Source organism: Schistocerca gregaria, chromosome 4 (assembly GCF_023897955.1).
Source record: "Schistocerca gregaria isolate iqSchGreg1 chromosome 4, iqSchGreg1.2, whole genome shotgun sequence".
In the NCBI taxonomy this organism is placed as follows: domain Eukaryota; kingdom Metazoa; phylum Arthropoda; class Insecta; order Orthoptera; family Acrididae; genus Schistocerca; species Schistocerca gregaria.
Window position 1 is genome coordinate 578,260,855 of NC_064923.1, and position 144,179 is coordinate 578,405,033.

Sequence of the window (144,179 nt, forward strand, 5' to 3'; positions counted from 1 at the left end):
GCAAGGTATTTTAATCTCCAGGAGAACAAACTTCGGATGACACACCTAGTTACGGAAATCCTGACGTGTATTCACCGTACCATAGTCCCCCATATAGTCCACAAAAAGCAGCTACGGGCCAGTACATGTAGTCGACACCTAATATCGAAGAGAAAATCGGCAAGTGTCCATACTCTTAATCTCCTGTTGACCAATAGTTAGAGTGTTTTTATCGTTCCTAGCTCACGAACGCACATTCAAAACCCGGTCTAGAGAATTCTGAAAAAATAGGGTTCCAATCTTTCAGTCAGTATGTAGTTCAAAGAATGGTTCTTTTATATCGATGTATTTGTGGATTTATATCATTAAGTCATAGTATTGTGCAATCGTCTAGGAACTGTTACGTTGCTGTATGAATGTAGCTTCCCAAAACAATTCCTAACTAAACATAAATAAAAGAAAGATTTCTCACACTGTGTCATGTACCTCACTCGTAAAGAACAGCTTCCTCTTAATTTATTTACAATTTTTTAAATTCTTGGTTATCACCTGAGAAGAGTTTCAAATATTTTCATCTTATTAATACGTTTCTAATTAATTGTTCAGGTCTCTGTTTCAGACAAAGATAGTTTCGACTTGGTAATTTTTCTTTTAGTTATGCTCACATCATTCCTGCTTCATAGATTTGAGCTGAGAAGGTCAGTGATCTCTTTCTAAATTTATAAATCCAATTTTCTCTCTTCGTAATCCTTAGTAGGTCCCATATAACGAAAGTTATTACTATTTGCGATTTTGTTCACATTTGTGCATATTTGATACATACCATTGCTAAGATACTATGTTTTTTATCGTTTATGTTTAGATTACACATTTTTATTCCATTGCCGACTGACTTCATATTTATTTCTCATTCTTCCCGTCTCTTGCTCTGACGACTTGGTCGTCAGCAAAATTAGTTAGTTAGGTACCATTTCTGTATGTTACATCCACTATAAATGTTGCAGTCAGTGTGCCAACAGAATAAATGTAGAACCCACACACACGCATACATACCACACAACCCCTCACCCCCCCCCCCCACACACACACACAAAACTCAAAGATATATACATACACGGTTTTGCTCATAAGAGGCGCCAGGCACATTTTCATTGGTGCTTCGGTAAATATTTGCAAATTCGTTTTTACAGTGTGTAGCTTGAGTCAGCCTGAACAAATACAGCTCATTACGTCTTTCATGCAGCACCCAGCACAGACGGAAGAGTCGATATTTTTCTCCATTACAAACAAAATTCTTTTTAAAGTGTAGTTTTATTTGCTCACTCTATAGTTTATTCCCAGATGAATAATGCACAATTTTTGGTTTAAGGACATGTGTTAACAGGGACATTAAAACACTAACCCCGGCTGCTGTGGCCGAGAGATTCTAGGCCCTTCAGTCCGAAACCGTGCTGCGGCTACGGACGCAGGTTCGAATCCTGCCTCGGGCATGAATCTCTGTGTGTCCTTCGGTTAGTTAGGTTTAAGTAGTACTAAGTCTATGGGACTGATGACCTCAGATGTTAAGTCTCATAGTGTTCAGAGTCATTTGAATTTTGAAAATACAAACCATAGCCAGTATCCCAGGAGCGAAAAAGCAGCGCTCTCGCATGGCGGTAGCAGTCCGTCTGGGTAAGGGCGGTGCTAGTTACTCTCTGCGTTTTTATGCCCAGATTAATACAGAGCTGTTAAACAAATATAGCCCGAGACCATTTTGAGACTGTTCTAAGGAACGGGGACAGAAAATTTAGCTTTAGAAATCATGTTGTTTAAAACGCGAAACAGGGCATAGCTTCCCGTCAACACTGAGAATCACATGAAAGACATGACGAGCAGTATTTGTTTCGACTGACTCTAACTACACACTATAACAACTAAACAGCAAGCGTCTGCCGAAATTACCAGAGAAATGTACCTGACGACTCTCAGGGAAGTCTGAATAACCATATTTAGCAGCACGTACCGAGCCGTGCAGAAAGTAAGTCAGTGATGTTCTGGAAGCTACCAACATGGGTGTGAAGCTATGCGGGTTCCAGTACCCTGGCCAGCTGTTTTCTTGGTTGAGGATCCAGGGTGCGAACGAACCGATTAGATTTAAATCTGCAAAGTTTTGTGGCCTTGTCAGTATGGTAAACTCTTACTGGTGCTCTTCGAAACACGCCTGTACACTGCGAGCTCTGTGACACTATGCATGTTCTGCTGGAAGATGGCATCCTGCCGAACAAAAACGAACTGCATACAGGCGTACATGTTTTCCTCAAGGATAGATGCATTTTAGTAGTGGGTTTAGTGGGCGCGCGACAGCAAGGTCTTTAGTGCCCGCTCAGCAACAGATTGAGACGGGTGTCAGGAAAATACACAGAACAGTAAGATAAAACAGAACGTAAGACACAGCTAATAATGTTTTAAAGATATGTGCCTACTCACACCGACGTGTGGGACGAAGCATGGCGTCAAGGACAATACAGGAAGAAAGAGGTTCAGGAAGCTAAGACAATTTAGCAGATGGAAGTGGCTGGCTGACAGCAAGGAAAAAGGAGAGGAGCCAGCCACTCTGTAATGCACTAAAACCTCCAACCTAAAAGTTTAGGCGAGAGTCCAGACACATCACAAAACTTTAAAATCCTAGACACACACGTCTCATCGTTAGTTGAAACATAAGGCAGATCCCCATCAACTTGTGGTTCTGCTCTTGCATCATGGTATAAAATGCAGTCTGTTAAAATGTGCCGGACAGAGACGTGCACACCACAAGCATCACGAAACGGGGGATCCTCTCGCCATAATAGAAAGCTATGTGTGAGAGGACAGTGCCCGATCCGAAGACGTTTGAGGGTCATTACTTCCGGCCTGAGAAACCGGCAGGAGGAACGCCACGACCGAGTTGTTGACTTCACCAGCCGCAGTTTATTGGCCATCACCGCCAGCCATTCTTTCTCCCACAACTCCATGCACTTCTTGTGCACAGACAGACTGCGAGGGAAGGGGACAATCGACCACATCATGCCCTCTGCAGGCCTCCTTGGCAGCCCGATCTGCCTGTTCATTGCCCCATATTCCTACATGACTAGGCACCCAGCAGAACGACACCTCCTTTCCCCGCCGTTAGAGCAGGTAGAGTTGGTCATATATCAGCTGGACCATCGCCTCATTTGCGTACAGATTCTGTAGTAATTGTAAGGCAGTAAGAGAATCGTAGCAGAGGAAAAATATATTGCCCCGAACACGATTCATCAGCTCCAGTGCCTTCAGCATCGCGTGGATTTTTCCGACGACTGTCGCTGGCTGTTTGCTTTTTAACGATTCATACCGTACATATAAATGGCCATCTGTCCTATGGAGCATGAAACGCGATTCATCTGATATGGCTACCACGGAGTGGACGTCCAGTTGTGGTATTGGAATTCAAGTTCCTGCCTTAGTTGCCAATGAACAGCAGTCAACATGGGTTCACGAACCAGGTATCCGCTGCCAAAGCCCATGTTCTCTGCTTAAATAGACATCAGCAAGAACTAAGACTGTGTCTGAACCCCACTCATAGTTTTAATTACTAACTTTGGTTCACAAAACTCATTGAATGTATATATGGAAAATATGCTAACTTGCCGAGTACTGTACCGTCGAAGATGGACAAACCTAACAGTCTTATTTGGTGTACTATGTGGCTTTCCTCTTTTATGTTTTCATCAGTTAACACTGCTAAGAACTAAGAAGATTCTACTATGTATATTACTTCTTGCTGATATAGTTAGTTCAGAAGAGATGGGATGTTTTTATGTTTTTTTTCTGAATAAACTGCTTTTAGACTTTCGGAGTTAAAAGCTAGTTCATGTGTGCAAAACCACTTAGTAACTCCCACAAAAACACCGTTAATTATTTCTCTACTTGCGTTCATTTGCTCGGCTCCCCACCAATGTGTGTATCATCTGCAAAAGGAATTATATCTGCCTCTTGATTCAAGAAAAATGGCCAATTATTAAAATAAAACATAGATAATAATTGGAAAAAGATCGAGCCCTGTTGGACTTCAATGGAAAATTTTGCCGATTCAGACGACGTGGCGTTCCACTCGAACAGCGTGGAGTAACGTCCTTCATTGTATTTCCTTATTAAAAATAAAATCAGCCGGTTGGTGAGCTATCTATTCCATAAAAGCTTAACTTCTGTAATAAAATATTATGACTAACATAATCAAGTACCTACGACATGTTATAGGAGAAGCAAGATGGTAGTTCTTTACCTAAAGATTTCATTATGTTCTCTGTAACTGCTTAAACAGCTGACTCAGGTGAGTGACTCTTTTTCGAAACCAAACGATGTTATGCGAGGTATCCCATTAATACACAGGTCACAAAAAACTTCTGAACATTATTTAAGGTGTTGTCGATTAACATCTGGCGAATAGCTTTCGTACAGAGTAACTGATGTATTTACGTTTAAAATGAAACAAAGTGTGTTGGAGTTACAAATGGAGAGATTTCCACAGCGTGGTGGTAAGGATCTACGCAATTTTCAACGAAGAATTCGCACTGTGCTTTTATCATATTCTTTTTTGAAGGAAAGAAGAGTATCTTGAAAGACCTATGAGAAAAGCGAGTGACGTTCAGGAAGTGAGTGTGTTGTAGCACCTGACAATTTTATCATTCACGCAGTGGTCGCAAGCGAGGGCCAAAGGATGTAGGGAGAGGGCTTAGGCGCTCCTGAAAGGCTAAGAACGTGTCCGAGACGTGGTGAATAGCTGTGCCGGCTATCTATACAGCGGCGGTTGCTCCGTGAGGTGCGTTGCGGGCAAGCCGTGTGCGCCGCTCCACAATAGCTGCTGCGGCCATTGTCCGCACCGGAGCTGACCTCCCCTGCCGATCGAGATACAGGCCACAGCAGCGGAGAAAGCTGCGCTAGATATTCCTTCCCGCCTGCCTGCGTCATTCCACACAAGGCATCCCTCCGATAACAACTCTGATATTTGACAATAGTAAATGTCTACGTGTCACCCAATGCCCTGCGTTAGGTATTCATTCTTGCAGCTTGTAAGAATACAGGATCTGTGTGTCAGCCTTGCGTCTTCAAAGTTTTCTTTCGACTTTATTTACTGTAACATTGCATTATCAGTGGATGACGCACCAGTCTTTATTGATTTTTTTTCTTCAAATTAGTGCTGCGTTGATGCTGCCTTTCACTATTTTCTACCATGTGCCAGCTTTTTCATTTCGGAGCAGAAGTTACACAAACCGTTATCAGTTATTCTTATATAGTCTTCAGTCCTATAATTTTTGACCTCTGCGGCCCCCTTTAATACAATGGAAGATATTTATTAATATCATAATACATGTCCGATCATTTTGCCCCTTCCTCTAAATAGTGTTTTCCACGTACTCATTTTCTTGTCGATTATCGTGTTGAGTCGGAGCAAACTATTCAACATACTAATGGTACCAAAATTTCTACTTGTGAATGTTGGCGTAAGAGTTAGGTCAGCACAAGTTGCGGTGACTCGCCCTGTAATTATTTCATGGCTTCTGGATGCACTGATCTTCAGGAACTACTTTGTGCATTGAAATGGAGTTGAAACGGTAGTGGGAACCTTGGACGGTGGGAAACAGAGCTAGGAAAGGAGTGTCATCGACGAAATGGAAGAGATGTATATGGGGAGTGCAATTTAGGTACATCAACAGTGCAGAGGAAACGCAGGATTGGAGAAACGGAACAGACAACAGATAAACCTGCACTGTAGTGGAAGATGGGAGAATTGGTGCTGTTTATGGTTGCATATAAAGAATGGCTGGAAACATAACGTGACGTACACAGTTTATCGGAATCACGTAGGTTTTGAGATTGAAATGATCCATAGAGGCTCTCTTCGATGAAGAATGCAAAGTGATGATTACTTCGAACAACTAGAAAATGCTCAAAGTGTAGGCTTTCACGAGAGAGTTTATGGTCAATCAGTACACGTTCAAGGGACCAAGTTTGCCTGGATAAGAATTTCTACTGCGCACTTGTACATAATATCTACACACAATGACCAAAGTCTATATATACATCTATATGAAAAGGAAGCATCCACAACAAACTGTACATGGCATTTAGAAGGTCATTAATATTATCAGCTTCATCATTTCATTTGCTTACTGAGCGAATGGATAATAACTGTATATACACCTTCTCAGGTGCCCTAAAAACTTTTACATTTTTCTCAGTATCAGTATGTGGAATATACGTTGGTGGAAATATGAAGGTCGTACGTTAATCCATGGAGTAATTAATGCAAAATCATGCAGGAATTTCGAAAGGATTGGAGGATATTGTTAGTACTTTGTTCTTCTAGTAGTGTATACATGAATATTCTTTTGCGACGTGACACGGCCCATCGAACACATGCTGATGTGAGGTGGAGTGTACACCATTAAGTTATTCTTTTGACTTTGTTCACATGTACTTTTATGTGTCATCTTTTTTTTTTATAAATATATAGCTATGCTGAGCTTTTAATTATTGACAAAGGTCTTTATAGACACTTTTGAGTTTATTGTTCTGAAGAAGGTGTAGTTATCTACACCGAAACCTAGGTAAACACTAGGTGTTTTTTCGCAATCGAGGCGGATCTCAGTCCATTAAAATATTCTTTTGGTTTGTAAGTGTGTTCGACTCATGACAATAAATTTAATAAAATAGTCACTGTACTGTGAGGCTGTTGTCAGTAAATCCGACTGTTTAAAGGGCCATCTACGAGAGGGTGTAGGGTCGACACCGCATACGGACCTCATCATACGTTTCTGAGAAAGCAAGACATTTTGTATCAATTAAGAATTCAATTATGAACTTCCGAAAACTCTCAAAAGCATTACTCACTGGGAAAAGAAAAAGTAAGTCAGTCCTCTGTCATTTTCATCGGAAAAGTCTGCCATTAGCCATAATGCAAATGTATGAGAGTAGAGACTTTGAAGAAATTTATGACATATTTTCATTAATATGTACACCCAAGAATTTAGAAAACTCTGTTTCACTTCCTGTTTTTCCGTCGGGCATTATTTCTAGCCACGTAATTCGGTCCAATGCTGTACAGGAGCTTATCAATCATTGATTGGTCGCTCACAAACAATACATTAATAATAATAGAGAAAATTTTATTTTCTTCTTCAATTGTTAATGTTTGTACACTATACTTGATTATAGTACTAGTATTGTGAGCAAATAGAACTGTTGCAGCTCCTTCGACATACGATTGCAGAGTACTTATATTAAAGAAGAACAAGATTGGACCTAATGTCACCCTGTGGTGCACTTGTGGCGTTCATCCGCCATTTTGGAGATTCTGTTCCGTTATACACACTTGCTAGGATTCGTGACGTCACATTAGGCATTCCTCTAGTGAGACAACCCCTGTCTAGGCCTATTGCTAAGAAACAAAAGAATAAACGATTTGCACAGTGGTGAGCCACGACCCCAGTGAGGTTTGCGTCCCGCGCGTACCCGGACATCAGAGTGAAGTTAGGGCCTCCCCACGGTTTGCTGCGGAGATTTGTGGTTCTGACGCTGCAGCTGGCAGCGGCTCCCAGTGGAAATGAAAGAGAGAGCCAAACGGCGGGCGCAGGGCTTCTAGGAAACTTCACTCGATTCACCAGACCACGCAGACGGCGCGTCCCAAGTGGACGCTGGATGTCCGAACCGCAGGCCCGCCTCGTAATGTAACCTCGCCCCTGGCCGTGAGCGCCTGGCAGGTAGACCGACTGGGGTTACAGCGTGTGAAGCAGTAGCACCGCACTAAAACGCGGGTCACTGCGTAAGGCTCGTCATCAGCAAATGGTCGCTCTGAACTGCAATGATCACAGTCATCAGTTTACGCCTATGTGACTGTCACTGACAAGTAAGTGACTTCAGATGATGAAAGACACCATTTTATAACAAAAGGGTGTTTCAAAAAGATTCCTACAATTTGGGATGTGTTTTACCTTACTCATGGCATTGCGGTGTTTCTCATTTTAGAAAGATCTATCCAGATTTACATCGGCATGTCCTCTACATCAATGCATCTCAATCCATTAGCATCAATACGTATCCTCTATATCAATGTAGACAGAAAAGTAGGGTAATTTCTCACTTATACATTGCATTAGAGTAGTTTGGTATTTGCAAAAGAACGATTGTGTGGTGACTGGAGTTTTTGTGTTTTCTTATTAACTTTCACAGTGACACCTCTTTATTACCTTAGTTTCTCCATTTCATTTGCACACTGCCTCACAGATTACAACATTATAATCTAACTAATGGCCTTTTGCTAGTCCAGTGGTAACTTTGGAATCCAGCAAGAACGAAAACAAACTGAATGCTCTATCATCTGGTTGTTAGCACGACATACTACCTGCAAAAGAAATAAACAAGCATTGTTGATCTTCATGTCTGCATTAAAGTACCAACTATCTTCTTCTTCTTATGCTGCCGAGGGTTTGACTGTAGGACGGTCTCATTCCGAGAACGTACTGCTCTACCTTTTTGCCCATCTCTAGTGTGCTATACAGGGCAGCCGTTTTCCTTGTGGTCGTCCTAGTTTCTAAGTTTTAATTAGTGTGGTCCACCCTTTCCGTATGACCCTTCCCATTTGTTACTCTTGTCTTATTGACTTATTTGTTTCTTGTATTACACACTGGTCCCTTATCAATACAGTTATTCCCTTGTTGAGAAGTTCCCTCATGGGATCCATCTTAGTACCACGTCCACTGCTGTAAACTTTTGATGTATCTTTTTCTTTTCGGCTCTAGTTTCTGCTGCATATGTCACAACAGGACGCATCATTGTTTCCTATATTTCTATTTTATCCTCAGTTCTCATAAATTTATTTATCCATTCAGTATTCTCTAAGCATCCTTCTACCCTTACTATATTTGTCACTTGTGTTTTTGTTTTTTGTTGTAGTTGGTGACAAAAGAATGATAATTGAAGCTCATTACCAGTTCAGTTGAAAACGTGCACTTCTAATTTACAACTTACAAGTGTTTTTGAAATTACCATATTCATATACATCAACGTCTACACCTCTACGCTAATTCTGTAATCTACATTTAAGTGTAATTGACATTTAAGTGCATGGAAGACGGTTCATCGAGATACCTCGGTGATATTTTTCCTCTGTTGAACAGCACACGGGGGAACCGAACACTTAAATTTTCCCTTGAGGGCTCCGATTTCTCTTATTACTCTGAGGACAAAGTTTGTGACTGAAATTTGATGATTTGATTCTGTCGTAGTGAAAATCGCCTTTCCTTTAATGAGCCCGACCTCAACTCTCGTAGTATGTCCGTGGCACTCTCTCCCCTATTCAAAGAGATGTCTCTCTTTGACCTTTTTCGATGTCCTCCTTCAATCCTATCTGATGTGGATACCACACTGCACAGCAGTACTCCTAAAGATGGTGGGCAAAGTGTCTTAATAGATTGTCTTAGCATATTCTTTGATTTTTAGATGAGGTTTTCAGTTTATACAGCCAGCCGATTTATTGAATTGCTGAAGTAATGCTTTATAAATTACCTCATTATTTCCTAAGTACCGCATCGTCAGCAAAACGTATTACATTTACCACCTTATTTCCCCTTTTCATGTTCTGGTTTCTTTCTAACGGTCTTAACTATATGGTCCATTATTAACGTGTACATCAGTGTGCTTCATGAGTCCTTTGCATCATTATGAACTCTATCTCTAATTACTGAACCTAACAGTCGTGAAGTGGGTTCAAGTAGATTATTTCTCAGCAATTTTCTAAGTAGTGTTTATCTCCTTTTTTACACACTGGAACTGCATTAGTTTCTTTCCATACTCTTAGTATGTTTCCTTCCTTCATAATATTGGAGAGTAAAGTACTAAAGTGGAGATATAATTCTGACCCTCATACTTTATTAATTAATTATACATGCCATTTGCCTGTGGATATTTTCTGTTCTCAATTTTATTTATTACAGTGCATATATCCTCCAGTGTGAAGCCTATTTGGCTGATACTTGCTTTGCTCTGTTGTATAGTTCCAATTGCAGTATTTGTTACGTTCTCATACTATAATTTAAAATAACATTTCCACTGAATTTTACTTACACTCTGTCTGAATGTGTTCAATAATATCTTTCTTTTGTTGTGAGTATCCTCTACACATTCTACTGTGTTCCATAAAGTCACACTCAACACATTTTGTGTATAGCTCCCAATAACCCGGTTTTAATGTTTAAATATCTGAGATTGCACTGCTATGAATGACCTTAAACTATACATCCTGACTTTGCCGGCTTTGTGTTTTACGAATGCTTCCTTCCCCTGACTACTCTTTCACATCTTGGATAGACCATGGTGATTTTTTGTATCTAGTACTGCCTCCTGTCAAATCTATTCTTTTCATAATTAAAGCTTCTTGTGCTCTTCTATGTTCGACCTAAGTGAGAGCTTGTTTCTCAGGATGGGGCAGGATAAGGTTACGATTGTGGATGGGGCCATAATCAGTTATCTCGGTTGCACAACCAATACGTAAACTTAATTTAAGGAAATTGAAATTTGAAAGCAATCTCTTAAAAAGACACAATTGACTGTATGGCGGCTGAAGGCCTTATCGCAAAAAAAGTTCCACAGTTTTTGGGTCGAATGTCACCAACAATAACCTCAAACAACAGCTGAAGGCCTGAATTAGAAGTCAGAAGAACAATTCCAAATAGCACTTTTAAAATAAATACCTTGCTTTTAAAACCCAGTTTTCTTAAAAAAACTTACTGTAACACGGCTGATGCCTTATCACGAAGGAAGTGAAATTATTGCTCGTCTGAAGACCCATACAACTTCAAATAACAAACTGCTGAAGGCCTGAATTAGAAGGACATTTGCAAATAGCACAAATTTCAACAAGCACTTTGCTTTTAAAACAAGTTAGATTTTTTTATAAGAACATATTGTAACACAGTGGAAGGCCTTATTGTGAAATTATTGCTCGGCTGAAGGCCACACCAACAATAATCAGAAAATTACAAATTATCCTCCAAACAAACATTGTAATCTAAGGAATTAGGACTAGCGGTTTTAAGAAAGTGTTCCAAGGGTCGGCCTTAAAAGGTAACTCAAACATAAGGTAAGGTGAGACAGGCAGCCAAGAGTTGTACTCACGTAACTGCATGGCAACTCAAACTAGGGCAGCTTAAGCACCGACAGACAGACTAACCAATTCACTTAACGTCCGATCACGGGTACTACTATGGAATATTTTTGGCAAGGGCGAAGAGACAGACGACACTACGTCTTCAGAAAGCAGGCAAGGCCAAAGAATACATTGGAACCAAGGTAGACCTCCCAGAATATATACACAGTACAATACAAGAGGCTGTCGAACTACTCGCCGTGTCGGACAGTATCAACACTACGAGAAAAGGTACACTACCAGGAAAGCATGCTAATCTCCAGGGCAGATAACTGGGGCGTTAGGGGAAACAGGGCAGAAAATCCCGCTGGTGGCATATCACTAATAAGAATAATACTAAATTCAATGATGAATAACAAATAGAGAAAGACTGCTGTAATATTTCACCGCCTCGAAACACTACACTCGTAGCTGCCAGGCCCAGAGGCCCTGGGAGCAAGAAACCGCAGACCACAGGCGAGATCTCACAATAGTCGAGGTTGCATTAACTGTCAACTGCCCCTCCTCTATCCTGCAATGGCAGCACGCTCCCAGCCATCCCCGGCTTGCCCTCGCACTGCACGGATCTGCTCGCTGCTGCGCCCCCAACCGACCTGATGTTCGTTCGGAACTCAACTCTACACCACGTGACCCAGAAATACTAGCTGTCACCCCAAAGATAGTACCACAGTACTCGTATCGATAAGCGTTGCTGCTGCCACTCACGGGCAGGCAAGCCAGCAAGTTAGTGACACTAGTAAATGGAATGAAAAACGAGCTGCCATAACCGCAATGAAAAGATACCAAACAAGAAACGGCATGAACACGAGCCGCGCACGGCCCACTAAAAGCTTCTGCATCTTCCTCGTTTAGATGTGGGTTATTAAGGACTTTCTCCTTTAATGTATTTTGCTGCAGAATCTTAGTACTCTTATCGAAAAAGAAGTGGAGCCCATCCACGCCCACACTGACATGATGGCTGACTCAAAAGGTCTATTGATATTTCTGCATAACGGCTAGTTTTCGCTGAAGTGAGGTGTAACAGGATGTGGGTACTGCGATGTTTGTGTACGTCTGGTTGAGGTTAACCATTAATACGCCCTCATCTGTAGATAGATTAGGTCGAAAAGTCGAACGAAGGGTAGCGGTTTTAAGAACACAGGAAAAAAAAGGTGTCAAGGCAAGAGCCAAGGGAAAAAACCTCTGGGATAGTTAGGTCGGGTAGTAAGAGCAGTAGCGGATGTCTTGCTGCCTGTGACAGGTCATGCGAGGGTAGGCTTTGTAAGTAGTGGGAATCATGCATGACGATACCTTTGGCGTTGTGCGGCGCTGTTACTCGACGGCTGCCACTGGGTGCCGGTGTTGACCTCTCTCTGACAGCGTCAGCATGCTTGTAACTGTTAGGCTCGTCATTGTTTTGTGCCCGATAAGTCATATATCAGATGCACAGTGTAGGGTGATGTTGGCGATTTGTTTGTGCGTCAGTGGGTGAGCTCGTCGGTTTCCCTGCTGTAGCTTATTGGTCGGCTTTAATAGCAGCTGGTGTATCCAGTCAACATAGCTGATAGGCAGGAGCTCGCCGACGTTTGTCGCTTGTTGGTATATATTAGCTTGCCATAGGTGGTTATGCCCTATCTAGTAGTGTCTTTAACTGCTTATTCTTCCCTACCCTCTATGGCTTCAATTTTAATACTTTCTTCAGCCATCCTCTTAAATTTCCTTTCGGTCTTTAAGATTCAATGTAAATATCGCCGACACAACTGAGGGCTGAGCTCTTACATTATTCCAGATGTATTTATTCTGCGACTTATTGTAGATTAATGTGTTACTGACACAAACTTCATTCAATGCACAAAAGCGGATTACATCTTTTTCGCTTATATTTATTTCTACTTCATTCAAAATTCTAATCCACAGTACGTCCAAAGGGATCTCTCACTACCAAAATTTTTCCGGATTTGGAAACAGTGTCAGTTGCTTAGGTGTGTATTCGAAAGAACAGACGCTGTTGACGATGTATATCTGTACGAAATAATTGTAAAATAATTCGCTGAAGGCGACTTCCTTGACATAAGTTGCATTAAGTGTAGATGTACTACCCAACATCAACATACGGCAATTTGAGCCTGCTTCTCTGTTAAGCACGAGTGGTCGCCTTAATCATTGCGGCTATCTGTTCACGCTTCTCCACCGACCCAAACTTCCATATGTCACTATGTCGACATCCATATATCGTAGTCGGCTGTGGGTGGGCAACTGTGTCTGTACTTACAGACATGCATGTAAGTATTATGAGCATAGGCGGCCAACGCTGATAACAAATTTAGTCTCAATTCTTCGTTGTCTCATTCCAAGTAATGTTGCAAGAATTATAGGATAAATTCATTTGACTACGGTATGAGGCTGCTGAGAGTGCGACACATCAAAGTTTGGATTTGTCCATTGAGTCCTTTTTTTTATTTCTTGCATCGTCGGTTTTATGACTGATTTGTTGCGGTCCGCCACGAATCACTCTCCTGTGCCAGCCTTTTTATCTCAGAGTAGCACTTGCAACCTACTGTGTCCAGACTAAGCACCTGCAACTCTCCCTTCCCGCGGAGCAGACCGGTACAGCGGGCCCCGGACCGAGTAGGGGTCAGCCTGGCCGGTCGTCCCGGAAACAGAGGCGCTTCCCAGAGACCACCAGGAGGCGTCCACGGCGCCGCAAGACGTCGCTACAGCCGCGGACCTCTTTCCTTCCGCTCGACATGTGACTGCAAATAAAGCCAGCCATATCCATGCGCCAAGCAGTATTTAGGCTGGCGCAGGAGCGTGGAGAGGCAGTTCACGCCGAGCGAGCCCACTGGTATGATGGAAGACTGCCTGATGTCATAACAGATGTCTGTGTTTTTCATATATTCCTCTCCTATCCAATTCTGTTCAGTACCTCCTCAATCCTTACCCTGTCAGTCTGTAGCACGCCATTCAGATGCTTTGATTCTCTCATGCTCCGGATTTCCATGTTTCACTGCCATGCAATGCTGTACTCCAAATGTAAATTCTCAGAAAGGCCCATGTTTGATACTAGTAGACTTACTGTGGCTAGGAATGCCCTTTATACCAATGCCAGTCAGATTTTGACGTTCTCTTTGCTCCGTCCATCATTGGCTATTTTGTTGCCTAGGTAGCAGTGCTCCATCTTCATCTACTTCCTGACCATTAATCCTGATCGCTTTCAGTGAGGACAGAAATGTCATCATCACATAGCGTCATTGATATTATTTCCCCTTGAATAATAATTCCACTCTTGAACCTTTCTTTTATTTCCATATTTAATTGTTCGGTGTACAGACTGAACAGTAGTGGCGAAAGACTGCATTCATGTCTTATACAATTTTTCATCCAAGCAGTTCGTTCTTCGTAGTCTACTCCTTTTATTCTATCTTGACTGTTGAACATATGGTGTTTACCCGTTTCTCTCTATAGTTTACCCTATTTTTCTTAGAATTTTGAATATCTTCCATCATTATACGTTGTTGAACGCTTTTTACAGGTCGACTAATCTTACAATATTGCCGTGGTTTTTATTTACTCTTCCTTGTGCTATTAACCACAAAGTCAGAATTGCCGCTCTGGTGCCTTTACCTTTCCTAAAGCCAAACTGATTGTTTTCTAATACATCTTCATTTTTTCCTTTCTTCTGTATATAATTTTTCTCAGCAAGTTGGATGCATGCGCCTGTCACCTTTTACATTTTCAGAATAGTGTGAATGATATTTTCATAAAGTCGGGTGGTATGTCGCCAGAGTCCTACCTCCCACATACCAACCTCAGTAGTCGTTTGTTGCCACTTACCCAAATGATTTTACAAATTCTTATGAAATTTTACTTATCCCGTCGGCGTTATTTGTTCTTAAGTGCTTCAAACCTAATTCAAATCCTGATCCTTGTACTAGATCCCTTATCTCCTGTAAATGGACTCATGTTTCTTCTTCAAACACATCAGACAAATATTTCCCATCGTAGAGGCATTCAATGTACTCTTCCTATCTATTTGCTCTCTCCTCCGCACTAAACAGTGGATTTTCAGTTGCTCTCTTAGTGTTACCACCATTGCTTTCACATTCACCGAAGATTTATTTGTCTTTCCTATCTGATGAGCCAGGCCTCCTGACAATCATTTCTCTTTCGATTTCTCTATATTTTTCATGCAGCCATTCCGTATCAGCATCCCTGCACTTCCTGTTTATTTCCTTCCATAGAGACGTGTATTCCTTAATGTTCCTGAACACTTTTCTACTTCCTTCTTTCATCGATCAACTGAAGTATTTCTTCTGTTATGGTTTCTTCACAGTTACGTTCTTTGACCTATGTTTTTCTTTCCAACTTCTGTGATTGCCCTTTCTCGAGCTGTCCATTTCTCTTCAGTTGTACTGCCTACAGAGCTACTTCTTATTGCTGAATTTACAGCCTAAGGGAATTTCAAGCATATCTTATCATTGCGTAGTACTTCTGCATCCCAAATCTATCCCTATTGGTTCTTCCTGACTAATCTATCAAAAGTTCAGTCTAGTTTTCATCGCTGTTACATTGTGGTCTGAGTCTACATCTGCTCCTGGGTAGCCTTACAATCCAGTATCTAATTTCGGAATATCTGTCAGACGATGATGTAATCTAAATGATATCTTCCCAGTAACACCCGGCCTTTTCCAAATATACCTCCTTCTCCTGTGATTATGTGACTTTTGAACAGTGTTCAGCTATTACCAGCTGAAATTTATTACGGAACTAAGTCTAACTTCTCTCTCATTATTTGTCCCAAGGCCATATTCTCCTCTCACATTTTCGTCGACTCTTTCCCCTACAACTGCATTGCAGTCTCCCATAACAATTAGATTTTCATTTCCCCTTAGGTTCTTTATTACTCTTTCACTATCCTCATATACTTTCTCAACCTCTTCATCTTCAGCCTACAACTTCGGCCTGTATACCTGAAATATCGTTGTCGATGTTGGTTTGTTGGCGATACTAATAAGGAAACCCCTATAAGTGAACTGTTCACAGTGACGCACTCTTTGCCCTACCTCCCTGGTCATAATGAACCACAATCCATCTATACCATTTTCTGCTGCTGTTGATATTACCCTATACTCCTCTGACTCCTCTTTCCATTTCACCTCACTGTTCCCGACTGTATGAAGAGTCTTAAAATTTCACTTTTAAGATTATCTAGCTTTCCTAACACGTTCAAGCTTCTGCCATTCCTAGCCCCGTCTCGTAGGACGTTATCCTTCCGTTGGTTATTCAATCTGTTTCTCATGGTCATCCCCACCTTGGCAGTCCCTTCCCAGGGACCCGAATGGTCAATCGAGAGATCATCATAATACTTTTTCAATTACAGGCCACATGTCATGTGAATACACGTTATGTGTTTTTAATGCAGTGGTTTCGGTTGCCTTCTGCTTCCTCACTCCGTTGAGTGCTTATTATTCCGGCCTTAGGAGCAGTTTACCACCCGCAACCACCCTCGTTCACCAAAGAGAACGAAGTAAATATTTCAGAATTAGAATCTAGAACAACTGCCAGTATGATTAACTTGGAAGTAGATATCCTGGGTGTAGTGAAGCAGCTTGAATCACTTAATTAAGCCAAGACTTCCAGCCAAAATTTGCCATGAGTCAGTTTACTTTAAGGAAACAATAGCTCCATATCTAACAATGATACACAACCGGTCACTCAGTCAAAGATCTGTATCTAAAGAATGGAAAGTAGCACGTGTCTCAATAATTCCTAGAAAGTAAACAGGACTAATCCACTGAATTACAGACCCATATCACTAACGTAGATTTGCAGTAGGGCTTTGGAACGTACTCCGTGTTCGAACATAATAAATTATCTCGAAGAAAATTAGAACGATCACGTAGATAATAGTGTGGGTATAGAAAAGACTGCGATTTCGTAGTAGAACACTTAAAAATGCTACAGATCTACTAAAGAGACTGGGTACATCAGGCTTGTCCACCCTCTTCTGGACTACTGCTGTGTAACGTGGAATCCGAATTATATGCGACTGGCTGAGGACACTGAAAAAGTTCACAGAAGGCCAAATCGTAATGTATTATCTCAAAACAGAGGAGAGAGGGTAACTGACATGATGCATAAATCAGGGTGGCAGTTATTCTTCGTTGCATCAGAATCCTCTCATGAAATTCCAAGCACAAACTTTCTACTTTGAACAGGAAAATATTCTGATGGCTGACACCTACATAGCGAGAAATGACCGTAATAATAATATAAGAGAAATCATAGCTCGCACAGAAGGATTTAAGATCTCGTTTTACCCGCGCGCTGTTAGAGTGGAACCGTAGAGAAATAGCTTGAAGGTGGTTCGGTGACCCCTCTGCCACGTACTTCATTGTCAATGGAAGAGTAGTCAAGTATATGAAGATGCAGATCTTATGGCTGTCTCGAAACTCATGGAGTCTAGAAACCTACCTAAAATACGCGTTAGTGACTACATCTCTCCCATTGTATTTGGAAATTTCGAAATAATGTAATGTATCCACTTATCACAAGTCTTCCAAATGTATGTTAAACTCCGCAATGGATCTCCTAAATTCGCCTTATCGACTGCAATTTCTTCTTCTATCGTGGCATCAGACAGCTGGCGTCCTCGAAAACTTCTACACAGGGCGATCAATAGGCAATGCAACACAATTTTTTTCTGAACGCAGGTTGCTTTTATTCAGGATTACAACACAACATATGGTTTCCCACACTTTTGGCTAAAAAATCCTACTTTTCAAAGTATTCTACGTTAAGAGTGGTGGCCCTACTCCTTGGTAGGATGGATCAGGGAGAACATTGAAGTTTTGTGAGATCCTGTGGGAACCCAAACTTGTGGGTCAGTGTGTCAGCACCACAAGCACAGACCTCTAGATGTGTATCGAGGTGTTTCGATTGCGATCCATCAATCACCTTGGATGAGAGTGTCCGCATGTTCCACCACTGCAGGATTCACAGCTGTGTGCAGTCGACCGGCACTTGGGATATCAGATCGTTTTGCGTGATCTTGGTACGACGATGGCAGACGCGTCGCCCTATGATTTGTAGTGGTTTTGTTCATTGCTATGTCTCCGTAAATATTCTGCAAGTGCTTAGGAATATCTGCAATACTCAGGTTTTCAGGCAAAGAAACTTGACGACAGCTGTCTGTTTGTAACGCGCCTCTGTTACAGACGGCATTTTGAAGGCTAGCGCAACCATGTACGGAATTTCCCGGAACAAGAGGGGCCTAATCGGGAACATTCTACAAGTCCCACAACAAATTCTGCATTTCTTCAACCGAAATCAGCCGAGAAAAAAAAGTGTTATATTATTTAGTGAACGACCCTAGTATGTAAGTACCCTTTAAACCATCCATTCACTTTCTCCTCTGCGTTCAACATTAGAATTCCTCCAGCATTCCAAATGTGTCGATTTGCTTTTATTTTCACGGAAAGCTGTTTTTACTTCTGTTTTTACTTCTCTTACTCTGAATCAGTCATTCCATCGGCTATTTAGTTATCGGTTTCTTCGCCTTTTTCATGCAGCCGTTTCACTTTGTTTCCTGTGCACTTCCTGTTATTTTAGCCCTAAGTGATTTATATTTCATCCACCATATAAGGTCGTGAAACGATCATAACGGAAACCCAGAACAATTAGGACGCATAGTGAGGCTTAGCGACAGTCTTTGGTTCCGTGTATGTTTAGGGAATAGATGTATGGTAGCAGCCACGGCGATGAATACAGAATAATTTTTTTCCACCAGACGTCACAATCTGGATTCGGAGTCAACCTTTAAGCCTGAAATAATGGTATCGCCAGCGTAGTTAGCCTGCGAAGCTGTGACTGTAGAGGCAGCGAGTATTGACACAGTGCTGAGCACTGCAGAGGGTCTACATCTGGTGGAACTGTAGGGGTCGGTGAAGCGATTAGCCAACATGGCGGGCGGTCGCGATAGTGCTTTGTCCTGCAGCGACAGCGCTCCGGGCGGCGCTCAAAGGCGGCCCCGGTCTGCGGAGTAGCAAGGCCACGAGCTGGGTACGTTTGTCCGTCTGTCCGAACGTACCCTCTGGATGACCCAGCAAGGGGTCTGGCAGTGTGGTGCGAGTGCCAAGATGGCGCAGAATACTGCGAGAAATTAACCGGCTCCTTACTTCAAATCGTCACCCCATGAATCTATCTAGAATGCGACTGCGAACCTCATCAGGGGGAGGATAAATGTATGTCTCTGTCTAGAAATAACCTCTACACTTGTCGCGTTGAAATGCTGCGCGAATAAAAAGTCTTGTAGGTATTGAGCATTAAGCTTTTACTTAGCTTGCATTTATCGTGTATCTCTCACTCATCGCCTAGACGCTGTCAACTGGAAAAAAGAGCGTGTGTGACTCCTGCGTACAAGAAGGACAAAAGAACGGATCCACAAGATTGCGGACCGATATCCTTAGATATCGATATCTTATAGGATACTTGAGCATATTCAGACTTCGAATACAGTAAAACTACTTAAGAGAAAGAACTTGTGTCCACAGATCAGTTCGGATTTAGAAAGCATTGCACATTTGAAACTCGCACGATATCCTGCGAACAATGGATGAAGGGCAATAGGTAGTTCCGATTTCCTTAGATATCTGCAATGCATTTGGCACAGTGTGGCACTGCTGATTGCTAACGAACGTCCGAGCGTGCAGCGTAGGTTCTCAGATATGTGGGGGTCTTGAAGTGTTTTGAAGTAATGAAATCGAGTACGTTGTCCTGGACGGCAAGAGTTCGGTGTTCACCTGAGACGAATGTAATGTCAGAGACCCTTAATGTCAGGGCCCTCTGGGAAGTGTGATGCGCTCGCTCTCCTTCCCTATCAGCATAGGCAACCAGATTGTGGGTGAACAGCAATCTGCAGCTGGTTACTGATGGCGCTTACGAGTAAAAGAAACTGCCGTCGTTCAGTGCCTGTAGGGAAACGGTAGGGATGGACAGAATTTCTTTTTGGTATGATGAATAACAACGTTCCCCAAACATGATGAAGAGAGGAAAAAGTAATTCCGTAAGGATCTAATACGACATTAGTCATGTTCTGCTTGAAACGGTAACGAAGACTATATATTTAGGCATCACGTCGCTAAGTGATTAGCACGTAGGGCCGATTGTGGGAGAGGTGGATCCGCGCGTTTTCTTTGTTGGTGTGAACAGTATGAATGAGTAGCCTGCAGAAAGTTTCTGCTGCCACCGAAGTACATATCGCGTAAGAAAAATCGCTTCTGCGGAAGCTTATAGCTAGTCGTTTTTCTCTTGCGCCGTTTTGTACTGAATACCTGTGGAACAAGGTATCTTCCGCCAAGCAGTGTATAATGGCCGGTGAAGTATGTGCGAAGGAATATAAGATTACTGTAAGGCTTTACGTGTTCTAATCATTGTTTCTTTCTCTCAAGATCCCTAAAAATGGAAGCAATGTAGCCGTCGCACAGTGTTTCCGAGTACCGCCTATATAATTTCCGCAACAGGTTACCACAAGAAAAGAAACATCGTTTTCTTTCAAATGTGCCCATTTGAGTTTCCATAATATCTCTGCTAGATATTCGTAAACGGCTCTGAAGTTGTTCCTGTGTGATGTATCACTATTCTCTAGCAGCAATATGAATAGAATGAAATGAAATGATCGTATAGCTTTATTGGCTGCGGAATCCCATCTGCGGTTGTTTTGTCGCCTAGTGCTAGTCTTTATTTTTGATGCCACTAGGAGACTTGCGTGTTTATCATGATGATAAGGACAATAAAACCACCAGTCCCCTAGGGGCTAAGTCTCCGAACCCAACGCAAGTCAGACCCGGCCATACCGTGGGGAAGTCAGCCATGCTGAACACCGAGCTGCAGAGGCGGACTAGGCTGTGTTAAAGAATAGGTCGCATAGCTTCCAGTGTGCGATTTCTCTTCCATATCTACTGTGCTTTCCCTGAACCCTTCCTACTAATCCATGTCTTTCGTTTTCCTTCCCAAATACTGATTGAGCATATTGCTCCTATTTCATACCTCTTCTTAGAATTTGTATGTTTACCAGACGTTCTTCAGTAACCTTATAATCAGATACAGGTACCTAATTTCTCTATGTTAGTAAAATTATTCTTAATTTATCTAACCTAATTTATCTATATTATGAAAAATATTCTTAATTTATCTACATTTGTAGAGTTCTTTCACTCGTAATACCCAGATAAAGGTTTTTGTATAAGCCTTCTTTATTTCGTTGCCAAAGGACGATACTGTTCAGAACAAACCATCATCAGCTAACAATCTGATATGGCATATCAACATAGCTCATTAATCATTTACATATGTTTTGAACCTTACAGGCTTTAATAGGTTTCCTCGGAGTACCTTGTACATTAACTTCGTTTGTGTGGGAAGATAACCATCTAGAACTATATACCAAATACCGTTATTAAAAATTTATCAAGCTCATCTGTGAAAATATTCCTTGTGATAATATCTTCATCATTTTTCGACTTTGTATTAGGCTTTCAGAAAGTTGACAATACCGAAACAACTGGTTCACTCTATCTCTTGTTCACAAGATATAATGGGTGAATAAAGCAAGCTATATTTCACACCAGTGTTTCTACTTGAAAAATACAAACGCTCTTTCACTTCATCACAATACCGAGTGAGGTGGTTGTGGATTCCTTGATGGACTGAAGAAACGTAATCGGTCGGCTAAGGAAGTACTGTGATGTGTTTTAAGTGAGTTCAGAGTATATCACTGTAAAGGAGGTAAACTTTGGAAATACTAGTACGCTCGACTCCACTTTCGAGGAACAGGTTTTCAGTGTCAAAGCGACCATCCAATATCTTGTTACCTTTAAATTCTTCAAATCATTTGAGGAATATGTTGCAATTCTTTATCCGAAAAAACACCCCTGATTTTCTTTATCTTCTGCCAATCTAATATTCCCCTCTGTCTCTACTGACCATCTACGGCTACCGCCCCCCCCACCCCCTCCACACAAACACATACATTTCGACGCGATATGAAACCGTAGACTTCACTTCTCTTTCAGCAGTAATAATCCCCATGACACTGTCAGCAATGCGACCGAAATATTCAGAGAGTAAAGATTTTTAGGATCACCAAAGAAGAGCGATTTGCTTTCTACTGAGACTATTTACTGGACATCTGTTTGCAAATCCTCTTATGTTTCCATATCAGTAATATTTTTGAGATGTATGTTCAGCGGTTAAATTTTTTCAACTGTTTGGGATGTAGGCTCGGGGAACTACCAAAGATTATTAACCTGAAACTTCCTGGCAAATTATAACTGTGTGCCGGACCGAGACTCGAACTCGGGATCTTTGCCTTTCGCGGGCAAGTGCTCTACCGACTGAGCTGCCCAAGCACTGAGCTTTAATTCCGTCAGTATCTCGTCTCCTACCTTCCAAACTTCACGGAAGCTATCCTGCGGACCTTGAAGAACTAGCACTCCTGGAAGAATGGATATTGCGGAGACATGGCTTAGCCACAGCCTGGGGGATGTTATATCATCAACCTTCTTCCTGGTGAGTCTTCCACTATAATTTCTTCAATACGTCTGTGCCACATTCAGGGTGGCCAAAAATTCGATGTCCAATCGTGCGTCTTTTCTTGGAAATTTTTCCATCTCTTGATGTTTGTACTCATTGGCAGAAAAGAACTCCAAGAAGTGGTAGAGGGTGCTGAGCACAATAGAATGACAACGAACGTTCATAAAATTAAATTAATTATAACAGAAGAAGATGAAAAGGTAAAATTAGTGCTGAGTGGAGAGAAGTGGGAAATTGTTCTAACTGAAGGTGCACCATAGCTACTAAACTGAAATTAGTGACAGAGAATTTTCTGTGGCGATACAGATCTGGAATTACAGCTGTGATCGGCGTACTGTGTTTGTAGTCCCATACCGTATACTTTAACCATGAGGATACATGACGGGAAACATTTAGAGGCTTCTGAGATGTGGACTTGGTGAGGAACGAAGAAACTACACCGTGTACAACAGGTCACAATGGAAGTGGCACTGAAACTACTGGAAATAGATTTGCATTTGTTGCACGTCATTGTAAAAAAAATTAATTGGTTGGAGTGACTGTGTGTTTAAAAAGACGAAAGAATTTTAAAGAGTCGCCAATACTAATACCTGCACTGATACCCGTTACACGCTATATATTTTATTTATTTTTTACCTTTCATGAGGCGTTTTATTATGAGAATCAGAAAATCGTACTTCGATACATAGCATCTTGTAATATTACAAAAGGTACTTCATAACATTAGGAATTATGAAGAAATATTAGCAATATGAGAATATAGTCTTTATTGAAGTAAAATATAATGGTGACGATACCCAAACACGCCAAATGGAAAACTTAAACAATTCTGAATAAATCTATGACGTTCCCAAAACAATTACACTAACGTTGAACCCTGGAGACGTCAGCTGCTAACATTGACAAGGAACATACGACGTCATTAATGCCTTGAAACATGCATGTATGTCATATCAGCTGGTGCTGATAGGAAATATTTTACAGACAATCACAGGACAGTATTTTTTTTCTGTTTTTTCCATAGGCCGCAATGTTCTAAAGATTTAACCATACTACAATAATTTCCCGCAGCACTATTAATCGAAATGTACACACAGACACACAAGTACCACAACACACACTCTCTGTCTCACACACACATACACACACACACACACACACACACACACACACATCAGCATTTTCAACTTAAAGAAATAATTATACAATTAAAATTCTCTTTCATGAGCAAATTTCATCTCTCCATTTGTACTATATTACTGAAGGGGAATTGGGGATAAATGAAGTAAATAATATACCGTATATAGAAATTTTATTACAAAATTATGGTGGACTCGGAATAGTTCATCCCTAACAGCTCTGTGCTTGCCTCGTATCAACTATGAAGCTCAGCCGGTCGCTAGGGAGAACACTGGCACGGGGGGGGGGGGGGGGGGGGGGGGGGGTTGGGGACACTGACACATTACCACAGAGACTTTTACAAAATCGTGCAGCGTAACTAGTTGCCATAGACGCAAAACTCTGCTGCTCCTAGCCCAGTGCAAAATTCAGGCACCTTCTTGCAGCGACTCGGTTATAAATGTCACCTATTCAGCACTCGCTTATCAGTAGTTTGTTTTGATAAGTAATTGCGAGCAAGTAAGTAGAGCTATGATGTTCACCCGTTACACCCCCCCATACCTCTGTCACGATGCACAACGAGGCAGCATTCCCAGAGACGCTAATTGAGTTGTACGAGCTAAGGAGTGTGGGCAGCAGCACATATCCATGCATCATGTTACTCAAGTAATTATATACAACGTGGTCGATGTGCAACATATTTAATACTTGTTTTACAGAGTTCATGTTTACTGATGTAATAAATATTTTTGATACTCTACTTCACTCCTGCACAGGTCGAGCTTTTCTTTCTTCCTTTTTACTTTCTCTCCCCATATCAAATTTTATCGAAAACAGTTGAGCAATTTAGTTGCGGAAACTTTCGCATTTTATAATATTAGTATGGGAGTATTTATTAAAAACTTTGAAACATTCTTCAACATTGTATTTATTACTTTGAATCATATTCTGTATAAAATATGAATGAATAACAGCATTTTCGCAAATATGATACAGATCAGTGTCAAAGAGTAATCCGCTTTTTTAAAGAGTACAATTGTTTCTCTAAATTTTGTTAAGCTCCTAATAAAGATATCTTTTCTCGTGATCTGAATTAGATGAAAGATACCCGAAATACACCAAAAGCTACAGTCAACTTACCTGTGGAAACACCGGTGGTTTTGTAGACTAGCTTCTTCAAAAAATGAACAGACAGACATGGCGGTTTTAAAGTTTTATTATTATTGTGGAGGATTACAATATTTGGTACCAAACTCCTCCTCGCCTCTCTCTTTGTCCATCTCCTCTAACCACTCTGTGACCATGTCTTCCTCCTTCTTGCACCATATCATCCTGCTTTCTCTCTCATTCCATCTCATGACACTCTACCTATCTATCTCGTCCCGCCTCTCAGCTTGGCCATGCTCCATCATCATGCATATCCCCAGCGAGGCATGGTGAAATTATCTGTATAACTCAGCCACTCTCTTCTCTCTTTGTCCATTTCCTCATTCCTGCCCCTCTGTCCTTTTCTTCTCCTACCTTTGTCTGCCATCTCACTTCAGCTACTGTTTGATTATTATGATCGCTCGCCCTGTCCTTTTCTGTCATCTCATCCAAACCCTTCTCTATGTCCATTTCCTCCTTCTTATATCCATCTCCAGTTACTCCCAACGTCTACCTTCATTCTTTTTCTCCATTTACCTGTCCATCTCTTAACTTTCATGTCTCTCATCATCCATCTCTTCCCCATCTCTTTCCGTTCATCTCCTCCTGGCCGTATCTCATTGTCTATCTCCTCTACCCCACCTCTCCATATCCATCTGCTCCTACTTCCACTTCCTATGCATCTCCTATGTATCTCTTCTTCCTAATCATTCTACCCTAAAAATCCCTGGCTGCCCAGTATTTATGTCCCTCTCCTCCTTTCCTCCTTTCTAACTATTGTTGCCCTCCTCTCCCTCTCGATCATCTCCTGCCCCACCTCCCCTATTCATACCTTGCTGCCACTTCTGTCTATCCACTCCTCTGTTCAGCTTAGCCTACCTTCCGCCCTGCACGTACACACATGTGATCACTGCAAGACAAGTTGATTAAGCAGGCCTATACTTCCCCCAAATCACTCCTCTCATCAATGCAGCTTTCACACGAGGGACTTCAAATCGTTTTTTTTTTTTTCCTTGATGTGGAGGCTGCTCTGCAAAGTACATTGATATACAAAGGCAATATCGCACCAATACAACATCTCTCTCATGCACGTCAGAGGCCGAAAAACTATTATTTGACCTGTCTCTGCTTCTATGGCATCAGGGATTTGGAAACTCCAAAGTTCTCGTATTCAAGTGGAACCAGTATTCCTACCAAAGTTGATCGAAAAGAAGGGGTGATTTGGGAGGAGATTATGTACACACACACATAGATCCTATTTCATGTATATATAGATAATTCTCCAAAATATAATATAAAGGATGTAGCTTGCAGTATCTCAAAGTGCTTTACACGTTGCTCAAAAGTATTTCAGCACTCTGTTTCTTGCCCCACATTCAAATGCATTTAGTTGGAACAGTAATGCAAAAATGCTGCAGAGTTCACTCTACAAAATGTCTTCAGCAGGAAAATAAATCTTTAAAATTTTGAATTTTTGGAGAATCTATGATCAGATATCTGTGAAACAGAGGATACATATTCATAAGTAAAAACAACATCTCTACTGCGGTGCAACACAAATTTATCCCCAGGTTCCAAGTAAATGACACATACCAAATGCACAGAGTTTTACAGATGAATTGAAGAAGTCTTAGGTACACACATAGCTGTCAGTCGCGACTGGCGGTTGCACAGTGATAACAGCATCACAAAAAAATTTTGCCAATAAGCCACCGTAATGTTTCTTTAGTGGCACTACACAGCTTCAAGTGACAAAATAACTAATTTATGTGCTGCAGTTTTATGAAGCATTACATAAAGTCACACAGACAGAGAGATACAGCCAACAATATAAAATAACTTGTAACTGAACTGGTGGCTTATAGCGCCAAATTGACTGTTCCGACGGCTACAATGTCCTCGTTCCACGATGACAAATTCGTGATTGATGATCCCGATAACATCTGGAGTAATTAAGTACGGAGTTACTGCTTGCTTAAGAGCGCTATTTGAATAAACGTACAAACTGGAAGAATTTTATTTCAAATGAACACACCGCCTTTTGACTGTAGTGTTGTTTATTTACATGTGACCCAGGTTTCGGCCTTTTATGTTATTTTCAAGTGGTGGAATAATGGTAATAAATGTTAATGACATAAACTCAGTCATTTAAAAATAGCGGCGTGTTCATTTAAAAATTTGCTTAGCACCATCAAAGAACCTGTATCACATAAGCAAAATAATGAATTTCACTTTTTTTAAATATAAAACTATAGATACATAATCAGGATAATCATTTACCTGTGACATTATAAATGAATGGGCCATGAAAAAATAAAAGCACTATTGAATATAAACACTTCTGTTTTTGATGCCACTGAATCTGCAATGATTCATGTCTTATGTGTCTTCCTGTCGCCGGCGAGATGACGCAGACATAGTCTTTACAAAATCTTTTGCGTCCCTCAGCATATTTCTCCTCTCATTATGTCTTACAGAGCTGGTTAATAAGACCCTTTCCTATATTTTTATCACTTTTTTGCTAAAGTAATCTCAATCTCTATTACCTGTTGTGTTACACTACCGTTTCAGTTTCAGTCGCTCATCTAGAAGTGCATACTCACCTCCAATGACGCTTCACTGCAGCGGATGTTGTCCAGGGTATGAGGCACGGAATTAATGTAGACTTGCGTTGCTAAATACAGTGATGTAGGACATTATTGCTTCTAGTGAAATTGCTTTCTAGATGTGACTAGCTTCAATTAACGAATGATCTGTGTTCATGTTTGTCAACTGAAAAATTTCATTATTTTATGGTAAAGTGCTATCGATTTCATACTGAAGACACAGCTGTTATGCAGTTTTTATATAAGCATTTACACAGTTTATTCCTATCATACAGCACAGAAATCTGACGACTGGTTTTCTGTCTCAGCTCTTCATATTCAAACAGCTCCTTTTCTTTTCTCCAAAGGTCTCTTTAATTTTTCTGTAGATGATATATTCAGCGTGGAGCGAATGAAAGTGTCTCGGACGAGTAGAAACGATTGAACGTGAATTATGCGGTAGGTCTGGATGTCTTGTGGCTATTGTTGGCTGTGGAGGTACTGAGTGCATTATGCGGCCATGAAAGTTTTAATAACCGTGATTTCATAACTTACCGTACTTTTAATGTTTCTGAAGACTTTAGCAGTGATGTTGGTACGTCATATTTCTAATCATCAATTCCTTTTATTCTGAGTATTCGTGGGCGTCGTAAGGTGGATCAGGACGAAATTATTTATGTGTGGTGTAAAGGATCTGATGTTTATGAAGCTGTAAATCTAGTTGTTTATTTGACTGTCTATTATTAAAAATAAGAAACCGCGGTACCCTTAAAAACTCCATACTGATCTCGCCAAAAGCTAAGAAACTATTCTTGCTGTTGTAGCGCTCTGTCAGAGGCACTCCGTGACGCTCCCTGTGTGAAGCAACCCTGTCCACCTCTGTGAGTCGCAGCTCGACTGCGTAGCGGAACACAAAGCTGTATGTCGAGGCGCCGTTGTGTGGGTCACCTATTCTGTACTCCAGGCCACTTTTCTTTGCCCCGCCCTGTACTTCTCGAACCTATAATCAATCTATACTAATAATGAATCTGTAAAACCGTTGTCTCTGCCTCTTTGTCTTTGAACATGCTGATCTTTAAAATTACTACGCGAATTTCCGTAGCGCTTCCGCAGGTAACTTAAGAAAAATTTGGCGCACAATTTAGGCTTTATTTCATCAAAATCGGACCACAAAAAACAACAAAATTATTGATTTAAACGTTTACAAAGATTTTCATGTGTAACTGTCTCTCTGAACCCAATAATCTCCAGAACTGCTACATATACTTTTATATGATTTTTATAGGTAAGTTAAGTGTACATAGGGGCACTGTATAGGTTATACGGAATCAAAGTCGCCGGGAGAAGAAGACCTTCATATATGTTCTAAGAATTTGTGTATGCACCTTCCACATCTCCTCCGAAATCACTGTCCTAATTTCAATCAGACTTGGTACACGTATCATTTATCGCCCGGAAAGAATGCTTTCCACTAAGAATCCTATCTCTCAAAGGGATGAGGCCGAAATAGAATTATAGGACACGACGCGAGAATACACAGATTTCTTTCAACCAGTATCTGGTAATGAGAGTACTCGCAAGAAACTGTACATTTATTTTCTAGCTTTTACGAAACTTTTTCTTGCTGACAACCGATCCCTTCCATCATAATCAAAGGAAAAATGTTTATCATTTACTACATTTTCAGTTTTAATTTTCGCACCAGGTGCGATGTTTTAATCTACTACTTCTTTTGTGCAAACTGTATTCGGGATACGTTTTCGGACGCTGTTCCCATAAACCAATGAATGTACCTGCTAAAATATAATTACACATATATCATGATATATGACGTCATAAACCACGAAACGCGTGAGAAACTGCTGCATGACCATTATTTGTACTAACCCAGTGATCCCATTTCGATGGAATTTGGTAATGGGGAAAGACCTTACTGATTTGAAGAATGTTACAGAAATTAGGGAGGAATATTTAACCTTTGAAAACACTAGTTACCCTTTGATGACTTTTCAAGCTTGTCATATTTGTGAAAATAGATTTCCCAGTTGATATATGCTACCTGATACAATTCAGTGTAATGAGTACAGTTCTTATACAGTCTTCAGTATATTTATTCCATACTTCCACATCATTTATTGGATAATATGCACGTTGTATAATGTGTAGCTGCAGTGCACAATATCAGTTATTTGGGAACGAGAGAACATAATTACTTGCAACGAACATTACATATAATGCCAAATAATTACGAAACGTTTCCTCGCTGATAAAGCACGCAGAAAGGTGAAGGGAAGATATCTTAAGCTCAATATATTTTAGCTGTTCATGTAGTAAAAGTGTCGCATCAGGATGGCCTCATGACATAGTCATTTATTGCTTATTTGCTGCGTACTGTATCTGCATCGCATTTCGCAGATAATATCCACTTATGCAGCTTAATGTGTCTACAGATTAATATCATTGTACGTCATATAGCTCAGGAGATATGAAGGAAGGAGGAGATGGATAGAGAGAGGGGGGAAGAAATAGACAGATAGAAGGGAAGAAAGAGATTGATAGAGAGAGGTGGGGGGGGGGGGAAGAGATAGACAGACAGAAGGGAAGAAAGAGATGGACAGAGGAAGGGGGAGATGGATAGGGAGAGTGAGGAAGAGGGCACGGAGAAAACAAATAGGATATTGAGTGGAGGAAGAGATGGCCAAAGAGAAGTGGGTTTAGCCGACGGACGGATGGAGGGGCTGAAGGAGGTGAACAGAGATTCTTGGTGTGGGAGGTGCACTGAGAGAAGGGGGAGAAGGAGGTGGACACAGAGCAACAGAGCAGGACAGATGATAGAGAGGAGGGGAAGGAGGAAATGAATTAATAGAACTGAAATAGATACATACCAGGGCAGAGCTAGTTACTCAGCTACTCACGAATACATGGTATCCACTGTAATTAGACAGTGTAGGTATCTGATGAGACATCATAGCGCCACTTTGATACCACACATCTCTTCAATCTAAATCTTATTGTCACCAACCACATCGGAATCGCTACAGTAATGCTTGCCTTTAAGCAATTTCAATGGTTATATTTGAAACATAATACAGTTCTCTACCCCTCACGCAACATTGGGGACATTTCATTACATCCATATTAACAGTTACCGAATGTTGTTGTGGTCTTCAGTCCTGAGACTGGTTTGATGCAGCTCTCCATGCTACTCTGTCCTGTGCAAGCTTCTTCATCATCCAGTACCTACTGCAGCCTACATCTTTCTGAATCTGCTTCGTCAATTCATCTCTTGGTCTCCCTCAACGATTTTTACCCTCCCCGCTGCCCTAAAATCCTAAACTGGTGACCCTTGATGCCTCAGAACATGTCCTACCAACCAATCCCTTCCTCTAGTCAAGTTGTGCCACAAGCTCCTCTTCTCCCCAAATCTATTCAATACCTCCTCATTAGTTATGTCATCTATCCATGTAATCTTCAGCATTCTTCTGCAGCATAACTTTTCGAAAGCTTCTATTCTCTTCATGTCTAAACTACACTCCTGGAAATGGAAAAAAGAACACGTTGACACCGGTGTGTCAGACCCACCATACTTGCTCCGTACACTGCGAGAGGGCTGTACAAGCAACGATCACACGCACGGCACAGCGGACACACCAGGAACCGCGGTGTTCGCCGTCGAATGGCGCTAGCTGCGCAGCCTTTGTGCACCGCCGCCGTCAGTGTCAGCCAGTTTGCCGTGGCATACGGAGCTCCATCGCAGTCTTTAACACTGGTAGCATGCCGCGAAAGCGTGGACGTGAACCGTATGTGCAGTTGACGGACTTTGAGCGAGGGCGTATAGTGGGCATGCGGGAGGCCGGGTGGACGTACTGCCGAATTGCTCAACACGTGGGGCGTGAGGTCTCCACAGTACATCGATGTTGTCGCCAGTGGTCGGCGGAAGGTGCACGTGCCTGTCGACCTGGGACCGGACCGCAGCGACGCACGGATGCACGCCAAAACCGTAGGATCCTACGCAGTGCCGTAGGTGACCGCACCGCCACTTCCCAGCAAATTAGGGACACTGTTGCTCCTGGGGAATCGGCGAGGACCATTCACAACCGTCTCCACCAAGCTGGGCTACGGTCCCGCACACCGTTAGGCCGTCTTCCGCTCACGCCCCAACATCGTGCGGCCCGCCTCCAGTGGTGTCGCGACAGGCGTGAATGGAGGGACGAATGGAGACGTGTCGTCTTCAGCACTGAGAGTCGCTTCTGCCTTGGTGCCAATGATGGTTGTATGCGTGTTTGGCGCCGTGCAGGTGAGCGCCACAATCAGGACTGCATACGACCGAGGCACACAGGGCCAACACCCGGCATCATGGTGTGGGGAGCGATCTCCTAGACTGGCCGTACACCTCTGGTGATCGTCGAGGGAACACTGAATAGCGCACGGTACAACCAAACCGTCATCGAACCCATCGTTCTACCATTCCTAGACCGGCAAGGGAACTTGCTGTTCCAACAGGACAATGCTCGTCCGCATGTATCCCATGCCACCCAATGTGCTCTAGAAGGTGTAAGTCAACTACCTTGGCCAGCAAGATTTCCGGATCTGTCCCCCATTGAACATGTTTGGGACTGGATGAAGCGTCGTCTCACGCGGTCTGCACGTCCAGCACGAACGCTGGTCCAACTGAGGCGCCAGGTGTTAATGTCATGGCAAGCCGTTCCACAGGACTACATCCACTATCTCTACGATCGTCTCCATGGGAGAATAGCAGCCTGCATTGCTGCGAAAGGTGGATATACACTGTACTAGTGCCGACATTGTGCATGCTCTGTTGCCTGTGTCTATGTGCCTGTGGTTCAGTCAGTGTGATCATGTGATGTATCTGACCCCAGGAATGTGTCAATAAAGTTTCCCCTTCCTGGGACAATGAATTCACGGTGTTCTTATTTCAATTTCCAGGAGTGTATTAATTGTCCACGTTTCACTTCCATACATGGCTACACTCCATACAAATAATTTCAGAAACGACTTCCAGACATTTAAATCTATACTCGATGTTAACAAATTTATCTTCTTCAGAAACGCTTTCCTTGCCATTGCCAGTCTACATTTTATATCCTCTCTACTTCGACCATCATCAGTTATTTTGCTCCCCAAATAGCAAAACTTCTTTACTACTGTAAGTGTCTCATTTCCTGATCTAATTCCCTCAGCATCACCCGACTTAATTCGACTACGTTCTTTTATCCTCGTTTTGCTTTTGTTGATGTTTATCTTATACCATCTATTCAAGACACTATCCATTTTGTTCAACTGCTCTTCCATTTCCTTTGCTGTCTCTGACAGACTTACAATGTCATCGGCGAACCTAAAAGTTTTTATTTCTTCTCCGTGGATTTTAATACCTACTCCGAATATTTCTTTTGTTTCCTTTATTGCTTGCTCAATATTCAGATTGAATAACATCGGGGATAGGCTACAACCCTGTCTCACTCCCTTCCTAACCACTTCTTCCCTTTCATACCCCTCGACTCTTATAACTGCCATCTGGTTTCTGTACAAATTGTAAATTGCCTTTCGCTCCCTTTATTTTACCACTGCCACCTTCAGAATTTGAAAGAGAGTATTGCAATCAACATTGTCAAAACTTTCTTTAAGTCTACAAAAGATAGAAATGTCGGTTAGTCTTTCCTTAATATTTCATCTAAGATAAATCGTACGGTCAGTATTAGCTCACGTGTTCCAACATTTCTACGGAATCCAAATTGATCTTCCCCGAGGTAGGCTTCTATCAGTTTTTCCATTCGTCTGTAAAGAATTCGTGTTAGTATTTTGCAGCTGTGACTTATTAAACTGATAGTTCGGTAATTTTCACATCTGTCAACACCTCCTTTCTTTGGGATTGGAATAATTATATTCTTCTAGAAGTCTGAGGGAGTATCGCCTGTCTCATACATCTTGCTCACCAATTGGTAGAGTTTTGTCAGGACTGGGTCTCATAAGGCTGTGAGTAGTTCTAATGGAATGTTGTCTTCTCCGGGGGCCTTGTTTCGACTCAGGTTTTTCAGTGCTCTGTCAAACTCATCATGCAGTATCGTATCTCCGATTTCATCTTCATCTACATCCTCTTCCATTTCCATAATATTGTCCTCAAGCACATCGCCCTTGTAAAGACCCTCTATATACTCCCTCGACCTTTCTGTTTTCCCTTCTTTGCTTTGAACTGGATTTCCATTGAAGCTCTTGATATTCATGCAATTGGTTCTCCTTTCTCTAAGGGTCTCTTTAATTTTCCTGTAGGAAGTATCTATCTTACCCCTAGTGAGATAAGCCTCTGCATCCTTACATTTGTCCTCTAGCCATGCCTGCTTAGCCATTTTGCACTTCCTATCAATCTCATTTTTGAGACGTTTGTATTCCTTTTTGCCCGCATCATTTAGTGCATTTTTATATTTTCTCCTTTCGTCAATCAAATTTAATATTTCTTCTGTTACCCGAGAGTTTCTACCACCTCTCGTCTTTTTACCTATTTAATCCTCCTCTGCCTTAACTATTTCATCCCTCAAAGCTACCCATTCCTCTTCTACTGTATTTCTTTCCCCCATTCCTGTCAATTGTCCCCTTATGCTCTCCCTCATACTCTGTACAACCTCTGGTTCTTTCAGTTTATCCTGGTCCCATCTCCTTAAATTCCCACCATTTTGCAGTTTCTTCAGTTTTAATCTACAGTTCATAACCAATTGATTGTGGCCAGATTTCACCTCTGCCCCTGGAAATGTCTCACAATTTAAAACCTGGTCCCTAAATCTCTGTCTTACCATTATATAATCTATCTGATACCTTCCAGTATCTCCAGGTTCTTCCATGTAAACAACCTTCTTCCATGGTTCTTGAACCAAGTGTTAACTATGATTAAGTTATGCTCTGCGCAAAAGTTTACCAGGCAGCTACCTCTTTCATTTCTCTCCCCCAATCCATATTCACCTACTATGCTTCCTTCTCTACCTTTTCCTACACTCGAATTACAGTCACCCATGACTATTAAATTTTCGTCTCCTTTCACTACCTGAATAATTTCTTTTATCTCATCATACATTTCATCAATTTCTTCATCATCTGAAGAGCTAGTTGGCATATAAACTGTATTACTGTAGTGACGTGGGCTTCGTGTCTATCTTGGCCACAATAATGCGCTTTTGTAGTAGCTTACCAGTACTCATATTTGTTTATTCATTATTAAACCTACTCCTACCATTACCCCTATTTGATTTTGTATTTATAAGCCTGTATTCACCTGGCCAAAAGTCGTATCCTCCTGGCAGCGAACGTCACTAATTCCCACTATATTAATCTTTAACCTATCAAATTCCCTTTTTAGATTTTCTAACCTACCTGCCCGATTAAGGGATATGACATTCCACGCTCCGATCCGTAGAACACCAGTTTTCTTTCTCCTGATAACGACGTCCTCCTGAGTAGTCCCCGCCCGGGGATCCGAATGGGGGACTATTTTACCACCGGAATATTTTACCCAAGAGGACACCATCATCATTTAATCATACAGTAAAGCTGCATGCCCTCGGGAAAAATTACGGCTGTAGTTTCCCCTTGCTTTCAGCCGTTCGCAGTACCAGAACAGCAAGACCGTTTTGGTTAGAGTTACAACGTCAGATTAGTCATCCACACTGTTGCCCCCGCAACTACTGAAATGGCTGTGACCCCTCTTCAGGAACCACACGTTTGTCTGACCTCTCAACAGATCCTCTCCGCTGTGGTGCCAGCTACGGTACGGCTATCTGTATCGTTGAGGCACGCAAGCCTCCCCACCAACGACAAGGTCCATGGTTCACGGGGGAGGAGTTCCAGGATACAAAAAAAAAAAAAAAAAATAAGTATGTAAATTAGAAATACTTTTGTGTAATGACACGAACTAAAAAATTTTCCTCTTAGTGAGCAGCGAAACCTCGATGGTATTTCTTTTATTTCTACGAAGTCTAAACAGATTTAACTGCTGATACAGATCAACAAAAGCTACTTTATGTGAGATATGGCAGAAAACAACGACCATTCATAACTGTAGAAATAAAAGGCTTTACCATGAAAAGTGGCTGAACAAGTTATTGCGTTTCAATAAGTGTTGAACAGCTATCTGAGACTGCAACAAAATAATCTTCCGAAGAGGACCAGGTCATTGGGATGGATAGACTGGGTGAAGGTCGCAGGCATGCTTTGAGGCTCCGACTGACCACAGCCACTGAAGGGTGCATCCCAAGAGTGTGATTGGGGACTGCTCCGTAGCTCAACAGCGACAAGATAGAGGCTTCATAGGGTGAACTAAGAATCTGTATAATGGTATTTCTACGAAAAATACGGCCTCATGGTGTGACCTGGGAGAGTCCCCGTGAATAACTTAATACTTTGGCAAGAGAAAATGGGGGTGATATGCGATTACAGAATTTCAGCAAGAGAGTTCCCGTAGCTGTCAGTTCTCCAAATTCGCACCTACATGTGATGCCCCTGTTAGGCGAGCAACTCATCAGAAGGGTTGGTAACCAACCCTGGCAGGAAACTGAGTCAGTGAGAAGACAGAACCCCGTGGCTTTGTTAAGTCCCCAAGTTGGCATAGGTGGGAGTGGGGGGAGGAGGGGGGGAGGGAATTGAAAGAAGTCATTAGATGAACACGACAATGCATATTTTCCCTTTGCATTGTAAGAAATATTGCTACAATGAATGCGCGTACGTACTTCACACGAGATACTTACTACAGTGGGAAGAGAAATGAATGCGAATAACACGGAAATTCTTGGGCTTATTGAGCCTCTCTGGAGAGGGTAGCCATTTCGTGTCCGAAGAAAGGAACACTGTGTACTTTTCATGGAGTAGTGACCTCAGCAGGAATAGTGCTGCAATACTTTCTTCCAGAAATACGAACATCTCTAACATATAACAGTACATTATGGGTAGCCACAGCCTTGGAAATTCGTTGTAAATTGAACTGAAATAAAGCTGCAAACAGATGTTAATTGATATTTATTCATGAAGGTTTTGTACCTATTTATGCATGCATGTATGTTTTGTAACAGTTCTGGCACTAAATGTAACTGGGTTTTCTCTTTTGATGCTAGTCAATTGCTAGGATGAGCATTACTGCAATGGGCATTTAATTCTAAAGCATTATGTCGGGGTGAAAATCCTAAATAAATTAATTTGGCTCTCTTAAGAACATGTGGGCAGGGTGGGTTCTTCCTTGGCTCGGGTATGAGGTAGAACAAAACAGCATTTGTAAATAAGATAACTTTTATTGCACGTTTCGTACAACTGTTTTCTTGCTCGATGTTCTGGCTCGGAGAACGGCAGCTGTGTCGTTTGCGTAGCCTTCTGCTGCGGCAGCGGCGGCGTCTGATTACGCGTGGCAGTGTGTATCTCGTGTCGCCGTCTCGCCCAGCTGACTGTAGACGCCCAGTGCGAGGTGGCGCGTTTAATTATTGCGAGCGAAGTCGTGCATCGGATGGTGATACCTTGGATGTGGCGTCCCAGTGTTTCTCTTCTCTAAGCGGCCGCGTGTGTTGTGCGTCGGCCAGCGGAGCGGCGCGGCGGGGGAAGGCCAGTGTCCCGGACTCGAACCACGGACTCCCGCTTGCCAGTCTTCGGCTGTCAGGTCTTCATTCCAGCTCACAGGTGACTGCTGATGTCTTCTTCCCGTCCTCACGAGTCACCCGGGTACTTAAAAATCAGTCTTCAAATACCTTTTAACTTCTGTCTTCTGGCACCGAGGCTGCTGCTTGCTATTCCATTACAGCGGCGGACTTGGTACGTCTGTGTATGATGTAGTCTCTTCTTGCATGACGGTCTTCAGCACCGAAACTAACTGAAAACTACTGCTACTCTTCTTCACTTCTTGTCATCTTCTTCATGTCGGGCCCACTGCGTCTCGCGTATTTATTCACTTACGTTTACTGGAGATGAACGAATTCACGGTCATTGCCTCTTCTGTCACGTTGAAAAGCTTCTCGAAGAATTCTCTTAACGTCGGTCATTGGCTCTTGGAATGTATGCGAGGGCCTTCGACCGCATGTGACGACTGAGAAACACATGAGCAGGTCATTGCCTCTTCTGTCACGTTGAAAAGCTTCTCGAAGAATCTTCTTAACGTCGGACTTTGGCTCTTGGAATCTAGGCGAGGGCCTTTGCTCACATGTGACAACTGAGAAACACGTGAGCCGGTCGGGCGATGCCCTGACGGCTGAATCGACAGCGTCCGCTTATGTGAAACTTGCTGACTTCACGGTCGTTGTCTCTTCTGCTCTGCTGTTCTGCTTGCTGTTTGCCAGTATGTAACTCTCTAAACTAAACGAAGTTTTTCATTTATATTCTAATTTCTACGTCACTTTAATTTCACTAATTTATTTACTTAAGTACCACTCAACAGTTTCATATCTGCTCCGAAACCACTGGATCGATTTCTATTGCACCAAAGCACAGGTCCCGGTTCCGAGTAGTTTGTTATTGAGGCTTTAACGCAGCGAAACTGCGCGGTTTTTGTCAAGTCTGATTTGTCTGAGCAACTGTGCTCTCTGTTATGAATCCATTGCTGACAGGATTATTTCAATCAAACTGAATGCTTCTCTGTGTAAACTGAACGTCGTTCATATCTGTGCCCTACGGCTGCAGCATCGAGTGAGAAGATGGAAGACTTATGTACAACTGCAACAAGTCCTTAGCAAGGCCGTTAAAATGAGCATGCAATAGTTAAAGGAGATTTCAATGTTAAAAATGGAGATTTTAACCAATACACACACTTACAACATGTGGAGATTTTAACCAATACACACACTTACAACATGTGGTTAGACGTTTTGGTCCAGGTGAGGGAAATGACAGAGGTTTGCGTGACTGACGACTTGACTGTCTGTGACCCTATATTCAGCTTCATCCAAGATGTCTCTACACTTGGGCACCACCTGGTGATAGATGTAGAAACCAGACCGGCCTCATCCTAGTTCGAAGACGCTGGGACACTCCAATCTTCGACTGTAAGATCGTTTCTGGGGCCTATTGTGGAAGCGATCATAATGACAATTTAGTTCAAATGAACCAAGAATAGCGGAGGAAGAGAGCTAGGACTCACAAACGAGAAAGCCCTTTAGGTATCTGATGATCATGTATAACTTAAATTCCACCACATCAATCATGATAGTGATGCATCAGCATCACAAACATGGGATCATGTGAAGTAGGTTGTTTCCTCACCACTTCCCATATCAAAACGACTCCAAAGTGTAAAACTTCCTTGAATATCAGAGTCCGCTCAAGCGCTAATTGAGGAGAGGAGCAGTCTAAAGTAAACAGATATCCACACCACTGAGGATTATGACAGATAGAAGAACCATTGCAGACACATTGATAGAACTGCAAATAACAGATCGCACTTCATTAAAGGTAGGCCCTGCCTGTGATGAGTCAGAAACGTATCATAATCACAGTCAAGTGCGTGATCTTTTTAATAAACTCAAAGCATCACTGGTAAATTTATTCTTCGTACATGGATGGTAGATGGTGTGAATGGCAACCCTCTCTGAGACAAGGAAGAAGCTGTTGCGGTTTGCAACCAGTGCTCTGAAATGCTGTATTCTGAGATCAAAAATCCTACGGAAAGTGAAGTAAATGAGTAACGTTCACTTGAATTTACAATCTTACGTGGTGAAGTAGAGACTGCAAGGTACATCTGAAGAACTATTAATTTCCTGGTGTAGACAGTACATGTGGTCAGATCATGAAGGGAATGGGACAGGAATATGTTGACGAGCTGTATTCAGTGTGCGCAAGAATTCTGTAAACTAGGGAGCGGGCAGAAAACTGGTCAAAGTATCTCTTCATCCGCCTACACAAGAAAGCGTCTATCAGGGACTTCCACTACCAAACTATTACTCTCATATCACACCAAGCAAACAAAATTCTATAACCGAACCAATGTTTGAAATCCCACATTCAGCCTCACATATCCACAGAACAAGCATGATTTGTTGCAGGAAAGGGAACTCTAAATATCTCCAGAATACACGACAAATAGTCGAGATAATGTCAGAGTTCTGTGATCCTGTCCTCATCTGCATACTTGACTGTAGGAAAGCCTTTGACGAGTTTTTTGGCCTTATTGTGAGAGGAAATGGAGAAAACTGATGACAACTGATCGGGGAGCACATGTTCCACTCGAAAATCTGTTAGAGAAACTGTAAGTCTTCCATCTTGGCTCAATCATCTATGACATGTGAAGTTATGTTGAAGTAGGCAGACGGATCACGCTATACTGACGCCTTGAAGATCACCAAGAACTGACAGAAAGAGCAATAACGAACACCACAAATGTCCAGCTTGCTGAGTAAATCATGTTTTCCGTCTGCTTTTACGGTTGCGAAACATGGAACCTTACGCATGGCGCACTGATACATTTAAGGGTTATTGCCGGGGCAGGATGCTCTGCATAAAATGGACTGAAAGAATAACAAATGTCTCTATTCTGAGGTACTGGTGTCAGTCAAAATATTCTCAAGCTCTTTGGCCATATTCTGTAAAGAGATGGAGAAAACCATGGAAAATAATCATAGAAGGCAAGCTCGAAGGTGAAACATTAATAACACTATTAACAAACGAACAAATCAAGGGACTCGCACTTACGAGACGTCATATACGTTACGAGAACTGACGACATCAGGAAGACATATAACATATTTCTCTTAGTCAGTCATACCACGAACGCAAGAAATATTCCTATAAAGCTGACTGCCCATTGTCGACTCTTTTCTAACATGTTGTTAAGATGGCAGCGGCAATTATCACCTCAAAAATCAACTGTACGTCAAATTTAAAAAAAAATTATGTAATATGTGGATTAACATAAGAAACGTACTCGATACCAGGTGTTCTTTTATTCGTAACCAAATCGAGTTAGTATACTGAATAAAAATCCACAAACAGTAGCACGCGAAACATTCCAAACAGACGACAGACACCTCAATAGATCTTAGTTGCATCTAACAGTCTTCCCACAAACACATCACATAATTTAGTACTCAATGTTTTAATGTTTTCTGCTCGGTACTAACTCCACTGTGGACTATACCTGTCAGTATCCATTTGCTGTGTGTGCGTCAAACTTCAGCAACTCAGCTACTGCCCTAGGTAAATTGAACATTAATGGCTTGATTGTGCTACACAGACTTGGACATACTGACCAACCCAGGAGCGTAGTACTCGTAATGGATAGTATTCATCGGCAAGTGAAGTAAGTACCGATGTAGTATTATTCGGTAGACTGTCCTGTCATCAATAAAAATATCTGCACTAATACCCCTCAAACTCTGTTTCTATAGAGGGCATAATGGGTACAAGTGGAGATGTCTCTGTTGGTGACTGTGGGCTGTTTACTGAACAATATTACATCACGTTATATCAGTATTTAGGTTTTTTGCACAGCTATTAGGCGAAGAATGTTTTAGGTTGTTTAACACCCTCTAAGTACATGTGGCAAGAGTACATCTAAATCTACATCTATGTGATTACTTTGCTATTCACAATAAAGTTCCTGGCAGAGGGTTCAATGAACCAGCTTCATGCTGTCTTTCTACTGTTCCACTCTCGAACGGCACGCGGGAAAAACGAGCACTTAAATTTTTCCGCGCGAGCCCTGATTTCTCTTATTTTATCGTGATGATCTTTGCTATCTATGTAGGTGGGTGCCAACAGAATGTTTTCGCAATCGGAGGAGAAAACTGGTGATTGAGATTTCATGAGAAGATCCCGTCGCAACGAAAAACGCCTTTGTTTTAATGATTGCCACTCCAATTCATGTATCATGTCTGTGACGCTATCTCCCCTATTTCGCATAATTACGAAACTAGCTGCCCTTCTTTGTACTTTTTCGATGTCATCCGTCAGTCCCACCTGATGCGGATCCCTCACCCCTCAGCAGTACTGCAGAATAGGGCGGAAAAGCGTAGTGTAAGCAGTCTCTTTGGTAGACCTGTTGCACCTTCTAATTGTTCTGCCAATGAGTCGCAGGCTTTGGTTTGCTCTAACCACAATATTATCTATATGATAGTTCCAATTTAGGTTATTTGTAATTGTAATCTCTAAGTATTTAGTTGAATTTACAGCCCTCAGATTTGTGTGACTTATCGCGTAATCGAAATTTAGCAGATTTCTTTTGGTACTCATGTGAATAACTTCGCCCTTTTCTTTATTCAGAGTCAATTGCCACTTTTCGCACCATACGGATATCTTATCTAAATCATTTTGCAATTCGTTTTGATCCTCTGATGTTTTTCAAGACGGTAAATGACAGCATCATCTGCAAACAATCTAAGACGGCTACTCAGATTGTCTCTTATGTCGTTAGTATAGATCAGGAACAATAGAGGGCCTATAACGCTTCCTTCGGGAACGCCGGATATTACTTCTGTTTTACTCGATGAGTAAGACATTAATGCTTAACTTCCCCTGGGGAGAAGGTAAGGTGTTGAAGTGCAACTCACTGACAAAAAATGGTAAGTCGTAGTGGTGCAGTTATGGTCGTTCAGAAAACATCAAGTAGTAAGGTTTGCGACTGTGTTTGTGTGAATCCTGTTGAACCACAGAAACAGAAACCAACCTACTAATGAGTCTACGTACTCTGACAAAAATAAATCGAAACAACAGAAAATAACCAAAGTAGAATAACGGACTTTCTGGAATATATTTTTCTAGGTAACGTACGTGACTCGGCCGGTCAATACAGGGCTGGTTAACGCTCGTTGTGAATTATGCTGAAATTGCCATCTGATGTGGAGACAGATATGGCGATCGAGGAGACCAAAGCCAACAAGTCACTACTCCGTAGAGAATCTCGGATTATAACAGCGGCATGTGGGCTAGCGTTATCCTATTGGAACTTGCAGGCTGTTCATGAATATCAGCCGAACAAGTCGAATCACCAGACTAACGTACACATCTGCAGTCAGGGTGCATGGGTAACCACTAGAGTTCTCCTACTGCTGTACGAAATCACACCCAAGACCATAACTCCAGATATATGTCCAATGTGTTTAGTAAGCAGACTCTAAACCGGCCTCCTTCTATTCAACACTCGACCATCACTGGCACCCAGAAAGAACCAGTTTTCGTCAGGAAATACAACAGACCTTACCATGCCCTCAAATGGGCTCTCACCTGACACCAGTGAAATTGCAAATTGCGGTGGTTTGGAGTCAGTTGATTTCACAGTAGAGGGAGCCGGCCTCGGAGATAGCCTTCAAGTAATTGATTTGTAACCATTCTTTGCGGTAGTGTGCTACAGACTGCTGCTGAAATTGCTGCTACAGATGTATTATGATGCGCCAGAGCCATTCGTCGAATACTACAGTCTTCCGTCACGAGAGTGCCACCTGGCCATCCGGAGCCCGGTCTTCTTGCTACCGCACATTCACACGACCAACGCTGCGAAAAATGGAAAACAAGAGGTACATTCGTGTCAAGTCTTTGTGAATTATTCCAGACGAAATATCCGGCCGCTCTTTTATAGCTCATACAGGTTTTGCACTACAAAACACGTACTGTTTACTCAATATATAGCTTCCCATTCGTTGCAGATGATGCTGTCATCCACGAATACAAAGTTTGCCTGTAATTGCAACTAAGGTAAGACGCATTTGATTCAATATTTCATTTATGATGTCGATGGAAAACTTTTGTCTTCTAACGGTTGATATTTGTGTTCCAAATTTACGTGAGTGTTGAAACTTTGTCTGTACCATACCATACACTGAGGTGGAAAGAAGCGAGATACCTCCAAAATCGTGTCAGACCACCTCTTACACGGTTCAATGCAGCAAATCGACGTGGCATGGACTCAGCACATTGCTGGAAGTCATCTTCCGAAACATGCTGTCTCTATTGTTGTTGTCGTTGTTGTTGTTGTTGTTATTATTGTTGTGGTCTTCAGTCCTGAGTCTGGTTTGACGCAGCTCTCCATGCTACTCTATCCTGTGCAAGCTTCTTCATCTCACAGTACCTACTGCAGCCTACGTCCTTCTGAATCTGCTTAGTGTATTCATCTCTTGGGCTCCCCCCACGGTTTTTACCCTCCACGATGCCCTCCAGTACTAAATTGGTGATCCCCTGATGCCTCAGAATTTGTCCTACCAACTGATCCCTTCTTCTAGTCAAGTCGTGCCACAAACTCCTCCCCAATTCCATTCAATACCTCCTCATTAGTTATGTGATCTACCCATCTCCAGTACTAAATTGGTGATCCCCTGATGCCTCAGAATATGTCCTACCAACTGATCCCTTCTAGTCAAGTCGTGCCACAAACTCCTCCCCAATTCCATTCAATACCTCCTCATTAGTTATGTGATCTACCCATCTAATCTTCAGCATTCCTCTGTAGCACCACATTTCGAAAGCTTCTATTCTCTTCCTGTCTAAACTATTTATCGTCCATGTTTCACTTCCATAAATGGAAACACTCCATACAAATACTTTCAGAAACGACTTCCTGACACTTAAATCTATACTCGATGTTAACAAATTGTTCTTCTTTGGAAACGCTTTCCTTGCCATTGACAGTCTCTATAGGCGTCCACAATTGCGAAAGTGTTCCCAGTGCAGGTTTTTGTACATGAACTAACCTCTCTATTATGTCGCATAATTGTTCGATGGAATTCATGTCAGACGATCTGGGAAGCCATATCACTTGTTAGAACTGTTCAGAATGTTCTTCAACACAATCGGGAGCAGTAGCGGTCCAATTACATTATTATCCACAATAATTCCAACAGTGATTGGAAACATGGAGTCGATGAATGGCTGCATATTGTCTCCTGGTAGCCAAAGGTACCATTTACAGTCAAGATCGTTTCAGTTGCACAAGAGAACTGAGTCCATTTGCGACGTAACGCGCTCTTTCACACATAAATTGTCCACCTACCTTGTTACTGCTACAGATCTGTACACGTAACTCCTGACTGCAGCTACTTAACAGATCTCAGAAAAGCAGTGTTGAAGAAACTGAGATATCATAACTACACGTCGGAGTCTGCTATAGGTTCAAAAAGCTGAAAATAGTCCTGTGAACTCTAAAAAATAAATCGGAAATTGGTTGCTGTTCAAACTGCTAAGTTAAAAGGTCCTTTTCAACATGCATTCGGATATTTTTTATTGCTATTAAGGAAGATCATCAGCCCACATGTGTTCAAATCATTGAAGTTCCTGTTCCTGTTCACAGTCCTCGTCACACTTAAAGAGCAAGAACTTTTCCTATCCAATTCCGAAATTATTAACGAGAATAACACAGTCAGTAACCTGCTTTTAACTTTTGCACTCGGCATTCAGTGGTTGTCATTAAGTACAGTTTTTGCTCGCCATAAATACTCAGTAAAAGAAAAATTACATAGGACCGACAGGCTTTTAGTTCTAAGTTTACACACGCGATTTTTCCAGAACAAAATATCTATCGAGTATTAAAATTTCACAAACAGTTAATGGTGAACACCAGCTACCTTTATCACTGTACCGAAACGCGGTAGTCACAATATCACTTCATTTTACACATAATGCGTTTAGACACTTTCAGCATAACCGGCTCCTTCCAAAGCTAGTCCACTACCTCAAAAATGTTTCAAATGGCTCTGAGCACTATGGGACTCAACTGCTGTGGTCATCAGTCCCCTAAAACTTAGAACTACTTAAACCTAACTAACCTAAGGACTTGACAAACATCCATGCCCGAGGCAGGATTCGAACCTGCGAACGATGCAGTCGCACGGTTCCGGACTGCGCGCGTAGAACCGCGAGACCACCGCGGCCGGCTGCCACTACCTCCTTCTTATCTCTTCTGCCTGTACAAGCCCCTCTATCTCATGAGATAGGTGGAAAACTGTTTCACTTCTTATTGGCTTTACAGAACTACGGCCAATCAGAACTGTCTTCCAGGGCGCAGCTTGTGCCAAACTCTAGCAAGAACCAACCACTGCTCACAGGTCATTGACGTCATTAAAATAAGCAACTCAAAACTCTCTTGATAAACAAGTAAAATGTAATAATCTTTACGTTGCACTTTACACCTGGAATTTAACTATATAGTCGCGAACGTTCTGGCTGTCTCTTACATATTCAAACGCGCTTGGACATCCGTCATCTACAAGTAGGGGAACCACTGGTGGATTCGTTGCCACGATACAAACCTGGAACACTTGCAATCTCCTATAGAGAATTACAAACTGAAAATTTAATAATGGCAAATACACTCACACAAGTATTCTATTTCACACTCACCCTCGCACAAAACCTATATATCTACTTGAAATTCTGGAAGTTATTACTACAGCAAAATTAAGAAAGGTAGGATACTTAAGTTTTTTAATCACCTTTTTTTGTAACTTCCAAATTATGACAATTATTGTCATCAGATTTTGACAGATTGTGGCTTTACACAACAGAAGGCTATGTACCTAAAATGAAGTTCCTCAGGCTATTTGTAGACCAGTAGTTAATTTTTATAGTTCCAGAGAATGTAACTACTCTGTAAGAGCCTCTCCGCTACTTTCTCACACTGCAGTCACGCCATATGGTCATGACGCAAGTCTGCAGGGTACAGCTCTCCCGTTGCAGACCGTATAAGATTCTGACTGCTTACACTGGAGCCCACATAGACAAATTGGCGATCGCGCCCTAGCTGCGAAGCCTCACACTCCAAGCAAGTACAGCCCACATCATTAAGGAGCCAACCCCAGCGTGCAGAGTGCTTTGTTGACAACTTGGGTCCACGGATTCGAAGGGCCGGCACCATTCTCGAATCCAACCATCAGCTCTTACCAACTGAAATTGGCTCTGATCTGATCCGGCCAAGGTTTTCCAGCCATCTATAGTCCAGCAGATATGGTCGCGATCCCTGGAGTAGTGCTGCGCGCGACGTCATTCATTTAGCAAAGACACTCGCGTCGGTCGTCTGCAGCCACAGCCCATTAGCACCAAGTTTCTTGGCTGGCTCTGAGCACTATGGGTCTTAGGACTACTTAAACCTAACTAACCTAAGGACATCACATACATCCATGTCTGAGGCAGGATTCGAACCTGCGACTGTAGCGGTCGCCGGGTTCCAGACTGTATCCTCTAGAACCGCTCAGCCACCCTGGCCGGCACCAAGCTTCTTTTCACTTTCTTAAGAGATACGTTCGTCGTACGTCCCACATTGGTTTCTGCAGTTATTTCACGCGATATTGCTTGTCTGTTAGCACTGACAACTCACCGCAAACGCTGCTGCTACCGGTCGTAACTAGAGATGGGGGATCCGCTCCTGAACATTCATTGAGTTGAATCTTTCAAAGGAATGAACAATCAGTGATTCAGAAAAAAAGAACGGTAGCTCCAAACGTTTCCCACAGCAGAGAGAGAGAGTCAGAGCAGATCAGTGGGGCCTCCGCTGGTCTGAGCACCCTGTACGCCACACAACACAGCCTGCGCCGGCCTCTGCCCAGCTTCTGCCTTGGCTGCCTGCATTGTGCCGTGCCCCATTGGATTCTGTGTTTCCCATATGACATGCCGTCTCTGTGCTTCCTCTGCCGCGTGCACTGTCTGGCGGACCTTAACTTAGCATCGCACTCTGTCAGCGATCGTTTCAGTCGCACGTCCTGCCCTCTGGGCAGTTGATGCGAGCAACAGGACTGAGAGCCTCCTAGTGGAGAGCATAAGAACTACTTGCAACTACCTGCTCGCTAGAGAACGGACGATTTGTCTTGGAGGGGGTGACTGGTGGCCGCTCACCGCTCCCCCCACCCTCGGAATTCGCCCGCTCAATGCTCACCCCACAGTTCTCGACTCTAGCCAGAGCGCTGAGCAAAGTAACTCAGGTGTCACTCTGGTCTCTGCGGTCTTAGCTCACGCAGTAATACAGCTCACGGCTCGACCTGCTTGACTCAGCTTCTCTGCATCGGAGTTCGTCTCTACTGGATTTTGTTCTTTGTAGTAATACCGTTATGTATATTACATAATTATGTTACATATACATCATTTGTTTTTATTTTATTTTTATTTGCTTGAACTGATCAGATTAGGTTCCTGATGGCTCCTCTTACTATAGGAATTTTTATTATGGTCACTGGAATTTACGCTTTAATTACGACCAAACCGATAAACGTGCAGCAAAATGTGATACACCAATATTTTCCTTGTTTTATTCTGTGGCAGGCTATATGCAGCACTTTGGTCTTATACTCAAATTTATATATTTTTTTCTCATTGCAGTACGGATTTTGCGATTTTATGCGTCTTTGGAAGGAAAACGTTCATTTTAAAAATATATGGCTTGCGACATATTTGTACGAGATTAATGAAACTTTAATATATTATAGCCAAATATATTGTTAATGTAAATCTCAAGTTACAAACATTTTCCAATCACCCAAAAAACCACGATAGTGCAAAACAAATCAATAATCAAAAACTTTGTCATATTGTGAAAATTTTAATAAACAATACAAAATTCTTACTCATTATCTGTGTTACTTTAAAATAGAATCAAATAAGATCAAAATACAGGTATAGTACTGGAATAAACCAAGTTTAAAGGGCAATGTGCCTTCCATTTATTTTCTATTGTGAATGAGTGGTGAGTCATGAAAAAGAGCTAGTTCATTTCAGGGAGTGAACAGTTCTGATCTGATCTCTGAAATGAACAGTTTTGCCCATCTCTAGTCGTAACTGATCGCCGCCGGTCACTGCGTTGTCAGTGGTCAAAGGCAATGCCTGAAAAATGTTATTCTCGGCACATTCTTGATACTGTGGATCTAAAAATACTGAATTATCTACGATTTCTGAGACAGAATGTCTTATCTGTCTAGTTCCATCTACTGTTACGAGTTCAAAGTTATTTAGTTCCCGTTGTGTGGTTAAGAATCACGTCAGAAGTCTTCTTGCATGAATCACCCTTGTAAAACTTACGGCTTCGCCAAGTAATGCTCTTTTGCACCTTGTGTACGTGATACTAGCACCATGTCTAAATGCTTATCACTATCCCATGACTTCTGTCACCTCAGTGTACGATTAGTCGAACCAATATCTCGTTGGAGACTATGTTAACGTGATCCAAGAACAATGATACTGATATAATAGACTTCTGCTCCCATCGCAATGCTTGAAATCGGTGAGTCCTCTTGCCTCTCACCATTGTGATGCTTGATTTCATTGAGTATTCACGAGAATTGCTTCTGTCACTGCCACTTAATGGACATTTTACCTTACCACAGAAGCGGTGGTTTGTATTCCGCCGATAGCCTGGTAGCAGCCTACGTGATACTTACGACTGTTGGGTGGAAACACAAACCGAACTCAGTCATCCTGATGGAGGGGTACGTGGGCGGCCACCGAAATCTAACATTCTGGTGTGATGGGAACTAACCACAGTCAAATGGAAAGGGTGGGAAAAGGAAAGTATGTTTCCCTACAAGGAGCTTATTTTCCAGAAATGTCAATACCTAGTATTGTAAAATCACATTTGTAACTCTCAAGTAACCTTTTAACATATAGAGAAATCGTTAGAACGTGGAAGTTCACATTTAGATCGTAACTGAAATGAATAAAATGCGTCGGTTGTTAAGTGCAAAAATATACCTCCTTGATAACGTTTGATTACAACACCGTCTACCACGAATGTGAAACAGTGGTATGTGTAAACCGCATGCATTTTCAGGAGTAAAAGGGGGGCGGGGTTGATGGTCAGCTGTAGCGCAGACAGATGTTTCCTTTACTGATATTAACTCAGCACTATAATAAATTTCTTGTTCTGTGCGTCATTTTCGAGATATTTAGTTGTCTCAAGTTAACTCATATAACAACTAGCAAGATACTAAATTCGTGAGCTGAATTGTGCCATTTTAAGAATTATACCCATACAAACATAGCACAGCAGGTCAGCAAGAGCATCCCAGATAATTATCCACAGATTCTGATATTTCAACAACAATAGTTCTATGTGTAGGGAAATATTTGTGATTTTAGTTAAATTTGAACAAGCTACACTTCCGTTTATGGGAAGGTATTCTTGCATTTTATTAATAGCTGTCGTAAATATGCGCAAGTATTTTAATATCTTAATGAGCGATCTTAAACTGCTGGACAGTTTTGCCTCACGACTGAACGGTGGTCATTTGAGACTGTTGTTGTATTGTCGTGGTCTTCAGTCCGAAGACTGGTTTGACGCATTTCTCCATGCTACACTATCCTGTGGAGTCTCTTCATCTCCAAGTAACTACCGTAACCTATATCCTTCTGAGTCTGCATTCTGTAATCATCTCTTGGTCTCCCTTTACGACTTTTAGCCTCCCCTCCCGCCCCTCCACTTCCCAACAATATTAAATTGCTGGTCCCTTAATGTCTGAGGAGTGTCCTGTCAACCAGTCCTTCCTTCTGGTCAAGTTGTGCCACAAACTTGTTGTCTCTCCTATTCTATTCAGCACTCCCTCATCTAATCTTCAGCATTTTTCTGTAGCACCACATTCCGAAAGCCTCTGCTCTCTTTTTATCTAACCTGTAACCGTCCATGTTTCACTAGCATACATGGCTACAATCCAGACAAATACTTTCAGAAAAGACTGCCTAACACTTAAATCTACATTCGATGTTAACAAATTCAGTAGCCATCTCCTGGCTGAAAGGGTAAAGGCACCTGCAGAGGCACAAGCGGTGCGTTCCTTTGGTGATCAATAGGAGTGGCAGTTTGGCGAGTAGTACTGCTGTCCAGAGCGCCGACAGTCTTCACGTACACTGGGCTTAGAAAACAGCTTGAGGTAGTGAGATGATACATAAGAATCTATTGTGACTTAGAATGGTTTCCTGACAGTGACTTCTGTACGTTGAATTCCGATGGGACTTCTACTTGAGTGATTTAGATTGAAATATTTGTGTGCTTTAGAATAATTGTTTTTCATGAACTTGCGAAATTTAATGTTTTTTGAGCGGGTTAAGGCAGATGTGAACTATAATGTTTCGTTACGTTTATTGCTGATAATAGAGTGGCGAATTTGTTCGGTATTTGTCATTATACAGGTGACAATTAGTTTTCCTAGGGACTGTTAGTGGAATACTCACGCTGACAGGCTTCAACCTTTTGTTGCTCGTTCACGCATTCTGGTATGAATGCTCTCCTTGCACCTCATATTCCACTGCTTCATTAATTACTGTTACAACTGATTAATAAATTTTTTGCAGGTCTATTGAACATCACCGTTTGCATCTCCTTAGAATAATCATTCTCCTTGAATATTCATCCAATGCATCTAACCAATATTTTTGCTATTTAAAAGAATGAAGAATGTTTATTACTTTAAGATTTGGGGACTGAAATCAACGGAGCAGAGCCACCCCATACTGAACTCAAGTCAGTAATGCTTAAATAGATTTAGGTACTGAATAGCCCACATCAGTTTGATAGGTAGCATGGTAACTCGTTCGGCTTCATTCCGGTTAGCTGGTAGCATTATAGTGATAAGAGATTCCGAAATCAGTTACTGGATTGTTATGCGTACCCAGGAGCAGATATAGGCTGAGATCACAATGTGGTAATGATGAAGAGTATGTTGAAGTTTAAGAGATTAGTCAGGAAGAACCAATACGAACAGAAGTGGGATACAAAGTTACTAAGGAATGACGACACACACGAAGTTCTCTAAGGCTGTAGATACAGCAACAAGAAACAGCTCAGTAGGCAGCCCAGCTGAAGAGGAATAGACAACTATAGAAAGAGCAATCACAGCAGTTGGAAAGAAAAACACAGGTACAAAGAAAGTAACTGCAAGGAAATCATGGTTGACGGAAGAAATATTTCATTACTTCAATGAAGGAAGGAAGTACGAGAGTATTCAGGGAAATTCAGGAATACAGAAATGCAAGTAGCTGAGGTTTGAAATAAATCGGAAGTGCAAGAAAGCTAAGGCGAAATGTCTGCATGCAAAACGAGAAGAAATCGAAAAAAATGACAGTCGAGAGGATTGACTCACGATATAGGAAAATCAAAACTACAATCTTCGGTGAAATAAAAATCAAGGGTGGTAACATTAAGAGTGCAACAGAAGTTCCACTGCTGAATGCAGAGGAGAAATAGAACAGAATAAGCACACTGACTGGCCTTATGAGGGAGAAGATCTGTCGGATGTGATGGAAGAACAGACGGGAATCAATTTAGAAGAGATAGGAGCTCTAGTATTAGAATCGGACTTTAAGAAAACTTTGGAGGACTTAAGATCAGGTAAGGCAGAAGGGATAGATGGCTTTCCATCAGAATTTATGCATTGAGGGAAAGTGGCCACAAAACGACTATTTATGTTGGTGTGTAGAATGTGTGAGTCTGGAGACATACCATCAGACTTTCGGACAACAAATCAACCACACAATTCCGAAGACTGCAAGAGCTGACAGATGCGAGACTTATCGCACAACCAGCTTATCAGCTTATGTATCCAAGTTGCTGAAAAGAATAATATACAGAGGATTGGAGAAGAAAATTGAGGATGTGTTACATGACGATCAGTCCGTCTTTAGGAAAGGTAAAGGCACCAGAGAGGCAATTAAGACATTGCGGTCGATAATTGAAGCCAGGCTAAAGAAAAATCAATACCCGTTCATAGCATTTGTCGACGTGGAAAAAGCGTTCGACAATGTAAAATGGTGGGAGATGTTCGAAATTCAGAAAAAATAAGGGTAAGGTATAGGGAGAGACGGAAAATATACAAAATGTCAAGAGCCAGGAGGGAATAAAAAGAGTTGAAGACCAAGAACAGAGTGTTCAGATTAAAAAGAATGTAAGACAGGGATGTAGCCTTTCGCCCCTACTGTTCAATCTGTACTTCAAAGGAGCAGTTATGGAAGTAAAAGAAAGATTCAGAAGTATAATTACAATCTAGGGTGAAAGAATATCAATGATACGATTCGCTGATGGAATTGCTATCCTTAGTGAAAGTGAAGAGGAATTACAGGATCTGCTGAATGGAATGAACAATCTAACAAGTTCAGAATATGGACTGGAAGTAAATGGAAGAAAAACGAAAGCTATGACAGGAAGTAGAAATGAGAACAGCGAGAGAGCTAGCATCAGGATTGATGGTCGCGAAGTAGATGAAGTTAGGGAATGACGGATGGAGCAAAGAGGACATCATGAGCAAACTAATACTGGCAAAAAGGGCATTCCTGGCCATGAGAAATCTATTAGTATCAAACATAGGGCTAAATTTGAAGAAGAAATTTCTGAGAATGTACGTTTGGAGCACAGCATTGTACCCTTGTGAATTATGGAATGTGGACAATTTTAGCAGAAGAGAATCGAAGTATTTGAGATGTAGTGGTACATACAAATGTTGAAAGTTAGGTGAACTGATAAGATAAGGAATAATGAGGTTCTGCCACAGAATCGTTAAGGAAATAAATATGTGAAAAAGATTGACAAGGAGAAGGGACAGGATGACAGGACATCTCTTAAGACATCAGGTTTAGAAGGAGCTGTGGAATGCAAAAGGTGTGGAGAAAAACAGAGGTAGAAATATATGCAGCAAATAATGGAGGACATTAGTTGCGAGTGCTACTGTGAGTTGAGATTGGCACAGGAGAGGAATTCTTGGAGGAAAGCATCAAACCAGCCAGAATACTGATGACTCAAACAAAATTGCAAATTGTCTCGGGTGAACCGTCTATAAAAAGGGATCTAATATAAAATCCCAATAATACCAACGGACTCAGGAGATCAAGTCTTACTGTAGCAATAAAGTTGCATATGACTTCTCATCATCACTTATATCCTGCAGTCAGCAAAGTGGCCGCCGTTGGGGCACATGTAGTAAATCCAAGGGTTAAACAGTTCCCAGCTTTAAATGAAAAGTAAATTACAGTATACAGTAATAAATGGAAAAATAAATTGGCGCATTGTGACTCAAATCCTCCCATAAATTAAAAGAAAATGGAGGACCGCTGCACCAACAAATCTTCCCTACATCATGAAACCACAATTACAATCACTTTGCCTCATAATGTCTGAATATCTCACTTTAATCGAGGCTTAATGAAGAAATTCGAGCGATCAGTGAAATATAGGATACTAACGAATGCAGTTGGAACGTTACATCATGTGCGTACCAGGTTTTTAAGAGTGACTGTCCTAACATTCACACTCAGGAAGAATAATAATGCATCACAGGAACAACTGAAGGGAGAAAATTTTTTCTACTTTTTCCGATTATATGGAGTAAACGGTATCTCTCTACCTCAAGATGCCCTTTAAACTATCTTCACTTCTGTTTGCCAGGCAGTCTTTTATCCATTCGCATACATGTTCAGATATTCTGTTTGCATTTTTTTTTCTTTTAGTAGGTATATTCGCGGAAGTGTATTAAATGTGAGATAGAAGGCATGAACTTCATCTATAATGTACCAAAAACACAGCAATATGCAAGAAACATAACATTGACACTAATTACACCCTAAGCCACTTTTAAAATCTCTCTTTTAGGCCATTACAAGAGTACCATAGCATTCATAGAAATATAATTCACCAGTAACTTACTTGATAAGAATTAATTTAAGGCACAGGATTTCCTTCCATTCATGTTTGCATGTTTATAATCCGATATAAAAAAAGTAACACCTCGTTCTATGACATGTTATTTCCTTATATGTGTAGAAATTAGGGAGAATCTAACAGATTAGTTCAATGATAATAAGAATACATCCTCAGTTTAGCTCAGAAGACATTAAGGATCATTTTAGCGCAGAGAAATATTTGATTATGCTCTCACCCAACTTTTTGAAGATGGAAAAAAAACTATTAATTCGCATTAACATTGTTCCGAAAGCTTCGGTACATACTGAGTGTACAAAATGAATAGTGCATAGCGTAGAATTTGTTCTAGCCTCCGATATGAATTGCGTACTCAGTAAATCAGCTACTACATTGTGTTAGAACATCGTAATTATTTTGCTCTCTTTTGGAATTTGTTTAGCTTTCTTCAAGCTATAGTCGGCAATGACCTTCTAAGGTAGTGTTTCCAACTGGTAGAAATGTAACTAAGTTCTGGGAATTTTATTGATTTATTTACTTACATTGTACATGTTAGATGGTCACCTATAATTAAAACACAGCCCACATACAAACTCATTAAAATTATTACTACCAACAGCTAATAGCGTTTTTTGTATAACGGTAGTTGATGAAACTATTGTGCAGCTGAGGTATGAGTGACCTCAATAAGCTATTTAGAACATATGGTTACCCATAGTCCATAGTCGTCTTTGAAAGAGAACGCTCCCTAGTTAAATATGTTCTGCAAGTCAGTTAAACAATCTCTGTCTAGTCAATACCAGTTTACACATAGGATCTTCTGTATTGTGTACACAAACATTAATAACTCGACCACACGATCTCGTATCCATGATAGTTTGGAAGACTATGCGCTTTCACATACCCAGCACACATTTTCAAGAGTTTTTGAGAACGGTGAAATCTTTCGCTCCTGAATAGTTCTTACTGTCTGTTCTTGTCATATTTCTCATCCTGATGCATCAAGTGTTTGAAGAGACTGTTGTGAAGACTAACTAAGTATTCCTAAAAATTTCATTTTTCCCTGTCAGCAGAGAACTCTCTTCCTGTACCCACTCATTTTAACGCAGAGTAGACTGAGGAGTAAAAATTTTTACTTACATTAATAGCAGTTTCTTTAAGGCTATACTAGTTATCTTTAGTATTTTCCTCTTCGGAAGAACGACAGCACACACTCAACGTTGTGATATTTCTGAGACATTTGATTGTGTAGATCATGTTACTCTCTTAGAAACACTGAAGTTTTGTGGAAGTGAAGTCTCTACATAGACCTGCTGTGAATCATACAAGCAGAATGATAAATTCTGTGCTGAATAACACAAACAATGTCGGAAAGGTAAAAAGTTTTAGTGAATGGGAAAAAAATTATAGAGTCCTGCAGGGTTCAATTATGGGGCCATTCCTATTCATTATATATGTGAATCATCTTCCACTTAACATTCAACAATCAGAATTTCTACTTTTTGCAAACAATATGAGTGTTATAATAAATCATATTTGAGAGAGAGCAACAAAAGAGATGGTAAATGATATTTTCCAAAGAGCTACAAAGAGGTTCCGAGAACACGGCCTCTTCCTAACGACATTCATGCCAATGATCGATGTAGCACGTGAGCAGGAATCAGTAAAAAGGGTTAATTGCTCCAAATTTGTGTGTGTACGGAGTGATGAAAAATTGAAGTGTAAGAGGAATAATACTGAAGTTCAGAAACAAATAAGTTAAGGTACTTTTGCTCTTAGTATAATTGCTGGTCTTGGAAATAAACGAATTAACCTTCTGATATATTTTGTGTATTTCTACTAATTTTATAGGTAACTCATCACTTAGAAAGTAGTGATCCACAAAAAAGTGCTAAGAATAATTCTTCAAGGAATTTGAGCATTTTAATTGCTCTGTAACAATACATACATTTGCTAATCAAATTCGACCAAATAATCCACCACAATTAGAGAAGAACAGTGGTGTCCATACTTTCGACGGTAGAGCGAAGAATGACCTGTATTATCGATGATTAAAGCTTGCACTGGCTCAGAAAGTAGCTCTATATACAGCAACAAAGGTCTTCAACCATTTTCATATAACGTAAAATGTCTTAAGTCTAACTTAAGTCATTAAATCTAACCTGAGTAGCTCCCTCCATTTTCACTGACGATTATCTACCGAAAATCTGTTAACCAGTAAAAGGAACTTGTTTTCAAAAGAAGACGAATGAGTAGGTCTCAATTAATAATGTAGTGATTATGTTAACATTAATCATGTATTCATATTCTTTAAACTGACTAATCCCAAGTCATTTCGATATAAGAATCGTTAAAAAGAGCGATACAGGAAGTAAGTGACTAACTAACTATGTGATTGACTCTCACTAAGTGATCTTTGAGTTTGTGTAGTAAAAGTTGGTTCATTAATCCCAACATAAGTGATATGAATGCACTACCCACTTTTCTTGACTTTTTTAGAAATTGCCTTCTCAGGCAATTAACTCCCTCAGTGAGAACAGCCAATCAACTCGTTTCTTACACAAGACTGTATTTTAGTAAGTGCTACTTAATTAAAGCAGTAATAAGAAGACATACATTACTTTTCAAGCATGATGCCCACCTGAAACCTGTTTCCAGGATCACATTTCGTAAACAAATGCTATATATTAAAGTACATGATTATAAAATACAACTCCATTTTAATTTTGGGTTTATTATGGTAAATTTCAGTTTCCAGTTTTCAGAAATCAATCTGCTGCAACCATTTAATCAAGAAAGTTAAGTGCAGGAACACGGAACTAGCGCAATGTGCAGATTCTCACATTTTTCCTATTACGCAACGAACCATACACTAAATGGACTTTCGGCCTCGATTAACATTTCAGGGAGACGTGAACTTACTTTTCATTCACGTCGTACCTGCGAATTATGGAACTTTAACACTATGAATACCAGAGTAAAGTTCATAATGCTGTACGTACCTTAGCACTCTGTTCATAGTTCGTAGTGAAATGCACCGTGCTCTTATGAGCCTATCTCAACTGAAAAATATGTTTACCGTTTCTACTTAATTGCATTAGTTACAGCAATAGTACTAGGACGCCAAGATAGGATTTTTGCTCATGATAGAGACAGTGAAGTTGGAAATTGGGTCAGGGGTTTCTGTTTATCTTTCCCCAAAGCACATAAATTCAAAGCAGTTTTGCTGTCGCTAGAATCGCAAAGCAGGGCGTTTCAGAAAGACTTATTCGATTTTACAATACTGTATCTTCTGCATGAGTGCAGACAGGAACTTGGGCTGAATTTCAATTTAGGCATAGGATTACAAAGGTTTCGTCCTCAAAATTGCTATCAGATATCAGAAGAATACATCTTTTACTATGGCGTCTGCAGTGGTGACCATACCAACGTAGCGATGAGGTTCCTTTCCTTCTTTTACCACCATGCTCATGAAAGTAAGCTTCGGATCAAATTTTCCATTTACATTTTATAAACGTTTAATAATCAGTTCCACCAGAAGGAATACATAAATAAAGAGAGCCAGATCCGCCCAAAAATTCTGCGAACGTGTCCGGAATTGCTGTATTCAGTGCTACTTCTGTACAGCGTCGCAGTTCACCAAGAGTTGCTTGCATGAGAGATACGCAGGCGGTGCCTTTCTCAAGCCCCCGCAAAAAAGGACATGCTGCGAAATTAGGCCTTGGAGGCCAGTGGCATTGTGGAAGATCCGTACACAAATTACGGCCGGTGTATCGTTGAGTCAGCTCATTGTTAAAAAATTCTGCAACATGCACGTACAATTGCGGTGTTCTGGCGTCCCGATAAAAAAAGATATTTTGCAGCGTTTTCAGCAGCCGACAAAACAGACTCTGATTACCGAACGACCGAGCAGTCTAGCTGCACCATGCAACCCCACAGCGTTCATCACGAGAACCGGCAACTTACAACGGGTGCCAACGTAAATTCCGATCCATAAGTAAAAACTGAACCCCAGTTTTATCCTCTATCACGCATGGTCTTATGAAATAGGATGAATGTTTTGGAAAAGTCCTGTATAAAGGTACTAGCAATATAAGGAAAAAAACGAAATGGGCAGCTCTACCGTCGAAAATGATACAGAGCTGGAATTAGCCACTACCGAAATACCGTCTTAAAATCTGTAGAGTTTTATGGTCAAACAATGTAAAGAAATTCTATATAAAATTACTGCAAACAAGCATTTGCATCAATCTTACAAATTTAAGTAGTCTCCTAACCAAAATCAGAAGTTGTATTCTTGATGGATAAGAGCCTAAACCAGTGTAGACCGAGGTGAACCAATGCCAATGTATAGGTACAAGAGCTTTATATTCTTGTTCAACTTGATTCCTCCCAGAAGTAACTTCATTAGATAGTGAAGCGCATACTGACGCTGCAGGCACTCAGATCGTTTTAATCCTATTTGTCATATTAAAACTGCTGTTTCTCAGGTAATTATGATGTAAAAGAAGAACTGTTTCTATGAAAGTCTGGTCAACTGAAAGAGAGGGCCTGGTGGCCTTACCCAAATCAGGTTACATAAATAAATAAAAATAAATGACGATTGCAGTTAATATGTATCTTCGTGAAATGCTGATCAGTACCTAGTACTAACCCGGCATAGGGCTATCACTTGACTGCTAAATGCGGATGCAGCACGGAAACTCTGATTATTCGGCGGCGGCACTTGTAAGGCACCAGCGTATCATTCGGGATGCTCAGTACTTCGGTGGATCTTTTGAATGGACATGGCCGACTTCCTTCCACATCCGTGCCTGTGTTCAATCTCTAATGATGTAGTCGTCGGTGGGACGCTATATCAAATCGTGATTCCTTGCTCCCTTTATCGAGTTAAAAATTGTGAAAAACTGGGATCCAACGCTCTACATGCTATTGTACAGGATTTCTATCCCATTCAGTAAAATTCCTCGAAATACGTCGTTGTCTGTCATACAGTGTGTAGTTTCAAACACTCTGTTATAAAAATGTAATGTGAAAAGCAGCAAATTTAGTAACCTACTTGTACGGACAATCAGCAAAGCTCGGATTTAATTACACTGCACAGCGTACGGTTTTTCGACATTTGGTCACACTGCCAGCAGTTGTAATGGTGACCAGGAATGGACCTATACCCCCACAAGAGACGTGAGATTCAGCGGGTATGCCGGAAGGAACAGCGCAGATCCATGACTTCACGTGCTCCTATGTTGTAGGGGATTCATAGCTGCAGTCCTAATCTCGAACATCGCTGCTGAGATTGATTCAGTGATGGTCGAGTAGCGTAAATATATGAAATCGCTTCACTCCTTCAGTGCACTGCTCAAGTAATGTAGAGCAGTTCTAAGTCCCGAACTAATATTCGGAATAATGGCATTTGAAATTCAATTCCGGACCTCAAAATCTATATTCCCTATGCTGCTTAAAGCTAGTCCGCGGATGGTTCCTCTAAAAGGTCGCAAAAGCTCTATTACGTGTTTCTTTTCTTGCCATGCACTCCTATTTCCGCAATATCGGTAAAATTTATCATTTGCATATTCGTCGATCAGTACCTGCAGGATGAATTGTTTATTGAGCTTGTTTCTGAGTGTGCAAATACTGAAATACATCTTTGTAACTATATTCGTTTCATCTTATTCGTTTAATTGTCAGCTGCTCGATTTTCTTGGCCTTTCTTGCTTCCATTGAGCATGTGATGTCCCTTCAGTATCGGTGCTTTACATTAAAAGCAAAAGACCCGCTAATAGCAGACAACAAACGGTAAGTTTCAGTAACGCAGTCCGTTGGATTCCACGGGGAGCAAAAAGATATGAGAAGCAAAGTCCACCCACATCCCGTCTTACCCTACACGAACTTTCTTCTGAGCTACTTAATGTAATATTAACGAAATGAGCAAAGCTGAGCAGCAAAGAAAGCACGTTGTGAAATGAGAATATATTAATACCGGTAAAGCGCACTGAGGATGTGACCAGGATGGCAGGCACAATTATTAAATCTAACTAGACAGCTCACTGGCGCTACTGTACCGTTCCCACATTTATGCCACCATTTGCCGACCAACTCCTTATTTGCACTTGATAAATTATGTCAAATATCTAATAAAACGTTAGATACACAATGACGTAACAGACTGAAATAATGGTCATAATGACTCTGTATCATTGTTAGAAATGAGTGTGAGAATGAAACGGCTAGTTCAAGTTATATTGGAGATTACAATTACTCAATTGAATCTGTTGTTGATGTTGTGGTCTTCAGTCCAGAGACTGGTTTGATGCAGCTCTCAAATTTAATCTAGCTTGTAACACCATAGTTCTAGTGCTCTACTGATTTATTTTGCCTTTTGTTTTGGTTTAATGTTATAACCTTAAGCTTCTGTAAATATGTTTGAATCGATAACATAAAATTGTATACTCCTTTCTTTGTTAAAACTTTGATGTCATGATTTGATTCTGTGTAATGTAGTGTATCTGTCATTTAAGTTCTTTGTCCCATTTGGAGGGAACAAAACTTACTGTATATAATTGTAATTGCTGTGTGAATAATTTCTTGTACAAATGTCAATATGTGCAAATGTTCTGTTTTATTTAAGGCGTTTGGTTGTTGTTATGTAAACTGCTGATCCTCACTTAGGGTTCTTAGTTATTCTCTATGTATAAGCTGTTGTGGTTCCCCTCAGTAACGGAACTCAATAGCGAGCGCAAATTGTGGTTGGCCTAGGTAGAAAAGGTAGAACAAGAGTCAGTCAGAGACGAGCTACCAAACTGGGCACTGACATGTAAATGTTGCATACTGTGCTGGTTCAGAGAGAGGCTTTTTATGCTACTTTCCAATGCCCCGGATGGATGGATAAATAGCTGGAACGATTCTGGAATTGGCATTTATCATCGCCACCAAGAAAGGCCAGAGTCCATCAATTCTGACTGCAAATCCGCCTACCAACATGCAGTTGCCACCACATTGCGCAATCACTGTAAAGGAGTACTATAATAATGTATAGTGAAGGATCAGCTTATTGGGCGATTTAGTGCGCACAAATATGACTGATTTTATGTACCTACCTTGATTTTCTCCTATCACAACACCTCTCAGGTTCCTCTCCATTTGAATTATAATTACTGAGTGTCATATTTTGTGGAAAACATGAAACCCTCAACGTTGGACAGTTAATTACATAATGTTGTTTGACCTTTGATGAGAAGGGAATATTCAGATTTACTGTGGATTTAGTGAAATTGTGGGAGGCAGTAAATGTAGGTTTGTGAAGTTACAAAGTTACCTATTTAATCATTACTTGAAAGTAGAAGACTGTGGTAATAAAGACAATTTGCAGTTTCTTTTAAAGATTAAAAGCTTTTAAAACTGAGGGTTATGAAATTTTGCTTAGTAAATGATCAAATTGCTGTCTAGTAAATTCTAAAAGGTGAGTCAGTTTCTGGCAGTTTTGTCAACATTGTGTTTCACTGTAGTAAAAGATGAAAACTGCGATAGTAGAAAATTATATTTTCATGATAGCTAAGTGTTTGTCTTTCTTGTGTATTGGAAGTGAATATTAATAGTATAACAGCATCCACAGTTTGTCTATTATGCTAATGCTAGGTAAGAAGTAATGGGAAGACAACTATTTATGAAAACCATAATTTCTTGATTCAAAAGATAGTTAGGAGATACCTGTTAGTGGATTCCAAATTAACTTTCATTTCAATTAGTAAAGTATTTAACTGAGAAAGACTTAACCTATGTCCAATTTATGATCCTGCAGTGAATGTTAATAGCAATGTTATAAAGACCATTCAGTTTGAACAAGTCCTGAAAGTAACAGAGTGTCTTGGTATCTGTTATACTGTTGCTAATAGTTTGTGCTGCTCTAGCTGCCAGCTGCAAACTTACCATAAACATATGTATGTGTCAGAGTTCATGGCATTCGCGTGTGGCCAAGTATAGGTTGTGTTTATCCGTTAAAGTCACTCACACCTACTTTCTTAAACGAGAACGTTAATCTTCCTCTTGCCTAATTAGGTGGCGACCGTTTTCCTTATTCTTTAAACAGAATAGCTAGGCAAAAATATTGTTTGTTACTGTTCGAATATTTACGTAATTCTGACTTTTATTTCCGATAAGCCATTTCTGTTATGTACAACACGGTCAAGCTAGCAAAATTCCTCTCAGCGGGTAACACTGCCCTGTTGTTTTATATCATAATTGCTTTAATAAGTTTTATTTCACAACCTGTCTCCAGCTTTGAGGTTATGGTATAGCTGTCGCGGACGGTAGTGTTATACGTGGCGCCGCGTGACAGGACGTTGCTCAGTTTGCATCTACAGACGGAAAAAATTATAAGTAGTTAGCATTTTACAAACATAGAGTGAACATAAAACGTCCAGCGGCACGAACCTGTACATTATTTGACAGAATGAATAGTGAAAGTTCAACTTACATTGAAAATTAAAGGTGTTAGTATTAATAGCAACTAAAATGGACGAGAAACTAGAAATGAATCTAGATACGCGAGACCAGAATGCAATCGAGAGTAGTTTAGGCAGCACACCAACAGATGGTACTACGCGCGAGTTAAATTACATACGTTATCATGCAGATGTCAATAAACAGGTAGAAGCTATGAATGTCTTGCGTATTAAGCAAAACAATATAGGCGATATTATCGAAGACAGTGGCTATGCTAATGAATCGAGGGATATGTTTGAATTACCCAAAATAGAAAGGACAGTAGGTCGTGAACACGAAAACGCGGTAGAAACCAAAAGTGTAAAGACACCAGATCTGACGGATTTACTTAGAATACTGTCTGCGCAATTTTCTGTGCAAAATGACAATATTAATGACAATATTAAGTCACAAATTACCGCACAGAGTAAACAAATTTAAATCCAGAGTACCAGACTTAGTAAACAAATTGAAGAAGTCAAGTCAAGGGTAGGACTTGTGAGTAATGAAATCAAAAGTATTAAAGGTGAATTTACTGTCATCAATGGCAATATTGCCAATGTACAAGGTCAAATTGATGACATTAACGAAAGATTTGACACTGAAGTAATTAAAATTCAAGATCAAATAGAACCCTCAGTCATTACTAAAGTAGACGAAAAGGTATTCGGTATTAAATCCGAAATACAAACAGAATGTAACGCGGAATTTGCACAGATTAAACAATCTGTAACTGAAACAAGTAGAGAACAAACCAAACAGATTGTTAATTGCGAAAAGGAGTGTGAACATAACACTTCACAAATCCAAGGCAAAATGTATGACTTGCAAAGAAAAATACAAACAGGACCTATACATTTTACTGAAAGAATGCCTTTCAGTAAAATATTAGAGGGTGAAGAAAAATTCGACCCTGCAAAGAGACATAACGGATGGCACCCTCTTGACTTTGTAAAGAATTGCTAAAGGAATTTTCCTGAATATTTGTCTGACCATGAAAAAGTTAATTTTGTGATCAGTACCTTAACGGGAGAAGCAAAAAGGTGGGGGTTGAATCTGGATACTAACCAGATGTCTTTTGAAATTTTTAAACAAAAATTTATTGACGAGTACTGGTCAGAACAAAAACAATACCAGTTGTGGCGTGAGTTTTTAATGGCCAGGCTATACGATACTAGGGGCAGACAAACCATGAAAGAGTTTTGCGAATCACGGTACAGAAAGCCGGTACATCTGAAGGCTAGGAGGACTGAAGCCAAGATCGGTTGGGTTCTTTGGCAGAAACTGCCTGAGGATTCTAAACGATATGTTGGGAGTACCCACAGAAGTTTTTCTGCGTTCTTGGAAAGGATAGAGGATGAAGATCACTGGCGAAGAAATCGTGAGCCTCGTCTTCATAATAACATCAATTATTAAGGAGAAAGTAATCACCAAAATGAACGACCTGAAAACGATAGATTCCGTGTAAACGCGATTCAAAGAGGTCGCGCAAGAGGTAGGGAAAATTATACGACGCGCGGCAGAGGATAAATGGCACGGAATTTCCAAAATAGAGACGAAGTGGAAAAGTAAAAACCGCCTGTGTTACGGGACGGATACACGCGGAAACCGGGTTTGGGCCCAAATAAAAGATGTCAAATAAAAAATTTGAGAAGGAAAGATGTAAATAACGGTGGAGGAAGGTTAAGGACGTGCCTATGGAAGACGAGCGCAGAGTGATACATAGTGGCGTTCGCAGTGCGAAGTCACGTGACCACTTGTGCTCCGGGCAGCGGTTGCGGGAGCACCTTACATTGCACTTGGCAGCACACACAAATGGCAGACGTCAGAAAAAGATGGCTGCCGTAGAGAAAACAGAAGAGGCGGGGTCGGACATTTCGATTGGCTAGTTTCAGTAATATATGAATGTAAAAATGGAAATAAAGTTAATATGTCATATGATATGGATAACTCAATATGGGAATCGTGCGAAAAAGGCATCATTAAGGAATGAAAGGGACCAGAAAAGGCGAGTGAAAAGGAGAATATTTGTACTTTTACTGATGTATGTGAGATAAAAGACGTACATGTGGGGGACGTTATGATGAATAAAGGGGAAAGGAAGGTAAAATATGCCACGCAAAAGACGTGTCAATTGGTGAAAGTGATGTAAAGGAAGAGGTTAGTAATCATGACATTATAAGCAGTGCAGGTGAAATTACTGTCGATGGAAAGGTGTTTTGTGGTTCTGATGCAGAAGAGTCTAGTAGGTATTTCGCACGGTTATCTGAAATTGACAGTAAAGGAAACAGTGAAACGAAGGTTATAGAAGTATATGACGATTATACTAAATGTTAAGTTAAGGCTGAAATCGTTCAAAGTGAAACAACAGACGTACCTGAGTGTCCAGACCATGAGCATTGTGTGGAAAATGAGTCGAAAAACGAAGTGGCTGAAACATCTAGTGATAATCTGCCTCACTGTTTAAAAGTTGCTTTCCTGCTCGAATCTGATAACGAAATAGAACCTAGTGATCGCTCAGACGAAGTAGAGACTACAGATTCAGATACAGATGAGTTTTAGGAGGTTGACAAACATAATTATACCTTTACTCAAAGGGGTTACAAAAAAGTTAATGACATCTTTTCGTAACCAAATCAGGAATGCATAATCGAAACAAGGCGGAAAGAGCGCCACATGACACTATATTAGGGCCAACTTTGCTTAATGTAATGAAAGAAATATATTTACAGAAACCTAAAGAACATCCAGATATAAATATAGAAGAACCAGAACTGTTGAATATCTGTAAAGATGAAGAGGTCAACAAACCCCAAAATAAAGCCACCTGATATAAAACAGAAATCAGTAGGTAATATTTCCTGGAAAGACATTATGGTTGAGCAGGATCTGTTATGGGAAGAACAGGAGAAAAAAGAACACAGAATTATTAAACAAACTACAATACCTGTAAATGTTTATAACACTGAGCTGCAAGTGCTTTTAGACACAGGATCCCAAATCAGTGCAATATCAGTATCTTTCTTTTATCTTATTTCATGTAAACCAGGACTAGTAATAATGTCTGTGAGTTGCGTAAAAATTATAGCTGCTACTGGTAGGTCCAGCAAGCCCCTTCAAAAGCAAGTATTGATGGACTTTGAAATAGGAAGCCAAAAATTTGAACATGATTTTTTAGTGGTCCCTGAACTAAATGCTGAAATGATTATAGGTATTGATTGGCTATACAAGGAAAAAGTAATTTTAGATTGTGGTAGTGGAATTGTTAAGATTAATAGGGAAACCAAAACAATACCAACTATATTTAAAGGTGACAACTAGGTCCAAGATGTTAATGTAGAACCCATACTGTTAAAAATAGAATCTCAACATGATGGTTTATCCCAATTATATGAAATATACTATGTGAAAGATTTATTGCAGAATGATAAAAAAACTGACAGTTTTAGGGAGATTATTGATGTCATCCAAGAGATCTCATATGAACAGAAAGATGATTTATTTAATATCTTGAATAATAATAAGGAAGTGTTCTCTGATAAGCCAGGTGTCATAAATAACTTTGAACACCTTTTGGATGTCCTGGAACATGAACCATTCTTTGTTAGACCATATCCAAATACCTATAGCTAAGAAAGAAGCAGTAAAAGCGGAAAATTGATAAAATGTGGGAATGGGGGGGGGGGAGGGAGGCAATAGAGAGAAGCATTAGTGAATAGAATAGTCCTCTTATAATAGTCAATAAGAAGGATGGAGGCTTAAGAGTAGTCATTGATGCACGGACACTGAATAAAATTGTCAGGAGGGAAGTAGACAGACCTGAAAATTTTGATGATTTATTACAAAAGTTCCATAGTGTAAAATACACTCCTGGAAATGGAAAAAAGAACACATTGACACCGGTGTGTCAGACTCACCATACTTGCTCCGGACACTGCGAGAGGGCTGTACAAGCAATGATCACACGCACGGCACAGCGGACACACCAGGAACCGCGGTGTTGGCCGTCGAATGGCGCTAGCTGCGCACCATTTGTGCACCGCCGCCGTCAGTGTCAGCCAGTTTGCCGTGGCATACGGAGCTCCATCGCAGTCTTTAACACTGGTAGCATGCCGCGACAGCGTGGACGTGAACCGTATGTGCAGTTGACGGACTTTGAGCGAGGGCGTATAGTGGGCATGCGGGAGGCCGGGTGGACGTACCGCCGAATTGCTCAACACGTGGGGGTGAGGTCTCCACAGTACATCGATGTTGTCGCCAGTGGTCGGCGCAAGGTGCACGTGCCCGTCGACCTGGGACCGGACCGCAGCGACGCACGGATGCACGCCAAGACCGTAGGATCCTACGCAGTGCCGTAGGGGACCGCACCGCCACTTCCCAGCAAATTAGGGACACTGTTGCTCCTGGGGTATCGGCGAGGACGATTCGCAACCGTCTCCATGAAGCTGGGCTACGGTCCCGCACACCGTTAGGCCGTCTTCCGCTTACGCCCCAACATCGTGCAGCCCGCCTCCAGTGTTGTCGCGACAGGCGTGAATGGAGGGACGAATGGAGTCGTGTCGTCTTCAGCGATGAGAGTCGCTTCTGCCTTGGTGCCAACGATGGTCGTATGAGTGTTTGGCGCCGTGCAGGTGAGCGCCACAATCAGGACTGCATACGACCGAGGCACACAGGGCCAACACCCGGCATCATGGTGTGGGGAGCGATCTCCTACACTGGCCGTACACCTCTGGTGATCGTCGAGGGGACACTGAATAGTGCACGGTACATCCAAACCGTCATCGAACCCATCGTTCTACCATTCCTAGACCGGCAAGGGAACTTGCTGTTCCAACAGGACAATGCACGTCCGCATGTATCCCGTGCGACCCAACGTGCTCTAGAAGGTGTAAGTCAACTACCCTGGCCAGCAAGATCTCCGGATCTGTCCCCCATTGAGCATGTTTGGGACTGGATGAAGCGTCGTCTCACGCGGTCTGCACGTCCAGCACGAACGCTGGTCCAATTGAGGCGCCAGGTGGAAATGGCATGGCAAGCCGTTCCACAGGAATACATCAAGCATCTCTACGATCGTCTCCATGGGAGAATAGCAGCCTGCATTGCTGCGAAAGGTGGATATACACTGTACTAGTACCGACATTGTGCATGCTCTGTTGCCTGTGTCTATGTGCCTGTGGTTCTGTCAGTGTGATCATGTGATGTATCTGACCCCAGGAATGTGTCAATGAAGTTTCCCCTTCCTGGGACAATGAATTCACGGTGTTCTTATTTCAATTTCCAGGAGTGTGTCTAACCAGTTTAGACCTTACTGCTGGATATTCGCAAATCCCATTACATGAAGATTCTAGGAAATATACAGCTTTTTTGTTTGCAGAAAACTGTACCATTTGGTTTAAATACCTCTGTTTCTGTTTTCATTATGGTTTTGGATTCTGTTTTAGGAAAAGAACTTTGTGCCAGATTGACTGTATATGTGGATGACATATTGATTGATACTGATAACTGGCAAGAATACTGTGACCTGTTAAACAAAACTCTTATTGCTCTTCAAGGAGGGGGCATGACTTTAAAATTGAAAAAAGTGTGAATTTGTGAGACTAGATATTAAATTTTAAGGACACATTATAACCACATCTGGGATTGGCAAGGACCCAGAAAAGCTTAATGTTGTTGAAAAGTGCCCTCCTCCAAAGAACAGGAAACAGCGGGAAGCGTTTTTAGGTTTTTGTGCGTTTTACCGCAAAGTTTCGAAGGGGCAAGCTTCTAACAGTCCACATTTGAATAACTCGTTGAAGAAAAAGTGTATATGTTTGGACATCTATAATGTCAGAAAGATTTTGAAAATTTGAAAACTAAGTTAGTAAGGGAAAACATTTTAGATTATCTAGTTTTAAGTGAGCCATTCCACATGATTATAGACAATAGTGCTGATGGTACTGGTATTGAAATATTTCACGAAAACACAGAATCTGGGGAAACAGGACACAAGACCATTGCTTTTGCTAGTAGGACTTTAACTAAATATGAGAAAAATTATACTGTTTCAGAGAAAGAGGCTTTGGCAATCATTTGGGGATTAAAGAAATGTAGGAATTATTTATGGGGACATCATAAAACCCTAACTCATACAGACCACAAGGCATTAACCTTTTTGAAAAATTATCGACTGTTTACAGGGAGGTTGAGTCGATGGGCCCTGTACTGACAACAGTTTGATTATGCGATATTGTATACTAAATGTAGTGACAATCATGTAGCTGACGTTTTATAATGGTTGCCTGAGGGAATCAACAACTTACCAAGGGAATGTAATGAAGATGGAAAATTTCATATAAGATATATTAAGGAAGTCCCAGGTAGGAAAAGAATGAGGATGAAATATGGAAGTCAGTGAAAATTAATTTTAGTAACAGTAACTTCCCACAAATCAGTAGATTTTACAAGATATTTAATGGAGTTTTATACAGGAGAAAGAATACTAGTACTGAAGAATGGAAGGTGTGTTGGCCTAGGCAATTTGAGACTGAAATGATTGACTATTTTCATCTTGACTTAGGGCATTGTGGCCCAAAAAAGTGTATTGAAAAGTTAACTAATGTGGTCATGATTAATGTAGGTGCTGCTAAAATAATTACTGAGAGAATAAGATCTTGTGATGTATGTCAGAGGGCAAAACTAATAAACAGAGTAAATCACGGTTTTATGCAGAATACAGTACCGGAGGGCTCATTAGAATTAGTGTCAGTGGATTTGTATGGCCCCTTACCTAAAACCTCAGGGAATTGGTCTTACATTGTTGTAGTGTTGGAAGTGTTCTCCAAATATATTAAATTATATCCAGTCAAGAAAGCCATGAGTGTTTTAACATCATCGGTAAACCTAAAGCAGTTTTGTCTGACAATGGACCACAGTTTATCTCAAAAACCTGGAAGGAAGGCATGAAGCGACATGATGTTCAAGTTAAATATATTTCGGCCTACCACCCTGCTAGTAACCCTTTCTACAGGTATATGCGTGAATTAGGAAGGTTACAAAAAGATACGGCCAAACTTTCAGGAAACATTCCTCACACACAAAGAAAGAAAATATGGTATGTGGAAATGTGTCCGGAAACGCTTACTTTCCATGTTAGAGCTCATTTTATTACTTGTCTTCAAATCACATTAATCATGGAATGGAAACACACAGTAACAGAGCGTACCATCGTGACTTCAAACACTTTGTTACAGGAAATGTTCAAAATGTCCTCCGTTACCGAAGATACATGCATCCATCCTCCGTCGCATGGAATCCCTGATGCAACCCTGGAGAATGGCGTATTTTATCACAGCCGTCCACAATACGAGCATGAAGAGCCTCTATATTTGGTTCCGGGGTTGCGTACACAAGAGCTTTCAAATGCCCCCATAAATTAAAGTCAAGAAGGTTGAGGTCAGGAGAGCGTGGAGGCCATGGAATTGGTCCGCCTCTACCAATCCATCGGTCACCGAATCTGTTGTTGAGAAGCGTACGAACACTTCGACTGAAATGTGCAGGAGCTCCATCGTGCATGAACCACATGTTTTGTCGTACTTGTAGATGCACATGTTCTAGCAGCACAGGTAGAGTATCCCGTATGGTATCATGATAACGTGCTCCATTGAGGGTAAGTGGAAGAACATGGGGCCCAATCTAGTCATCACCAACAATGCCTGCGCAAACGTTCACAGAACATCTGTGTTGATGACGTGATTGCACAATTGCGTGCGGATTCTCGTCAGCCCACACATGTTGATTGTGAAAATTTAGAATTTGATCACGTTGGAATGAAGCCTCATCTGTAAAGAGAACATTTGCACTGAACTGAGGATTGACACATTATTAGATGAACCATTCGCAGAAGTGTACCCGTGGAGGCCAATCTGCTGCTGATGGTGCCTGCACACGCTGAACATGGTACGGAAACAACTGGTTGTCCCGTAGGACTCTCCATACACTGACGTGGTCAACGTTACCTTGTACAGCAGCAACTTATCTGACGCTGATATTAGGGTTACCGTCATTTACACGAAGAATTCCCTCGTCCATTGCAGGTGTCCTCGTCGTTCTAGGTCTTCCTCAGCCGCGAGTCATAGGCTGGAATGTTCCGTGCTCCCTAAGACGCCGATGAATTGCTTCGAACGTCTTCCTGTCGGGACGCCTTCGTTCTGGAAATCTGCCTCGATATAAACATACCGCTCCACGGCTATTGCCCCGTGCTAATCCATACATCAAATGTCCATCTGCCAACTCCGCATTTGTAAATATTGCAATGACTGCAAAACCACGTTCGTGTTGAACACTAACCTGTTAATGCTACGTACTGATGTGCTTGATGCTAGTACTGTAGAGCAATGAGTCGCATGTCAACACAAGCGTCGAAGTCAACATTACCTTCCTTCAATTGGACCAACTGGCGGTGAATTGAGGAAGTACAGTACATACAGACGAAAGTAAAATGAGCTCTAACATGGAAATAAAGTGTTTCCGGACACATGTCCACGTAACACCTTTTCTTTCCTTGTGTGTGAGGAATGTTTCCTGAAAGTTTGGCCGTACCTTTTTGTAACACCCTTGGCTGGCAGTATTGGCGCTCGCTGTATTGCAGTACTTCGAGAAACGAAGATTTTTGTGAGGTAAGTGATTCATGAAAGGTACACGTTATTGTTAGTCAGACCCATTCATTTGTAGGGATAATTGAAAGTTAGACTGCGTTGTGTTAAAAACATTGTGTGTCAGTTTAGTGATGGTCAGAATAAGTAAAGAGAGAAATGTCTCAGTACGTTCAGTTTTACTCAGCTGTCTTTGTATCAAATAACGTAGAATTTTACCAGCACAGTAATATGTAATTTTTCAAAGGGGGACGTTTCACATACTCTTATTTTGCTCTTCGATTTCATTTAGTTGTCTCTCATACCCTTAAAATCACTAGGCCTATATTCATATTACATTTACAAGAAATTTATTGGCAGTTGCGAATATGTCATCCTGTGTAATGGAATGACGACAATAAAGATCTGTGCCGGACTGGAACTCGAAGCTGGATTTCCCGCTTATCGCGAGTAGTTGCCCTACCATTAGGCTTCCGTGCACGACTCACGGCTACACCCAATCTTCTTGTGTCATCAACCATGTGTCTACCGCTGATGCATGCATGCATGTCCGAAGGAACGTGGCATCGCAATGCGGAATAACACAGGCGTTGCAGTATCGTATGTATCAGCCGACATCGGGCAAGCTAGTTTCAAGTAAAACGTGCCCGCTGTACGGAATATAAATAATACGTGTACGAGGACAGGCTGTAAACACACGGTTGAAGACATGTGGAAGTTTGGTTCTGTCCGTGAATTGTGCTCGCATAACCTAACGGTAAGGCATCCGCCCGCTATAAGAGCTAAATCCGAGTTCGAGTCCAGGTCCGGGACAAATTTTCACTGTCGTCATTCCATTATACAGTCGATGGTTGCGCAGGTTATCAACTAGGAATACGTTTACTCTATTTCAAAACAGCTGTAGTCACCGTGGTGCCTATTCCTTGGGACATCCATGCCTGTCTGAAAGAACATTGCCTTGTAATGTGGACTAACACAAGCACTGCAATATCACATGTATCAATATTCGTCACTGCGAATGGCAGCTTCAGTTTGGGAGGAGTTGCCTTACTACCCCGCTACGGCGTGGTAGGAGTTTAGCTTCGAGCGGAGGTAGAAACAGCTCGCGGTCAAGCATTCTCATAAGCGGAGCACTGTGGCACGCCACATGAGAACACTCCTCCCACAGTACGAAATGGCCATTCAGAACGAGAACATAAGCAGGGACTTCTACATATCTCTCCTATGTTGTTCACCACGCTTAACAAGCAGTATCCATGAGACCCTCTTTCCGCATGATGTTGTTACCTTCCACAGCTGTTCAATAGCGCATGGTAATCACGACACTTTTTTCAAATCCATGCCCACCCATTTTATTTTCAGTTTCGACGCCTGTCTAAGTGTCTCCCTCCAGTACTCATCACATAATATTTTTGATGGCATTTACGGCTTTTCCACCCCTCTAATGTCACAGCAGGAAACACATTGCCTTTCCTCAAAAAATTTCTCTACAGAAATAAACATGAGCGTCATTCCAGAAAACAATGTCCTCTAATTGTTAGTGTGTTGGACGAGGAAGTTGTAAGTTACATTTGTAGTGACAACATCCGATTTTACTATGGTGGAAACTAAATGGATATAAAAGCAGCTAGAGTATAAAAGCAGTGAAACAGGCCCAAAAGTCTTGGTAGTTGTGGCATATCAAAAGATGTGCTTCAGACTGGGTGAAACACGACTTTTATTTGTTGGCACCAAAAGCATCGGGGAGGGGGGGTAGAGATTACTGTTTTCATATTCAAGAGCAAAGTACTTTACGTACTAGTTGAGACACATTAAAGTGTCCCGGACGAATGGATGCAATTGGTCGTGAATGTATGCATTTAATCAAGTCCCGTGACGTGCAGACCCATGAACGCCCTCCTTGTGATCCACACCGTTTCAAAGCGTGGTGCGGGCTGTGCCAATATTAGTGGACCGATGCAAAGGGGACGATGTTACTCACAGTGGAGCAGCGAGTGCTCGTTGGAGAAAGTTAGGTGACAAAAAGGCGCGGCACCGGTGTGGTCAGTTGTTTGTGAGAAGCTTAATGGTGCCAAAGTGCCAGTAAATGTTGCCATTCAACTCATAGCCCGAAAATAGCGTCAGGCAGGATCTAACAAGGCAAATGGTTCAAATGGCTCTGAGCACTATGGTAATTAACTTAAATATGGTCATCAGTCCCCTAGAACTTAGAACTACTTAAACCTAACTAACCTAAGGACACCACACACATCCATGCCCGAGGCAGGATTCGAAACTGCGACCGGAGCGGTTGAGCAAGTCAAAAAACATTGTGAAACGTGCCCAAACACCAGAAAATGTGGCTGCCGTTCACCGGAAAATGCTTCAGAGTACTTTCAAATCCGTCCGACAACTGTCGCAAGAGACCAACATATCAGGTCAATCATGCGGACGAATACTCCACTGGGTCTGCAGCCAGGTCAACTACACTGTTAGTCTATGATTGCTTAGTGTCGGGAGCTCTCGAGCCTGTAGTGTATCGCAACAACTCGCATAGCCTTGAAGAACACCAGCAGAAGATTTCGGATGTGACTGCAGCAATTATAGCAGTCCAGCCTTCAGCAGCTTGCTGACCAGGGCCCAAAAGCGACAACAGAAGAATGGTGGTCACTTTCAACATGTGCTATAGTCAGTTTAGTATTGTATTTCTTTTCTGCTGTGTTTCCTTGTAGGCTGGAACTCTTGTTCTCCGGGCCGCTTTTATTTACTCCTCCCAGTATTACAGAATTGCTTCAGCCTGAGTGACACACGGCATTTATTATTATCGATATCGTGCCAGATCAGTTCTCTAGGTTCACCGGCCGAGTGGTTGTAGGTGCTTCAGTCCGGAACCGCGCTGCTGCTACAGTCGCAGGTTCGCATCCTGCCTTGGGCATGGATGTGTGTGATGTCCAGGGGACTGATGACCTCAGATGTTAAGTCCCATAGTGCTTAGAGCCATTTGAACCATCTCTAGGTTTCATGTTTAAATGATGTGGCGGGGCTTTACTAAAGCATTTGGTGGTGGAATAAATACCAGAGGCGTCATCTCCATTAATGGCAATTTCTCGGTACAAATTACTAGAAAGCTGTCCATTTTTTTATGACAGTTCTGCTGTCGTGGACGTACAGGAGAAGTGAATGCGTGACGTGACCCATACCATACGCTGCTAACACAACAACGAAACGTAGACTGGCAATTTTCTTATCAACTGCTTGAACGTTCTGCGACCTTCCCGTTCAGCGCGGTCACTTCTTTCTCCTTCTCACTGTCGGTAAGATTAATGACGTCAACAGCAAGCCGTCACGGCATACCTAGTGCCAGGGATAGCGTTTTGCCGGTCACTTCCCTAGCTATCGCATCGCGGTAACAAAGCGTGCATCTTTGAATAGGACCTTGACTTATTTGGTCTCATGACCGGATCGGTTCCTTCTTGTGCTGGTTCTACGGTTCATCTTGACGAGTGATAACTGGACTGAAGACTGATGGTGAAAACAGTATGAAGACGGCAAAACCAGTGTTGGTGAAAGTCGCAAATCCTTTACAGGAATCCTTAAAAAGTTGAGGCGCTGAAGAATCAAAAGTAGCTGGAGCACTGCTGAAGAACTGCAGGCGCAGAGACGAAGCAAAGTAATGAATAAGTATGAGCCTGTGTAGGTGGAGCGCTGTGTTCGCTATACGAGTATAATGTAAGCGTTAGCTGCCACATCCCATCCTTAACGAGCTTCTGCGAGTTGTGGAGCAGATAAAGAGTACTGCGAAAATTGCGTTTGCCATCAGCGGGGAAGAAAAATTCGCTGCTGCTTTGTACTTACACGAGATCAAAGAAGTAGCCGCGACCTGGGCGTGGGCTACGTTACAATGGCTTATCTAATGCTACCAAAATATTACTCGACAAGAGAAAAACAGACGGAAATTTCTAGGTATACGTAGAAGAATGTGTCTCCTGAAACACTAAGGAGATAGATTACATGTGGGTATAGGAAACACTTCCAGTAACATGTAACGCGTATAATAAAGAACTGAAGACAATTGAGACCATTTTTATTTATTCTGGAAACCTCTGTTAATACTGTAGTAGCAGTCTAAAATATTCTTACATAATTATTATTTGAAGACTAAACTTAAGTGCGTTTTATTGTTGCTTGTCCTTGCCCATGGCATATACTGTTAACACAATCTGAGATTAATGAACTGAAGTCAGGACATATCTGTTTGTTCAGTTTGGGGTAGCTGGTAGCTTAACGGAGAGTGAGATTAGATTGAGAACGTAGCAAGAGAGGCCGGCTGGGGAGGTCAGTATTTCTCTCAGCGAATTTTTGTGTTTTCATTTTTGGTGTTTAATTTTGGGGAAGATCCATCTCTGTTTAACGAGCTATAGCTCCGTACATAAAAGGGAGTAAAATAATGTTTCACTGATATTTCATTTTACGCGTGTAATGAACGTGCTACATTCTCTCATATGTGGATAATTAGTTTCATGAAAATTACATTACTCTCCTTTGACTTTTCAAATTATATAGTGATGGTAATGGCACTGAGCTATGTGAGTCTGAACGTGGAAACAAATAAATCACCGTACCACTGAATACCAATAGACGTTCCTGAATCGTAATTTGTATTAGACATTAGTTTATAGAGCACACATGTACAGAATAATAAAGAAATAGTTAATGATATATTCTCTACTATTAACGTTGCCAAAATCTTGAAAAGAACTCCTCCTTAGAGAAGATCTTACGGGAGGTCGTATTTTCTATGAACGTCTGATTCATGTCCTGGAACATTAACGAATCGAGTACAATTCCGTTTCGATGTTTCCCGCGGAAAGGCCTGACGTCTCATGTCTTCCAAATCTGTCTGCAGCTATCATTCTTCGTTGTTGTTATCCATTATTGCTACTCGTCCCACATTGGGGCTGGTACATCTCTATCAGCCGAATCGGACAGCTATTCACATTAAAACCTCCTCCTTCAGATTAATATTAAAAAATTTAATTTAACTCTGAGTTAGAGGAATACTACAAAACACCTGAATAAGGAAGATACCCGTATCCTTCTCCATAATGACAAAATCAGTGAAACAGTAGTTACGTATGTGTCCAACTATCACGAGCTGATTTATTAGGTCCGCAGACGTGTGGGGAAATTGACAGCGAAACACTGAGAAAAAGTTGTAACAACTGCTACACGGTTGATAAAACTGAAGAACGGAGAGCTCGGAAAGGCTGTTTGAATCAGTTGCGCTACCACCCCAAATAACTACATAATACATCATACTCCGCAAGCCACCTAATGGTGTATGGCGATACCACTATCTGATCCCTCCAACCCTAGCGAATAGTGCGTGGGAAGAAGTATTGTCGGTAAGCCTATGAAGTTACTCCGATTTCTCGAATGTTCTCCTCTTGGTCAATACGCGAGATACGTGTTGGAGGGATTTGGGGGGGGGGGGGGGGTGGAAGTAATGTGTTGTTTGATTCCTCCTGAAAAGTTACTTCGCGAAATTTCCATGATGCACAACGTCTCTCTTGGAACGTCTGCCAGCGGAGTTTGTTTAGCTTCTCCGTAAGGCTCTTTTGCCAGCTAAATGATGCAGTGACGAAACTCCCCGCTCTTCGTTGGATCTTCTCAGTCTCCTCTATCAGTCCTACCTGATACTCAAGAATCGGGTAAAGAAGCGCCTTATAAGCCACTTCTTTCGTGGATGAGTTACATTTCCTTAAGATTATTCCGAGGAATGTGAGTCATGCATCTGCTTTTCCCACAATCTGTTTTATATGGTCATTCCACTTAAGGTCGCTTTGAGTAGTTAAGCCTAGATATTTTACGGCAGACACTGCCTCCAGCTGTTTGTCATCAATAGCGTAGCTGTACAATAGTGCATTTCTTTTCCCAATATGCGCAATCTGTTACATTTATTTACGTCCAGGGTCAACCACCAGAGTCTGCACCATTCATCAATTCTCTGCAGGCCGTTTTGCAAATTCTTACTATCTCCTGGCGTTGCTACTTTGGCATCAACAACTGTGTCATCTACGAATAGCCTTAAAGAGCATCCGATGCCTTCTACTAGATCATCTATATATAAGAACAGCAACGCTCCTTTCACAATTCCCTGTGGCACTCCGAATATTCCCTTTACATCTGTCGATTTATTTCCGTTAACAGCGACGTGTTGAGGTCTGTCTGCAAGAAAGTCTTGAATCCAATCGCAGGTCCGCTCCGATACTCCGTAGCATAATTTTTTTTTTTCATTAAACAGCAATACGGGACGGTGTCAAATGTAGTACTCAAATTAAGAAACACGGCATCAGCCTGAGGGCCGTTGTCCACTGCACTGTGGATCTCATGCAGGAACAGAGCGAACTGAGTTTCGCAGGATCTCTGTTGCGGAATCAATGTTGATTTTTATAGACGAGCGGTTCATATTCCACGAACGACATAATTTTTGAGAATAAAACATGTTCCATAATTCTACAACAGATTGACGTCAGTAATATTGGTCTCTAATTGTGTAGATTTGTCCTACGGCCTTTCTTAAAAACGGGAGTAACCTGCACTTTTTTCCAGTCGTTAGGTACATTTCGTTGCTCAAGCGATCTACGGTAAATTACTGCTTGAAAGAGAGCAAGTTCTTTCTCATAATATTTATAGAATCTTATAGGTATCTCATATGGTCCAGAAGCCCATCCACTACTTAGCGAGTGTAGCTCTTTTTCAACTGCGCGATCAGTTGTCTCAATATCTGGTATTTCGACTTCCGCACGACAATTGAAAGGAAGGGCAGTGTTACTATCTTCCGCGGCGAAGCAACTTCAGAAGTCCAAATTCAGTATTTCCGCCTTCTGTCTGTTATCTTCCGTTTCGGTACCGGTGTGGTCGCTGCGAGACTGAATAGATGATTTTGACCCACTTACTGATTTTACATACGACCAAAATCTCTTAGAGTTTTCACTCAGGTCGGTTGACAAAGTCTTATTTTCGAAATCATTGAATGCTTCTCTCATTGCTCTCCTTACGCGCATTTTCGCTTGGTTCAGCATTTGTTTGTCAGCTAGGTTTTTACTTGTCTTGAATTTGAGATGAAGTGCTCTTTGTTTACGTAGCGCTTTTGTAAAACTGCTATTAACCCATAGTGGATCATTGCCATCCCTTAAAACCTTACTCGGAACGTACATGTGTGGGGCATATTGAATGATGCCTCTGAATTTTCTCTATTTGTTCTCCACATCTTCGTCCTCATCCTCGTTTGTTAGATGCTGGCTGCTGAGATATTCTGAAATTTGTATCCTGTCGCCCTTGCTGAGCAAATGTATGTTCCTACCATTCATAACATGACCCATCGTCATATTTGCTGCTACAGCCTTATGATCACTCCACTAAAACCTTCCTCTACGTTAACTGATTCGATAAGTCTGTTTGTTGCCAGGATGTCTAAGACGTTACTCTCAGGAGTTGGTTCTCTAACTATCTGTTCAAGGTAATTTTCGGACAAGACATCCAGATCAATGTCATACGATTTCCAGTTTTGATGGCATAACACTCCCAATCTATACCTGGCAAATTGAAATCAGCCTGTATTACAACGGGATGATCAGGAAAATTACTAATAATATTGTGCAACCTCTGTCTGAAACGCTCTACAACTACAGACCCTGACACAGGTGGTCTATATTAGCATCTTACACACTTTTTGACCGTTCTTTGTTGCTCAGTTTCACTCAGATTAATTCACATTCGGAATCTGTGATAACGTCTCTAGACATTATCGATTTTTTTACTGCTGGTCCCGGCGGAGGTTCGAGTCCTCCATCGGGCATGGGTGTGTGTGTTTGTGCTTAGGATAATTTACATTAAGTAGTGAGCTGTATACGTGGAAGAACCCTGGAGATACTAAAAGGTATCAGATAGATTATATTATGGTAAGACAGAGATTTAGGAACCAGGTTTTAAATTGTAAGACACTTCCAGGGGCAGTTGTGGACTCTGACCACAATTTATTGGTTATGAACTGTAGATTAAAACTGAAGAAATTGCAAAAAGGTGGAAATTTAAGGAGATGGGACCTGGATAAACTGAAAGAACCAGAGGTTGAACAGAGTTTCAGGGAGAGCATAAGGGAACGATTTACAGGAATGGGGGAAACAAATACAATAAAAGAAGAATGGGTAGCTCTGAGGGATGAAGTAGTGAAGGCAGCAGAGGATCAAGTAGGTACAAAGACGAGGGCTAGTAGAAATCCTAGGGTAACAGAAGAAATATTGAATTTAATTGATGAAAGGAGAAAATATAAAAATGCAGTGTATGAAGCAGACAAAAAGGAATACAAACGTCTCAAAAATGTGATCGACAGGAAGTGCAAAATGACTAATCAGGGATGGCTAGAGGACAAATGTAAGGATGTAGAGGCATACATCACTAGGGGTAAGATAGATACTTCCTACAAAAAAATATAGAGACCTTTGGAGATAAGAGAACCACTTGTATGAACATAAAGGGCTCAGATGGAAACCCAGTTCTAAGCAAACATACTTGTCTAAGTAATATACTTGTCTATTGCACATTGAACGATGCCTTTGAATTTGTTCCATTTGTTCTCCACATGTTCGTCTTCAACCACGTTTGTTTGATGCTGACTTCTGAGATATTCTGAAATTTGTATCCTGTCACCCTTGCTGAGCAAATATATCTTCCTACCTTTCTTAACATTCGTCGTAGGACCCATCGTCATAGATGATGTCACAGCCTTATGATCACTGAAACCTTCCTCTACGTTCACTGACTCGATAAGTTCAGGTCCGTTTGTTGGCAGGAGGTCTAAGACGTTACCCTCAAAAGTTGATCCTGTTGTTATCTGCTCGAGATAACTTTCGGACAAGACATCCAGAACAATGCCACACGATTCCCTGCCTCTGGCAACAGTTTTGATGGCATAACGCTCCCATTCTATATCTGGCAAGATGAAGTCACCCCCTATTACTACGGCATGATTAGGAAAATAACAGTGATATTCTGCAAGCTCTATCTGAAGCACTCTACAACTGCAGACCCTGATGAAGCAGTGCAAGGAAAGGTAACGTTGTGGCCCTGTCAACAAATTTCCTACGGTGACGGAATCAGCAAACTGGTCTCCCGCTGGATGGAAAGTGTTCGTTGCAAGGGTGATTATGTTGAAATAAATATGCAGACATGAATTATAAAGTTGTGGAATGTTAATAATGTTTTTTTCATATAAAGAGCTTTTAATGTTTCCTCGTAAGAAATTCGAAGGTATTACTTTTCAGCACGCCGTTATAGTTACCTTGAGCAATGAGCAATGAAGCTCTCTTTTGTGACTTTTCTCCTGTCTTGCAACTTGTGATGATTTTTGAAGCAAGATTAGGTACAGCTGCTATTGTTAGTAAAAGCTCAAAGTATATCTAATTGCCCTTTAGTTACGTGTAGTTAAATGCTTACGTACCTTTCTAAGGTGACCTAACCTTCATAATATAAATCTTGTCTACAAAGTGGAACAGATGTGGCCTAATGCGGAAGTACCCCACACTGCCCTGCAATGTTTTTAAATAATAGATCGTTTATAGTAGACTTCCAATTTTTTTAAATTTCAAGTTGTTTGAATATATAACCCGAACAGCCACTCATGGTCTAACGAGACTAAGATGCTTTCGAGGCGGTTATTTCTGGCCATTCTAGATATTCGGAAGCTTGCTACAAATCAGACTATCCTAGAAACTTACTTTAAAAAAGTTGTGAAGAACCCTGGCTACAGTACAGATAACATGGCACGAAAATATACAAACTTATTTCCAGAAGAACAGGAACTTTCACCCGTTAAATACTTAAAAGTTATGGAGGATACATTATTCGGTGTAACAGTGAAAGATGTACATAACTTATTTCATCAGCTAGCTGTAGGGCATGCCTTGGTGATGTATCTGGAAAAAAAGGATACACGCTCTAGTGGGAATATTACTCGCGCTCTGATGTTTGGTTTACTTTAATTATGCCTGGTGCAAATCTTTCAATTGTGCGTCACTGCGGTGACTTTCGTGTCTCTAACCTACCCCTGTTATCCAACCTGTGAAAGGGGACCTACAGTTTAACGTGAATTGCGAACTACTTGTTTTTCCTAGCGATTCTTCACATCGTTGCGTGGTGAAGGCCAGTTTAAAATGAAGACTGGAAAATACGTAGTAACTGTTAGTTAACGAGCGGATGCCTTGGACATGTGTCCGTCGTGGAGACTCAGTGTTGGTAGGACATGCATTGTAAAATGATAATGGATGTAGTTGATAATGTTTGGGTAGTGGATTTATTGACAAATATAAAATTTTTGGAACTGGATATCACATGAATAAGGTAAAATCTGCTAAATACATTGTTTTCTCTTCAACAAAATCTTTCTTTGGCTAACCATATGCCTCCTAGCAGTTAGAGCCAATAGTATAATCTTTTTATTTAGCTGGTGGTAGTTGCTGCTTTCTGTGATCAATGTAGTTCGTGTTATGAAGATTTTCTGTGAGGTAAGTGACTTGTGGAAAAGTATGGGTTATTGTTAGGATTGCATCCATTTCAGGGCCATTCTTTTGTGTTAATTATTTGAAGTCATTTTGTCATTGCAGAGCAATCAGATTTCGTTACGCTTGCATATTGTGGGTAATAGACGAGTAGGTTAAGTCTAAGTTGTCTTTGTCAGGAAAATTCCGTAGGTCAGTGTTGAAATGATAAAGTAAGGAACGAAAGAGTAGGTTCAGTTTCAAGGAGCAGTTTATGTAAAGACAAAGAAGTTTCACCTACTCAGTTATTTAGTAGAGTCAAACTTTCAATACTACTTTAATACATCTTCTTTGTCCTTATTTTTTCATGTTGCTGGCCTATCTATCACGCATGAAAGAAAAGTTATAAAGATACCCTTCCAGCTGCTTGATGGTGTTGTACGATTTTTTGTTGTGTAAAGGCCATTCTTAAATACCAGCCACTACCTAACAATATTATATAGTGTCACTCTTAGTACAGAACTGGTTACAACTTAATTGAATTAAGAAGACATTCATATAACAAAGTACAAACCAGGTGGTAGAAAGGAGATGTATTAGCAATACTTTGATCTTTCCAGTGAGGTCGTCGCTGCGCATGGGAAATTTACGTGTCAATGTTGTAAGATACAACAAGTTTCCGTCTGAGGGCATTGGTGCAGCGTATATAAAATGTAATAAGTATGTAATGACAAATAAATATATAAGCGCTGACAAGAAGGCAGGGGATTGGTTTGGCATTTGTGTCTTTCTTAGGTGCGCGCAGTAAATGCGAAATAGTAGTGACGTTCTTACCAAATGTGTCCCAAACAGGACTAACGTGTTATTAATGTTTTCTTGCCTGCCGAAGGATAAATCATCTGTAGACGTGCACTTGAGAATCATGAATGTATATGGTTCAGCTTGTTTATCGAAAACCACCGTTGTGAATTGAGGCGCCAAGTTCCATGCTGGTCGCGATTCGACAGACGACCCGGTCCATCTGGGAGGCCAGCCTCATTCAATACGCCAACTCAAGTGACAGACACTGGAGAACCCGACCTGGAGTCCCCAATCAACACCACACGATTGTCAAGCCTTCGGTCCCTTAAAAAAATGCTTTCACTGGTCGACGATTCCTATCGGAGGAAAATGTACAGGAGGCAGTTAAGGACTTACTCCCGCAGCAGGACACGGTGTTTTACCAAACAGGTACTGAACTTTCAGAGAAATCTGCGAGATGGGCTATCGACTATTGGGAACATGAAAGACGAAAAACAATTTGTTAGTTCCCACAGGTCCGCCCCAGGTAGCTAAGTGGTCAGCACGACAGTATGTCAATTCTAAGGACCGCGGTTCGATTCCCGACTCGTTCGGAGATTTTCTCCGTTCAGGAATTGGGAGTTGTGTTGTCTCAATCATCCTCATTTTATCCCCTTTGACGCCCAAGTCGCCGAAGTGGCGTAAATCGAAAGACATGCGCCCGCGCGAACGGTCTACCCGACGCGAGGCCCCAGTCACATGACATATACATTTAGTTGCCGTAAGATTAAGGACATGTATTAAGCTCACTTCTTTCGCTGCACCTATCTTTAGGCTACATTTGAAGAGGTTGGTCCAATTCAAACAACTACACTCCTGGAAATTGAAATAAGAACACCGTGAATTCATTGTCCCACGAAGGGGAAACTTTATTGAGACATTCCTAGGGTCAGAGACATCACATGATCACACTGACAGAACCACACGCACATAGACACAGGCAACAGAGCATGCACAATGTCGGCACTAGTACAGTGTATATCCACCTTTTGCACCAATGCAGGCTGCTATTCTCCCATGGAGACGATCGTAGAGATGCTGGATGTAGTCCTGTGGACCGGCTTGCCATGCCATTTCAACCTGGCGCCTCAGTTGGACCAGCGTTCGTGCTGGACGTGCAGACAGCGTGAGACGACGCTTCATCCAGTCCCAAACATGCACAATGGGGGACAGATCCGGAGATCTTGCTGGTCAGGGTAGTTGACTTACACCTTCTAGAGCACGTTGGGTGGCACGGGATACATGCGGACGTGCATTGTCCTGTTGGAACAGCAAGTTCCCTTGCCGGTCTAGGAATGGTAGAACGATGGGTTCGATGACGGTTTGGATGTACCGTGCACTATTCAGTGTCCCCTCGACGATCACCAGAGGTGTACGGCCAGTGTAGGAGATCGCTCCCTACACCATGATGCCGGGTGTTGGCCCTGTGTGCCTCGGTCGTATGCACTCCTGATTGTGGCGCTCACCTGCATGGCGCCAAACACGCATACGACCATCATTGGCACCAAGGCAGAAGCGACTCTCATCGCTGAAGACGACACGTCTCCATTCGTCCCTCCATTCACGCCTGTCGCGACACCACTGGAGGCGGGCTGCACGATGTTGGAGCGTGAGCAGAAGACGGCCTAACGGTGTGCGGGACCGTAGCCCAGCTTCATGGAGACGGTTGCGAATGGTCCTCGCCGATACCCCAGGAGCAACAGTGTCCCTAATTTGCTGGCAAGTGGCGGTGCGGTCCCCTACGGCACTGCTTAGGATCCTACGGTCTTGGCGTGCATCCGTGCGTCGCTGCGGTCCGGTCCCAGGTCGAAGGGCACTTGCACCTTCCGCCGACCACTGGCTACAACATCGATGTACTGTGGAGACCTCACGCCCCACGTGTTGAGCAATTCGGCGGTACGTCCACCCGGCCTCCCGCATGCCCACTATACGCCCTCGCTCAAAGTCCGTCAACTGCACATACGATTCACGTCCACGCTGTCGCGGCATGCTACCAGTGTTAAAGACTGCGATGGAGCTCCGTATGCCACGGCAAACTGGCTGACACTGACGGCGGCGGTGCACAAATGCTGCGCAGCTAGCGCCATTCGATGGCCAACACCGCGGTTCCTGGTGTGTCCGCTGTGCCGTGCGTGTGATCATTGCATGTACAGCCCTCTCGCAGTGTCTGGAGCAAGTATGGTGGGTCTGACACACCGGTGTCAATGTGTTCTTTTTTCCATTTCCAGGAGTGTATATTACTCTTCCAACTGCGATGAGCACACATTACAACTACAATATTTGCGAGCGGGTTGTTTGGTCGACAATGTGGACTACAATACCAAATATATTGCTCTATTTTCTGCAACTCATCAACACCGTAAGACATACGAGTGGAGTTAAAAAGTAAATTATGTGTTTGGCCTCACGTTAAGACCAGAGCGCAACAAGAGTGACACATCGTCAGAAAAGAGTTGGTATTTCTGAGTCTCCTGCAGACACAGCTCTGCTGCGGTGCGGGTAACAAGTGCATCATAGTTTGGGGGTCAAATAGCGCACCAGCTAGAAACATTACCCAGAGTTGCAGTACGTGGGACTCTACAGCTTTTGTGGGAGAAAGGGCTAAACTGCACACAGATTCAGCATGAATTTCTGACAGTGTATGGAGCAAAAGCTGTAGTGTCCTGCCCATTGTCTAATATAGGGTGCCTAGGAACCAGTTTTCTCGGACAGCTAGACCGCAGCTCAAGAAAACCTTATTAATAATGTTTATTACAGTAACTTAATATGACAATACTTAACTTTGGCTTTTTACAAAGATTTGTCGCACGCAATTAGCGACAGGCCAATAATCGATGTCTAATATATACGATTTCCACACAAGCAGTTAATATAGATCACAGGTTACAGCTAAATCGTTAACGTGGTGGCTCGTCTTCTAGTGCGGCTCTTCTAGTGTAGCCGAGGCTATTTTTTTTTCCTTTATTGTTATTTTAAACCTGTTTACAGGCAGGCCTGCAGCAGCATACTACGTCGCTTTTCGGCTGCTGAGAAACATACAAGACAGAAATGATGACAATGTGAGATAAGTAGATGGTGGACATATAAACAGAGACAAACACTTTTTAAAATACTTGGAGCCGTTCACAGGTGTAGAGTCCAAGATAAAAGTTGTTCAGACACTTGGACACAGACATAGACGAAAAATAGTCACATGTGAACGTAGGTGCACAAAACGAATAACACTGAACCACTTAATCACAAAACGACAGCACACACAGAAACATGAGGCGTCGATCTCCAGCGCGCGAATGTTCACTGAGCATGTGCGAGTCCGGGGACGTGACAAGGGAGGGGGAGGAGGAAGGGGAGTGGGACAGGGAGAGGGGAGGGCAGATGCAATGTTCAAGGGAGATAGGGGGAGGGGAGGAAAAAAGGGAGGGAGCCTGGGGGAAGAAGGGTGGAGGAAGGGGACGGGGGAAAAGGAAAGAGAAGGGAGGGAGGGTGCCAAGAGGAGAGGACACGGGAGTGGGGGTGGGGAGGATCAAAGTTGATAGGAGGGGTAGATGGAAGGGAGGAGGACATCATCAGGGAGGGGGAGCTGGCGGAAGCCACCTTGGGAGAGAGTAAGGAGGGTGGAGAGATGGAGACCGGGTGGGACGTGGGAATACAGGCGCGGCAGCGGGCAGGGGTGGGAGAGGATGGGCGAGACTAGCGGGTGAGGAGGGTCGAGTTTGCGGGAGGTGTACAGGATGCCGAGTCTAGCTGCAGCGGCGCTTATATTTTCTTCGTATAAGCCTGTCGTGTTATCGTCTGATTCCGCGTTCGATTTGCTGTCTTCGTCTCACAGCCTTCTCTGCTGTATCGTTCCAGGCCGACATGCCGCTGCTTCATGTTACGCCGGAACAAATGCAGTGCCGCGTACAACTATAGTGAAATAGCGCCAGCAATATGGCCGTGGCCGCACACACATCAGTAATGTTGATCGGGAAGCAAGGCCACAGACGACTATGTCCGAGCAATCTAAGAGGCGGATCGTAGCAGTCGCAGGTTTTCCGACGATGAGGACGTTCACACAGTGCCTCTCGAATGGCTCCGTGAGCGAGCAGCAGATTTCAATCGTTGACGAACTGAGCAACTCTTGGTTTGCAGAGATTAGTGAAAAACTGAAAAATAGTATCACGTATTTTTGTCGCTTTAAGTGTTGTTCAGCATTCAGTAGAAGTAATTTGTCCAACCGCAATGATGTGTAACGTATTTTTCGTAGTCCCCTCGTTGAAGAAGCTTTCAATAGTACCTTAATGTTGTAATCTGTATAATTACGATTTCTAAATGTGAAATGTCTTTCCCCTGAAGCACTGAACCTATAATTGGATACGGTACCGGGTGTGAAAGTGAACTGTTATGCATATTAAAAATGATTAGTTTACAAAAGCGTTGAAGAAAAACTTCAGCAGTTCAAGCTATTGCAATGTATCTGTGAAATTTAATGACATTCTAATATTTATTCACTATCGACATACAACGCTTGGCTTTCATTACGTTATAGCCCGGTTGTCGTCAGTGTAAATTTGAATCTCTTACATTCTGTGCTTTATTAATGGAAATAGATTTCTATCTGAACGTGTTAGCCAAAGACAACAGGATATTAAAAGTTTAATTTTACACATTGATGTCACTGCTACTTCGGTGACCATAGTACTTTCGTAAAATAGTTAAAAATAACAATAAAAACAAATTACTTTCAATCACAAATTGTGATTTTTATTTCTACAAACGATATATTTTCAGCCATGGAGTCTCATCTTTAGCGTTTTCATCAGTCCACATCGTTTTTCGCATTTAAGTTACTGCTGGTCTGTAGGTGTGTAACAAGGTGGTGATCATTACAAAACTTTTGAAAGTAATATTTGTAGTAGTATTTACATGTTCTTAAGCCAAGTATGGGAAGATATACTTGTACATAAATACATATTTTCACTCTCACAGCACACGTGTAAACAAGATTGAAACAAGTCAAACAATATTCAGATGTAAAGGTATATTTCTACACACACACAGGGGGCGTTATTTCTCAAATTATGCAAAGATGTTTCATAATTGTTTGTAGGTAGATGTGGTATGCAAAAAATACTGTTAGTTGTTCACATATCAGGAGTGACTTTACGTGTAGAATAAAATTTGCAAGAATTACATATTTGTTTCTTTAAGAAAAAATGTTTCTTTCCAATCTGTAGCTGTTGAACACTGTTTATTTAACATGCTTTCGGAAAAATTTTCTTAGTGTAACAGTATTTCTAGATGTTCTAGAAGGTAAAGTTTCCTACCATAATTTACTCTGTGGAGTACAGTTAGGTTGTTGTGGGCGTGATTTAGTTTGTGTGTATTATGATTCATATTGGTAACTACAGAAAATAATGAAAGTTATTGAGCTGGAGAACCCCATCGTGTTCTTTGTAAGACTATTTAATGTTCTTCGTATAGTGCCTATTTACTACACAGGCGAAGTATTAAACTGTAATTTATTGTCAACTGTTGTGGCTGAGCAGTTCTAAGTGCTTCAGTCCGGAACCGCACTGCTGCTACAGTCGCAGCTTCGAGTCCTGCCTCGGGCGTGGATGTGTGTGATGTCCTTAGGTTAGTTAGGTTTAAGTAGTTCCGAGTGTAGGGGACTGTTGACCTCAGATGTTAAGTGCCATAGTGCTCAGCGCTATTTGAACCAAGTTGTAATTTATTTATTTCAACTTGATCTGGTATTGCGGTGTTAATGATTATTGTGTGATGCTAACGGTGTCCAAATCTGTTATTTGCGGGAAAAGATACAGGTGCTTGACAAAAATATCGAATCACAGCGAGAAATGCGTGCATGAATAGAAATACAGATGTTACCTAAGTCTGCAGGCTACTCTGTTGTTTACGACGCCAAAGGTACCTGTACAATATCCTCAGTACGTTGCATGCGTCAGTCGTGGTCAGAATTTCCTGTCTAGCTGTGAGAGTCCTATGTCGGAGCTAAGTGACTTCTAACGTGGGCGAATTGTTGGTGCTCACATGGTGGATGTCTCTGTAGCATCAGTAGATGAAGTGGGTGTTCCTAGAGGCACCGTACCGAAGATATACACCGCATACAGTGAGAGCGGGAAAAGATGGATGAGCTAAGTTACAAAGCGGACGAAAGTGTGTGGTGAGTGATCGTGAGGGACGGTCACTGAAGAGGACTGTGACCAAGAATAAGAGGAAAACGCTGCAAAAATCACTGAACAAGTGAATTTCGCACTCGCGAATCTTGTCTGCTCCAAACCAACACGAATGGAACAGTAATAGTAGGGAACTTCCGGTCGAGATGGAATTCCAAAATAACTAATCAGTGACGGAAAAGCCCGTAACAAGAAAACGTGGTGTCGAGGCCATAAAAACTTGACTATGCAATGGAAGAAATTCGTTTGATTGGATGAGTTTTGCTGCACACTGTTTCCAGATTCTGGCCGAGCTTACATCCGAAGAGTGAAACATGGATGGTATTTGTTGATGATTTACGCAGCCATATAGAGGTATTCTATGTGTACCATGGGTACCCAGCAGGTTCGAATTACTGTCAAGGTTTATGTGACAGTTCTGGATGATCTGGTTTATCCCGTCATACGATGTTTGTTCCCCAGTGGTTATACTGCGTCTCAAGACGGTAGAGCCCCGGCTCCGAGAGCTCGCCTCGTCCAGGAATGGTTATGTGAGCATAAGAATGAGTTGTCGCATCTCCCGTGGCCACTGCAATCACTATCAATGTTAGACACTATTTTGCAGGAAAAACGGTAAAGGATCCCCTTGTAAACCACACACAACCCGCATTTCTCCATTCAGAGATGACTTGAGACTGTATCGAATGCCAGTGGTCTTTGAACGGCGTATTGGGCGTAGTAATGTGTTGGGTTTATGGTCCTCTCAGTTTTTTCCGAATGGTTCAAATGGCTCTGAGCACTATGGGACTTAACATCTGAGGTCATCAGTCCCCTAGAACGTAGAACTACTTAAGCCAGACTAACGTAAGGGCATCACACAGGATTCGAACCTGCATCCGCAGGGGTCGCGCTGTTCCAGACGGAAGCACCTAGAAACACTCGGCCAAAGCGGCCGGCATTTTTTTTCAGGCGGTAATTTTTATTATGGTATTTCTAAATAAGGTGCCAATTTTTCTGATGCTATGACTAAGCACACAATGCTTGTCAACGTATGTGTTGTGTCAATTTTCTTTTTCTTTAGTGCTTCTATTATTGATGTTGGATTCTGTTTCGTTTGTTGGATTATCAGTCGATTTTACTGATTACCGCTTATTCATTGCTACTGCCTTGATGGTATCTATTTTTTGTGTCGTTTCATTGAGTTTGAACGGTAATGTGAGAGCCCTATTCAACATCGACCTATGTTCAGGATACTTGTGAGTGTTTTGATGGTTTGATAATTTATGTATTGTGTTACGCTGTAGGTCGGTTTTCTGTAAATTTAAAAGTTATGTTCTAGTTGTTGTTACGAAATGTGAGGTCTAAGAATATTTATGAACCTATTTGTTTCATATTCTGTTGTGAACTAAACTTTCTTATGTATTGAACTGAATAATGCAAGAAATTCTCCAAGATTATCTTGGTGACAGCAAACTGGAGTAATGTGTCACTCACAAACCTTCTGCAATGAATAATTTTTTTCAGCAAGTTATTTTTCCTTCCAACTTGTTTTTCTAAGTGGTTGATGAATGTAACTTCCAGGTGACTTGATGTGTGGTCACCCATAGCTAAGCCTCTTTTGTGTTCGTTGATCTTATCATTAGATGAGAAATAGTTATGGAGCAGTGTCTGGTATCTCTAAGTCTAGTGTAATCGCCTAGTAATCATATCTATATGCATCGGATTATATCCAAGAACGTTTAAACATACACCAATACATATATTACGCGGCGGTACAATCTATCATTGGTTTGAAGATATTATGATGTGGCTCAACCTATAAACAACCGCTATACGCCACTAACGTATGGTTCCCATTCTCACATAGGGGTAAAGAATCTACACTGTAGGTACTAATGAAACGGGGACCGACAATAGCACAACACATGAAAAGAATAATATAAGAGCCCGGCCGGCCAGTTTCGTCGTTCTGCAGTGTGACCTATCGTTCATTTACATGGAAATGAAGTCCCATGCTTCTTGACAGAACGTAGGGGAACGATACGGGAGACCCGCACCGCAGTACTAGGCAAGGGTCTAAAGGAGGTAATGGGGATGAATGATGACGATGAACACGACAAAACAACACCCAGTCATTTCTTGGCAGGTGAAAATCGATGGACCCTCCGGGAATCGAACCTGGGACCCCGTGCTCGGGAAGTGAGAACGCTACGCGAGACCACGAGCTGAGGACATACAATTACATAATTGATCCCGTTATACAGCAGTGACTACTGATAGACAGCGGATCTACGTAGAAATATCAAGAAACCGGATTTGCGTTAAATTTAAAATGTATTTTTGTTACTACATCAAAAGGCATGAAATGGGAACCTTAGTCCGATTATTGTGATGGGAACGGAATTTTCATATAAACTTTTGATTTATAGAATAATTATTATCACAAAACCTCACATCAGTAGAAACCATCTATACTTAACACACCTATTCGGCATTATTACTGCGTCGATGATGTTAAAAAACGGAAAAGAAAAGGTACAAATATTAACAATCCTTCTGGCGAAGGAAGCAACGGCTTACTAACTACCTATCTTTGGTAATCGTGGGACGCGAGCATAATTAAAATGCTGTAGGGAACTATAACGATTTAAGTGTAATTGTATCACTGCTACACAGTTTATAGGAAGACCTAATCAGCCACACTGCCTCTACATAGCACAACAAACAGAGAAGCAAACAATAACACTATACAGCTCATCGCTGAACAGATTGAAAAGAGAGGAGCAACAGTGCTTGTCACAATTAATTCTAAAACGTATCACATTCTCTGAGGATATAGTAGAGTGGCCACTCTCGGTACCAGTTCCAATACCATGCTCTTCTTCTTTGCAGGTGAGTAGCAACAGGATTTCCGACCACAGCCAGTCAGATTACAACAAACAGCCTCTTGTGACTCAGCGCTACTTTCCTCCACGAACTCACAACAGGAACTTCTTACGTAAAACTTCCGAGCGCTGTCCAACTCACAATAACATGTACTGCATTATATGGCGAGACCACTTAGGATTCCCGTTCTATCTGTTTAAACGGCAGAATCATGCCTTGGCCGTTCATTGACCGACCTCCGTAGCAACTCTAAAGACTACATGTATAGCATAAATACCTCCAATGTAGCAAAGATAAATGTCAAAGTCTATCAACGTGCGTTCAGAAAATAAAGGCAACGAGTGCTTCTGTAATAAATGCAAGAAATTATGTATCCTAATAAAGGTCGGGTGAATTAAGACACATCTTTCAATTGTACTAGTTGAATTAAGTTGATTATTTCTGTGATATCTGGCTGTGGTTTTTGTATTAAATAAGGCTTTTTCTAATGACTTCCCTTTTATCTCTTACTGGTACTTTTGTGAACACATTAAAACTATCAAATAAAGAAAATCTATATTCTTTAAGATTTTTTATAACTTCGGTTAAAGTTATCATCACTTCAGTATTCTTTTTTGAATACATACGTTGTAAATTGTGAAATAACAGAGGAGATTACCTAGTAATCAACAAAGATTGTATGCTAGTGTATTGTTGGATTTAATAACGTGTGTAATTGGAGAATTATGTTTTTGCAATTTTGGCTGTGCTCTGAGATTGGGGCAATAGTTCTGACTAGCTTAGTACTTTTTATTTGTTTATTGGATGACAGGACATGCATCGGGTAGGTATTTTCTTTATTTTTTTATGCAATTTAGTGGTTGGATCATGGTTCAGTCCAGTAATGCTGTTTTCTGAAGAAAATTTAAGAGTTTATGTAGCTAAAACCCTTAATTATTCTCAATAAACGGCGTTGCTGAAGTAAAACGTGGTGAAACCACTAAAAAGCTGAAACATAAGTTCAAGGAACATGATGGTATAGTTATTAATGGTGATAATGGAAACTACAATAGTGTCTTTTGCGAAAGTGATTGCGTAGCTACAGCAATGTTTTGCGGACAGTTTTGGAAGAGGAGGGGGAGGAGGAGATTAGTGTTTAACGTCCCGTCGACAACGAGGTCATTAGAGACGGAGCGCTAGCTCGGGGAGGGAAGGATGGGGAAGGAAATCGGCCGTGCCCTTTCAAAGGAACCATCCCGGCATTTGCCTGAAGCGATTTAGGGAAATCACGGAAAACATAAATCAGGATGGTCGGAGACGCGATTGAACCGTCGTCCTCCCGAATGCGAGTCCAGTGTGCTAACCACTGCGCCACCTCGCTCGGTGTGACAGTTTTGGCGTTTACTATATCAGCCTTAATAACAAGAGCGTTGTGTCCATTGGTTTTATGTTCCAATTCATTGAACATGAGAAATAGTAGTAAAGTAATTTCGTGAAATAGCTGTATTATGCTGTGAGTAGTCGAAGGGGAGACATTTGTGTACGAATTCGTTAACGTCAGATAATAATGTTCAAGTCTCATATAATGACTTTCTCGGATAAACACCAAACGTGGCTGCGATAACAGGTGGTACGTATCGACTGATTTTTATGTGTTAGTATAAATCTGAGAAATAGTGGTGTTATTAATTTTCAGTGGACGATTAAAAATAAATACAAATTGGTTGGTAATAAAGGTTTTCTAGCAAGAAAATTACTACATAAAAATAAAACAGGCTGAGTGAAGGAAATGTTGCAGGAAAATAGAGTAGCAAGGCCCAAGGGTTGAAATCATATCAGGGTAAGTTTTATCGATGGTACTGATTACGATTATAGCAGATAATTACCTTAAAATACGTTACATAATTTTCCTTTCTATTTATTTTTTTCGGATGTTTTCGTCCATGGTGCTCGCAATGTATACCTACGTTTGGAGGTAAACAAAGTTCTTCCTCTTAGGCGGCCCGAATTTTATATACGGCACCACCTGCACCTTTCGCTTTGATGTCGTGCCGAGGCAGTCACAGGCTTTCCCCAAGTTCGTTCACGTGATACAAGTCTCTGGAGACCTCTGCTCCTGTTTGTCGGAGGCTCCAGGGAGATCAAATGACAGTGCGGTTCTTTGCTTCATACGGTCATCATCAGAAACCAAAATCAATGCGTTGTCGGTGTAGCTGCAGTTCTCTGTCACACACCGTTCGTACCATCTGATCATACTTCGTGCACTTAATTCACATTATAATATTTGGTAAAACGGATGTTGTGAGTTCCTATAAGTTTTCCCAGTATTTTCCTCCTACGATGGTTTCTTTATTAAATATTTATGTCGAAGTAGGTGTCCAATTAGTTTACCTCTTTTCAGTATGATGTTAATCAATGAACATCCTTTCTACTTTATTAATAATTTGAGCCTTGGATTTTCTTACAGTTCACGAAGTTTCTTTGATCTTCTTTACAGCCACATTCCCATAGCTTAGTGCTGTTAATATTCAGCGTCCTCATGTTCGTGCTGGTAACGTCAGTCTTTTGACATGTATTTGCCACGTGCTCTGACGTATCTCGAGTGTGACGTGTTTGTTATCACACGAGGAGAACAGTGAAGCACACTGATGAGACAAAAAATTGTGAGCACCCCACAAGCAAGAATGGATGCCGTCTGGAGGAGACGCGGGCACGTGATGCGGAAAAGAAAGAAAATAAGCGGAGCAGGGACGAATAGTGGACAATTCTAGCGACGATGTGGACCACAGATGGAGAAATTCGTTGATGTAAGCAACTTGACAGATGGCTGATTGTTATAAACTGGCGCTTGCGAACAAGCGTCTTGGAAACGCCAAAGCAGGTCGGGTGTCCGCGTGCTACAGCCGTGAGGATCTGTGGAAAGTAGCTGAAATGGGGCGAAATGCAGGGAAGCTGTTGGGCGTCCAGGCACTAGTACTTTGGAGCCCACTGTTCATCGCACGATGTTGAATGTGGGGCTCCGTAGCGGACGATCCAAAGTATTCCCATTATTACCAAATAACCTCCTCAATTACGACTGCGGAGTGGACCATTGACTAACGGAAACTTGTCGCCTGGTTGTAGTGGTAGTAGTGACACTAGATCATGGATTAATGGAGTCTTGTCTCGTTGTCGGATGAAACAAGGTTCGTTTCACATTATGTTGGTGGTCGTGAGATTTCCTGGGAGGAGTGAATTGAAGGTATCATTACAACAGTGGATTACCTGCATGACTGAGGACGCATTGCATCCCGTCACGCTTGATGTCTTTCCTGATGGCGATGGCATTTTCCAACAGAATAACTGTCCACTTCTAAAGGCCAAAATCGTTTACAGTGGCTTTGGAAAAATTACACTATCTTTTTGGTGACATCTTGGCCACCCGACCAGACTCTATCGAATGTCAAATCCGAGATGGGAAAACACCGGCGTGTGATGTATAGGGTACACGGGAACACCTGTAACTCCTATTTAACATCATATGTTATTATGCATTTTGGTAGCTATTTTACTTATCAATTGTTATATTCGCATTTACCTGTTTTCAGAGTCGCAGTCGAGCTTCAGTTTGTAGCCGTGGCAGATGTAAGCGGTCGTAGTTACACTACTGCGGAGCGCACAGTGTCAAATGCGTGAGTGTTCGAACGGTGAACGACGAACGACAATACACGGGCAGACAATGAGACAGATTATGGGAGCACTCCAGGAAAGATCTAACAAGGCTCTACCGCGAAAGGCAACACTGCTGGACAGGGAAAGACGGGCTTTTACTTTTGGCAGTATTAGAAACAAGCCGTGGAGTGGAACGAAGAAGACACTAGAAGAAACACGTATCACTCTGTCCTTTGATTGAACAATCTCCTACGACGTCGACCCGTAAACGTCATTCAGAACTGGATATACTGGGGACAACAACGCGAGAAACATGAAAAAAAAAAAGACCTTGAGGTCGGACCTCTTCGGTTGATTTCGTAAACAATTTATTATACACAGACCGGCATGTGCGTGTTTTGACATTCCGTTGTTTATTAACTCCGTTTCCAAATGCAGATCAATGTGTCATTTATCGTAGGTCACATGCTACAAATATTTTCGTTTGGTCCAAGGAGAACCCTCATTACACAGTCGAGTTAGAAAGAAACCCTCCTCATGTAATGATATGGGCAGTGGTGACTCACAATATTTGCTTGAGTCGTACATTTTTGAAGGGATTGTGAGTGTTGTGAATTATTCACACTTATTACAAATATGGTTCCGTTCTCGCTCCACAAAAGTAACGCCTTTAATTGCGTTTAGTATGAACTTTATAACTGTTACTATTCTCATGACTCTAAAGGTATATAATTGTTTGTCGAACATGCGTAACACCACGGAATATATCGTTAAGTTTTACACTGCTAATCTTGTCTTCGATCATTTTCCAAAGTGCGATGAGGATAACGGTGTTTGATTTACAATAACTTCAGGATATTTCACTCAACAATCACTTCACTGCTTTTCTCGTAGCTTTACTCTCAGCACAGTAGCGATTACACATTGATAAAATCGTACTGCACAACAGTCCGTCTGTAAAATACTGTAATTCTACTGTGATCTGTTGTCAGCAGCTCAGAAGGAGGAACTTAACTTTATTCTTCAAGAAGATTTTTAACTTTTACCGAAATGAAATTACTTTAGTGCACTTTATTTTAATATTCTTGGAATCAAGATGGATGCAGGCCAATTTTACAATGCACGTTGATGGCTCCTATTCTTAAATCTTGTATCTAATAATTAATGATAATTAAATAACTAGAAAATGTGTGACAATAATCTCAAGATCAATACCAACAACTACGTTACAATGCCACCAGTAAATCTGAGACAAGCACAAATAGATTTCAATCTGTCTTCTCCACCATAGTAGCACCTACGATGATCTTTCACTGTTGCGATGTGGAAATTTTGTACGTCCCTATTAGAGTTTAGATTTACACAAAATCATGTAAAGAAAAACAAGAAAATAAAACGCTTTTTATCGCGATAGGACAATGGAATTAAGAGATTATTTTAAATAACTGACTCTTTTCCAAAATGGCTTATAAATTTTCGACAGTGGTACTCAACTGACTACTACCCACATCGATTTTCTAACACCCAAACCTCGAGATGTCAGACACTCAGATCGGTATCAAACGCTTTATGTAGACAGAACATAAACCAAACCACCGATTTAATTCGCCCTATGCACTGTCACCCAGTGGAACATTCGTAAAAGGTAATTAAAAGTAACTCCAGAACCTCGGAGAACAGGTTAGGCATATCTGTGAGTAACAGGTTTGTAGATCTCGTGTGGGTCCGACGTTGGACCTATTTCTACTTCAGGTCATAATTAACAAATCGTGTACATGAATTTCCGCCTTTACCTCCACGATAGGTTCATAATCCCATCGGCCCCAGGACAGAACCTGTAACAGTGACAAGCGACGTCGCCGTCAAGATGGTGAGGCTGAGAATTTGGCTATGCCTTCTGCCCCAACCTCCTCCGCACCGATTGTACGGCGAGTGTCGAAGAAGTTGTCTCCAGCACCCACTCCTGCTTGCGAAGTATCTCCTTCTGAGCTTCCTGTGTGTTAAGTGTTGAGAGGGAGCAGATTCTCCCCCCCCCCCCCTTCTTCTTGTGTCCTCCGGTAAAGTCTTACGCAATGCCCCTTCGTCTTCAGCCGCCAACGGTTTCCGGAAATTCCTGCCTACAGCAACTCCCGAGGAGAATGAAATTTGCGACCAAGTATCATCTCCAGAACCTCCAGAATGAGGTTTTCAATCTGCTGCGAAGTGTGCGGTGATATGAAGCTCGTGGCAGATTAAAACTGTGTGCCGGACCGAGACTCGAAATCGGGACCTTTGCCTTCGGCGGGCAAGTGCTCTACCAACTGAGCTACCCAAGCACTACTCACGACCCTTCCACTCAGCTTTACTTCGGGCAGTACCTCGTTTCCTTTCTTCCTGGAGTGCAAGATCTGCAAGGGTCGCAGGAGAGCTGTTGTGAGGCTTCGTAGGTAGGATTCGAGGTACTGGCGGAAGTAAGGCTGTGAGGACGGGTCCTGAGTCGTATTTGTATAGTTCGGTTGGTAGAGCACTTGCCCGTGAAAGTCAAAGGTCCCGAGTTCGAGTCTCGGTCCGGTACACAGTTTTAATCTTCCAGGAAGCTTCAAGAATCACTTGTTGCATTTGTAGTTCCACAGAATGCTCCCGCCTTAGTACTTGACATGCATTACATTTACCTTGTTCTGAAGGGTGGGAAACTGTGCCTATGACCTCTCGCACACCTCCGTCTCCAGAGTCCGACATGCCAGGTAGCCGACAGAAACAGCGTATGCACCCTGACCGTGCAGTGGCACGTAAGAAGTCTATGAGAAGAGGTTGCGATGACGGTTGGTCTGGTCCCCCAATGTCTGATTCATCTGTGAACTCCGCAATGGACCTTGACGCTCATCTGTCTCCCTAATTCTGCTCGATTTGTTCTGTACGTCACTGTATACCTGTGATCAATGATCCAAGCCTACACCTTCCTTTCCATAAATGTTAATCGTGTGGTATCAGAATTGGGACTGGCGTCGCTGCGTAACTTCATTTATGATTCATGTATGGACATAGTGTTCTTATAGAAAGTTTTGTTTAGGAATTTTTCCTTACCTGGTTTTCATAGGATGTCGCACCCGAATATAATACGGGGATCACATTATTCTGTCGAGAAGGTATTAATATTGCTGATGTAGAAATGTTCAGTTCTGGCAGGGGCATAGGTTGTCGACTTTTTAATCTTACCTTGGTTCTTTTATTCCGCCTTCTGGCACTGGTCGCACAGTAGATCGTTCGTGTTTTTACAAAGAGGAAATTGTTGATTTGTTGGGTAAGAGTCCTCCGGGTATCCTGTTGGTTGGCAATTTTAACTGTGTGTTGTCTCCTGCAAATTAATCTCCAAATTTAGTTTTCTGTCGTGAATTACATGAACCGCTCCTTGCTCCTGAAAGACGTCTGGATATGGAAATACTCGACGTCTCTTAAATTTACCTACTTTACTGCGAAATCTAATAGCAGAGCAAATAGGCTTTGCTTATCAGACTGCCTGAGCGATAGTATTTTTAATTTTGAAGTCATCCCAGCTTCCTTTACGAATCACTGTGCTGTGACTACAACTCTCAATCTTGAACGCCAACCAGTCAAATTATTTCTCCCATTGCGGATGTTAAACGTCGCTCACGTAGCTGAGCCCTTTCTCGATGGCGTGGTGCAAGCCATGTGGGAGCGTACATTATGACCCACTGGGAAATACTCTTCCACTCTTGACTGGTGGACACAGCTGGCAAAACCGAGGCTCAGGAGAACATTGATATTTTTCTGCCAGTCACTGCGGCGAAGCGGTTCTAAGCGCTTCAGTCCGGACCGCGCAGCTGCTACGGTCGCAGGTTCGAATCCTGCCCCGGGCATGGATGTGTGTGATGTCCTTAGGTTCAAATAGTTGTAAGTGTAGGGGAATGATGACCTTCGATCTTAAGTCCCATAGTGCTCAGAGCCAGTTGAACCATTTTGAACCTTATATCACTTGCTACGGCATTAGTCCCGTCGCCGATGCGCTTGTATTCATCCTCTCACGAGAAATGATGGACGTATCGTAATGTCGCAAGCTGGTATAGTGCGTATCTTACACCAGTACTATGTAGACATCTACAAAATCTATGAGTGCAGTGAAACCTTTTACGAGCCACTAGTCAGCATCTTGGCTACGACAATTACAACTGAACATAATGCAACGCTCCTAGATGCCTTTCAGCCTGAGGAAGTTTACAAACTTATTGTGGCATTGTCTTCTCGAAAGTTTCAGGGTGTGGATGGACTTCCAAAGGAATTTTAGGTGCATTTACATCCCTTTTGAATGTAGTGTTGCATGGTAGAGTAGTGCGGACCTCGTTCAAAGTGGTGAAAATTGTTTTAATCCCGAAGTGCACTGGGCCGGTTGCCTCTGAAAGTTTTCGCCCAATTACTTCGTTCATAAGACTGTGGCGAGGGCAGTTAACAGTAGGATGTCGACTATGATGGAGACGATTGTTCCAAAACTTCAAAGGCGCGTACCTGGCCATACCATTCTTCACTCTCCAGTCGAGTGTTGTGACGTGATTTCGGATGCTGCTTTAACTTCCATCCCTTGTGCCCAGCTTTCCTAGACTTCGGTAAGGCCTTTGATCGTGTTAATTATGACTTTTTGCTTCGGATTCGGGAGGCAGTCCACTTTACTGTTGGTACACGGCAAGTGCTCTCATATCTGTTTACGGGTGCTTCAATTTCTGTGGTTCTTAATGGCCAACTGTCGACATCGATAAATATCCGTCGGGGAACGCCCCGAAAAGCCCGCTCTGAGTCACTTGGTTTGTGTTCTCACTGGAGACCCTATTTCGGATGCTAGCATCCTAGCTGAAACGTTTGACGCTTTTCGGCGGGACTATGGCTGTTCGTGAGGATTCTATTTCGCAATCCTGCGAAGATACCTCGACTGAAGGCCGTAATAGGTGATTTATGTCCGAGTTCAGGTGCACTACTTAATGATGTAAATGCAGGCTTCTTACCCTGCGATACTTTGATGACGCGGTTGTTCCATGGGCTACTACAGTGGATCGGCAAACGTCTCTCGATATCATTGATCGTTGCCCACTGAAGATGGCGACACTAAACTGGAAGCCCTTTACAGCATTCAAGGAGTGTTCCTAGAGCTTGAAAGGCGCTCTCTTACTCTGTTCAGAAAATCTGAATAGTGGATACATATCTCTTATGCAAATCTAATTATGTGGTCCAAGTTTATCCGCTTCCTTCGATGATGGCGAAGAAACGACGACAATAGTGTGGTCATTTCTTTTGTAAAAGACATATGTTTCGCTTGCAGCATGAAGTGGTCACGAAGTCTCACACCTTTCGGGGGTTTGACCCAACTGATATACGAAGGAAGATGCAGATGCTAAATGTGCGTCGTACTGTTTTGATGATGACTCAAGAAACTCACTCATTTGTGTCTTGTTTATTTCTCTGTATCTGTCCTGCAAGTCTTGAACCCCCTATTGATGTTGGTTGCATAAAAACACATTCGTGGCGTCTATCTGGCGATGAGCTATTTAGGGGCTGACAGATTCCTAAAGACTCGGTGGTAAGCAGTCCCTTGTTTGAACATAGTTGAAAGGGAATCGCCGCAAACGACCTGGGTGATAGTTTGGTTCAGATTTTGCCGATGCGCATAGCATCCACTTGGTACAAGGTAGTAAAGAACTAGATTCCAACGAAAGAGGTACTTTTCCGTTTTGGACTTAGTAACACGGAATTATATAGTCGTTATACGTCTACTGATACTATACGATGTCGCTTTACTTGTGGAGGTCACAACTGGCCTTCCTTATCAGAGATTGTATACACTACGGACATTATATTAAGCTCAGATTCTTCCTTCTTTCCACGACTGAAAACCCATACCGTTATGTGGTTGCTGAATCACTTCGTTCGTTTTGTTGTGGGAGGCGAGGGGAAAGATCACATGAACTTGATATAGTACGTGGTGACGGCCTATTGGACACGATTGCGACTATCTCGACATCGAGACCTCTTTGCCAATACGTGAATTTTATTTTCCGTCGGCAAGGCAATGGTTAATTATATTTTTCTGATGGTAGGTGTTTTTCTTTGTTACGTATGTTCCTAATCGATTTGCTTCGGCTCCTTCTCTCCCAGATTCCGTGTTCGGTTTGTTTTAAGTTTTGACTCAGTATCGCTCCAGTTCTATTGCAAAATGTGTATCGATGAAGTATGTATAAACATGAGTGTATACAACCTTTGTAACCAAATTGGGGTTGTTTTAGTTTGCCATTTTCAGTATAATCTGAGTTCGTACTCCTGCTTTTGGATTCTATATAAAAAGTAAAAAAAATAGGCAGAGTTGGTAGAGCGTGAGATTGTTGTGGCAAATATCCTGCGTTCAAACCTCACTGGCGACGACTTGTTTTAATTGTTCACGCACGAAACTGTTGTATGGTAGAACATTTTCCTTATATGCAAAAGGACTCTTCGGACTTTGTAACAACATTCTTTTGGCAGTCTGCTTTCGCTTTGATAGTTTAAAGCAGCAAACCTATAGAGTACATTTGTATAGATACCGGTAGATGTGATGTTCTGTCGGACACGTGCGACAGAACACACCCTACTCGTGATGAAGCAGCTAGTGCGTCTGTAATTTCACAAAATAAACATAAGAAATCGGAACAGTAGAATAAAGAAACAATTGCACCACACGTTCTGAAGTATTAATACCTCCATGTAACACTTTAACGCATAATACAGCAAAAAGATTTGTCATCATAGGAATATGAACGCAGGACGCTTGGTTCAACGATCTAATTCTCGACCAACTTCCCCACGGACAATATACATATCAGCTACTCACAGTTATGCTTTTCCTGTGCTCCGCAGTTCAGGTGTTACTTTCTATTATCGCTTACGCCCGTTCTTCTGGACGACGACACATAGCACGAACTATTGCACAGTTTTGGTCGATACTCTATCTAAACACAACGTTCGGTATCGATCTGAGTGTCTGGCATCTGGAGGTTTGGGTGTAACGGTTCTTGCGTTGTTGTGACGATGTTGTTGAAAACTGCAGAATGATAGCTAACTAGGATTTTCTCATCTCCATCTTCATGGAATTTTTTACTATGAGCATTTTCCTTGCAACAGTAATTCGTCTTTATGTAACGTTGGTTCCAAATTCCGTTGTAGATTAATGTTTTATTATCTTGGTTTCTAAGACCTATAATTTCCGGAGACGACTTTACGACACAAATGCTGCTGCCACAGCAACTTTCACTTGAATATGCACAATTCTATCACTCAGTAAGTATTAATATCGCCAGGTACGTCCGTACACTAGGCTATCCTGACTGTGAATCTCAGCATTTCGTTATTTCCACGCCACTCTGCCCCACGGTCATCCACTCAACGAGGCTTTAAAACCCATAGCGGATCCCGGCATTTTTATTAGCTTTGTCAAAAGTATAATATATTACATAATTAGAGTATTTACAACTATTGTAAACATTCATTCATACAATCTTTGTTTCTTTAATAAATACTGGTTAGTTAGACAAAGGCATTTAACATAATTTGACAAATCGATGTCTCAGGTATCTTTTCTTATATTTACAATTTGATGGAGAAAAGTATTAGTTGAAAACAGTATTGGTTGAAATTTGAATTTTTTACTTACCAGCTACGCGTTTCACCTTATTTAGGCATCTTCAGGCTTATCTTAATTTGGTATTTCTTAGGATGATCTTTTAGACAGTATAGCTAAAAAGCATCGTCGATTACATCAGGCCAACATCGCCTCCGGTAACCTCAGTAAATATTTTCGAGATGGACATGAGTGACTCCAGGACCTGCATAGCGCGTACACAGGAGCAAATAATTTAGTTTGAGCAGTCTGCACATGTCAGTCTTTTTCCTGTCTGGCATGAAATAGAGATAATTATGAAAGACATAAACGTCGAATAATCTACTTGAATTTTGTACAAAATTTGATTGAAACTGTATTGTATTCATATAAGCATTACTAGCTTCATCTCAGCTCGTTTTTAGACTTTACACCTGCAAAAAGTAAGGTGGTTCAACAGAACTAACCATGTGAGAGCGCCAGTGCAACTTAACACAAGGTTCATTCCCGTCAATGTGACCACGTTGTGAGTTAATGAGCATTTCGCTCTCATTTACGTATGTGACCGAAAGAGTCAGCCCTCGGGAGCCGTGAAATGAACCCAGTGGTCCAGGACCGTTTGCCACAAAGAACGCAGATTCAACACGAGATGGGGAAATTAAAAAAAAGTCTATTGTGCTGAATGAGGCCTAAGCGCTGTAGTGTGCGAGTTAGACAGACAAGAACCTACGTCACAGGGAAACCCTGCAGAAGCTGTTTGTGACCAAGGAAGAATATCAGTGTTAAATATGGAGAGCCTGAACCCGGCAATAAAGGGAAACATTTATGAGAACTATGTAACTCTGTAATAATTCAGGGAATGAAATACAGCAATTTTAATTACCACCCATCATAAATTTTCATGGTGATCACGATAAAACTTTGATACTGATCATATCTATTATGTAAAATACCTTCAGATTTACTGTTAAATTGAAATTAACAAGTTTTGTAACAGAGCCTGGCTACTAAATTCTGAACAGTTGGGTCGACCTTAACGATCGACATTTCATATAAAAGGGCATCATTTAAATGACAAACGTTGTAAATGTCAAGTCCGTAACTTTATTTGTTTAAAAGATATAGTGAATTTAAATTATCAGTATTTTCACTTAAGCATCAGATCATTATTTCCTCCACATAAAACCCATTAAACGATGAAAGTATGACACCTTATAGAATCATTAGGTAATAGAACATTTGTTCTAAAGTTTAGTACATAATAGTTACTTTTATTCTTTATTTATTTATCAGAAAGCACTTTGGTGCAAGGCTACTGGCAGTGAAATTCAAAGTTAAGAAGGAAATTGTATTGTTTTTCTGTATAAGAATTTTACGTTAATTATGTAATGGATATTATTGTTACTTTATTTAGAACGTGAAAGTGGTCACGTTTTGATTATTTAATAATTTTAAAATGTAAAATAATGTAGAATAAGCTGTAGCCAATCAGATGAACGGCTTCAGGGAAGGTAAGAGCACTAGTCAATTGAGCGACGAAGTTCGGCACGCCGGAGATCCACCGGGAGCCGAGCAGGGGACTAGTTCTGGGCTGGACACCAAAGGGTACAGTGCTGGTGCAGACGTGAAAGCGGACAGTTCGGCTGGAGACTCCAAAGTGGATGGTGCTAGGAAGTGAAACGACTTACAAAACTTCGCGTTGTGTGGTATCGCAGGACTTAGTCTCCAAGCGGTGAGAAACCGCGCGCCTGGAGTATTGGACTTGTATGGCGACGAGTTTTTGAATAGTCGAACTGTAACAAACAGATATTTGCTCGATTGTAATAGTAGTACTAAATACGACCACTTTTTCTATTATGTGGCTTTCTGAATAAACATTATTCTCACCAAATCGCATCTGTGTTGACTGTATCATTTATGGGTAGTTAATTTGGCTCCTGATATTATTAATACTATTCTTATATGATATATTAACATTGATTGTTCCCTACAGTTTCTCAGGCTTGGCATCAGTCAGACAATTGAAGCAAGGGTCACATGGGTCTAATTTAGGGCGACTAATGTGACAGGTGCGCTTTAACCGCTAGGCGAGTGTGAGCCATGACATTTTGCCAAAGAGAAGCCGCATGTGAGCCCGAACATCTTCGGGACATTAGCTCGCAACTGGGAGCTCGTCTGGCATAGGAATTTGGAAAGTGTTACTTGAGGGATGAGAATCTTGCAATGTTCTGGAAAAGGATTGGATTTTCAAAACTGTTAATTGTTGGAATATGAACTCTGGAAAGTTTTACAACTGGACTTGAACTCAGCAAAGTGTTTCGGAAAACGTTACGTGAAGTTCGATATGCAGGATCTCTCGCAAAAGCTAAATGTGACATCGGTTCAGGACTGAATATTAGTTTTCTCTAATAGTTGTGAAATTACAATTATAGTTCCATATTTAACGTCATTCTGCGATCACGGTCCCAAGTCTGCTGCAGTTTAGGCAGTCTGCATGGGGTTCTGAGCTACGAATTTTCCAAGTGTTGAGTGCTCTGAGTTTAGCGTAAAGCGGAAGAACGGGCGACATCGATAACACGTGATTCCAGCTAGCAGCGGTATCCTCAACGGCGATTCATCGCGCTGCTGCGGTTGCAGTATCACAGCAGAGGCTACGAGATCTTCAGCGTCGGCTTCAACTACAACAACGGCAGCAGTACCTTGGTACAGAGATCTAGCACGGCAAAGCTAAATACTTACGCTGATAGCGAGATTATGTACGGTTCTGTAGGTCAGTCGTCAATAATAGACGTCGCTAATATTAAACATTCCGTCAGTTTGTCTGGGTCCGAAAATACTAGTGAGCCGCTTATTCCGAAGTCGGAGCGGGAGGGCGTGATCGGCGGTGAATTTAATAGGGCAAATAGTCCAAAACCAGGCAAGGAAAATGAATTTGGGGGTGACATGATGTCGCAATTAAGGCAAATGGTAAGAGAACTAAGATCCAAAGCTGATTCTGTAAAAACCGATATGGACGGCATAAATTAAAAAATGGATTCGGATCAGTCCGAAGTAGCTTTTTTGTGAAAGACGAAGTAGGTAAATGTGCTAGCGGAATCGAGGAGCTGATATAAGGGAACTGAAAAACGATTCGGTATGAAATGGGCAAAATATCAGATGAATCTGGAATACTTGACTCTAAGACAGATCAAAACCGAGAAAAATTTCAGTGACAAGGTGGAGAAACAAAACTGGCGTTCTACAGATCGGAGCATGGAATGTTAGATCCCTTAATCCGGCAGGTAGGTTAGAAAATTTAGAAAGGGAGACGGATAGTTTTAGGGAGAACATTAGGAAAAGATTGACAGGACCAAGTAGGTAAAAAGACGAGGGCTAGTAGAGATCCTTGGGTAACAGAAGATATATTAAATCTAATTGATGAATGAAGGAAATATAAAAATGCAATAAATGAAGCACGCAAAAAGGAATACAAACGTCTCAAAAATGAGATCGACAGGAAGTGCAAAATAGGTACGCCGGGATGGCAAGAGGACAGATGTAAGGATGTAGAGGCATGTCTCACTGGGAGTAGGATAGATCCTGCCTATAAGAAAATTAAACAGAGTTTTGGAGAAATGAGAACCACTTGTATGAATATCAGGAGTTCATACGGAAACCCAGTTTTAAGCAAAGAAGGGAAAGCAGAAAGGTTGAAGGAGTATATAGAGGATCTTTACAAGGGCAATGTGCTTGAGGACAATATTACGGAAATGGAAGATAATGTAGATGAAGGTTAAATGGGAGATACTGCGTGGAGAGGTCTTATGGGAGTAGACAACATTCCATTAGAACTACTGACATCCTTGAGACAGCTCGCCCAGACAAAATTCTACCATATGGTGAGCAAGATGTATGAGACAGGTGAAATTCCCTCTGACTTTAATAAGTATATGATAATTCCAATCCCAAAGAAAGCAGGTGTCGACAGATGTGATAATTACCGAACTATTTGTTTGATAAGGCACGGCATCAAAATAGTAAGGAGGATTCTTTGAAGACAAATGGAAAAACAGGTAGAAGCCGACCTCGGGAAAGATCAGTTAGGATTCAGTAGTAATGTTGGAACACGTGAGGCAATACTGACCCTACGACTTATCTTAGAAGAAAGATTAAGGAAAGACAAACCTAAGGTTCAAACATTCCTAGACTTGGAAAAAACTTTTAACATTATTGGCTGGAATACTCTCAAATTCTGAAGGTGGCAGGGGTAAAATACTGGGAGCGAAAGGCTATTTACAATTTGTACAGAAACCAGTTGGCAGTTATATGAGCCGAGGGGCATGAAAGGGAAACAGTTGATGGGAAGGGAGTGAGACTGGGTTGTAGCGTCTCCCCGATTTTATTCAATCTGTATACTGAACAAGCAGTAAAGGAAAGAAAAGAAAAATTCGGAGTAGGAATTAAAATCCATAGTTCGCAGATGACATCGTAATTCTGTCAGAGACTGCAAAGGACTTCGAACAGCAGTTGAACGGAATGGACAGTGTATTGAAAGGAGGATATAAGATGAACATCAACTAAAGCGAAACTTGTATAATGGAATGTGGTCGAATTATGTCTGGTGATGCTGAGGGAATCAGATTAGGTAATGAGACACTTAAAGTAGTAAATGAGTTTTGCTAGAAGTAGAGAGAATATAAAACGTAGACGGGCAATGCCAAGGAAGGGGTTTCTGAGGAAGAGATGTTTGTTAACATCGAGTACATGTGTCAGGAAGTCGTTCCTGAAAGTATTTGTATGGAGTGTAGCCATGTATGTAAGTGAGACAAGGAAGATAAATAGTTTGGTCAAGAAGAGAATAGACACTTTCGAAATGAGGAGCTACAGAAGAATGCTGTAGATTAGATGGGTAGGTCACAAAACTAATGAGGAGCTATTGAATACAATTTGGAAGAAGAAAAATTTGTGGCACAATTTAACTAGAAGAGGGGATCGGTTGGTAGGACATGTTCTGAGGCATCAAGGGATCGTTGAGTGAGACCAAGAAATAAATACACTAAGCAGGTTCAGTAGGATGTAGGTTGCAATAGGTACTGGGAGATGAAGAATCTTGTACAAGATAGAGTAGCATGGTGAACTGCATCAAACCAATCTCTGGACTGAAGAACACAACAACAACAAGGTGGAGAAGCTGCAGGCTGATCTATAAGACAACGTAAGAAATTGTATGAGCAAGCAACATGCTCTAGTGAAATGATAAGTAAATCAAGACACTAAGCAGTCGACAGACGTTGATATACATCAATGGGGATAGTTAGAAATGTGTGCCCGGACTCGGACTCGAACCCGGGACCTCCTGGCTACATTCAATTACGAAAGAACAGACACCATCTCCATATAGATGCTCTAATGGCTGTGGCGACAGAATCTATTAGCAACTTATCCGTTTGAATAGGGAAAGGGGAGATAGAAGTAGATAAAATAAAGGAGCAAGTACAATCTGCCATTAAATTGAAAATGGTGAAGTTAGAAGAACGTTAGTGAAATAATAAGCCAGTTGAATTCCTTAGCAGCACATCAAACCTCTACAGTGGTTAGTGTTCCGTGGATGAACTCGGGAAAGGTTAGATGTTTTGGAGACGACGGGAAATATCACCCAGTAAATTTGCTAGCAACATGCTGGAATGATTTTATTAGCGGAACGTCACACGAGGCGAAGATAAAATTCGTGGAAAGACATTTGGAAGGTGAGCCGCAGTCGTGGGCAAATATACACAGTGATATTTTTACTACCGACGAAATTTTTGAAAGATGTTTCCTGAGCAAGTTCTGGAGTGAAGAGAGGCAAACGTGACTCCAAAATGAGTTTCTTAACGGGCCTACACTTAAGTACGGGAACGGGTCATGGAACGTTCATTGGGATGGCTTACTGATATTACGATGTTGAAAAGGTGGTTACCTTAAAACCTGCAGTGGGATCTAACGCACAGTTCTGGCAACTCAATACACGAATTTTTGGGCTTTGTAGAAAAACTAGAACGGTCGTTGGAATTTAAACCGTAAAGTTAGGACAAACAGTTTTCGGAGTGGAAATCGTAACTACAGTCTGAATGACTACTATGAAGGATATCCAGAGAATTATCACTGGAACGCAAACAGCAGGTTTGATATGGAAAACGGTAACAGGGACACAGCCAATGATAAATTTCAAAGGGGCAGTGGGAACGGATACTTTCGTGACAGGGGCTGACACCAAGAACTTAGATTTGAGTGACTGGCACCTGGTGAAATGAACAAAATTTGAGATCGGGAAAATAAGTTTCGCCGCATCTCAGGTCTGGAGATTGTAAAATAAACCGGCGATGACGAGACGCGAGTAAACAGGAATGTAATACGTGTTAATAAATCGGCAGAAAGGCGTCAGAATTATTAAATTAAATTAGTAAGAGATGAGAACCAAATAGGTAAATTTTCAAATCAAATCATACGTAAAAGGCGTAATACTAGGATAATGAAAGATATCGATAAAGGCGATGACGACGATTGAGGTCTAAATCATTTGTTTTATGAATGTGAGACGAAAGATTATGTGACTGTTAATACAGTGAGAGATTTTATGTGCAAAAGGAGGCTGAGGGGAAACTGAATTAGGTGGAGTTTGATGGTATAGAAAATTGTAAAGAGGTACTAACCTGCAGTAACGATTATAGTCATGAAGGTTATAATGTTTCAGGTGATATTGAGATGGCGAAAGTTGTTAAGGACTTTAATAAGAGCGGCGCAGCATTAGCTTCGTCAGCTGTTGATGAATTTGTGTGTGTATCGGAGGATGTAGGTGAATTGTTTTTGAAGGAATGTAGTAAAGATATTTTATGTGATGAAGTTACGGAAGTTGAAACTGCTAGTATTGATACTTCAGAGGAAGAAATCTTTGAACTAATGGAGGTGAACCCGAAATTCTGGATGGACCTGTGGATCTCGAATGTTTTTTTAGCGTGAATGTGGATGTGGATTTTATGTGCGATCTGCAATTAATGTGGCGCAGGAGCGTGTATGAGAAGAAAAAGTATTATGGTCAGGTTAAATCAAAACAAGCGGAATTGAATGGTACCGTTCATTCTGAAATTGCACGATTATGTAGCTATAATTAATTTATGGGATGTAATGGCAGAGGATGGTGAAAATATGAACGCTTCTTATATTCATGATTTGTTGACAGAAGTAAATGAGGTTTTACGTAGCGTGTTGTGTAATGTATCAGCGGCTGCTTGAATGTGCTGCTTGTAAAAGTGTTTGAAATGACGTGGAAGTAAAAAGAAATGCTTTATTTCATGATAATGATGTAGCTATTAATGTCGATAATTTTAAAAGAGAATACAGTGAGTTTGATTCTAATATAGAAAGTGATATTTGGACAGAATGGTATCTTAAGGATATTGTGATTTTACTGTAACTGAATGGCGATGGTACGGTAGAACATTACGATCGTTATTTCCTCTTTTGTGGACTCAAGAGAAGTTTAATATAGTTTGAGGTCTAGAAGGGGAAAATGAATTGAGCCGAAATAAGTATTTCATGATTATTTTGGGAGGAGTACGAAATTGAGGGGTGGATAAAACAGTATATATGTACTGTAGAGTTGGAAGAGAAGGGAAAAGTAGGTTAAAAAATAAGTGTATCTGTGCTCAAACAGTCTGCAGGTGTACTGCCAGTACATAGTGTCCAACTAGCACAATATTTCAGCGATCAGACACGCCACCATCGTCGGATGCGCTGACGAACTGAGCTTTTGCCTCGCGTGGATTTGCACGGAGATAACTTGTCCTCCGATGTGTGATGGAGTTCGCAGCAGTTATGGCTTTGCCTCCCATGCATGCCGAAGTAATGCGTCTTCACATGTGGATGGTCTTCTCAGCACAGTTCTGCAGTGCAGCGAGCAGGTGTGGCCAGCGGGTGGCGACGCTGCGCGGCAGTTTGGGGCTCAGCGTCCGGATAAGGGCGTTGTGTGACCGGCCAGCACGTTCGTAAAGGGTGCGGGCGGTCGTGTGGAAGAGGTCGTGGAGCAGAGGTACTTCCGCGATGTCCTGAAGATGAGCGGTGGGGAAAGCGTAAGACAAGTGTAAGGCCAGCCGAAGGATGCGATTTTGCAGTGTCTCCAGCTTCTTCAGGTTCGTGTCGGTGGCGTTCCCCCAGACGATGGCCGCATATTGGAGTACAGAGCGGAGCAGCGCGTTTTACAGGGTGATACCTAGCCGTGGCGGGAGTTGGGAGCCGGGGTTCAGCACCGGGTACAGGATGCGGAGCCTGTTCCGCACTTTGGCCTTCACTTCGCGGATGTGCGGAACCCACGTGAGTCGGCGGTCGATGGTGACGCCGAGGTAATGCGCCGTCGGACGCCACGGGACAGGGCTTTCACAGACGGTAAGTGGTTGCAGACTTGCTGGGACGAGTCGCCTGATGACGACCAGGAACTGCGTCTTGGCCCCATTGAATTGTAGACGCCACTTGACTGCCCAGGCTGCCAGGGTGTCAACGGCGAGCTGCAGACGGCGGCGCATGACGGCGGCATTGAGGCTCCTCTTATAGAGAGCCGTGTCATCCGCGTACAGGGCGAGCCGCACACGGACGATCTTCGGCGCATCAGAAGTGTACAGCGAGTACAGGAGTGGCCCCAACACCGAGCCCTGCGGCACACCGGCGTTGATGCGGTGGACGGAGGACAAGTCATGTTCGGCCCGCACATGGAAGGTCCTATCGGCAAGATAGGAGTAGATGAGACGAACGTGCGACGTCGGGACCCCAAGTTCAAAAAGTTTGAATAAGAGGCCGCGGTGCCACACACTGTCGAAAGCACGCGACACGTCCAGGAACACCGCGCCGAAGAACTCACGCTGCTCCAGGGCGACGAACGCATCTTTCACTAGCCGAAGGAGTTGGTGAACGGCCGAGTGGCCCCTGCGAAAGCCAAGCTGTTCTTCGGGCAGAAGGCCTTCCTCGTCAACGGGGCGCTGCAGCCGCCTGGTGTACACCCTTTCAAAGACCTTGGAGACGGCCAGCAGTAAACTAATAGGTCTGTAGTTCGCGGGCTGACGCAGATTCTTCCCCGTCTTCGGAATCGCCATAGTATCTGCATGCTTCCAGGACTGAGGAAAACAGCAGGACCGGAGGATTACATTAAAGACGTGCGCGAGATGAGTGACAGCCACCAGCGGCAACTTCGTCTGAGGCTTCAGCTTTCCTGGGGTTCAAGCCACGCAGGATGGACGACATCTCCGCCGTCGTCTCTTTAATGACGTCATCGTCGACGAGTGCCTCCAAGTAGCGTGGGAGCCGGTCAGCAACCAGGTCGTCGTGGACAGCGTCAGTCGGGTCTTTGATCGGCGTAAACGCAGCTTCAAAGATGTCAGCGAGGGCATCAGCCTTCGCAGCCGGTTCGCAGATAGCCTGGCCATGGACCAGCATCGGAGGGATACGTTGCGTGCGGCGTAGGAAACGCTTCGTCGCCTGCCAGGCCGTGCCGTCGTCAAGACGGAGGGTGGCGACCTTGTTAGTCCAGTCGCGATTGCGATGGTTGTTAATGGCGGCCCGGATGTCCCGACGCATCCTGTTCAGGAGGTGCTTGGTGTCGACATTTCTTGTAATCTGCCACTCGCGGTAGACCTGGTTCTTCTCAGTGATGGCCGCAAGGATGTCCAGCGGCAGCTGTCGGGAGTAGTCAGGTGGAGTGCGAGGTCGGGGTGGCGTTGCTATAGCGGCAGCGTCGATCGTGGTTGCCGCGAAGTGCAGAAGTGCTGCGTCCGCTCCACCTTCCGCAGGGGGCGGCGCGGCGGCGAGTGAGTCCGTCACTGCTGCTTGAAACCTGTCCCAGTCGATGCCAGCAAGTGAGATGCCCCTCCTGGGCTGTTGAAGGGCGTCCAGGTCGATATCAAAAACCACTGGGACATAATTAAAAGACAGTGGCGTCCTCGTCGTGGTGGTGATCTGATGACGGATGCTCTTGACGACCGCGATGTCGATCATATCCGATAGGCCACGGGCAGGAAAATTGTCGGGTCGTATGGCCCCACCACAAGCTCATGGTGACGTTCTGCTACCCGGAGCAGGCAATGGCCAGCGGCATTGGTGATCCTGGAGTCCCAGGAGACATGTTTACAGTTGAAGTCCCCGGCGACGATTACCTGCCCCCTTAAGGAGAGCAGAGTATCGATGTCAGCAGGGTCCAGTGGACGAGACGGCGGTCGATAGGTAGCGACGAACGTGATGGCGCCCGCCGAGGTGTGAACGACGACACCAGTGGCCTCCAGGGTTGCCAGTGATGGAAGTTGTATCACGTGATGACGAATGCTATTGCGGACGTAAACGGCCGTCTCACCACCCGCCGTCAGGCTATCGTTGCGATAGGTGGAGTAGTTCGTCGCCCTGACGTCGACCACTGGTTTCAAATGGGTTTCGTTGACAAGGCAGTCATCGATGGCTTCATCTCGAAGAAATTGGCGAAGTTCGCCAGCTTGAGTGCGGACGCCGTTGGCGTTCCACGCGACGACCGTGAGCCCCCTAACGTTTCCCATGGTGCAGCTGGGGAGTGTTGACAGCGGTCGGGGCCAGAGAGGCCATCGGCACTGTAGCGGAGAGTTGCTACGACAGGACTTCAATCAACTTCGTAGCACTGGTCACCAGGGCAGTGAGCTGCGCAACGAGGTTGGCCAGATCAGCGGTGGAGGCAGAAGGCGCGGCCCTTTCGCTGGAAGGGGAGGCGTCCCTGTGTCGCTGTGATAGGACACCTGGAGCTGCTCGACTGACTGTGCTGAGCGCTGGGTACCCACAGGGCGGCGACCCTCACGCCGGCGATTGGCGGGGCGCTGTCCGGCCGACGCCCCCCACGTTGCCCCCGCGAAAGAGACGACGGGCCGTCTCATTGCTGGCTTCTTCGGACGTGGCGCTGGTGTTGGGCCACGTTGGCGACCGATGGCACGCTTCCACACCTCACACCCACGGTAACTTACCACTTGAGCACCGCCACAGAGTGCACATGTCGGCTTATCGGTGGGCGGACGAGGGCACGCACTTCCTGCGTGGGCGCCGGCGCATTTAACACATTTGTCAGGCATAGAGCAGACATGATTGATCCCCTGGCAGCGAAAGCACTGCACAGGGCCTCTCCGGGAACGAAGATCTTCGGTCTGAACTGGAACGTCGGTGACCCGCGTCAATTGCTAGAGTTTGCGGTTCTCCACGGTGTAGGAGCAGACGAACAGAAAGAGCGGCATATCATCGCGCGATTTGGGCGACTTCATCTTCGCGACCGCCCGGACGTAGAAGCCCAGGTCTGCGAGTTCACGATGCAGGTGATCGGCTTCCATATTGAACGGGAGGTCGTGGATGACAATCTTCAAGACCTTGTCAGGAGCGGAAGCATTGGTATAGAATGGGATACCACGCTCAGACGTCTCCTGAGTGACCCGGCATTAGTCGGCAGCAGTGCGGAGTGTTACCCTGTACAGGTCACACCCAGCAAGCTTCACGGTGTACACGGCCGTTGGCCAGCTGCGTAACAACTTCTGCAGTTCCCCATAGGGCGGCCGGAAATGGAGACCACAGGCGGAAGATGGGAGTCTTGCTTCGGCGCAGGATCGAGCGGCAGCTGGTACGGCGCGTCAGCGAGAGTGTCGAATGAGTTGGTGACGGCAGTTGGAAGCGTTGTCGATGACCGCATGCGTCTTGCAGTTCGCCGGGCCGGGACGAAACCATCAGCGTCAGGGGCGATATCTTGCTTGGCCCTCTTCTCGATCGGGGAGCTGCGAACAGCGGACGTCGCGGCTGTTGCCCTCCTCTTCTGTTTCCCGCTTCATCCGCGTGGTTGAGGGGCGGTGGAGCTCTCATCTTCAGAATCTGGGAGGGGAGCAGACAGCGCTGTCTTCAAAGTTCCTGGAGCTGTGTCCACCTAATCCATAGCCATAGCACTGGTCGTCATATATGGTGGGGGGGGGGGGGGGGGGGCAGATGGGGCCGCCGACGGCGCAAGCGCTGCCGGTCGGCGATCTGCCTCACCCTTCGTGTCGCTAGCAAGCGCAGGTACGTTCTTCTCGCGGCTGCACATCTCAGCGACTAACGTCCGTGCGCCGTGCGTGAGCTGAGCTCTTGAGGGCGGGCTGCCTTCTTAAATCCGCTCCCCATGCGAGGCGTTCTCTCTGCAGTCCTCGCCTGCGCCTGCGGGTCGGCGGTTGCTGAGACGCTGGCGTCGGCCTCTGTGGTGGCGTCGGTGTAATTGCCTAGTCCGCCCTGGTTCGTCCAGTCGTTTTCATTGCTGAGCATCTTCTTAACTAGACTCAGTGCTGGTTCCTATACCTTGCTGATGTTATAGCCGTAATCTTAGTTGATGAGTACGAAATTCGATAGCCTCTCTAACGACGGTGTCCCAGTATTTAGATGTCTGTGCTAGGACCCTGGTATATTGGTAGTCCATTTCGTGATTTTGGGACAAATACCTGCTCTGCGACCGCCGACTTCATGCTTTACCTAAGTCGAATGTGCCTCTGATGTTCTCAGCAACGATCTTCGCTGGTCCGCAGTATCTGTCCAATATAAGTCTTCCAACACTGACACAGAATCTGTTATAAACCGGCCTTCCCCAAAACCGAGATCGTGTTTGACACTTCCAAATAATGCTCGTGTTTTATTGGGTGGGCAAAACACAGTTCCTACTCGGTGTTTCCTCAATATTCGTCGTATTTTCCCCGATAGTGTTCCAGTACACAGTATATAGGCAGTGGCTATCTCTTCCTCCGTGACTTCTTCCGTCTCCAGGATCTGCACTGTAGAGGAGGGGCGGAGAGTGCGTCTGATCTGCCATTCCGAGTACCCGTTTTTCCGGAATACAGTTCTGAGTAGTTCCAGCTCATGAGGCACACTCTCTGCGTCAGAGATGGTGCGCGCTATGTGCACAAGTGGTTTTAGCACCTCATTCTTCTGCGAAGGGTGGTGGCAGCTATCCACGTGCAAATATAGGTCAGTGTGAGTTGCATTCCTGTATACCCTGTCCCCAGGGTTCCATCCGCCCTTCTTTTGGCCATGACGTCCATAAATGCTAATCTGCCTTCTGCTTCGGTCTCCATACTGAATTTGATGTTCGGATGTATGGAGTTGAGGTGTATTTGGAAGTCTAGGAGCTTGTCCCTTCCATGGAGCCAGATAACGAATGAGTCATCCACATAACGGTGAAAACACTTAGGTTTCCATTTGGAAGACGCCAAAGTTTCTTCCTCGAAGTATTCCATTAAGAAATTAGCGACCACAGGCGAGAGTGGGCTCTCCATTGCGACTCCTTCTGTTTGTTCATACATTCTCTATTGAAAAGGAAAATCATGTAGATGTCATAAAGTGCCTGTAAAGGTCAGTCTTCGTGGTGTCAAATTTCTGTGGAATAACTCAACTGAGTCTAGAAGAGGCACCCTGGTGAATAACGAAACGACGTCTAAACTTACCAGAATATCTGAGTTTTTCAGCTTAAAGTTGTCGAAACGTTTTACGAAATCCACAGAATTACGAATGTGATGAGGGCATCTACCGACATAAAGGCTTAGTAATTCTGCCAAGTATTTGGCCAGAAAATATGTACGTGCCCTTATGTTTCTGACAATGGGGAATCCATAAAGTCTTGGCGGCACAGGTCCTTGAGTTGTCAATTTCTTGGTGACACGCTCTGGTAAATCCGCGTCCTTGAGAAGAGCCCTAGTCTTGTTTTCCATCTTCTTTGTAGGGTCGGCATTGAGCATCCTGTAAGATACGTCATTTCGCAGGATCGGCATCTTCTCAATGTAGTTCAAATAGCTCTGAGCACTATGGGACTTAACATCTTAGGTCATCAGTCCCCTAGAACATAGAACTACTTAAACCTAACTAACCTAAGGACAGCACACACACTCATGCCCGAGGCAGGATTCGAACCTGCGACCGTAGCAGCCCCGCGGTTCCGGACTGCAGCGCTAGAACCTCATGGCCACCGCGGCCGGCTCTCAATGTAGTCCTCATGGGAAAGAATAACCATAGCATTTCCTTTGTCAGATGGTGAGACAACAATCTCAGGGCCCTGTCTGAAGTCTCGAATGGCTGGCCTCCCCCTGTTGGTAATGTTCGACTTGACGGGTTTAGTTCTATTGAGAACACAGCAGCTTCCCGGCGTACTTCTTCAGCTGCTTCAGGTGGTAGTTGCGCAACAACCTGTCCAACTGCACTCACAGTGTCCACTAGCAGCGTGAACCACTACGGTCGCAGGTTCGAATCCTTCCTCGGTCATCGATGTGTGTGATGTCCTTAGGTTATTTAGGTTTAATTAGTTCTAACTTCTAGACGACTGATGATCTCAGAAGTTAAGTCGCACAGTGCTCAGAGCCTTTTGAACCAACCCTTCTCCAAAACAGAAACAGCATCCCCAGTCAGCTCAATGTCCGTGAGATTGATGACCGTCTTGCGAGAAGAAACAAGAGAATTTAGATATCTGACGTCTCCAGGCTTTCTTACGTGCAGAATCGGCGGTCACCCAGGTAACACCATCAGCTCAGTTCCATGTCTCAGAATTAAAACGATTGGCTAATTGTAGATGTAGTTTATGTAGTTCCTGGGAGTTGTAATGAAGGCTCCTGTTGGAAAAGTGCCCCCTCTGCGAACCAAGGTGAGGTCAGCACGCTTCTTGATTCTCTTAGCTGCTGCAGAATCGATGTGATGCATGAGCTTAGCAAAGTTTGGCACAACCTGATCGGCACTACATGTCTTCAGAAAAGCAAGAGCACTCAGTAAACGGCTCCTTCGGTGGCGCAGTCTGTCGAATTTCTTCATGCTGCGATACATCTCCTCCCTACAGAGGTATATGATATGATTCTTCAGTTTCCCCCTGCGTATATCTTGCTGAGACAGGCATTGAGTGTACTGCTGGTCCATAATGTCCTACGGGCAGAATATTTCGGCGAACAGACATGTCACCATCGTCGGGTGCGCTGACGAACTCAGCTGCTGAAGGGGAGTGGCCATCTTAAATCCCCCCCCCCCCCCCTCCTGCGAGGCGTTCTCTTTTCTGTCCGCGCCCACGGCCACGGGTCGGCCGTCGCTGACACAGTTTCATCGGCGTCTGTGGTGGCGTCGGTGTAATTGCCTCGCCTGCTCTGGTCGCCCATTCATTTCTTTTGCTGAGCGTCTTTTTAATTGGAATCAACGCGCGTTCCCATGCCTTGCTGAGGTTATAGCCGCAATCTCATTATCCATGCTCCGAATTTCGATAGTCTCTCTAACGGCACTGTCCCTGTATTTAGATGTCTGTCCCAAGACCCTGGTATGTTGGTAGTTCATTTCATGATTTTCGGACAAATCATGCTTTGCAACTGCTGACTTGTTGGGGTACCTAAGTTGAGTGTGTCTCTGATGTTCTCGGCAATGATCTTTGATCGTGCTCACTGTCTGTCTATTCTAAGCCTTCCCACACTGACAAGGAATCTGGTCTATGACGGCTTGCTACAAACTAAGATCAATTTTGAGACTTGCAAATAATACTCGTGTTTTCTTGGGTTGGCAAAAGACAGTTTCTACTCGGTGTTTCCACAATATTCGTCCTATTTTCCCTGATAGTGCGCCAGTGTACGGTATATGGGCAGTAGCTGGCTCTTCAAATGTTCAATTGTGTGTGAATTTATAAGTCACCAAACTGCTTAGGTCATCAGTCCCTAGACTTGCACATCCCTTAAACTAACTTAAACTAAGTTATGCTAAGAACAACACACACACCCATGCCTGAGGGAGTGATGGAACCTCCTGTGGAAGGGGCCACGCAGTCTGTGACATGGTAAACTGCGCGGCTAGTCCGTGTGGCGGCTATCTCTTCCTCCATCACTTCTTCCATCTCCACAATTTGTGTTATAGACGTGGGGTGGAGAGCGCGTCTGATGTGACATTCCCAGTACCTATTATTCCGGAATACTGTTTTGTGGTGTTCCAGCTCATGGAGCAGACTCTCTGCATCATAGATGGTGCGCGCTCTGTGTACCAGTCTTTTTAGCGTGACTCGCAGGGGGAGGGGACTTAAGAGAGGCGCCCGCCCACACGAGCTCAGTTCATCAGCGCACCTGACGATGGCGACATGTCTGATCGCCGAAATATTGTGCCTGTTGGACACTACGAACCGGCAGGACACACGTGGACTCTCTGAGCAAGACATACGCTGGGAGAAACTGAAGAATCACAAGTTTATCTTTGTTTAGATTATTAGATTATTTGGAGGACTAATTTGCAATGTTTTATTTTAGGATTTATTGTAGCTTGTTTGTTGTTTCGTCGCATAAGAATTTTTTAAATGTTTATTTTTATTTATTTTTTAAATTCTATTTTATTTATTTATTTTGCACAAGGTCTGTGCAGTTATACAGAGATAGTTTAGTCACACGACTGAGTGCGAGGAGGTCGGAAAACTAAATTATTTGGAGAATGGTATCAAGTCAAACATGAATGCACGCTATGCATTTAAATTAGCTTATGGGGTTATATTAGGTATTTATTTATGTGTGTGTATGAATTAGGCTTAAGTTTTTGGATGGTTTATGTTTGTTGTAATTTCTTAATTATAAGTTACGGACGTGCAAAGTTTGGCGCATGGAGGTCAGAAAAATTTGGAAAATGAAAATTAATAATCCTTATCTAGCAAGACAGATGTAAATTTATCTACTTATCGGAGAATATTTTGGGATAATAATTTATTGTTCTATGCAGCATCGATTTTCGTACGGAGCTTCACTGCTCAGAATTAAACGATTGGTGAAATTTGTTCGTATTTGTTGTTAGTATTGCGTCTGAGGGAGTTATTTAAATTAAAATAAAATATTAATTTGGCGTTGAAGTCGATTGAAAATCTGTCACGAGATGCATGTCTCCAGTGGGACTTGAATACCGTGTCAGAATCATTGAAGAATTTACGAGCATCTTACAAACAATGTAAATAAATTGTTTACTGTGCTGTTTAGATCGGTTTGCATAGATTCCATTGTTGGAAGTGTTCAGTGCAGATCCTGGGTGGTTTCAGAAATATTTGTTTTCTGGTATCTACACTCCTGGAAATTGAAATAAGAACACCGTGAATTCATTGTCCCAGGAAGGGGAAACTTTATTGGCACATTCCTGGGGTCAGACACATCACATGATCACACTGACAGAACCACAGGCACATAGACACAGGCAACAGAGCATGTACAATGTCGGCACTAGTACAGTGTATATGCACCTTTCGCAGCAATGCAGGCTGCTGTTCTCCCATGGAGAGGATCGTAGAGATGCTGGATGTAGTCCTGTGGAACGGCTTGCCATGCCATTTCCACCTGGCGCCTCAGTTGGACCAGCGTTCGTGCTGGACGTGCAGACCGCGTGAGACGACGCTTCATCCAGTCCCAAACATGCTCACTGGTGGACAGATCCGGAGATCTTGCTGGCCAGGGTAGTTGACGTACACCTTCTAGAGCACGTTGGGTGGCACGGGATACATGCGGACGTGCATTGTCCTGTTGGAACAGCAAGTTCCCTTGCCGGTCTAGGAATGGTAGAACGATGGGTTCGATGACGGTTTGGATGTACCGTGCACTATGCAGTGTCCCCTCGACGATCACCGGAGGTGTACGGCCAGTGTAGGAGATCGCTCCCCACACCATGATGCCGGGTGTTGGCCCTGTGTACCTCGGTCGTATGCAGTCCTAATTGTGGCGCTCACCTGCACGGCGCCAAACACGCATACGACCATCATTGGTACCAAGGCAGAAGCGACTCTCATCGCTGAACACGACACGTCTCCATTCGTCCCTCCATTCACGCCTGTCGCGACACCACTGGAGGCGGGCTGCACGATGTTGGGGCGTGAGCGGAAGACGGCCTAACGGTGTGCGGGACCGTAGCCCAGCTTCATGGAGACGGTTGCGAATGGTCCTCGCAAATACCCCAGGAGCAACAGTGTCCCTAATTTGCTGGGAAGTGGCGGTGCGGTCCCCTACGGCACTGCGTAGGATCCTACGGTCTTGGCGTGCATCCGTGCGTCGCTGCGGTCCGGTCCTCGGTCGACGGGCACGTGCACCTTCCGCCGACCACTGGCGACAACATCGATGTACTGTGGAGACCTCACGCCCCACGTGTTGAGCAATTCGGCGGTACGTCCACCCGGCCTCCCGCATGCCTACGCCCTCGCTCAAAGTCCGTCAACTACACATACGGTTGACGTCGACGCTGTCGCGGCATGCTACCAGTGTTAAAGACTGCGATGGAGCTCCGTATGCCACGGCAAACTGGCTGACACTGACGGCGGCGGTGCACAAATGCTGCGCAGCTAGCGCCATTCGACGGCCAACACCGCGGTTCCTGTTGTGTCCGCTGTGCCGTGCGTGTGATCATTGCTTGTACAGCCCTCTCGCAGTGTCCGGAGCAAGTATGGTGGGTCTGACACACCGGTGTCAATGTGTTCATTTTTCCATTTCCAGGAGTGTACATCAGCTTCGAACATCAACAGATTTGTTCCCACAAAACGATGGCGATGGGAGGCAGAGCCATACAGAATTTCTGCAGGGTACTCTGATCCGAATCTGCGGAGCGCCGCTGGAGACTCCGTTGTGGCGAGAATGTTCTGTGGAAGTCAGCGCAGTGGCACTGATATTTCTGTGGTATTTCAATAGACAGTCGATTTTGATAAACGTATTGTTTTACTTGGCATTTAATTAATATGCCGCATTTAATGATTTATGTTAGATATAAGTTACTTTAAATTTAAAGCAAGCTCTACCAACACCACTACAAATAATTAGACCACTGAGCTAGCGGTTAGGATTTGTATGATATTGTGTTATGGACTTTTGTCTTCTAAATTTGAGTGCTACTTCATAATATATATGGCAAGCCAACGTGTTATGAAGTGGAGGTGTGTGAGTTAACAAGCATTTCGCTCTCATTTAAGTATGTGGCCGGAAGAGTCAGCAATCTGGAGCTGTGAAACGAACCCTGTGGTCCAGGACCGTTTCCCACAAATAGCGCAGTTCCGCCACGAGATGGGGAATTTCACAGAAGTCTATGGTGCTGAATGAGGCCTAAGCGCTGTAGTGCGCGAGTGAGACAGTCAAGAACATACGTCATATGGAAAACCCGCAGAAGCTGTTTGTGACGGAGGAGGCATAATATGGCGAACCTAAGACCGACCACAAACGGAAACATTTGTAAAACTATTTAACTGTATAATAATTCAGGGAATAAACCACAGTAATTTTAATTATCACCTTTTATAAATTTTTATGGTGATCACAATAAAACTTGAAGACTGATCATATCTATAATAGTTTAGGATCTACAGTTAAAATGAAATTAATTTTTTTTAACAAAACTTAATGCTAAAATCTGAACGCTTTGGTCGATCTTAACGATCGACATCTCATATAGAAGCATATAATTAAAGTGAGTAATATTGTAAATGCCTACTCTGTAACTTTGTTTAAAAGATATAATGAATTAAATTATCAGTATTTTCAGTTAAGCATCATATCATCATTTCCTCCACACAAAACCAACTAGTGAGTAGTAGTCTGTAAGCTCCTCACAGTAAATAAAATAAAATATTATGAATTATACTCTCATTTAGCCTAACTACCCAACAATGAAAATATAATACAATGTGACAAACCTATAACCTTTCAATAATTGACAGTCAAGTTAACCTGGTAAATTTTGGACGCCAGCAATGCTGCGTCATGGCCCTGATACATCATTCTGAATAAGTTGAAAAATCTTACCTTAATTCGGTCGCCGGATAACGCGTATATATCTGCTCCTATAAATTTTTTTCCTGGCGCATCTAAGTGCAATGCTGGCCGATAGATTTGTCTTATATACAAGGGAAGAACTGATTTTTCTTTTCAATAATCGGGATGGCCAAGGATTGGAGAAATTATTGAATTCTTTGATTTGAGATTAATGTCAAAAGATACTTTTTATGAGAAATATTATTATTAACAGATCTTTTTTTTAAAAAAAACATTTACATGGGACTTGATTAACAATACTACATATGCGCGAGGCTGCTTTTACCTTATCCTATAACGTTCAGGCTCTGCCATCGCTGCACACGACTGCCCACCCAACACGATACACCAGACACAACTGCTCGCTACCAACAACTTACTCCTACTGCTACACAGTTCCTACTGCAGTTAATAATGCTCTTTGGTCTCAGATTCTCTTCTAGCTTACATATCGCAGGCAGCGCGTGAGCAATACATCGAAATTACATCAGCTCCAGTGCGCTGGCAACAAGTTCTCTAATTATGGACCTCTTACATAACTCTCCACTGGGGGGCAAAAATTTGGACCTGCCATGAGCAACAAATTTTTCTATAATCTATTTAGTTTACTAAGGCTACAATCACAGAGTATATACATCATTGATAAGTACAGAACATATTAAATAAAGTGCACATGCACTGAGTACAAAACATATTCAGAAATGTTGAAGTATATACGCAATGAGAACAAAATATATTAACAAAATAGAGTGCACACGCACTGAGTACAAAACATATCATTTTACAAGAATTTAAATGCTCTGTATAAGCCTTTACTATTTTACAGGAACTAGGAAAGGAATGGGAAGGATTACATCATGGTTGTAGCACAATAGGTTGCACGTAGCTGCACTGAAAGTCCATATCTTTCTACAGAAGCACAACACCAAGTGAGGCAATCTGAAGTTCTCTTCCCTGAAGTATTTATCAGTGTAGCCAAGACACTGAAATGTTGCATTAATATTCAATGTTATCATTTTGGTAGTACATTAGGTACACCAAACAGTGGGACCATATTAACATCTCCATCGTTCAAGGTGGTGGACAGCTTGATATGTCAACACCATATTCTTGTAGAATCCATACTCTTACACCAACGTAGAATTAGTGCAAAAACCAATATAGTGCTCCATGATCATGAGGATGGACAGGATAAACGGATATTGCAGTAATTAGGTCAGAAGGTGAAGGACACATTAAGTCTTATGCTAGTCATCATAGAATTACACTAGTGTATCAACCGATATGAACAATATTGAGTATTACGAAACACTATTCATAACTCATCTGACTGAATCTGTGGCATTCATTGGCCAGTTACAAAGTATTCGTATAGTGTTACAAAACATTATTCAGTGTTATTCACAAATCAACATTTAAAACAGGAGCTATTGAGTTACTGACATTCATTGGCTAGTTACAAAACATTATTCAGTGTTATTCACAAGTCATTCAGTGGCATTCATTGGCCAGTGACAAAGTATTCATATAGTGTTACAAAACATTATTCACTGTTATTCACAAGTCAATCAGTGGCATTCATTGGCCAGTTACAAAGTATTCATATAGTGTTACAAAACATTATTCAGTGTTATTCACAAGTCATCATTTAAAACAGGAGCTATTGAGTTACTCACATTCATTGGCTAGTTACAAAACATTATTCGTGTTATTCACAAGTCATTCAGTGGCATTCATTGGCCAGTTACAAAGTATTCATATAGTGTTACAAAATATTATTCAGTGTTATTCACAAGTCATCATTTAAAACAGGAGCTATTGAGTTACTCACATTCATTGGCTAATTACAAAGTATTCATATAGTGTTACAAAACATTATTCAGTGTTATTCACAAGTCATCATTTAAACAGGAGTTATTGAGTATAGCATTAAGCTACTAGTGTTTATATATGATATCATGTAAGTGACATAAAACATATTTAAAATGTAAGACATCGGAACTATTACTCAAGGTCGGTATTCCAATAATACATAGACATAGTGGAATCAATACACAGAAAATTAGAATTTTATTTAAGACTAAAAATATATCTTAAAGTGGTAGCATTATTTAGTTGTATACTGGTAATACTTGGGACTCATAATATTAATTTTTTTGCTAGCAATGCATTGCACTGGGATCGATAATTAATAGCTGGGGCATGAAAATCTTTGCTTTTGACTTATTGCTGGAAATAAGGATTATTAACGTCATTCGTCATGAGTCAGCTGTAGCAAGGTTATGAAACAAGTACAGTATATGTGATCACATTCATAAATGATAGACACAACCGGATAACAAAATGCAAGTACTACAACAGGTTTAATAGCTAACTACTTATAGCATATTATGTCACGAAAAGCTTCTCTTGGAAAAAATACAAGATTTATTATTGAGCTGCAAGAAGAAATGCATATTATGCTAAAAAATCTTGAACTTCGAATTAACAGGTAATGAAACGTGTACTTAATATGTATGTACTCTAGCTGTCTTTCCCAAAATATTTAGTCATTATACTATGCGACATAAGACACACTGTCAAAAGGAGCTGCAAAAAAATCTTAAATAACTACATAGCATTTCTTAACTAACAGTAAATATTACCATCATCTGCAAAGAAAAACTTCATTATTCATATTACCATAACTTCATCACTATAATCACCTGCAAAGAAAAACTTCATTATTCGTATTAGCATATTCTTCATATAACTATTCATCATCATTTATTATCATCTGCAAAAAATAGACACTTCATTATGCATATTCATATTACCATTTACTTCATACAACTATTCATTATCATTCATTACTTCATATAGTATAGAGTTTCTTACTTCTAGCATATTTCATCACTAAAATTAACATCAGTAGTTCTGTCTGACAGTCTGCATCAATCGCCTTGTATTCTGAAAGAAAAATAATTAGTCAAGACTGCTATCACACGATGTGTATAGTATATTCTGGTTAATGCTTGTTAATTCTGATCCATTTAATCTTCATGATAATATATTGCATTTTCTTTCCTTCATTCTGATGGTAAAATTTCCATTTCATAGTAAACCACTGTGGTTGTTTAATTCATTTCTTTTACACGGTATTGCTTTCTGAAAAATGATGAATAAGGATTAATATCTTGCATTTAATTCATATACCCATTAAAGAAAAACTTGTTTCTAGTAATAGAATTAAGCATACAGCATAGCATGACAGAAAACACATTAGGTCAAAAACATAGACAGGTTTTAAGTGCAAAAAATGTACAAACAGTATCATAATGTAGTGGCAAAAATGTAGAATAGTCAAAATAAATAAAAACTTGTTTCTAGTGATATAATTAAGCATACTGTATAGCATGACAGAAAAAGGTATTAGGTCAAAAACATAGACAGTTTTCAAGTGCAAAAAATGTACACACAGTATCATAATGTAGTAGAAAAAATGTAAAAAAGTCCAGATGTTGAGATAACATAATGCAAAATGTCCATGTCAACTGGTGTTTGTTACATCTTAAATATTTCATAGTGCATACAGACAAAAATTCTACTTTCGACAGGAAAACAATCATACATACACAAAAAAAATCGAAAATGTGCACGGTCTGATATATAACGACAAGGAAAGCGACCTGCTAACCTTACCGTGCCGGGCACTTGGCAGGAAAAAAATATGATAATCATCAGTAAATAGTCACATAAATATAATTGCGTGAGTGGTCATACAAATATCAGGAAATGGCGGTACAGTGTGGTAGATCGTAAAGTATGTTCATTCAATAAAGGGTTTAATATTCGAAATATGGTGATTGCCTTTGCTTTTTCTGGTTCTCAAAGTTTCAACATGTACCACATTGGGATGAGGAATGCTGCGAATTCTGTATGGACCTGCGTATATAAGTTCAAATTTACTGCATCTACTCTTTCCTCTGTTGGATAAATAGTGTGTGCGTACTAATATCTTTTGTCCAATGTGAAAGTCACTGCGTGTACAAACCTGTTTTTGCTATCTTCTCCGGCGCTCTGCGGCACGTTTGATGTTGTTGAGCGCAATCTCAATTACTTCATGGTGGCGTAGTCGACGAGATGTAGGAAAGGATACTAATTCTTTGATTTTGTTAGGTGGTTCAACATTTTTCTATATAACAGTCGGAGATAGCATAGTGGATTCATTTGGTATGTAGTTAATTACATCCTGGAATGAGTGTATGTGTGTATCCCAATCAATATGTCTTTTATGGCATTACATTCTACACAGTTTACCAATTTCTTTCATCAGTCGTTCACAAGGGTTCGAAGAAGCGTGATACTTGGATATATAGATCGGAAAATGTTTCTAGCTCGTAACATACGTGTCCATATCACAGATCGAAATTGTGGTCCATTGTCGGAAATTACTTTCAATACATGCCCTACATGAAATAAAAAATGTTTTACAAATGCATTCGAAATAGACTTAGCAGTAGCTTTGTGCAATGGAGTGAAGGTAACAAATTTCGAAGTGAGTTCAACAGCGACAAAGATGTAGCAAAAACCTCTATTCGTTCTGGGAATCGGTCCAAAAATATCTACAGCGGCCATGTGTCTCAATTTAACAGGTACAATGGGATGTAACGGAGGAATATGTGAAGTCGTGTCTCATTTAGCTTTCTGGCAGATTTTACATGACGCTAAAACTCGTCGAATACGTTTCTCCATGTCGGCAAAATAACAGTTCTGTCTCAGTATAAGGAAACATTTTCTGGCTCCATAATGTGCGTAACTTAAATGAATATACCAAATTAATTTGTTAACAAGTTCGTCAGGAATGCATAATAACCAGTTGTTGCCGTCAGAGTGAGAGCGGCGGAACAGAATGTTATTGCGTACCGTGTAATGGTTTCTAATGGTAACGTTATTCTTATCTTGCCAAAGGTGTTTAATTTCTTTCCATACGTTGTCTTTACTTTGCTCTTGTGCTATGTCTCGTAATGACGATGAAATAAAATTTTCAAATGCGACATGTTGAATATACATGACGCTAGAATTTGCTTGGCAGAAGTTGGTTGCGATGTCTTGCTGATTGTTGCTGAGAGAACGGGATAGTGCGTCTGCTACAATATTTTGTGTACCGGGAATGTGAACAACTGTAAAATTAAATTCCTGTAAATACAGTTTCCAACTGCTTAATCTGTCATGTGTAAATTTAGCGGAAAGTAAAAACTGGATAGCTCTGTGGTCCGTGTAAACGGTAGCATGTCTTTCATAAAGAAAAAGCCTAAATCGGGTAAATGCCCATACAACACATAATGTTTCAAGTTCTGCAACAGAATAATTGCGTTCAGCCGGTGACAGAATGCGACTTACAAAGGCGATGTTTTTAATTACTGTATTACCGTCTTCTTCAATTTCCTGGAAAATGTGTACGCCTAAAGCTGTGTTAGAACTGTCGGTGGCAATGGAAAAATTTCTAGTGAGATCTGGGTGTGATAAAAGTGGTGCATTCAACAAAGCTTGTTTCAGATTGACAAATTCAGACTGCGCTTGGCTATCCCAGGACCAAATAGTGTTCTTACCCGTCAGTTGGCATAATCTAGGGGTGTCTAAAGCAGAGTAATGAATCAATTTACGGAAAAAGTTAATTAAACCCAGAAAGTTGCGTAGTTGTTTCTTCGTCGTTGGAACAGTAATGTCACGTAAAGCTTGAAGTCTTTCCAGGTCAGGCGCTATGCCTTCTGCTGAAATTACATGTCCAAGAAATCTTATAGAAGTTTTGCCAAAGTGTGATTTGCTAAGAATAACTGTGACTCCTTGTGCAAGAAAAGTTAGCAACAGTTGTTCCAGAATCAAATTGTGTTCAGACCAGTTAGCTTCTGCAATAAGAATGTCGTCTACATACGTTATGATTCTGTCTTTAAGTTCTGTCGGAACTATAACGTTCAAAATGCGAATAAATCATGCTGAAGAAATTGTTAAACCGAACGGTAATTTGCAAAATTGATAACAGTCACCAAAACAGAGAAATGCTGTGTACTTTCTGCAGTTCGGGTGGAGCTGAATTTGCCAAAATCCCGATCTCAAATCTAATGTGTAACATGAAATTTCTGTAGTTCTTCTAGTGTCTGTGGGCGATCTGTTTCATTAATAATAATATCGTTGATGTGACGTGAATCAGGTACGAGGCGAAGTGAGCCATCCTTTTTCTTAACAATATGGAGCGGGTTTATGTATGGTCTAACTGCTGGTTCAATAATACCTTGTTCAAGCATAGTTTGCAATTCTTTCTTAACTTGTTCTTTGTGAATATACGGAATGGGAGAATGTTTGGGTTTAAACGTGTCGTGCTGTTTAACTTTAAATTCATACATGAAACCGGACATAGTACCAGGGATGTCAAAAACTGGAGCTTGCTGTAAGAGAATTTTGCGTAGTTGCGTACGTTCGTCGGCTGTATTTGCACTGCTCTGTTCACCCTTGTCGAAATCAGTTGTATAACGTCATAGTCGGCTTCGTCTGGTGTATTGTAGTTGTGAACATACGTGTCTGTGAACAATGTGGAATGACAGTTTATGTTACGTGATGCAGAAATGACCTCTGTTCGATTAATTGTTTGTTCTTCTGCAGATAAAGAAAGCTGAAAATCTAACGCCAGTTGTACATTTTCATCCTTTAACATTAAATAGAAATTTAGAAAGTCAATAATTGCGTCGTGTTGCACCAAAAAATTCGTACCTAAAATAACGTCTCTTGTCAATAAGGGAACAATCCAAAAATTAGAATGGAACGTATGACCTGCAATACAAAATGATAAGTGTGTCTGTAATTTTACATCTACTCCTTTACCAGATACTGCTCCTTTTACTTTAGTTTTGCCTAATGGTAATGTAGGATAAGTATTCTCTTTGTTACAAGCGTTGAAAGTTTCTTCGTTTATAACTGACATAGGTGATCCAGAGTCGACTACTGCTGAAAATATGGATGATCCAATCTTTACTTCAATGACAGGGTGGGAAATGGTTTTTGAATAACTGGTTTTTCAAGCAAAAGAGTGTCTTTGATGTCGTCAAAAGTAATAACATTTTCGTGAATAACATTCTGCGTGTCAAAAGTAGTGCTTACGTTGTTGGAAGATGCAACCTGTACTGTATCTAGTCAAATTCTTTCTGACGTGCTGTTATTTGCGGGAGGATGCTGTGGCATTCCAACTATTTGCACTGTTCTGTTATTTGTTCCTAGCGTATTAGGTTCTGGATGATACCGACTTTCTGGTTCATTCATGATAATCTGTTGTTGCGGATGATTCTGCTGCTGGTAAGGATGATTCTGCTGCTGGTAAGACCGACTGTTACGCTGAAAACTGTGCTCATTACTTTTACGTCTGTCATAATAATCGTTGCTATACAGCGCATTGCGATATGAGTTGAAATGCTGTGTTCTCAGTACGTAGTGATTTCCTTGTTGCTGTGCGTTACTATTTGGTGGAGCCGACGCTATACGTGTAGGCGGCGAAACATTAAAGCTTGGTTGACTTTCCAGACTACATTGTTGGTTAGGTATGCTAACCGGCTGCTTTTGATGCTGTTGCGGTGAAAACCCTCTATTGTAGCCAAAATGTGTCTGCGATTGCTGAAAATTTTGTACATACTAATGATTAAAATTCTGACTGTTATTAAAATTATGCTGGTATTTGTTTTTATTTCGCGAGTGTCTAATGAAGAACTGTCACTTTCGGTAAAACTTGTCATATCAGGTTTTCTTTACACATTCCTAATACTAGATAGATCGATAGTTGAAGGGCTGTTTTGATAGATATAAAGGATAGTAGAAGGGAAGGCAGCAGAGCAGAAAACTAAAGATGAAATAGCACTACTACGGCTCGGGGCCCTGTGCTCGCTACGGCACATATTCATCGAAGTGTAATGAATCCCCTGAGGTCTCTTACGCGCTGCAAATAAATTTTAGTTTCTGTATTATAGGCAATGTCGGTGAGAATTCAAAAGCAAATTGTTCTATCCAGTCCAATTCTAGTTTCTGAACTAAAAGCCAAGCTCATGAAAATACAAAAGCAAATTGTCGTATCCAGTCCAAAGTATGTATTTGTGTTCTGTCATTTTTAAATACCTTAGATTTTTTTAAGGATAAAAATTGCTTATAATCAACTTTATCGTCTCTGAATGTGTGAACTGGTTCAGGATTGTATGATAAGCCGTTTGTCTGTGTCTTTCCGGCATCTTAGTCACGTACACTATGTAAATTACGTAAATTATTCTGGCTGTGTGAGTGTGGCAAATGTTCGGAATATGGCGTATGCTGTGATGTGTTAAAGGCTGAAACATTTTTCATCTCTGTCACTTCTTGCTGTAAAGACGACACTTTTGTACGCAATGTATTATTGGACGAACCTACCTCACTGATTGTCTGCTGTAAATTTTGGAAGTCGGGTGTTTGATTGAACGAAACTGGTGACGTATCGTCTGATTTGGTATCATTATTATTTTCGATAACGTCAATATGACTGGCCAATTCATCAAATTTTTCAGTCAAAGCTTTAACCTGATCATCATTTTTAGTGTCGCAAGCATTAATTTGTTTACGTCTGCTTTAATGGCATCGGGATCCTGTATTAATTCTAATTGTTCAAGTCTGTTGGTCACTGTCTGAAAGTCTACTGTGTGTGTGTCTGTTTTTGTTATAAGATCGGAGATTTCATCATGCAATTCAGTGTTCAACTGTTTAATAGTATTGATTTCGTCTGATACTGTAGCAATGTTACTGTCTACGTATGTTTTTGCTTTCGTAAATAATTTACGCTTATCTTCCTGTCTCTGTGCAGTAATTGTTTCCATGACTTGTTTCTTTACTCTGTTCTGCTCCTGTATGAATTTACGGTAACGCGTTTCACTGTTTTGTAAGTGGTGATTAAAACGTTCGTAAATTAGGCTGTTCTGTTGTTCGAATTTCTTGTCAACTTTCGCGTCCAACGTGTGTGAAAGTTCTGCTGACATTAATTTAAACTCGTCGCGTAACTGTGTTGCGTTTTCAGAACATTATTTAGCGACTGCACTAATTTAATCTCTAAGTAATTTAGTTGTGGCTGCATGTATATTACTTAATTCTTGTGCAACCGATCTAATTTCTTCACTACTATTCCTAGCACCAGCTTTAATTTCCTCACGTAATTGTTTTTTAGTTTCATTACACTGCTCGGCAACGGCTGTAATTCGTTCAGTAAGCTGTTCAGTAGAGGTGCCAAGTTTTTCATTATTCTGTTTAAAGTTCTCGTCGTGTTTTTCATTCGACTGTTTCAAACTTTCATTAAGTTGTTTGAAATTGTCATCTTCTTCTTTCTTCGACTGTTTGAGATTTTCATTAACTTGTTTGTTCGATTCATTAATTTGTTGTTCGAGATTTTCATTAAGTTGTAGCAATAATGCCATAACTCGATCCATGACAAAATTAGCTGCTGTATTCTCTGTGCTGTGTGATGGTGTATCTGCATGTGTCACGTTTTGTATAACCATTTGGTCATTGTCTGATTCACAAAAAGGTTTACTAATCAGAGGTGCTGTGTTGGTCACTACAGCGGAATCAAATAAATCTGACGTGCTTTGTGTATATTGGTCATCTTCGTTAAAAACAATTATCTGTTCGCTACGTGAATTTTGCAAATCAGTTGTTTCAAACTGGACAGCGTTCATTGTAACGGAACGTGCCGCGTCATCAATTGTCGTTAAATTAACAGAGGACACAATTGAATTTGTTTGCTCATTAGCATCAAAATCATTACTAGTGATCGACACACACGGATTATCTGTAATTAGAGGATTGTCACTATTACACTGAGTGTCGCTAGTATTATCAGTCAAATTGTTCGAATCAGCTTTTTCACTCCTTTCACATCGCGATGCACTGTTAGCAGTTTTGCGCGGCATTTTCACAACTCAAAGTTAAGCACAAAATCAAACAAAGGCAAAGCAAAAATGGAACAAATACAGTTAAAACAAAGAGCAATAAATTGCCGATGATCTATGAAAGAAAAAGTGACAAATTAGTAGATGCGTTGCGCCTGATGCAAAGTACTTTTAATATTAAGTAAATAAGAGCACATATATAACTGACCACTTCTCAGAAATTCACAAAAATACGATCCTGGCCGGTAGTCGCCAAGTGTAACCTCCCCACAAAAATAAAATATAATATGAATAATATTCTCATTTAGCGCAACTACCCGACAGTGAAAATATAATACAATGTGACAAACCTATAACCTTTCAATAATTGACAGTCAAGTTAACCTGGTAAATTTTGGACGTCAGCAATGCTGCGTCATGGCCCTGATACATCATTCTGAATAAGTTGAAAAATCTTACCTTAATTCGGTCGCCGGATAACGCGTATATATCTGCTCCTATAAGATATTTTTCCTGGCGCAGCTAAGTGCAATGCTGACCGATATATTTGTATTATATAAAAGGGAAGAACTGATTTTTCTTTTCAATAATCGGGATGGCCAAGGATTGGAGAAATTATTGAATTGTTTGAATTGAGATTAATGTCAAAAGTTACTTTTTATGAGAAATATTATTATTAACAGATCTTTTTTTTAAACATTTACATGGGACTTCATTAACAATACTACATATGCGTGAGGCTCCTTTTACCTTATCCTACAACGTTCAGGCTCTGCCATCGCTGCACACGACCGGCCCAGCCTACACGATACACCAGACACGACTGCTCGCTACCAACAACTTACTCCTACTGCTACACAGTTCCTACTGCAGTTAATAATGCTCTTTGGTCTCAGATTCTCTTCTAGCTTACATATCGCAGGCAGCGCGTGAGCAATACATCGAAATTACATCAGCTCGAGTGCGCTGGCAACAAGTACTCTAATTATGGACCTCTTAGAAGTTACTTTTGTTCTTTATTTATCAGAAAGAATATTGGTGCAAGGCTACTGCCCTTGACATTCAAGGTTAAGAAGGGAATTATTTTGGTTTTATTTATAAGAATTTAACGTTTATTATGTAATGGATTTTATTGTTACTTTCTTTAGAACGTGAAAGTGGTGAAGTTTCTAATATTTAAATATGTTAAAATGTAAAAAAAGTGTAGAATAAGCTGCAGCCAATCAGTTGGACGGATTCAGGAATGGGAACTACACTAGTCAATTGAGCGACGATGTTCTGTACGCGGGAGACGCGACGGGAGCCAGCCGGGCAGAGCGACTGTTCTGGGCTACACACCAAAGGGTGCAGCGCTGGTACAGACGCGAAAGCGGACAGTTTGGCCGGAGACCCCACAGTGGACAGTGCTAGGGGAGAAGCGAAAGCGGACGGTCTGTCTTTAGGTAGCAGGGAAGTTAAACTACTCAGAAAATTTCGGGTTATGTGATACCGCGGGACTTAGTCTTTAAGCGGTGAGAGGTGGAGTATTGGACTTGTCATTCGTGATAAGATTGTGAATGATCTAAATGTGTCAAATGGATATGCGCACGAGTGTAATAGTAATTCTAAATACGACCACTCTCGCTAAAACCAGTTGGCTTTCTGAATAAACATAATACTCACCAAATCGCAACTGTGTGGCCTATTTCATTAATGGGTCGTGGTCGTTAATTTAGCCCCAGAAGTTATTTATACTGTTGTTATATGTTATATTAACATGCAATTTTTCAAAGAACTCGAGCACTTCAACCCTGAGCTAAGACAATTCGACGAAAAGGAAGTGCATGTGAGCCCGAACATCTTTGGGATGTTGGCTCGCAACGTCAGTGTGCGGTAACCAATCACAGACGGTACGTGTTGGTATATAAAGTGTGTCGGAAAAGGTGATGAAGAGGTGGGGGATTGGAGGACGCTGAAAACAGCAGAAAGGTCGTTGTCGTAAGGCGGAAACAAAGAGATTTTTCTAAAGTCCACAGTGGGGAATTTTTTGGGCTTCCGGGTCCAACGGTGGAAGCATTCCTAAAACTGCTAAGTTTGTGTACTCCATGCTTAAAATATACATTGTTGTTGTGATCTTCCCGCGCGACTACTACGGTCGCAGGTTCGAATCCTGCCTCGGGCACGGATTTGTGTGATGTCCTTTGGTTAGTTAGGTTTAAGTAGTTCTAAGTTCTATGATGACCACAGATGTTATGTCCCATAGTGCTGAGAGCCATTTGAACCATTTTTTTGTGGTCTTGTCCTGAGACTGGTTTGTTGCTTCTCTATCCTGTGCAAGCTTCTTCATCTCCCAGTACCTACTGCAACCTACATCCTTCTGAATCTGCTTAGTGTATTCATCTCTTGGTCTCCCTCCATGATTTTTACCCTCCACGCAGCCCTCCAGTACTAAACTGGCGATCCCTCGATGTCTCAGAACATGTGGAACCAACCGATCCCTTCTTCTAGTCAAGTTGTGCCACAAGCTCCTCTTCTCCCCATTTCTATCCAATACCTCATTAGTTATGTGATCTACCCATCTACTCTTCAGCATTCTTCTGTAGCACCACATTTCGAAAGCTTCTATTCTCTACTTGCCTAAACTATTTAACGTCCACGTTTCACTTCCATACATGACTACACTCCATACAAATACTTTCAGAAACGAAATCCTGACATTTAAATCTTTACTCGATGTTAACAAATTTCTCTTCTTCAGAAACGATTTCCTTGGCATTGCCAGTCGATATTTTATATCCTCTCTACTTCGACCATCATCAGTTATTTTGCTCCCCAACTAGCATAACTCGTATACTACTTTAAGTGTCTCATTTCCTAATCTAATTCCTCAGCATTACCCTATTTCATTCGACTGCATTCCAATATCCTCATTTTGCTTTTGTTGATGTTCATCTTAAACCCTCCTTTCAAGACACTGTCCATTCCGTTCAACTGCTCTTCCAAGTCGTTTGCTGTCTCTGATAGAATTACAATGTCATCGGCGAACCTCAAATTTTTTATTTATTCTCCATGGATTTTAATACCCACTCCGAACTTTTCTTTGGGTTCCTTTATTGCTTGCTCAACATGGAGATTGAATAACATCGGGGATAGGCTACAACCCTGTCTCACTCCCTTCCCAACCACTGCTTCCCTTTCATGCCCCTCGCCTCTTATAACTGCCATCTGGTTTCTGTACAAATTATAAATAGCCTTTCGCTCCCTTTATTTTACACCTGCCGCCTTAAGAATTTGAAAGAGAGTATTCCAATCAACATTGTCAATAGCTTTCTCTAAGTCTACAAATGCAAGGCTGTCAGTAGTTCTAATGGAATGTTGTCTACTCCAGGGGCCTTGTTTAGACTCAGGTCTTTCAGTGTTCCGTCAAACTCTTCACGCAGTATCATATCTCCCATTTCATCTTCATCTACATCCTCTTCAATTTACATAAAATTGCCCTCAAGTACATCGCCCTTGTATAGGCCCTCTATATACTCCTTCCACCTTTCTTCTTTCCCTTCTTTGCCTAGAACTGGGTTTCCATCAAAGCTCTTGATATTCATACAACTCGTTCTCTTTTCTCTAAAGGTCTCTTTTCTTCATGTAGGTAGTATCTATCTTACCCCTCGTGAGATATAACTCTACATCCTTACATTTGTCCTCTAGCCATGCCTGCTTAGCCATTTTGCACTTCCTATCGATCTCATTTTTGAGACGTTTGTATTCCTTTTTGCCCGCATCACTTACTTTTTATATTTTATCCTTTCATCAATCGAATTTAATATTTCTTCTGTTACCCAAGGGTTTCTACTAGCCCTTGTCTTTTTACCTACTTGATCCTCTGCTGCCTTCACTAATTCATCCCTCAAAGCTACCCATTCTTCTTCTACTGTATTTGTTTCCCCCCGTCCTTTCAATTGTTCCCTTATGCTCTCCCTGAAACTCTTTACAACCTCTGGTCCTTTCTCTTTATCCAGGTCCCATCACCTTAAAATCCCACCTTTTTGCAGTTTCTTCAGTTTTAATCTACAGTTCATAACCAACATATTGTCGCCAGAGTCCACATCTGCCCCAGGAAATGTCTTATACTTTAAAACCTGGTTCCTAAATCTCTGTCTTACCATAATATAATCGATCTCATACCTTTCAGTGTCTCCAGGGTTCTTCCATGTATACGACCTTCGTTCATGTGTCTTAAACCAAGTGTTAGCTATAATGAAGTGGTGCTCTGCGCTAAACTTCTACCAGGCGGCTTCCTCTTTCATTTCTTAGCTCCAATTCATATTCACCTACCATGTTTCCTTCTCTCCCTTTTCCTACTCTTGAATTCCAGTCACCCTTGACTATTAAATTTTCGTCTTCCTTCACTACCTGAATAGTTTCTTCTATTTCATCATACATTTCATCAAATTCTTTGTCATCTGCAGAGGTAGTTGGCATATAAACTTGTACTACTGTAATAGGTGTGGGCTCCGTGTCTATCTTGGCCACAATAATGCGTTCACGATGCTGTTTGTAATAGCTTACCCGCACTCCTGTTTTTTTATTCATTATTAAACCTACTCCTGCATTAGCCCTATTTGATTTTGTATTTATAACCCTGTATTCACCTGACCAAAAGTCGTGTTCCTCCTGCCACCGAACTTCACTATTTCCCACTATATGTAACTTTAAACCTTTTCCCTTTTTAAATTTTCTAGCCTACCTGCCCGATTAAGGGATCTGACATTCCACGCTCCTATCCGTACAACGCCAGTTTTCTATCTCCTGATAACAACGTCCTCTTGAGTAGTCCCCGCCCGGAGATCCGAATGCGGGACTATTTTACCTCCGGAATAGTTTATCCAAGAGGACGCCATCATCATTTAACTATGCAGTAAAGCTGCATGCCCTCGGGAATAATCACGGCTATAATTTCCCCTTGCTTTCAGCCGTTCGCAGTACGAGAACAGCAAGGCCATTTTGGTTAGTGTTACAAGGCCAGATCAGTCAGTCATCCACACTGTTGCCCCATGCAACTACTGAAAAGGCTGCGCCCCTCTTCAGGAACCACATGTTTGTCTGGCCTCTCAACAGATACCCCTCCGTTGTGGTTGACCCTACGGTACGGCTATCTGTACCGTTGAGGCAAGCAAGCCTTTCCATCAATGGCAAGGTCCATGGTTCAAGGGGGGGGGGGGGGGGAAGGGAGGTTAAAATACACAGTGCATGATTGTTAAAGTATACATTGCATGTGAAACTGATGGTCTTCGTCTTCAAAAATGGCACTTTGCAACGGTGGTTCACCGCCAGCTATGGAGGACAGGGTTGAACGACAGCCGTGCTGACTGATGTTCACTGGGGATGAAGGCTAGAATTTTCACGCTGTTGTGGCAAAAGGACGTTTCGTGGCCTTTTAAGATTAATCACGTTTATTAGCTCTATCAGATTGCTGGATAATGGCGTGTAGGGTATGAAACGCCTGCAGCCAAGCACACTCTAACAATCGTCAGAAGTGCTCAACATAGAAGAAAGAGTGTTATGGTCTGAGGAACGTTTCCTTGGCATTCTTGTGCCATCAAAGTGTACGCCAGAGGGGAAGTGAGATGCAACAGAGCCAGCTGCAGGCAGCATGTCTGTTATATGTTGTGAAGCAAAATACGGCCGACAGGCGTTGTGAAGCACAGCCAGCTGGAAACAATATAATGGCTCAAATGGCTCTGAGCACTATGGGATTTAACATCTGAGGTCATCAGTCCCCTAGAACTTAAGAACTACTTAAATCTAACTAACCTAAGGACATCACACACATCCATGCCCGAGGCAGGATTCGAACCTGCGACCGTAGCGGTCACGAGGTTCCAGACTGAAGCGCCTAGATCCTCTCGGCCACACCGGCTGGCTGGAAGCAGGTTAGCAATAGCTGAACAGCAATATACTAGTGGAAGGATTGAAGCCTTTCCTCACGTACCGTCATGCATGTGTTTAGAGTATGTGTCTCAAGCCATAAACGAATGTAGTTTGGTATGTGTAAGTACTATGCCACACGTGTACTAAAATATTCTAATCTCAGTATCACAGCCTACACCACGAACTCGTGACTCCTGAAGTGCCATCTCGGAACGCAGTTAAGTTTCTGTTGTTCGACCATGGGACAGGGCACCCTGTCTTGAGGCACGAGAGCAGCTACTACTGGAGCAGAGTCGTGGAGGGAGGTCATGATCATCTCGTCATCTGCACTGTCACGCTGTTGCAGTGCAGAGAGCACTGACAGTGGCATTCAATTGATGCCACACTTGGCCCCACTCTTGGGCTGCCAGCAGGACATCTATTGTTTCACATGGTGGGTAGCTGGACGCCACCACAAAACTGTTCCTTATGTTCTACGGCTGAGGGCAGGAATAAAGAAGTTCATTGAAGGAATCTATTGTCCTCCTGACGTCTCATTTCGCTCTCCACGTTTGACAATCCACGTCTCATCCACCACTGGTGTGAAATCACTGATGCCACCTTCTTGGAGGGACGTTTGAACCTACAGTCTGCGGTATAGTGAATCATAAAATTTTGGTTGAATTTTGGTCATGGAGAAAAGGTTTATTTGATGATCAAGCATTTTGTAAAGTATATTTTATTGCAACTAGAGAACCAGTGGATTTTTATAGTTTTAGAGATATTGGAAGTCACGATTGGCTATTGCCTGTTAATTGTGCACAGTGTAACTCTGAGAAGCATTCGGCACTATGTACGAACCAGTTCTGGTACAATATTTTATGTGTAATCATTGTGGGAATATATGGCTAGACTATGCCGCGAGTTGAGGTGGCTCATGATTAGATCTAATAGTTAAGTTACTGTATTTTGTTTTCTTGCTTTGCGAATGTTAGTTCTCCAAATGAGTGTTGTCAAGGGATAAGATTCGACAGAACGAGAGACGCAAGGTGTACCAGTGCCTGAAGCAACACAAACGTTGTTGTAAAAGGTAGTACAGTTAACAACAGATAATACAGAACTACGTGAGTTGGTAGAATCACAGTCATCACAATGAGATGTAGATTTGTTACTCCTTTCTCTGGTAAGGCTACCTAGGATGTGTAGGTCGTTGTGGGAGAGATGGAAGGTTGGTCTTCCAAGGAGTTATTGAGCTTTGATAAATGGAGATTAACTGAGCAAGCTACAGTTTATGTAGGGTATACAGAAGTTCTTAAAAAAGCCACAATATTCGAAGTATTTAATGGGGGGTTAATTGAGAAACAAGCGAAAGAAAATAGTGTCATACACTACAGGGAACAATTAGGTGTAATAACTAAGAGAAATACGAAAACGTCGTAATAATTTGCCGATAGGATAAGGAAAATTAATGGATGTATTAGGACAGGATGCAGAGACGTGGATGGACAGGGAGTTCGATGGATTTGCACAAAACAGTGCGGTTAGCTACACGGAATGAAGAGATCGACACGAGTGGGGCATGTGAGGAGACACTGTCGCCAAGATCAGGGTGATGTGAATAAAGCAAGAGGTACTAAAACTTTTGGTAGTGGAGGACCAGGAGAGAATGACATTTTTAGCTATAACGGGGACCCCAGGTCCCACTACGATCATTCCCAGTACTACTGGATGCTACGAAACCGTGCGCAGAAGTGGACTGTACCATAAGAGGAATAGTAGGGAAAAAAATAACATTGCAGGATATTATTGGACGTATGGGCACATGTGTCGATCACCTGCAGTGATCTGGTGAAACGTAAACAATGGGACCCACCACAGTATAGACTGCCTGAAGGTGGAGACATAGGTGTCACACTACCAAGACTGGTGGACGCAAACATTTCACTGGATATGCTTCAATTCATACAATGTGTAGAGATTGTGCCACAAGTGAGTGGTAGGTATGACTTGAGTCTACGATTACATTCTTGTATCAGTATTGTACCATAATCAATGTTCTGCAACACAAGGATTTGACAGAAAAACGTTTCAGTTATGTAAAGCTATTGCCAGAGTAGCGACGTAGCGAGGGGAGTCTATCGTGAAAGACAAGCAGATTGATCTGCGAACGTTCACACTAAGACTTCATTTGTATGACTGGGCACATCAGGTCGGTTTTGTCTCTAGGTTGCCAGTAGGAATTTTTTGTGTGGTGGAACCATTAGAAGAGAATGAAGTATTCGATCATTTGGGTTGCTTAGTTCAAAGAGGTATTGTATGCAGACAAGAAATAATGGGTGAAAAGAAGGTACCTGTTTTTTTTAATAATATTAAGGCAGAGGACATAGGTTTAACATAGGGGGTCCTTAATCGCTGATATGAATATCCTGGCAGAAGAGGAATGGGGCACAAGTGCTGTCAGCCATAGACAATCGCCGAACGCCATTGACACTGCAAAATGAGGAAAAGTGAAGCAACTAGAGGGAGGAAATAGGAAACGTATGGAAAAATTACTTTTGGAATTTAAGGGTTTATTTTTTTCCAAAAGTGACATTACCAGGTACGCATATTACACTACACCACACATTAGTGGGAACTGACTCGCAGTCTACCACAAACCATACGCAATACCTATGCATTTAAAGCCAATTTTTGAAGAATTTTTTGATCAACAACTGACACATAGAATAACTGAAGAAAGTAGTTGTACAAGGGAGAGAGGAATAGTGGACATGTCAAAGAAGTAACTGATGGAGCACTAAAATAAAGACGTTGTTGTGATTACAGACATCTAAATGTGAAAATCGTAACAGACGCCTAGGCTTTGAACCGTTTAGGGCAGTGTAAATACTTTTCAACAATGGACCTGAAGAGTGGTTATCACCAAACAGAGGCTGCAACACAGGATCGAAGGATCGAAACAAAACAGCATTTTTGGCACTCTGGGGCACTACCAATTCTGAAGAACGCTTCTGGGATGAAAAAATGTAATCTGCTCGTTTCAGAGATCGGTGGACCGAGTACTCCGAAGTTAAAAACCACGGCAATACTTATTGTATCTCACTGACATAATAGTCTAAGGGAACCACAGAACACCATATGAAGGAGCTATTCCTAAGGTTAAAGGCAGTGAAGCTCACAATGAGTGCACAAAAGAGGTAGCATAACTAGGTCATATTATAAGTAAAGATGGGAATAAGATAGACCCAAGATTAATAAGAGCTGTACGTGAATTTCCTCTACCAGAATCTGTGAAGGACCTGTAATCGTTGTTAGGTTCGTAAAAGAATTTGACGCTACGGTTGACGTTACGATTGCCCATGCCTCGGGCATGGATGTGTGTGGTGGCCTTAGGTTAGTTAGGTTTAAGTAGTTCTAAGTTCTAGGGGACTGATAACCTCAGACGTTAAGTCCCATAGTGCTCAGAGCCATTTTTTTCTAAAAGAATTTGCTGATATTACCAGACTCTTGACACAGTTGTTAGGAAAGCGATACTAAATTATTGTGGCCAGAAGAGTTTCACGGTGATTTTGAGGAAGTAGAAGAAGCTTCAACATCAAGTCCAATATTGGTATTTCCGGATTTTAATAGAGAATTTGTTATAGATACCTGGAATATCTTTAAGGAAGACACATGAAAGATGGACCCACATACTCCGTCATTAGTTTTTTTTCATACATTACACTTTGTTACTACACAACAACATTGCCATTACAATTATTAAAATAATACAGAATAGTCGTAATCAAAAATCGAAGAGATTCAGCCGCGCGGGATTAGCCGAGCGGTCTTAGGCGCTGCAGTCATGGACTGTACGGCTTGCGCCGGCGGAGGTCCGAGTCCTCCTTCGGGCATGAGGTTGTGTGTGTGTCCTTAGGATAATGTAGGTTAAGTAGTATGTAAGCTTAGGGACTGATAACCTTAGCAGTTAAGTCCCATAAGATTTCGCACATATTTGAACTTTTTTGAACAGATTCAATTGATTAAAAACGAATTTTAACATTTATGCCACCAAGACAGGACTTGAAACCAGAAGTATACATTTCCCAAACAAGAAGATGTCTCACCAATGGGCGTGGCTGCAAGCAGGTTCAACAAACAATTTTATCAGCAAAATGAATTACGATGACAGCTGTGAAATGTACTTACAGTTTCCGAGCTTAAGTAACCATTACACAGTTGGATAGTATTCATCTAAATACAAGAACGATCACAAGTCAGGTCACAGTTGCCCAAAATTCAAGATAAGTGGGGTGTACATGCAACTGAAATCTACTTCCAAATGGTACCAACCAGCAGAAACATTGACAATAAACATTAATAAAAATACATTTACCCACAGTTCCAGATAACTTTAAAATACATGCAATTGAAATGTACTTCATACTGGTAGAAACAAGCAGAAACATTGAAAGTAACCGTTCATAAATATACAATTGCTCATAATTCAATGCAAGCTGAAAGCTACATCAGACAGCTATTACAGTCAACAAAGAACCAGCAACCAAATTTCACAATAAGTGGAGTTATCTAATGACTGTAAGCCAAGGTAGGGTTCAGCCGTTTAACAGGCCTTAAACTTAACGTGCTGACAGGTAATTGTGGTGTCACCGCCAGACACCACACTTGCTAGGTGGTAGCCTTTAAATCGGCCGGGGTCCGTTATTATACGTCGGACCCGCGTGTCGCTACTATCAGTGACTGCAGAGCGAGCGCCGCCACACGGCAGGTCTAGAGAGACTTCCTACCACTCGCCCCAGTTGTACAGCCGTCTTTGCTAGCGATGGTTCACTGCCTTCTTACGTTCTCATTTTCCGAGACGATAGTTAGCATAGCCTTCAGCTACGTTATTTGCTTCGACCTAGCAAGGCGCCAGTATCCGTACTATTGATATTGCGAATCATGTACCATAAAGAGCGACGTTCTCCCTTAATGGATTAAAGTTAAGTATTCCACCAGTTACTACCGTTTTTCTCAATTCTAATTCCCTTGTCATGTACCAGGCCTCACGCCAGCCTGCGTGAGCTAAAATGCGTGCATTTCGGCCTCCTTTAGTTATACGGGTTGGCTCTCCTGCCACCCACAAAACTGGCGATGAGAGTAAAAGTGTTCTTATCTAAATTGCCCCGATTTACTTGTGTAATGGCTTCGCCACAATCACCAGATGTACTGCCCGAATTTTATCGTTTGCAGAATCGGCAGACGCAGGCCTTATTGGATACCCTTGGACAGCTCGTTCAGGGTCAACGTGCGATGCAAAACGATGCGGCAGCAGCCGCTTCACCGCTAACGCAGCCACAACACGCTGTTGCACCCACATTTCGACCTATTGATGCTGCGCTGGAAAGCTGGACGGGGGGGCACGCCAATTTGGATTCCATCTCGCCGCCTACAGAATTCAAGGTAACGAGCGGCAGCCTTTTTGTTATCGTCCGTAGGGGTGAACACGTACAGTGTGATAGTCAAATGATTTCCCCGACGCGACGTAGCAACTCTGTCCTACGAAGTAATTTTGTCTGCATTAGATGCATATTTCAAGGAATCAGTCAATGTAGTTGCGTAAAGATACACCTTCTTTCGTACAAAACGTACGGCAGGTCAGGCTAATCGGGAGTGGGTTGCAACCTTGCAAGGCCTTA